Here is a 112326-nt window from a genome sequence, read left to right as displayed (position 1 = left end):
GTTCATGCATTCAAATGGAGAACTGCAGAGTCGTATCCAGCGTTTGTGACTTCTGCATTATATTTGTCAGCTGTAGCTTTTTAAAGGGAAACCACCCTAATTGATCTTACTTTCAACCAAAGGCCCATTTTTAATTTGGGACTATTTTTGTTCTTTCTTCCTGGCATAATGGGGGAAAAAAGTAAAATGTTGGCTCATCGATTGTCTTTATCCCACTTGGAGAAATGCGAACAATGACTATTGGACACTTTAAAAATAAGCCCTGATTTTTCTACAATTTAAGTGCTTCACTCTTGTACTGATTTTGTTTTGGTTGAAATGAATTTAGGTTTTTAACACTGCTATGAACTTAAAGAGCATGACACTAGTCGTTGGTACATGCAATGTATAATAAAGGGCACTGACGATTGGTAAAGGGTTTAGAAGTGGTACACAAATCCTCATGCTGTACTGCACCACACAGCTGGTAATCCTCTACGTCGTATATTGTACAACTGATTTGTCAGGCTGCCTCACCTCTAACGTACAACCTTTAAATTGCTAGTACAGTTTGTATAACAAATTGGACACGGTCAACTTTGATTGTTTGGTGACGTGTACCCAAATCTATTTTTCGTAGTACTAAAATGTACATGTCACTAAAATACGAAGACTTTTGGGGGGGAACATGGTACCAATCAGTTTACGCAGTGTCTAGCAACAGGAAAAACTGTTGCTGCAGGGTTTAAAAGCACAGATCTGTTTTTGATTCTGGAAGAGAAGTCTAAGTTGGTACAGTTACTTGTTGCTGCTAAACATACACTAATTAAAAATACGACCACTTTTACAGACCATGACACTGTCTTGCCATATAGCTTTTGTTTGGTCTCGTAAATTAATAATGCAATACGGAGACAGCTTTTTATAAAGCTTTACATCTTTTCTAAGAAATCAAAATTTGGATGAAGATAGTTCTAAACATCTAATGTGAAAGGAAAAGGTTGTTTTGAAGAAATTTGTTACATACTTATTTCGTATTAGATCCCTGAGGCTGCCATTGTACAATATACAGCACTGATTTAATAAATGCTGAATAAATAAGTAAATGGGTAACCTCAAGTGTAGTGGTACAAATACTAATAGGTACGGCATAATAAATATGCAATCTTTTTGAATCTCTTAGTTTACAGCAACTAATTTATTCAGTATTGTGCTGGAAGAACATTTTCAGATGATGTAAAACATATCACTATATATACTACCTTCCAGCTACCCGTTTATGCTGCTGTATAGTACAAAAATACCAATGATAGAACAATGTTTGTCCTGTAAATTTAATTTGATATTGGACAGTTATTGTCTGTACAAACTAAAACATATATGGTTGAAACTGTTCATTATATTTGCTATTTCTGCTTCACAGATCTGTTTTAAAGTTGAGCTGATTGATCTGGCTTTGTCTTCCATTGTAAATATTGTTATGTTGTTTTCTTTGTAAAACACATCGCGTTTGCGGTTTTGGGAGACTGGCTTGAAGCTCTGTATAGTGTTTATATTTATCTGACTTGGCTTTCCATAGAGCTACTTGCAGTAAATACGTGTTCATGTAGCTCCGTGTCTGGGTTTTATTTTTGAACAAACTTCTGGGTTTTTTTTTCTGTCAGAAGTGCATTGCATCCTGCTGCGGCTGCTTTCTTCTTAAAGTGGTTTTGTCACCCCGTGTCCCTGAAGATCTGGAGAAGCTTTTAGCGTATTTCAGAGGAGTGATTCCCAGCCTGTACAATTTTCTCTGCCACTTAGTATAAAAGGTAACATACAGCAAAACACCCAAAAGTTTTCACAGTGCTGGTAAACAACTGAGTTTCTGAATGAAAAAAATAAATCGGTGCCTGATACTTTCTTTTTCTGCTTTATATGCCGAAGACTGTGGTGAGTTTTTTTGTTCGTAACTTTGTCCGTGACTGGGTATGGAAGTTGCATGATCAAAAAGTACTAGTCCTGGAAGGAATTTTTAGCAGTGTAGTATCAAATAGGTTCCTGTCTTTAGAGTTTAGGGTAGAAGGGAACAAGTATGGCTTGCTGTTCCAAGTTTTGTAGTAATACTTTGGTTTGATATGTGTTAAATAAGGTCTCAGTATGTAAAACCAAAACCTGTATAGATATCTCCTAACTTCAGGTGATGCACCCACTTGTAAAAACAACTGAACTTGAGTTGGAAAATACTAACAAAGTGTCGTGCCTTTTAAAATTCCTTACTGACAGGAGGGATAGGTCACTAATTCTGTATAGAAAGAGTTTTATCCATAGCTGTCAGCGTATCTGATGTCCATAAACATGGGTGATTACTGTGAAATGTCTTGGATTAGACTTTTCTTTCTTTAAAAATAACCTGATCTAATTCTTACCCTGTTACTCAGAATAGTGCATTAAACCAACTCCCTGTCAAAGTCACGTTTGCTGTAAGAATAGGGTTTTCCTCAAATAAACCAGCCCCCTTACTCAGGGCCTCATTTCATAGCATGTCGCCTGTGTTGGGAAGAAAAAGAAAACAGTGCTGCTCATACATGGCAGAAACAGCCCTACCAGCAGTAAACAAACAGTGAAAATTATCCAAACACTGTCAAGACTGTTGCAACAGTCTCACAATAACTGCTTTAAGAGACCTTTGAATGTCTCATTGGATCTGAAATGGGCTAACTGCTTGAGGGTGGGTTTTTTTTGGAGGGGTGGGGTGGAGGACATGGTTTTGTGCTGATTTTTCAACCCCCTTTGGGTGAATCATTGACAGAACTCTTGCTTCTGAAGCATGGTGAAAGCCCTCAATTAAAACCAGAGGGCAAGTTAAGACTTCCTATCTGCATTTGAAGACAGTCACTAGAATACACATTAAAAGTCTTTGTTTTGAAATACGTTCACCAATTCTAACAGACCTTGCATCTCACTGAGCAGTATGGTACTGGGAGTAAATAACTGGGAAGGAGAGGCGCATGGCAGGGAAGAAGGACCTTTTCAGAGTTGCCAGGTAACAATACAGTTCGTATTGCATTTTTTCCTTCATCCCTGCATCCTCTTTTGGCTAGAGCAATAGTGTTCCCTCAAATATAAAGAAGTTTTTCCCCTCATTTTTTCGTGAAGGGTCGTGAAGCAACATGTTTCAGGGGAGAGCAGGAGCACTGAGCTTGCTGTATATACCTGGGAGGTAAGAACTTCTTCCCCTCTGCCCTGTTTTGTTAAAGAAACACACCAAGCTCGGTTTCTTTTGTTTTGAGTTACTGAATTAATTTAAAACTTTTTAAAGAAGCGTTGTGGTTACAGGAGCCTGGCTGTCAGGCCATCTAGCTTGGTGGGCACTGAAGCTGCTTGTTGGCGCAGTAGCCTCAGCCACAGGTTGAGCCACAGCTGAGGCTGTTCGTAGGCAGTGGTCACCTGTCTGCTACAAATGGGTTGGGTTAATCTTTCTTTCAAAAGCTAATAGTTCTAGATACTTACCCTATGTTTTAAATGCAGAACATTGTTACTACTCTGCTGAGCTAATCACTGCTCCTGCCTTCCGTTAGCAACAGTGTCCTGCGTGGGGTCTCTTGCGCAATTTTCAAGCTTGTGCTTCTAGTGGAAGTAGCCATAGCAGCAGAAGTATTGTGTGTCCAGGAACAGTGCTGGATTGTCTAAAGCATAACTTTTCTGGAAGGATCTGTTAAAAACATGTAATGCTGCTCACAGCAGCAGAGTCCTAAATCTGGCAAAATGAGCTTCCCTCAGTGGCGGCCCTAGGATGGCACTTCTGTACAGTTCAGGCAGCACACTGACTACAAAATACTTAAGCTAGATATCAAGGTATGTAGAAGATAATGGCAGAAGATCAAATTTTGGAACTCGAGCATTTGTTGCTTGCTAAATCAATGTATCACTTTTTTCAAATTCTAGAACTGCTTTGTAAAATAGGTACTTCCTCCACCCTTTGATGGGAGAAACCCTCCCTACAGAGGGGACTGACTTTTAGGACAGAGGACAAAATGCTGCATGCTTCAGAGCTTCTAAAGCACACAGTTTGCATGTCACAGTCCGGTTCATTGTATAGAAATGTAGCTGCACTGCTCTGTGCGCCCACTTTGGTTTAGAGATTGTACTTTGACTGCAGAATTGTTTCAGAAGTTTAAATCCGACCTTATAAATGAATTTGAGGTTGAAGGAAGCTTTTTCCTTTCAGTCAAGGATTCTAATAGGACTGGCTAGAGTGAAGGAAGATACCGAAAAGCCTGTCTTAAGCAGAACTTTGTTCTTTAATACTCGAACAGTGTAAATCCAACTTACGTGTAAAGTTGCTGTTTTGAGGATTTGCAAACTAGTATTCCTTTAGACAGTTGCATTTTTTCACTCATCAGCCCAGCTGCAATTGAGAGCACACCATCTGCAGCAAGCTTTCAAGAACAAGAACTGGGCAGCGAGCAAAGAAAGGTAATGCATTCCCCTTTCTAGTAAGCTTTTTTTAAAGTCACTGCTGCATGCAGGCCCTTCAGGAACTCAGTCGTGTTTCTGTCCTAGCTTTCTTTCAAAGCTGTATGGTGCCCTCGAGTGGCTGAAGTGTGCAGCTTGTCCCCATACAGCTTAAAATACAGTTACCTTCCAGGTTCCTGCTCAAGATAAAACTAAAATAGACTAACGTTACACGATTAGTTCAGAGAATAGAAGTGTTTGTTAGTTAAAAACAAATCAGACATCAGGAGAAAGAGCCCTAACTGTAGCTGAAGAAGTGGTGTTCGGAGTTGGATCATGTTTAGGCTATGTTGAAGACTATTTTAAGGCTCTAGTGTTCAAACCAGGTTTTTTTACTTTTTTTAATAATGAATCTGCAAACACAAGCTTTTACCTGTAGTTTAATATTTATATACTGATGGATAGCACCTAGAGGCCCCAACCAACATTTGAGCCCCCTCAATGTCTCTGCCCCAAAGAGCTTACAGTCTAAGCAGTCAAGAAGTAGGAGAAAATAATAACCATGCTTTCTTTTTATAGATCAGTAACTCCGATCCAACACAGGTCAAGTGATTTACCTGCTCTAAGGCACGGAATGTGTGGTGGGAATTAAACCAAGATCTCTGGACTCTCTGCTGCAGGTCTCAGTTAAAAGATGCTCCTTCCTCTCTAGAACACTTTTAATAAAAATTAGCCCATTTGGCAATCTCAGCCTGAAGCTGATTAAGGTTGAGGACCGTTCTCCAGGTCAGGGTGAGAGCTGCAGGAACAGAACAGAGAACGTATCTGTCATAAGTGTAGCTAGTTCACATATTTTCATTTTCTGTGGTCATCTCGCAGGTTTGGGACCTCAAGCTGCCACAAGACTAGCTGTTCTGGGTGCTATCTACCTTAGATTGGAATGGCATCTCCTGTCTTTTCAACTCAGCGGGCTTTGTTTTACATGCTGCAAGAGAAGCCCAGATCTTAGAAAGATGCGCTGTTTATGCACTACTAGAACAAACACGTTCTGCCCTTTCCCAGGTCCCCATATACGAACACTTCTTTATGGTGAGTGCAAGACAGGTGCTGGTGGTAGGGAAGGCTGGGAGAGCTCTTTCCTCTGGGACCTCCTTGACCTTAGCATCCATTCTTCTGCTTTTCTGAGGCTAGGGATAGGCTGCTATGTTCGTTTCAGGCTTCTGAAGAGCCAGCAGTAAGATAAGGGCTTGTGTCTACAAGAAGAGACTCATTGTTTTGTTTCAGCTTTGGTAACAAGTTCTTGACTTGGAGGTAGCAGCAGGTTCAGTTTATTTCTATATGCGTCAGCAAACCAAAATAAAATGAGTTGAAGGATGCACATTGCTGAATTGCCCACTCTCTACCAACATATGTAACTGCAGCTAATTGAAAAAAGACAAAGCTATTAATATTTTGCACTTTAAACTAAAGAACTTCAGTTTCATACTCAGTTGAAAGATTTGAAATCAGCACCAATCTCATTGTATAAATCACTGCCACCTGGTCAGTCACCAGTCCTATGTCTTTTGTCAAATGCACATAAAACAAGGAGATTTCTGATGCTCCATGTTTACAATGATAACTGAAAGGTAAGAATGACTAGCCATTAGCAGATAAATTACTTAACAGTAGTCAATAAACAAATACACTTCATCTGTATAAAGCAGTATGTTAATTCACAAGTTAAGTTGTATTGATAGTTGAGGTGGCAATATACAATGAAAATACTAAAATATCATCACTTGAAAAATAGTCTTGCTTTGTCAGGGAGCTCTGTTTATACATAAGGGTAAATGAAACAGCACTGACCATAGAAGCTGAACAGTCATGCATACAAAAAGCGATCACTTTTCAGCTATTGCACAAGTGGTGACGCTCCAAAGACATACACAGTAGGATTCTTACAAAATGACATCGAAAAGACTGCATGCACCATCTTTCAAGGCCTTATGTGAACTATACATACACAAGAGTTGCTGTATACTGTAAATACATTGTGGATGTGTACAAATTCACATAAGATTAAAAGATAATTTGTAAATAGGAAAAGATCACTTTCCACCAGCTTATGCTTTATTTTATTCAGAAGGTTTCTTAGCTCGTACACTAGTTTGGATAAAACGCATGACACCACTTCAGAGCAGAGGTTTCATGTAAGCATAATCTTAAATGCTTTGGTAACTGGATATTCTCAAGGAACAGGTGTTGTTAAACCAAACTGATGACTAAAATGTGAATGTGTCTTTTATTCAGAAAAGAAGGATATAGAATATGGCTAATAATTTCACATATTTTCACAAGATACAAAAAACCCCTTTTCAAGTGGATTGGGATTTCTAAGCACAAATAAAACCACTGATAGCATGGTGTACAACATTTAAAACCCTGATCAAAATGACTTCAGAATAATTGTGCATTCCCCAAATACGAGGTTGGCAACTGAGGAAGGAAATGAAATGTTAAATGAAAAAGCTGGCCTAAGAGGGGTAAATTCTCTCTCTACCACAAGTTTCATAATAAAATACTGCTGTATGTTTTAATTTTAGACGTAAGCATTTTTATATCAGAGTCTGGTTTGTTTCTAAATGACTGAGAGTTTCAACTAAAAAGGTGTTTACACAATATACACATTTCATTACTTACAAAGAGAAATAAGCTTAAAATTTCATATTAAAAACCTGGGATACAGTAGGGTTAGTAGCACCATGAAAAATGTTTTTCAAAACTGCAGTCTTGTTATTTTAAACATACTCAGTGCGTCGTGTTTTTCTTTATTCTCTTGGTTGATCAAAAAGGTGCCATTTTGGTACAGGGAGAGAAACGAAAAATTTCATCTTCTGATCCTTTGTGAACCTCAAGTGTTCTTTTCTGTTTCCAAGAGGTCAATTCTTTCATCTTAGTCCTGTTGTCAAATATGCACCAAACAACCCTTAGTTTGGCACGTGAGCGAGGTACACTTGAATTTGCGTGGTTAAAACAGTTTGGATTTGCTTTTTCTTTTCTTTCTGCACAGTAGCACCATTGTTGCAGCTGGAAGACAGTACATCTTAGGAATTTTCAACTGTTTTATAAAACATTCTCCAAGACGTTACGTCTTCTTCATGCAAACTTGACAACGACTAATACGCGTCCTCAAGTCTCCAGCTTTCAGTGTCTCTGACTGAGGTTTACTGGTTGACAGACACAAAAGTAAGGTTAGGTTAGCTTTTTCTTTGTTTACAGAACTGTGCCTTTAAACTTCTACTTAATTCACAGTTTAAGATAACACTTAAGTACGTAAGTGGGGAATTACTCCTGTATTTGAGAGTTTTCCTTAAGAGACATCTTTCTGTATGTCTTCAACGCCAGGCGAGAGATGCTCAGTTTTGTCCAGTGTCTCAGTATACACAAGGTATGCTGATCAGCTACTTCAGTCTAGCGTATGATGTAGCACAAATACCAAACCGAGTGGAAGGTGAATTTTGTACACTCGGGACAGTATTTCTAGGGTCTTTGTAGCCTTTAGGTTTCTCAGCTGAAGGATACTTTAACAACCCATGAAAAATACTGCTACAATGAGAGTTGTATTTAAATGATGGCTTTACCAAATTATTTCTTTATCGTCTGAATGGGTAGGGAGGTGGGAGATTAATAAATTAGTGTAATATACTGAGTATGTGTACACAGAGTAAGTCCAATTCTTAAAAGTTTCTTTAAAAAAAATAGAATAAAAAAGGAAGTTGTGTTTATGGGAGACAGTAAATAGCAGAGACAGAAAACTCAAAGGTGCATGGTAGTTGTTAGTAGGCAGTTTTCACTAGTGAATTACCACTGATCAACTACCCTGAAAACTTAGAGTGATGACTATTTAATGCACATTGAGTATCACGGTTGTAGGTGTCACACAAAATGAACTTAGGGGCCACTACTGCTATATAACACAGTGCACATTGCCAGCCCTGTACCACAAAGCTATGTTTTTCAGTTTGGTAATGTTGGGAATATACGTGAGGTTTTTATCAGTACACAAACAAGGCAGTAGCAATTTATGCTATGAAAGGAGATGATTTTTTCAAAGAAAAAATGATTTTGCTACTCAAGTTGAAAGGGAAAAAGTTTGAGGAGCTAAGAGACTCCGGCTGAAATGCTGCCTGTGGAGAAGCTGAGGACAGAATGTCCATTGGCTTCCTTGCCACCAAAATGTCATCCTAATTCTTCTGCAAAGTACTGGAAAAAACGCTTGCCATGGAGGGTATGAAACCTCCTTCATGCAAGACCTTTAAAACCAGGTTATACAAACATCTGCCTTAAAAGGTTTAAGTAGAGTTGATCTTGCTGTTCATACCTGTCCCTTGTATGTCTGTGAACTACCTTTTCAAATATTTGACTCTATTGAAAGGCCTGGCAAGAAAAAAAAACCCAACAAAATTGATCTTTTGGGCTCCAAATACAGTAACTACAGTAGGACTACTTTCAGAGAAGGTACTACTAAATGTGAGTAAGAATTGACATAAAAAGAATCTGACTCCTTGCAAAACAGAATGTGCCCTAGCAAGTTTTTACATAATATTAAAGGCTTACCATGGAAACACCTGAAAAACTGGTTGTGAGGGGGAAAACAAACTAAATTATTTCCCTATACCCCTGTAAACAAATCTCTTTTGATCTTCGGATTAAATTCCATTTCCAAAGGTTTCCTTCTGGAATAAAGCAATATACAAGAAACAGGTTTTCTTACCTGAACATTTCTGACACCTCTATAGTTGCCAGCCAGAAACTGTATGAATTGGCATAGTAATTACAAGTGCCACGACCGTGGCATTCAATAAACGGAGCTGAGCGGAATTCTTCTAAACAGGATCCAGGTGATGCCAAGGCCTGTCCAGAGCCCTCTGCTCCAGCACTAGTGTGCTGGTGGAGGAAAGAAACACACAAACAAGCATCTTACAGTTAGGTGCTAAACAATAAATAGCACAGCATTCAACTACTAAAAGAGCCAGTGTTCATTCTTTTTGAGATAATGCGGTTACACTGGGCTCTGTGTGCTGGAAAATCAGTGTTAATCTTGGCTACCGTGGTTAGTAATTTAAGGTAAAGGCTTTCAAATGACAACCATTAGAGTTTTTAACAAAGTCCTAAAGCTAGTTGAGGACACAAGTGGGTTCTAGCCGCTTCTGGAGTAGGAGGCAGTTCTTACCATCATGAAAGAGTAACCAATCCAAAGGGAGTCCCAGCCTTGAGGACACGAAGGAATCTGAATGGTCTGACTGTGTACAGCTATCACCATAGCAGGAGTTTCACACACAACACATCTGGACACAGGAGAAGTATCACAGAAACACGCAATATTAAAATATAATAGGAGTATGTTTTATTAAGAATTCTTACACAGAGGAAGGGAGGAAAATGAACCTGTGAGAGGCTGTCCTATTAATCTAGACTTCTGCTTCTCACGTATTTGGTAACTGCACTAAGACAGTATTTTGGAGAGCAAAATCTGCCTGTATTTCCATTAACAACCATTGGGTAAAATACTGAAGCAGTTCCTGAAACAACTGAACCAACTGGAAGCTCAAAGTCCCCACGTGAATGCCTTAGTCTTAGAGCTAATGGCTCTCATATCCTCTTTCCTGTCCACGGCGATCTTGCACTGCTGACTACATAGCTTCTTCAGTCGAGGGGATTTCCTATAGCCTTTCGGCCTCTAATTATCAGTGCTGCACATAGACTGTTTAAGACAATGAATACTTTAAAACAAGCTATTTTCCTAGTATTTCCCAGAGCAAAACATGACAGATTCATCTCCTAATATCCAACCTGCACTTTGGAAATACACAGATAAGATGTGCTATTTACCCAGGTATTAAAAGAGACCTGATAGCCTGCTTTCTCTCACCGGCTAATGAATGGCTGGATGCTTTTCCCAGTCAGTGGCTCCATGCTTATCGGCATTGGCTCTGGAGTTGATAGCCAGTAGGAATAGTCATTCCTTGATGCAAAACTACAAACATTGTTGATATTGCAGAACATGAAGGGCATGGTGCTGAAACGTCTAAGACAGCTCCCAGCAGTACCTACAGAGTAAGACACATAAAACATGACAGCAAGTTTTCACTTCATTGCTTTTTATAGCTATTCTTTGAGAACAGTAATTGTGTATTCTTCCTCTCCACCTGTGAGTGCACAGCATGTGCTATCAAATCATCACATGTGAGAACAACTTAACTTCTCAGTTTTGGTTTACATTCTTTCATCCTGAATTAAAATGTGCAACCTCTGGAGGTAGTAGATCTTAGTATGCAATCCCCATCCTCATCCAAGAAATCTCTAAGACTGTTGTATCTTCAGAGAACCAGAATATTTGAAGAAGCAGCTACAACCTCTTTCCCCTTAAGGACAGCATATAAAATATCTCACCCAAATCCTGGCCATGTGCTCTCTCATTTCCTTGCACATACAGAAGAGAAAATCCATCATATATTCTTATTGTTCCTTGTGGACATAGTGGTGTATCCCTGGTCTGGCTGTGCCGAGTTATAAGGAATCCGTGAGCAATAGAAGCTGTTCCAGGAGGACCGGGTGGGCCTTGTAAGCCATCAGGACCAGGAGGTCCCTGTATTCCTCGTGAACCTGTTCACACAAGAGAAAGACAACACACAGTATTTATTAACACCATTTCTTACTCTTTTAAGACTAATGTAGCTCTGAAAAGTAGCACGGTCTTGTGACTAAGGTGCTTGTGAGTTGGGGGACCTGGCATCTGCTACCACTATCTTCCTCAAATTATTTTTTCATGTAAGCTCGGTTAAATCTCTGCGGGTGTCATAGCTAGTTATAAAATAACAGTGCAACTTCCCTGTGTACTAGGGGTATTGTGAAGTTAAATATGTTCAGAGCTGTGTGGCACTAAGATAACAACTGCAGTGGACATGACAGCCACTGGAATGAGTTCAAAATCAGCTTCCCAATTCCAACACGTATTAGTCTGTGTATGCAGCTTAATAAGATGATGTTGAAACGTCTTGCTCAAGATCACAAAACAAATAGCAGAGCCAGAAACAGAAGCAAGTCTCACTGTAAGGCACGCTAGGGTAACACCTGAGTCAAAGCCCACCAAAATGAATAGAAAAGCTGCAGGCAGTTTTGGAGTAGGTTACAAAAAGTGGACATAGGCTAGAACAACCCTGAATGAGAGCAAGAATCAGAAGATGCATTTGTTCTTGAACAGCAAAAATATCAGGAAATATAACTACAAATATTTAGACTATGTTATTCCACATTCATTATTATTTACATTTTTTCCCTAAAATAATGTTAACAGATTTCATAGAGTGTAGAGCTTTTCAGAGAAAAAGGAAAAAAAGGCATTATGGATTTTTGTACTGTTTTAACTGTTTAAATTCTAATACTTTTCCTCACAAGTTACAATATATAGCTACTTAACGTGTATCATCATCTTTAGAAAACTGTCCCAGTGCCTAGTCTGATTTCTTTTCTCAAATAGTAATTCAGTAATTCTAATGGTAGCCTGATCTCTCTGCCTTTGGTGAAATTCTTTCCTTTACGAAGTCTGTTTTTCCCCCATTCATGATTTCCATGCAAAATTAAAATTATTTTACTAATCTCTCTGTTCTGTTTCTTACTATCTTCATTATCTCCTGTGCATCATCTGTGCTGCAAAGGGGATGCCATTAAGCTTGAGATAAAGGACTCCACAATATTATTCAGCAATAACTGGCAATGTATTCATTCCAAGAATATTCCAAACCAAAGTATGTTCAGCTGCTTGTAGTATTTTTGTATTAAGAAAATAATAAAATTATGATTTTATTATTGTTCCCATGAAGCAAAATCTCACTTCTCAATATTAGCCTGCACTCACAAAAGGGAGTATCTCCTCTTCCACTGAGTCCTCATAGGATAAACACCATACCTGGTTGGCCTGGAAGACCTCTCTCTCCTTTACGTCCTGCTGGACCATCAAAACCAGGTAGTCCATCTCGCCCTGGGTCACCAGGAAGACCAATCGGGCCTAGAACAGACAAATGCATAAGGGAAATAAAAGCTCTTGAAATCTCACTACAGAAATCTTTGAATTGTCTGGGACTCATCTATTGTTTCTTCATGATACATTAGAAAAGAACAGACCATTACACCAGACTTATATGGTAGAACCCTGCATTTATCTATTATTTCTTGCTGAATTCAGTAACTTGTCTCTGCAGCCTCTGCCAAGTGGCTCGCATTGCAACCTGCAGTCAGCTATACTTCTTAGTCATTTTCTCTGCAGCTACTAGGATCATACCTGGCAATCCCTGTGGCCCCGGCAATCCATGTGGCCCTTTCGACCCAGGCTGTCCTGGAGGACCCGGGGGACCAGGGTCACCTTTCACAACAATGCTTCGTCCAATGGTACCTGGTAAACCTGGTGGACCTGAGAGAAAGCAGCTTAGTATTAGATAAACAAAGGTGGAAGCGAGCATTAGAAACAGTTTCTGTTATTCTTTATTGCAAAGTCAGAAGCCAAGAGCTCTAGCAATGCAAAGAGTAAGTGTATATATAATGCAAAAAAGTGCTCTTGGTGACAGCCCCCCCCGCCCCGAAGGACAGCTCTTGCAGGGGTTAATCCATGCAGACTGGATACAGAGTATAAAATACGGTAAGATTACTTGTAGGGCTAAAAAGTATAGCCTGGAATTGTATTTAAGCTGTTGCTCACTTAACTACTTTCATTGCTGGCTGAGACCGACCCAGTCCTACATCTGTGTAACAAATTCTACTGGCAGGGAACAAAAGCGACAATAATGCTACCCAGGACTCCTTACCTGGTGGGCCTGGTGGTCCTTGACTGCCTGTGAGGCCAGCGGGTCCTGCAGGTCCAGTGGGACCCTTCATACCTGAAACATCAAATTCACACAGTTACACAGTGAAAGAACATGCTGTCTTACAAAATCCGCTGCAGGAATGGCCAAAATTAGGCTTCTTTTCTCCCTGAGGGGCTGTTACTGTGTCTGGAGGTTTTCACTTGAAATGCTAGTTAAATACCTGGGAATCCTGGAACGCCTGGAACCCCGGGGTCGCCCTTCATTCCATTCAGACCCGGACGACCAGGATCGCCCTGAAGAGAACAGCTTCACATTATTCACTCATCTCCCTCAGCAGTTTCAGAAAAACAGGGAGAAAAGATGGCTGGGGGACAAATAAGCACACTTTGGGTCTGTGAACTAGTGCTTTGAAGGGCTGAGGCCATGTATTCTGCTCACTGCACTGGGTGTCGTCAGAAAACGTCGGAAGTGTGCATTGACAGCTCCAGCCCCCACGGGAATATAATGGGGGACATCCCGCCCAGGTACTGGGGGATAGTTAAGGAAAGGACCCTCTTACTTGCTACAAGACAGGATGTTAGCTACTGCATTTTGGCTTTTATTTTACTATGATAAATTGCATATTCCACCCAAATATATTCAATTTTCATTGCATTTAAAAATAAACTAGGGGGAAAACTCCATTTCTTGTCCTACCTGGCGTCCAGGTGGTCCTTGATCTCCCTTTTGACCAGTCAGGCCAGGTGGCCCAGGTTGACCTGGGTTCCCTTTTTCCCCTTTAAGTCCTCCGCTGCCTGGTGGCCCTCGGGGACCTTCTGGGCCTGGTGGACCTTAACATCGCAGAACAAATATGCATATATGAGTATATATCAACCATTCTCCCAAAGTTTGTGCCTTCAGCGTAAAAAAAAAAAAAAAAAAAGAAAAAAAAAAAGATATTTTGGCTTGACTTCCCAGCTCTATTTCAATGCTGAATTCAGGATAAACTAAAAGGAAAACAAATAGAGGGATTATTTGCACTACCCAAATCAGGAACCAAGGCTCCTTATCTAGCTGATGAAGAGAAGCAGGTCTTTCCAGAAGGCAGTGCAACTCACCTGCGTTAGAAGCTTACCAGTGACCAGACCGGTGCCTTTAGTAGGAGCCAAGAAACCCAAAATTAGATGGTACAAACATCCCCTCTCCTGACCTGCATTACATTTACCATCTCTTAAGTGCTATCTTAACAGACTGAATTCCTTTTGAAAGCCAGTTTCAACAATGTAAAATATTGCTGCTTTTTTGCTGTTAGAATTTGACATACCTATTGAGGAGCCCGGTATATACTGTCTACTGACTGCAGCAAGAAGCCCATCATTTTCCCATTGCTACAGCTACATTAATCCAAAGCAAAGCAGTGGATTTAAAAGAAACTTGGGTATTTGGAGAACTAAAAGATAAGAGTCCCACCTTTATGACACCACCTAAATAGAAGGTAACTGATATTAATTTGTGGCAAAACAAACCGTAAGCAAGTGCAGCAACAGCTAGTAATATTTTACAAGTTAGATCTCATAATTGGATTAACAAAAGGATCTCTTTGCAGGACAGTGCTATGACATTCTCCCCTGTACTACAACAAATCTAGTAACATTTATCAGTATGCTGGATTTTCAATTCTTCTGCAAACTTGAATAATTTAACATCTCCTTTGACATACTCGTAGTCTATATTCAGTGGATAAATTTGATGAGCTGTATTTCTGCATGCAAATCTCAGTGTAGAATTCCTTCCAAAATTTTTCTTTTTAAATCAACAGCAATTTTGTACCAGATTTCACACATATCCTGCAGCGGTTTCAGCTACAGAAAACATCCCATCATGCAAGGATTTTTTGTGTTCATTTTGCTCTTTTATACTGGTCTAGTACTGTACACATGCAAAATAATAACAGGTTACCCTCTGAGGCATGCTAATCAAACAGATATGATCTGCAGGGTAACCATAGTCCTTAAAAAAGGTAATCACAGAATTACAGGAAAACATCCATTCCTCTTACATCAAGTGCAACGCAGTAAAATAAATTGACCGAGTTAAGAGTCTAACCTGGAGGACCTGGAAGGATCAGAGTTCACCAAAGCCCAATGATCGATGTTAGAAGGGTCAGACATCACACAGTACAAAACAAGATTACTAGTTAGAAATAGTACAGATGACAGCATATACACTACTCAACAACCCATTTCACCAGCATATTTTGTATTTACAGTATAATCCATGTGCATGCATAAAACCATACATGAATACACAATGATATGTATTTTTGGATACAAGTTATTCTGGTGACTAGGCTCTACTAAGACTAATTTGACACTTCATTTAACAGCAAACTTAAAGCTTTACTAAAGAATGTGTTACTGCTTTAACATTACAGCTGAGGCCTGTGACTGGTTAGTCCTATTCACAATGGGGCTTGGACTATGTAACCATTTCACTGACAATATTCTACATCACAGGGCCGGGAGCTTGGCAAATATACAGGTAAATTGTGAATGACAACTTACTCTTGAGCAAAATTCTGCTTTGGGCAAGGGCGGGAAGTGTGGTTAACAGAAGGACTTATCACCACTAATCAGGTGTAAGCCTCAACTATCTGTGAATACAATTCTAGGACTGAAAAACAGGCTTATACCCTCTTCAAAAAGGTAAGCAGGATTGACATGGATCGAAAGGGCTGCAAATGCTGTAAGCAAAAATACAGCAGAACTTACAAATTTAGAATTTGTTGTCTTTACTGTTAGCATTATTTTTCCTTGAAAAAATACCCCAAGATACTAATTTACCCATTTAAGGTTATTATGGAGAATGGCATGTGATAACATCCTTAGAAAAATAATTTAAATGTCCTCTTTCAAAAGGTAAGCTGGTTGTCTCCACCATGCTCCTGAATTAATACGTAGTTTAGCTCCCGTGCCACTTGCATCTTTCATGTCAGTGAAATGATTTAAATATATCAACATATTACCATGCAATTTACAGCTAAAAACTACAATAAATACATATCAGGTTTACCTCAATGTACTATTTCTTACATATTTGGTAAATTATTTTAAATACTAACGGTAATACAGTTATTAAAAATAATGACATAGACATTTCATTATTACTGTTAAGTACTTACAAACTATATTTCACTGTTAAGATAAGTTTTGCTATGAGTTATAAATCTGTCTTATACTTCATTACTAAATTCTGGCTGGGCACAGTCACAGGGTGGAACAAAACATGAAGCAATCGGTAAGTTCCTCTCAGCACACCCATGATGGTAGCCCTCTTTGAAAGTGTGGTTACTGCTTGTGTGACCACAGTTTAATTAAAAGGTAAAGCCACATTCATTGTTTTACGTGACTGCATAAAGCTAGGATTCAAACACAGGGCCTACTACATTTGCTACCTCACAGTGCTTGGGACAGCACACTAAAAACTAAACTGTATTGCTTTATTGAATTTTGATGACAGTTCTTTGCTTCCTGAAAGTCATCATAGCAAAACCTAAAGACATCATTATTATTAAATAGATATACCAAGTCATTTTCAATCTAGGCACAGATGTTAAAAATCTTCCCAAGAGCTGGCTTGTGCTACATGCTGATACGCTAAAATTATGATAAGCTTGTGAAAATGACCATGTTCTCACCAATCCTGTTCCACTGCCCTAGTGTTAGGGAGGGGAGGGCTGTATGCTTCATTTTCATTAAATACATGTTAAAGGAAGAGCTTTCCTTATTTCCTCTAAACATGCTGGTGAAGCAAAACAATGGAAATAAAGATTTCTCTGCACTGGAAAGTTACAATGCTCTAAGTTGGGAATGTAAAGCATCACTGTTACTCTGTATAAATTTTCCTACGGACACTGTTGGTATAAAAGCAGCATCTAATTTATTTAAGTCACTTGAGAGTGTCCAAAATCAACAATAGCAGGTGTTACAAAAATGAATACTGTCATTTGTCCAAGCTGGAAAACACAGTTATACAGCAAAGACATAGGAGGACAGCGCAATATGCTTTTTTTAAAAAAGATGAAAAACAGTCTATGTTTTTTTCAATGGCACTGAGAATAAACATGCTAAAACAAGTTTCACAGTTGGGGACACTTTATAAAAGCCTTGCAAATCTGGACCCACATGATCTTCCACCATGGGTAGAGCAATGCTACGTCCTTCCTCCATGTTGTTGTAGGACTGACATTGGAAGAGTCTGAAAGCCAACTCTGAGCTTTTATTTTCTACCACAAATTAAAAGGTATGCCTGAAAAATGACTCAGCATATCTACATTTAGACACTACAAAAGTATATACATTCGTTTTCATGCAAAGTTATTATTTTGGAGTTAAGGGGCTAACCTGAGGGACCTGGGAGTAGGGGGTCAGAGTTCACCAAGGTCATCATTAGAACAAGGGGAAAAACATCAAAATTGTTAGAAATATCAACAAGCTAACATATTCAACTAAACCTTTCATTTAGATTTAGCTCAATATTCCTTTACATATAGTATGCAAAACACCAAACTATTATTATGCATAGCAATGAAAAGACATGTGGAGTAACAGCAATGTTGTGTTGCCCTGGAAATTGGCTTAATGTTATAATTGATAAGAAATCCATGCCAACACTGTCTATTAACATTTGTTTTAGGGGCAACTCAACTAAAGTCAGAGGGCCATACCATGTTTGACTTACTAATTTTTACTAATCTTAGAATATACCCAGAAGTCAACAACAAACAGTATACGCATATGGCTTCTGGTTTTATTTATGTCCCTAGAAGGGGCGTAATTTGACAACCACACAGCTGCTTTTATGACTTGCTGCCTTATGTTGAAATGTTACAAAATCAGCATTCCAACAATAGACTGTGTTATCATTTGAAACAAAAGGCTGGAGTGCTGATTGTACCAGAACTGCAGTAATAGTTTGGTTTATCCACATTAGTTCACGCATAACTGAGCAAAACAAATGCTTCACTTTATACATTGCATGCAACAAAAATGGAAATAAGAGAAAGAGAGAGAAAGAGAAAGACAGAGAGAGAAAACATGGCTGAGCAGAACCTCACTGGTCGTTACCCCCCGCCAATGCTCATAGAACTGCACAAAATGAGCCCCACCATTCCTCTACCTCCCCAGCTGATGAGAGTCAGTAAGCACCTGATTTATACAGAGAAGTATAAACAGGATGAGAAGCTTCATAAAACCACTGAAGCTACAGCAGAGCATAGAATCTCAGTTGATAGCTTTTATTATACATCAGGAGCTGCTTAGCTGGTTTACTTTTTTTTTAAGTTTGGAGATATCCTTTAAGAATAATATCCTTTTAAGAAGATATCCTTTTAAGAATATTTTAAAAATGAAAGCCTATACTCTTATGGACCAATCAGCTTCCTGTGCCAAAATTTTAATTGCTGTACCACTCTACATACAGAAAAACTATATTTGGAAGATCTTGACATCTAGGATGTCTTAGACCTTTATTTGGGCACACTTACATTACAAAGCCCAAGTCCAGCATCCCACCATCTCTTACCCCTTCACTCCTTCTCCCACTTGCCCCAGGTGCAACTCTAACCACAGTGAGCAGAGCTGGGATTGCTTGTCCCATACTCCTACCTGCCAGTGAGCAACGAGGCAGATGAGGACAAGGCCACATGGAAGGTGGAAAGCAAATTAGGACTCCCAACTTGTTGCAGGGATGCTCCACTGACTGGTTAGAGCCCCTGGGGCACAGCAGGGAGTAAGTTCCTCCAGGAGAAAGGGGGAAGCGTGCAATCCTCCTTCCACTAACCAAATAGGAAACCAGGAAGAAATTGTGACTGGCTGTAAATTATTAACCCATTGCGTTGTTTCACACCAGACACATAAAAAGCAGGTTTAGGATACAACGCAATTCAAGGGTTTTTACTAGGACTAAAAGAAAATCTCATTATACTAGCAAACAGCACCCCAGTTTTAAGGTGTTATAAATTAAAACCAAATGTTGTTTATAATGACTCATTTTTTTAAATGCACAGTTAGGATAGATGAGTTCATAGCCTACTCTGCAGAAGAGAAAAGCTCATACTGCCATTGAGAATAATCAAATACTACTCAATTCCAGTTCTAGTGAAAATATGTTGATAAAATTCCATCCTAAAAACATTTTTCAGTGGGATTGCCTCCTCCTGTATCAGAAGCAAGCATGAGAAAAAAGTTAATCTTAAAATCTTTCCAAGTGTGTGCTGCAAAACTAAACTCTCCCTCGATACCCGAAAATGAACAATATATGTGTAGCAGCTATTTTACAAAGGTACTGACTCAAAACTATCTTTCCCCAAACAAATATTTGAATAACAGAAAAATCTGTGGCCAGAGTCTGAGGGCAATAAATAAAAATATTACTTCTCCATTAATATGCAAAGCAAAAAACTTGTAATCAACCAATAGCTTGGTTTGAAAGTAGTCTCCTTTAAGGAGAATATCAAGCATGTTAAGTGAGATGAGTCTTAGTGGTGGCAAAGTACTTCTGGACTCAAGATACAGCAATAAGCTTGAGAAAGAGCTGTGACAGGTTCATTAAAGTTAGATTTTTCAAGAGCAGTATCTAAATGAAATAAACTTTCTATGACACAAAATATAAATCAAATTCTAATACATGCCAGGGAGTTGCTCAGCAATGTTAACTCAGTATAGTGCTTTTTTCATTCCCAGAATTAGTTGGTGCAGGAGCAAAATGCAAACATGGAATGGAAAGATGAACACGGTATGATGGTGCACTGAGTCCACGGGAGCCACATGACACAATGGAGCAATGACTTGTGTTACATGACACGAAGATGAAGAGGCAGCTATCCAATTTGATCATGCTGTGATGCTAGCGTGAATTTGATTTTCATGACTCTTAAAATGATGGGGTTTGTTACTTTTGGTTTTTTGTGTGCGATGACATTTGCTGATCACGTGACAATACTGCAAAAGTATCAGATGTTCAAAAGTCGATATCGTGCTCGCTAGATGATTACTGTGACAGCATGCGGAGAATCTCCCGTTTATTAACGCATTAGATTTTTGCTGCCAGGTATCAGAAATTAATAGAAACTGAGGCTGTTTTATTTTTAGATACTGTTACTTTTGGCAAGAAAATCCTCTGGTTGCCCACAAACATTAAGACCTATGCCATGAGGCTTAAACTTATCCATCCAAATAAATTAAGAAAGTTTAAAGGCTGATAACCTACCAGCAAAATAGGAAAGTACTGGCAGATGTTGATAGATACGAATCACACTCTTACCTGGCCTTCCCGGAACACCTGGTGGGCCAGGGCTACCTTTAGGACCTTCCAGAGGTGGCCCTGGTAATCCCGGTGGACCTGGTGGACCCTGTAGACCAGGGAATCCCTGGAAACCTGGTTCTCCCTTCAGACCTGGAAGTCCGGGGGGCCCCGGTGGGCCAGGTAGCCCCAGTTCTCCTTTTTGCCCTGTAAAACCAAACAGCCATGTTTATGAATACTATTACAAACTGATACGCAAAAAAGTCCAAATATCAATTTGCAGAGCCATTTCTCTCTCTTGCAGAAAGCGCAGGTCTGGCCACTACTCACCTCATTTGCGCAGTGAGACAGTATAAAATTGGTCTAACATTCAGAAAAGAGTTAGGGCTAATAACTCTCGCAGGAGAAAGTGCTATAGCTTCTGACATGTTAAAAGGTCTTGCTAAGTCTCACTTTACTACTCAGTGATGCTGTAATTCATAAACATCCTCTGAGTTTGTAAGCCTACAAGCAATGCTTTCATGAGCTTTTATATACCTGTAAAGATATCTGTCAATAATAAGACTTCATCATTTTTTCTGAGACACTGCTGAAAGTTAGGACATACTTGCAAAATTTTCAAATAAGCTTGAGGAATTTAGGAGCTTTACTGCTACTGGAAAGTAATATAACTTAGGTTGTGAAGTTGCTTTTGAAAATATAGCAAGCAGCTATATTTCCAAAGCAGCTTCATTTGTCATCTGTTGCATGAATGCTTTATTTAGTGAGACAAATCAGTAAAGTTCCACACAATGCAGTAGACTATTATCCTGGATGGATTTATTCTGTCTGCATAATTGCTAATTTATAAAATTCAGTAGTCAGTAATGAGTCTCTTTATTACCTTGGTTAATTGAAAATGGTCTGCTGGGAAAAGTTATTTTAGTTGTTGCTATGGCATTCATTTGTTGCAGAACATACAACATGCCCTTCTTTTTTTGGTGTATAGATATATTTTACATTCAACCTTTTTAACAAAGAACAACAGAGAAACTTTACCTGACAATCCTGGGAGTCCCGGAGGTCCTGGGCGCCCAAAACCTGGTAGACCTGAAAAGGAACAGATTCAGTTAATAATGAACATCTAGCTTTCAAGTCTTCAGAAACAGGAATATGAGGCTGAGAATGATGAAAGTGCAGCTCATCTAAATCTCTGATTCCTTGAGACTACCAGGATTCTCATTCACTTAGCAGTCCACACCAAAGCTAGAGGTTTTGCTACTAAAACGCATCTGTAACTTTTGTAAGTATTTCCATCCATTCACAAGATGCTCTTGCAGATTTTGGGAGTTAATACATTTGCATTTTTGGTTGGGGTTCTATCTTTAAGGCAGAGATTACACTGTCTATCCATTCTATAACTGAACTGAAGCAATACAGCTACCATGGAACACAGGAAGAGGGGCTGGTGTTCAAGTCCGGTAATAAAAATCTAAGAGCTGATTGAATTCTTGTCCTGTGCTTCACTGACAGCTTGACAGCACCCTTTGTGAACCATGCAACAGCTGGGAACCACAGAAGCAGCTTTGAAGGTGTATGGACAGTTATAAGAAAAATAGAATAGAGAAAGCAGGACATCACAATGCAGAGTGAAGAGGAGAAAACAGGAAGGATACCTAACCTGGTTCACCCTTCTGACCAGCTGGTCCAGGGATACCATCTCGACCAGGCTGTCCCTTCTCCCCTGAAGGACCAGGAGGGCCAGGACGACCAATATCACCTAAAAGGGCGATAGAACATATTAGCACAGTAATGCCTAACCTGCAATAAAAAAAGCAACCTCACCCCACGCCCCACCATCTGAATCTGAAGGTGTGACAATGTAATAACAAATTCACAAGGGTGTAATCTTAAAATTAAAACCTTTCTCTTCCTCCTCTCTCTCCCCCTGATAATTTAGAAAAGGCTTTTAGGCCTGTGACCTTTTAAGCAGTTAGTGTTTGCTAAAAATAATATAATGGTTCCCTTTAGGATAAATCAGAATTTTGCTGCTATAAAAACAGGTTAGACCACTGAAGTACTTAATATAAATAGAGCTGGTAAATACTGAAACAGTTAACTTCTTGTTTCAGTAGCTAATGATATGATGCTGTGGATATAGTCTACCTAGACTTTAGTAAAGCCTTTGATACCACTTTCCAGAGCATTCTCTTGGAGAAACTGACTGCTCATGGCTTGGATGGGCGCACTCTTCGCTGGATAAAAAAACGGCTGGATGGCCGGGCCCAAAGGATTGTGGTGAATGGAGTTAAATCCAGTTTGTGGCCGGTCACAAGTGGTGTTCCCCAGGGCTCAATACTGGGGCTGGTCTTGTTTAATATCTTTATCAATGATCTGGATGAGGGGATCAAGTGCACCCTCAGTAAGTTTGCAGATGACACCAAGTTGGGTGGGAGTGTTGATCTGCTTGAGGGTAGGAAGGCTGTGTAGAGGGATCTGGACAGGCTGGATCCATGGGCCGAGGCCAATTGTATGTTGAACCACAACAACCTACCTGAAAGGAGGTTGCAGAGAGGTGGGTGTTGGTCTCTTCTCCCAAGTGACAAGTGATAGGACAAGAGGAAATGGCCCCAAGTTGCACCAGGGGAGGTTTAGATTGGATATTAGGAAAAATTTCTTCACTGAAAGGGTTGTCAGACATTGGAACAGGCTGCCCAGGGAGGTGGTTGAGTCAACGTCCCTGGAGGTTTTTAAAAGACATGTGGATGACGTGCTTAGGGACATGGTTTAGTGGTGGACTTAGCAGGGTTAGGTTTACGGTTGGACTTGATGATCTTAGAGGTCTTTTCCAACCTAAATGATTCTATGACTATGACAGCAGACACAAGTTGTCAAGAGAAAGTTAAAACTTCTTTCTTTTCTGTTTAATTTCAGTGAACTAAGTGTGTGCAATGATGTTTGAACATCCATATGTATATATAGATGCATTTTCATGATGTTAAAAAGATAAGAAGATAGGAAGTGGCTTCATATGTTATGTTTTTCACAGAAGCAGCTGACCTTTGCTGCACTGTTCATGCTCACCTGCTGGCCCAGGTGGTCCAGGCAGGCCAGGATTACCTGGAGGCCCCTCGATACCTTTTGGTCCTGGAATTCCTGGCGTTCCTGTAAAGTACGGGCATTTCAATCAAATTATGCACCAAACTGGCTTTTCAGCAGATCTTGAAGTGCTATAATCTGAGATGCCCTGAGTAACAAATGAGCTAATTGTATCAAGATACTGTATTTATGCTCATTTTGCAGATTTACAGCTGATTAAGGAGATGAATTATAAAGCCAAGAACGTACAGAAACAAAACACACTAGCACAACTGTCCTTACTGCTACTCTCAAGACTTCTGTCATCTTAATTGTTCAGTGCCAGTGGCCAAGGACACAGTGACTCTGGCAGGCTGCTAGGAAAATACCAGGTTTTTCTGCTTGACAACAAAGTGAAAGCATTATGAACTGTAGCTGGTTAGTCCTTCCCCAATCCTCTTGCCTGAAAAAGGATCTTAATAAAAATGGTCTTACAGTTAGCATTTACACCAGATTCTCACCCCTACAGCATGAACTGAGTGGGAGGTAGGAGAAACAATCGATCTGGTGCAGTATGTCTGTTCTGAACAGCATCTGAGCCTGATCAAGGTAGTGTTTCAATACACCATTTTGGCTGCTCACAGTCTTTCAGGCATGACATGAAGCAGAGGTTAAAAACTGTCAGGTTCATGGCCAGGTTTTGTTCTCTTCTAAGCTTCCTGCTGCCATGACTACACTGTTATAAATTCCCTAACTTCCTACGTTAAAGCAGCTCAAGCATGCTTGTAGAACAGCCTTTATTGCTGCAAATAAAGCATAGGTAAAAACCTTGTTTTTTTAAATTGAAAATGAAAGAACTGGCATATACCCATGAACAATCTCTATTAATATTTTTTAGAGAAAAATGCAAAACCTAATTTCATTATGTTTCAGAAAGAGATTTTTCTTTAGAACATATTTTTAGAAAATAAATGCTATTAAAAAAGCCCCTTATTCCTGATGACACTTTCTTATTGATTCATGAAGGAAAAATATGTAGCCAAACACAGGTATTTTGTGGGTCAGAGAAGGTGAGAGTCTGACTGCTGTGGGAAGTGGAGAGCATTAGCGAATACAACTGCTACATACCCTCAGAGCAGATGAATAATTTCAGAAGGCACTCTTAAGAGTTGCGTTCACACACTTACTCTTGCAGTGACAATTCCCACAGAACAAAGCTTAGAAGCAGCAGATTGCTAGAAACTTTGAAAGAAGCTGTAGTCCTACACCAATTACCCATAGAGTTTAGATGTATATACCAATATCAGAGAGCAAGAGTGAAAATAAAAAAATCCTGTTCATAATTACCTGGGAATCCAGGAAGGCCTGGTTCTCCTTTTGCACCTGGACTGCCTGGAAATCCAGGCAAACCAGGATTTCCAGCTATACCTTTACTGCCTGGACTACCTGGGTATCCAGGCAAACCAAGATCGCCCTAGAAAACATGAAGCAGAAATAAGAACCCAGTCTTTTTAAGATGGGTAAGCCCTTCGTGAATGTTCCCAGTCTTACCATCACAAAAAGGTCACCATTATATTGTGTACGATTCTCTTTATAGCCAGTTGATGTTAACCATCTCACACAGAAAATTAATTGGAAAGAGCAATTGTAAAGATTTTAACAGTTTTCCCCTACAATTTTGTACACAGAGTATCATAGCTTTTCCTCAGAACTGGCCTACATTAAAGAAAAAAAAGTGTTCTTTCTTCTTTCAGAAGAGACAGATTTTTACCCCATGATAATGCAGAAAAAACCCAGAAATCTGTGGAGCTTTCATCATGCAATATTTTTGCTAAATTAATTGCTGCTCAACATCAACTGTAAGGCATCAGTGAAGGCTGCTAGATATCTGTAGGTCTTTTTGTCACTTTTTTGTGGGTGACAGAAAGAATGATATAGGTAAATGATAGTGCAAACGTTTTATAAATACTTAAAAATTTGAAGCAGCAGTAATCATGATATATCAGCTCCTTAGTAAATTATTCTTAAATGCATATTGTCTTATTTTTTTTTAGAATTAACTACATAATTAGACATGGGAACAACAATATTAATCGTATAAATCCCTAACAACTACCAAAATGTCAGTGGGTGTCACAGTGCAGACTAGGCCACTAACTGAACCCAACTTGAAAGGTCTGGTAAACAATCTTCTCCTTTAACTAGATTAAATGATATATAAATATTTTCACTTTTAAAATTAGGTCAGAGAAGAACAAGCCACAGTCAAGCCTGCTTGTTACTAATATATTTATATACATATTTACAGTTATACATAATATATATAGAGTTATAGTTAAAAAAAAAAATCAATACATAATCTCATTTCCTCATGGTATTTTCTATTGAAGAATTTTGTAAATGTACCTTTGGTCCAGGGAGCCCAGGAATACCAATGCCTGAAAGACCAGGGTCACCTTTCTCCCCTTTCAATCCAGGAAATCCTGCAGGTCCCGGCTGCCCTGGACGTCCTGCTATTCCTTGGGTGCCTTTAATCCCTGGGGGACCTGTCCAAAAGAAAAAATACAAGTTTTATAAATAAAAATAAAACTTTTCAGTGATTTCTCTAAAGCACTGCAGATTACAGCAACTGAACTAGAAAGCACTAACAAATTGACTGGCTGGCTTTAAATACCTAAAGTATTTTTATTTTTAAAACCAAACTAAAACAATTATCTAAAATCTCTCATGGCTTTTTGCATGACATTTCTAAGCTTTCCTTTTTTTTTTATTCTTAATTTACACAAATCCAAATATCCTTTTGTAGTATCCAGGCACAATTTATTTATTAGAATCCTCAGAAATTGCAATTTTTCTTTCAGCAATCTTTCTAAATAATGGAATTCACTTTCTCCTTCCCCTTTTGCTTGTGTCTGATGTCTGCCTTCTGACAGGTGGGTTTACAGAATCATCTTTTTTCTGAACTTTCACAGAGCGGATCTGAGAAACCAGAAAAGAATGAAAGTAACAAAACGTAGATCATTCTGCTTCTACATCTGTAAGCACTTTAAAGTATTATGTATTTACAATATATTTGCTATTTACTTTTTCTGTTTTAATGGGTATTTCCAATTTCTTATATACTATTTCAACAAATAGGTATGTAGGGCTTTATGTATTCCTCATCTGCATTGCCATTTAAACATATTATTAGATACTGCACACAAGCAGATCCACACCTCTGTAAGATAGAAAAGGAAAACACTAGCCAAAATAAAGTAAAATACAAGCACAGAAACTAACCTGGAAGGCCCATCTCTCCCATGGCACCTTTTAACCCTGGAGGTCCTGTTGGTCCAGGCTGCCCAGGAAGCCCTGTGTCTCCCTTGATGCCTAGGAAAGTTGACTTTTTAGTTAATTAATGACAATAATTAAAAGTTTCTGACATTTATGCATTCTCATATGAATATGCCTGTCATCTAATTACAAAGACAATGGATTTAGAGTTGCTTTAGGCCTCATACTGCTCCTACGGGCTTTTTCACACCCATTTGTAGTGAAATATTAAACATCTTCAGTTTGTTCCAAGCCAAGATTTGATCAGGGCAACTTCTTCTTTGTTTTGAAGATTAGTCTAACGAAATGGGTTAAATCTAAGTCCATGATTTAGTAATAATCTGAAACAATTTAGTAGTGGTGTGACTTGGTCTCTCATGAGTTGTTCTGCAGAATGAACACATTATCTCTTTCTCATCTGCAATAGGTATTCAGTAGCTTCTATTACGGAATTAAATGCAACCTACAATGCTCAAACTAGTTTGAGTCCTGGATGGTTAAAAAAATTCCCCAAGCCCAACAAGATATTTAGAGCGAGACCTATACTAGACATAGTGAGCAAAGATTCAAGATTCCAGATAGTTTGTTATGGCAGTAGGAAGAAGCAGCACAAAACGGAATTAGTTTTCTTGATCCTTGCAATTCTTGAAAGCAAAACTGTGACATCCAGACAGCCTTTGCAATACATTCATTTGGCTGTTTGCGAAGTACAAGTATAATGACTAATAATATAAAAAATAAACATACGAAACAGACAACACCAGTTGGCAGATCCCGCAGTCATGTTGCTTGCTCAAGTAGCAAGCACTTTTCCAGTCATCCTAAAAGCTATCCTGATCTTCAGTGGGATCAGGTTAAAACTGCTTTTGGGTCTGTTAGAAGGAAAGAGCTCAAAGCATGTTGTTTGGATAATGATTTTAAATGTCCCAAAACTGTGCTGCAGCTTTAAGTGTAAATCCCTAGGCTTTGCTTAGATATACCTGAATTAACATCCCAATCTCATGTGATAAAAACACAGGCAAATTTTTTACACGTCAAAATCGTCCATCTGAGGCCTTGTTTACTTACCTGGCAATCCTGGCACACCTGGTGGGCCACTAAGTCCTGGTGGACCTGGGTCACCTGGGAGACCTTGATAACCTTTCTGCCCTGATAAACCAGGAATACCTCAAAGGAAAAAGATACGTTTTATTATTATTACTACTACTGAATGTTTTCTTTTACCTTAAGAGATCAGATGTAGCTATATGTGAATAAAAATCCAAATAGGGATTTTTCTTCAGTAAATATAATTCCCCCTAGTTTAGCAAAAGCAAGTATCACAGAACACAAAATATTGCTTCTGGGAAGTTTAAAATTACTACAGAACAATATAAGTAGAGAAAAAGTAACTTTATGACTAATGACAACATACTTCATTCAGAAGGGACTGTCTTTTCGGATAAGCAGACTCCATGCTAACCTCTATATTACTCCAGATTATTTATATACATGTTTAATTACATTGCTTCACCAGAAGCACTTTGGGACTGATATATTATAAAAAGTAATGCAAGTATTTTAGCAGATTTTTACAAATTCTATGTGGTTATTATCCCATACGATAACTTTGTGCTGCCCTGCAGGCATGGTTAAATTTGCCCTCTACAGCTCTTAACAGAGGGGAAAAAAAAGAAAAAAAAAAATTAGGTGTCTTAGGATCCCACCTAGGTTTCACAGAAATTAATAAAATAGATAAATTAGCACAATAATGGCCAGGCCAACATTAGAGAAAGGCATTCTGGTTCTCCCCAGGGTAGAGCATTTTTAGTCTTCTCAAGACTAAATTAGAGTTCAAAGGAGACATCTGAACCCTTGGGGGGCAGGGGGGAAGCCAGCAAGTGAGAGAGAAAACAGACTTGAGTGAACTGAGAAAACCTTCCAGGCTGCCAGCTTCCCAAGTAGAAACACACAGAGAGATGACAGTTAGCTCAGGGGAGGGTAAGCTTACAGAGATACCCAAAGGGAGAATCTGGAGGTGCTGCATGAGCAGATGACCTGTGCAATTACATCCTACAAGGCAAAGGCCCAAGGGCTTGTGAGACAGCAGGAACGCAGCCAGCACAGCAGCCATGACAACTATCTCTCATCATGCTTAGGAATAACACCTACAAGACTGAAATCCTGCTGAAGCACCTTAGTACTATTGCAATATTGCCATATACCAAATAATAGTAACAGTTAATGAGCAAGGACATTGCAAACTAAGCATACAGATAACTTGGTCATAGAACCACTTAAAAAAAAGCCTAAAATAAGAGAACCTTAAGCCACCTCTATATTCTGAGTTTATTTTTTTCTGCAAGAAAGAATGAACTAGAAATGGATTCAGTTACAGGTCACCGTTGTCTGTAGAGGACAAACCACCTCCCCAGACCCACAGGAAAAGTTCTGTACCTGGAACACCTGGCTCGCCTTTTTCTCCTTTTGCTCCTAGCTGTTTCGGATCAACTTTTCCAGGTGGACCTGGCAGGCCTGCTTCACCTTTGATGCCTTTCTGTCCTACCGGTCCAGGAGGCCCTGGCGGACCAGGTAATCCATTGTTACCTACAGTAGGTACAGACAACAAAAGGGAAAAAACCGTAATCCTTAAGGCAGGCTAATATATTTGTAGTGCTTTTTCTTACTTAGGGAGTCCATGATTTATTCACAAAGCTGGAATTCACTAAATGATCAGTCAGTTTGTGCAAAGTTCTCCACAGCATCTTAAGCCCTGGAACAAAGCTGAGTGAGCGGACTGCATGGGGATGTCGGTATGCTGCAGTCTGTCAGCTCTGGCCAGCCCAGCTCAGAGGAAGCAGCTGTCCATATGACCCACATCAAGAGAGCTCCCAGAGCCCCACCACACTGTGCCACTAGCACAGAGGAGTTGCAACAGCCACAGCAGCTTTGGATTCACAGCCTCCTTGTTCTAGGGAGATGAGTGGGTTTTTCTTCTACCAAACTCTTTCAAAATTCTTCTCCAACAAGGGGGCTGGGAAAATGCAGATAGAATAGTTTCTCTGTGATACCTATAGAGCTGATTCTGGATGACTTCATAATCCAAAGCTACTGTTTTTCTTCTTTCTGCTGCTTAAAGCAGACTTTACAACATACTTCAGAAATATTGTCCTACTTCAATGCCATCAATCCAAAGGTAATGTTTTAAAAATAGCTAACATTTCATGACATCAATTAAAAAAAGAGTCACTGAATGCCGTGACTTAAATCCGCAAAGCAATTCTGAACATCAACACTGTCAAAAGAAGATAACTTAAGCAGATCCCAGTAACGAAGATCTAGATGTTAGTATTACAAAGCTGCTTTCCACACAGGACATGGAAAACAGCATTCTGCATTCTCTTCAGGGGCAGATAAAACATATATTACCTTTCAAGCCAGGCAGACCATTTCTTCCAGGAGTTCCTGGAGGCCCTGGAGGACCAGGAGCTCCCATGACGCCCATCTCACCCTTGGCACCTAAATGCATTGAATCACCGTTGTAATTCTGAACAAAACCTCAAAACCTATCATTACCTAATTTTTACTTCCCTGCATCTCTATGGTATTTATTAACCAGCACATGCATATAAAGCCTGTTTTAAGGGAATTACAAGCACCCAGTCCCTGTATAGATCTAGATCTGATAAAATGACACTTGAAAATTGTGCCAAATTTTTCACAGTTAAGTCCTGGGAAGAAAAGTTGCAAGTGATACTTTTTGGTATAAAGCATATTTATACCTCCAATAAGTTTAGTTCCCTAGTTTGAAACATAAATACTTGCTTGAAAGCAAACTTGAATTTATTGAAAGCCAAACAGACAATTAGAAATGCACTACTTTTAGTATCTTTTGCATTGCCCCCTCCATCCAAAGACATAGATTCTCAAAATTCACTTTTAGGATTTTTATTCCAGAGGGTGAAACAGACTATCTTAACTGAATAGTCTAACACACAGAATAAGGAAATTAATATTCAAAACTATGAGTTGGATCCAATTGATAGCATTTGTAATTGTTTCCTTTAAACAAATTCTATTTCTAAATTGTAGCAGTGACCAGAAAAAATAATCACAAAATAAATTAGAAAAGTGACATAACTATGATGATCAAAGTCACGTTTGAAAGTTATGAAACAGAGTAATGCAGAAGATATTTGAATCAAGTTACAGGGAAGAGTGGAGAGGTGACAAGGATTTTAATGCAACAAATTTTATTGTAATTTTTTTTATAAAGTATGAGATGTAAGGGTTACATGTATCCAACTTTAAATGGATAGGAAAACATTGAAGTTCATTAAGCTGGCATGCCCAAGCATAAAGAGCATCCAGCTGTAACTACAGTTTGGTCTTTGTCCACAGGTAAAAAATGTGAACTTACCTGGAAATCCAGGTATTCCATCCCGGCCAGGTGGTCCAGGTGAACCCTGAGGCCCTGGGAGACCAGGGGGTCCTGGATATCCTGGGGTTCCCCGATCACCTGGAGGACCAGGAACGTCGAAGCCTGGAGGACCTGGATCCCCTTTCTCTCCTGGAATGCCCTGCAACCCTAGACAATGTTGTTAAGACACAATCTTTTAGCAAAAAGTAAGGCAAGGCTGACATCTGTGCATCTTTGGGTGTAGTACTGTAGGAATAGCTAAGTTTTATCTGCAGTCCATTCTTAGCACTGATGAAAACCCTGCAATTCTTCTAAAGCCATTTATTTTTTAATGGCTTCCAGGTGTTAAAAGGCTATATTCTCCTGAAGAGAAACATTACTAAAATTTTAACAAGTTGTAGCAAACACAATTCAAAAAAATCTCAAAAGGAAAACAACAACTCTATTCAACAACCCTTTAAGTCTGATTAATAAAACAAAAAGCCAAGATTGATTAGACTGGTTTGTATTTTATCGTTAAGTATTGAGATTCTTACAAGTATATTTCCATTAATGATTCTATTTTACGACATTCTATGATAACATCAGCTGAGTATTTTTGAAGGATAGCAAAATTCTGCATTGTATTACATTTCCCCAAATGAAAAATAGGAATTGTCAAAATATGCTTAAGATTGTTTAATGCTAATGATACTGAGCTCGAGGCACTGCTGAAGCAAGCAGACAGCTTGTTTCCCTGCAGTGCACTGTATCAGCGAAGATGCTCAATCTGGAAATGTAGCTGACAAAAAAGGATTCCTCTTAAATCTGAAGTTAAGAAAAGGCTTTGGTAAAGAAACCACAGTACCTGGGGAACCTTGAGGTTCAAAAGCCAACGAGTTAGAGCTCATCAGGAAGTTGAGACAGGTAGCAGTAAGGAGTTGTAATAGTCGTTAAGTTAGGAAACAAAATAAAGCACATATAGATTAGAATAAAGAAAAAATCTACCCTAAAGTTACCGAAAACAGATCTAAGTACAAAGAATACAACACTAAAGCAGTTCAGAGAAACCAAACTGCAAGGAAACTTAGAGGTCTTTTTCAAAGTGCAGCCACCACTGTATGCAGAAACAAGAAACTCAGTGAGATATTTTCAAATATTGATGGTATATTTTAAAAATAAAATTATTTTTCCCTCTCTCCTTGTCTAGTAATCTCTTTGCAACAGGGGAACAAGCTTTTTCTGAACTGTTTCTTACACCAAACTGTCATTACTAGATACTGGCTTGGACACTTTCTGAACAATAGAGTACATCCTACCAATAAGCTTCTTGTTGATCTGCATCACATTCTGGTAAATCCCTTCAAATAGAGATGTTCAAAAGATGATTCTTCTTTATAACACAAAAACCTGCTAAATATTTTTTTTCCCATTCTTCTAGTTCTATTATGCAAATTTACATTGTTACACCTACAGAGATAGTATATTGCATGTTACATGCCCTAGCATAGTCTACTAAGATTATAACAACACCGTGCCAAAACCTCATAAATAACCACAAGGCAGTATTACTCTAACTCTGTAATGGTGACCCCTGCTCTCGACTGCAGGAACAAGTTTAGGAGTGATGTCATGGTGTGTTCTCTGCACACTAAAAAGGCAGATCAAGTATTCTTGACAGCATAGGCTGTAGACTTCCATTTATTTAATGATAAGCATGCTTCCCTTCGGCAGCAGCTTATCACTGCATTAAGCTATGGTGTCATGTGCCTGCAACTGCTTACTTTGCAGAGAAAAAACAGTACTGGAGGATGGATATGGACTGCACATGCTCTGTGTTTAAGGGATTGCTGTCAGCAAGTGAAAAAAAAAAAAAAAGAGAAAATAATATAAAACCCAGTAATAGGACAAACTGTATCTAGAATGGTAAAGATACTTTTTCAAATGGAAATTAATTCTAATCGAATTTCTGGTTCTCAAAAATGTAACAGTTTCATAATTAGAACAATACAAACAACACAATAAATTCTGAAGCAATTTGTTACATATTCAAAAAAAAGAAGAATGTTGAGTTACTGCAAACTATTTGAAGAAATGGTGGTGCAAAGAAAGGAAATTCTGAACAGGGAAATCCTTTCAAGAGTTTTCCAAATTACTTGAAAAACAGAGCCCCAGAAACTACCCAATGTTGCATAAAGGAACAGAATCAAAACAGCCTAGTAAAACAAACAAGGGATGGGAGATCGGAACGTAAGGCATTCTGCACAAAACAGAGAAATAGCAGTGCCAAGGGAAATAATGAGGACTTCTCAAGTGGGACCTTCAACAATGCACTACATTTCAGAGCCACCATGCTGTTAGTAGCCACAACGATTAGTCAGTACAGACACGAAGAGCGAAAATATAAGCATTTCAAATCCACCAACTCTAGTAATAATTGTGCATTTGTCAAAGTTGGTATTTTGCAGAATAAATCAGTGACCACATGAAATAAAATTCTGGCTAACACCAGAAGAGATGTCACAAGAAGACAAGAAAACATGCATTGGATGAAACATTCAAACTCATACTAATACATCTCACCCCAAATACACACCTGTGTTGCCTTCTGTTTCAGTTCAGCCTCAAGTGCAACCATAGGTTCAGGACGGTATAGCAAGCACAGTAAGCCAGGCAGAGGACCCACCTGCTGGCTCAGGGAACTTCTGTGCACATGTCCAGACCCCTTCTGTCCCTAGCTCTTAATACTGGACACATTCAAGGCTTGCTGGTGCAGCAACTAGACATTCCTTTCCCCACTGGGAAACTTGTGAAAAACTTAAACATGACCCACGCTTTATATATGTGAGTAGAACTCAAACTGCATGGGCCTACTTACTCGAGTGCTTGCCTACCTTCAAGTTAAGCACTTTGCTGAATTTCAGCTCACAGGTCATAAAGATCTGAATATGATCAACCAATCTGTGACCCATGGCCTTAGAGTTGGCCATGAATTTTTCAGCATGCATTGCAAACAATGCCAACCCCAGTGCTGGCATACAAACAAATACAAAAAGCGTAGCTCACAAACATGCAACGTAAACAGTCACACAGGCACGGCAAGAACCAGATGGGTTTTGAAACGTTTCAGCAGCAGGCATGCTCAAGTTCACAGAGAGTGTTCTCACTGCGGTGACTGCCACACATTTGCAACATCAGGAGTTGGTGCAAACCAACTGAATGGCTTCACTGAATGAAGGGGAAAAGGAATTTCCCTGAACAAACTTTGTGAATAGAATGATGTGCTTGCGTGCACATGTACCCTTTGTGCAGAGATGGAACAAGTTCCTATCTTCATCAGTCACCAGTCATTTTAGACAAAAGACAATCAAACTCCCTTCAGAGACATATTCCTAATTACCACTATCCTAGATTCTACTTTGTCAATTTACTTTAAACCTATCAGGACTCATAAAACTTGGTTTTGCAGGAAAAAAAGTGTGTGAGGGAATCAGGAACGCCAGAACTCAGAGGTTTGTGTAAGAAGAATTCTAAAGCTCTTTTCCAGGTGTGCTTATGACAAGACAAATGTGTATGACCTCTTTTACTGACAGGCTTCTGTTAAAACAGTATCACGTCACTACTTGGAGAACATTTTCTCCTCTACAAAATAATGAACCAGCTAGTTTGGAATACTCATGCTTTCTTCCTTTCCACATTAATAGAGTTAAATTGTGCTTCAAGCTTCCGTTTGGAGGAAAAAAAAAAAGGCACCTAGCCACATCACGGAGAACCTGAATTACTCCCTTGATTTTGCACTCACCATGTAAGTAGACAGAGGACAAATAGGGGATTGAGTTTGCCTGCTTTTTTTCCAAACCAGAAATTAATTTTCTAGATAATAATGTAAAAAAGTTATTCAAAAATACCTCTCACCCAGTGAATTTGGAATACAGTTTGGTAAGGTAGAAAACTACTTTGGAATTTAAGAACCGTCTTGCTATTTGAAAGCAATGTAATGACAGCATGGTACAAGCAGCTAAAGGCAGCTTTCTTCCTCTTAATGTATCCCCAAAACCTCTGCACTGACATTGTGCTCCCTTCTGTCTTGTCCTGAAGAGTATTGCGATAAACCCCTTCACAGAGATTTTGTCACTATCTGTGCACAATACTTTCTAGAATTTCTGCTAAGGCTCCAAGTCTTCTCCAAAGTGGGCTTTTTACACCCCAGGGCTGAATGTAACTCCACTTCTGATTTCAGTAAAAAGCACGATGTACCAAGTTTTGCCCGCTTGACCAGCAAGACAGACAAGCTAATAGACATGAAGTCTCTCATCTTTCCTTGCCTATCTGTTCAGTGGGACCTTCAGCGTCCTGTATACCTGCTTGGTGCACACCAGAAATAACCTAAGGGTACAATTCATGCGAGTTTTACCTGGGGGGCCAACAGGACCCGGAGGTCCTGGAGATCCAGGTGGACCTTGACCACCAATGCCAGGGATGCCTGGTGGGCCTGGGAGTCCTGGTGGTCCACTTGGTCCAGGGTCACCTAAAAGAACACTCTTGTTTAGTTAAATAGTGAACTCAGTTCAAAGACACTTGCTTTCAGAAGCAGAGTGCCTGCATACTGTACTTGAAATCTCGTCCTTGCATGCAAATAAATATGGATCTGACACAGGAAAAAAAAAAAAAAAAAAATCACACTTCAGAGGCTATTTCTGAAAGCCAGAAATTTGTCCTCACTCTGTGTGGAATGCATGCAGTTTACATTTTTAGGCTACACAGAGACATGTTATTGCAACATAATCCACAGCAAACTCAACAGATGCTCTCCAGCAAACCAGGCACGCTCTGCAGTTCAATACAGACAATGATTAACAATAGGAATTTGTGAATTGCTAACCCTCTGCACGTTGAAGCACAGTGCATCTAAATGACAATTATTCTACTGAAAAAGTTTTACCCCCATTTTAATATGGTTTGTCTTTAGAATACAGACTTTCAAATATTGTCCCACAGATTGGTATTGACTCCCTTCCTTTCTTGTCTTTTGAGAACACAAGCTTCCATTTACACAGGTGTCTCTGATTTGGAAAAATGGACCCTGAAGTAATTGCTCTGAAGTCAGCACTGCTTGTATTTAACTGCCATACGACTCCCAGTGCATCTACATTTTTTAAAGTTCAATAGGGAACAGAAAAGGGGAGAGTTCTCCATACCTTTGGGCCCTGGAGTTCCATCAAAACCTGCCCGTCCTGGGAGACCAGGATTTCCTGGGAAGCCAGGATCCCCTTTAGGTCCTTGAACTCCTTTTGTGCCTGGTGGTCCTGGGGGTCCAGGTGGTCCTTGAACTCCAAATCCACGTTCACCCTGTAATAAATTAACAAATTTTTTAAAATTTGTTATCCTAAAAATGTTAAAGTAGCAAAGAAAAAATGCCCACCATCTTAGAGTTCAATTTCTTTTTTCCTACCCTCTCTAAACCTCAAGTAGAGAAGGTGACTTCCCCGCCATCGAAAGCTGACAACAAGAGGTGAAATCCTCCCCACCAACTTCCCACTGATGCAGAAGAACCTCTAAGAGAGTGAAATTTTATATTAAACAAGCAAACACAGACCTTCTGTCCTGGGAAACCAGGTGGTCCAGGAGGTCCATCTAGACCAGGGCGACCTGGAGTTCCCGGAGCTCCGGGGGGGCCTGGAGTCCCTGGGAAACCTGCACATGACATGGAGGTTAGGGCCGCAGAGGAGAGGACACCAGAGAGCATTAGAACAACTCTTCCAGAAATGCTTAGGGCCCATGAAAAGTAATCTCTGAAAAGAGGTTCTATGCTAGCTCAAGCATACTTGAGGGGTACCTGTTTGGCTGAGTTTACTTTTGAGTATACTGTCTTTGCCACAGAGAATCTCTGGGACTCCTCTCAGAGGAGGGCACTCCCCATGCTGTGTGTGCTAACAAAAATTACAAACAGTTCACATCAGAAACATTAACATCTTGAGGCAGCATTTGGAGATCATTTATTGATTCAAGCTCAAACATTCATCATTTCCCAAAGTTCTACCCAATTGCTTTTGTGTCCTTGGTTTACTGAAGAATGTAAGCTACCATGAAGGAGCAGTACAGTGAACAGAGAAATAAGAGCTCAGCAGGTTTTTTTCCTGATACTTCTGAAACTATTATAAAGATGCATAAATGCAAGACGAAACATTTTTAAAGGATTCTAGAGACAAAAAAAATCAACTCACCAGGATAAAGTGAGGAGACACAACCCTCTATGTCCCCTCTTCCAGCCAGTACAATACAGTAATAAGGCTGTAAACATACCTTTTGGGCCTGGTGGACCTGGAAGTCCAATGCCAGGAATGCCTGGCTCTCCCTTTGCACCTGGGATGCCTGATAAGCCACGCTGACCTGGCTGACCAGGATCTCCTGTAAGAAGAAAATCAACATAGTTATCAAGAATCAATCAGAATAAAAAGCTCTTGGAATTCCCTGGATATCTAGTTGCTGCTTTACCGGGAAGACCTGGGTCACCATTTCTTCCTGGAGGACCAGGGGGGCCAGGAACTCCTGGTTCTGTAATAGTCTGGCCAGGGTCACCTTTTGGACCTAAAACCAAAAAGAATAAATATGTATCACTCAGTAGGAGTTTCTTTGCGCAGAAAAAGATGCTAGCCACATCCCAAGCTTACAAAGATATTATCAACACCAGCAACAATTTACCCAATAGGCTATCTACCCCTGAGCCCCATACAGCACTTATAGGCTTAGAAGCAGTGTTTAATGTTAAGACAGTTTTCTTGAAATGTTATTTTTTTTTGGCTTTCTCCTAGATACCATCATGTGAATAGTATTTTCCATAGCTGATACCAGCACAGCTTGATCAGGATCTGTGTAGCTGACAAGTAACAAAAGCAAACTTGTTCAAAGTAAACCCTTGTTTTCAAAAACTGTTGTAGTTGCAGTATTATTAAGCATAAGCCAGATGGTAGTTACAATGCATTTCCACTATAGTCAGTTGAGAAGGCGAAGCTTCTCTAGAGGTCAGAGCAGAAAGGTGAGTCATGTGCCTATAGTAAGATAGCACAAATTCTGCTCACTTTGTGATTCTGTGATGACCTTCAGTATGGGAACCTATAAATACTAGGTCTTAAAACGCCTTTGGGAAAAGCTTAAAAGCAGCATTATGTTCTGAGAACTATCCTAAGCAAAAGGACAAAACTTGATTTTACAGCTTTTGTTCAATAGCACACAGATACCCACTCACCAGGAACTCCAGGAGGCCCTGGACGGCCTGATACACCTTGGATGCCTTTTTCACCAGGTGAACCTTGTGGACCAAAACCAGGAGGTCCAGGAAGTCCTTTGTCTCCAGGAAGACCTGGTATTCCTGGATCGCCTGGAATACCCATTTCTCCTTTGAATGCAACACTGCCCTGAAAAAAGGAAGAGCAGGAAAGGAAAGAGAAACATGTATTCACTAGCAAAGGAGAAAAGTGTTTCATTGCTTCTGTGTTGAAACTCTTTGGCAGTTTCCATCCTTCTAGCTCTCAAGGCCATTAGCTGCCTACATCTTACTAGCATGGTAGAGATGTCTAAACCTGGCTACTTACTTCTTCACACTACATAGGTGAAATGTAGACAATGGCAGAAGGGACCACCTGACACTACCCAAGACAAGTCTCAGCTTATTTTTAGAGGCATTGACAGATTCAGGGAGTACCTCTGTACATCATCACTAGACTGGCATCTACTGAAGAGAATTACTGCGTTAGTCACATTCAGAAAAAAGTGCATTTGCCAGTCCTCTTATCTGCACCATGTCAAATGCATCCAGGACTTCCCAAAACATCCGTCCAATCAACGACAGCATAAAATGGAACTCACAGGTTCCCCTTTAGGGCCAGGTAGACCTGGCAGTCCATCTCGTCCAGGAGTGCCATCTATGCCAGGAAGACCTGGAGGTCCTGGGAAGCCAGGGTCTCCTTTGTCACCTTTCATTCTTGGAGAAGTCAGGACATCCCCTGGGTCTCCTTTGGGACCAGGTCTCCCAGGAGCACCTGGGGACCCTGGGAATCCCTGAGGGGAAATAATTAAAAAAAAAATAATTAAAAAAAAAAGAGAGAAAAAAAGCATTTTAATTTTTCTTTTACTCCCCGAGTTTGGCACAATATAAGAATTATGCATTCAAGCTAGTTATGGACAAAAAAAGAAGTATTAGACAAGAATTCATATCTACTGTGCACAGATCTACCAAACATGCAGGACACATGAGACACTATTTTCCCACCAGAATATAACACCACCACTTACTGGTGGCCCTACAAGGCCAGTTAATCCAGGAAGCCCCTTTTCACCTTTTGGTCCAGGAAAACCAGGAGAACCTGAGTAGTGCAGAAAAACATAAAACTGTAGAAGTTGTAAATATCAAGCATGCTTTTTGCATAAGATGATAGCTAAATTGTTTTAAAACTAGGCAAGGTTTAGTCTGTTTTTTTGTGAGAGCTTGATTTTATTTAAGCAGAACAAAATTTGCAACTCCAAGTTAAATCAGTAGTGTAAAAAAAGATCACACTTTTTAAAAGCTTCAGCTCCTCTACCATTTCAGGAATAGCAAGTAGTAGAAGTTAATTTCTCTCTTTCAGTTAAATCTATAGCAGACCATAAACCTTCAACACACAGAATGCTTGCGAGTCTGCCTTTGATCAGAGAATTTTTTTTTAAAGACCAGATTAAAAAAAGAAAGAGTGACTGTTTTACACTTATCCAGCCTGTTTCTTCCTAACGCTTCCCAACTCTGCAAAATAGGACATGCACCAACTATATGCTGGAGCTAGCAACTGTGCATCTGAATTTCTACACAATATACAGATATATCATTAGCATTATGCACAGATACTCAGCTACAAAAGGGATTCTATAGAATATATTGAATAAAATAGTGAAGTCTACAGCCTTACCTGGACTACCTGGAGGTCCTGGTGGTCCTCTCTCCCCGGGAGGCCCAGTTATTCCAGTTCCTATGCAATTGAAGCATGTGTCTCCTCGATCACCTAAAAAGATTTGCATTCAAAAAGCATACTTGAGCATCAGATCTTAGAAAACTTCAAAAGAATTTAGCACAACAGCAACTGTTTTCTTGCTATTGATCTATAATACCAAGTCCAAAATGTCTATTTTACGTGATGATATGATTGCTTAAATATTAGAAAGCTTCCCCCATGAAGGCCACACTGAAGCTTTTTGGTTGCTAGGAGTCAGACAACCAATATCAGATATGATTAGAATTTGTTTAGGATAGTACAAAAGAAATTAAAACAACAAAAATGTGTTCATTAATAAAAAATAAAACTGTGGACTTTTTTCCTCAGCAAGAGTCCTCTTCTAAAGTAGGTACTTGACACTTCAAACTACAACTCTAAAACACATATACCAAAATCCCTAACTTTAATTAAACTCCAAGAGGGCACAATAAATACTAGGAATGTTTCATTGATTTGACAATAGGCTAAACTTATTTCATTAAAAACAAAAAACGAAAAAGAAAAAAAAAAATGGTTTCCAGAAGTTTAGGAACTTCCCTCACATACAGATTTTTCTGACATTGCTCAATGTAGTATTCAAGCACCTCATGTAGGTTAATGAATTAATCGTTACAATCTCCATGAGAAAAAAGACTTTTGTTTGAAAGGAGTACAAAATGAAGTGAGATGCCCAAAGTCATCTAGGATGTCCATGGTTGAGCTAGGAAAAGATTCTCACTTACCCATATCGGCATCCTCATTGCAAGGTTGTCTTTTTGGAAACAAGGATACACATTAAAGATGTGTTTTTTTTGCTTACCAAACAAACAAACTCATTGTAGATTGACCAACTCAAATTAGGAATCTTGCATTTATAATTTCAATGTTGCTTTCCATAAAAAAATGTCAAATTTATTCATGAAGTAAGTATAAAACTTTTTCACATAGAGCTGGCAACTGCTGTTACAAAGCACTTAAGTTTCTATCTACCTGGGAGGTACTCATAAACCTGAAGTTCCATTTTACTTTAATCATGACCCATGCTAGGCCCTAGCATTGGTTGTACCCTCAGTCACTTTGAGATTCCTGTGCTTTAACACTAGATGAGGGACTAACCTACACCTGAACAAAACAGCTTTCTTACTTGGAAACAGAAAATATCTGCACTCAACCCTACTGGGAGGAGATACTGTTTATCCTTATTTAATGCAGGCTTTACATTGTTTAACAAGCTTTAACAAAAAGAGAAAAAACAAGATAGCCATGCCACTTCACCTTTTTGGCCTCGCTCCCCCGTAAAGCCTTGTTGTCCTGGAATTCCTGGAGGACCTGGTGGCCCCTGCTCACATAACCCTTCATCTAAGGAGAATTGGGAGAAGTTTAATGATCAGTTTGTGTTAGACTGACATGATTAATTAATAAATACATGTATTCAGTACAAAAATGTAATTCCTAGTATTTGTGTGGATATTCTAATATACCCACACAATCACAGACCAAACATTTTGGCAATTCAGACAGAGGACTGCTAATGAAAACCCACCAATGTAATCCAAACTCAAAAGGAAGCAATCAGTGATACTACACAACAATCATCAGTTCTCCTCAACCTCAACTATCTCCCACTACTTCCCACAGCCTGCACACTTCCATCTCTACACTACATTCTGTTATTCAGCCTCATATCATAAAAGCATGTGTATGAAATATCAGAGTGAGGGGACTGAAGATGCCAATGCCATCTAGACACTAGATTCCTCCCTGTTAGCCCCTCTCCACTACAGCTTTCCAGTTCTCATGTTCCATCTCCCATTCCCAACTTCCCTTATACCAAAAAGGAGCTAAGAGCCTTCATCCAAAGTGTGCACTCCCAAGCTAATTTTGTGTGGTTTATCAAATGAAACTGGAAATCTGTGAAAAATTACTCCTTTAACTCTCCTGGTATCACAACTCTTAGTAGGGAATAGTCCCTCCAAGCATTTATTAGATCATATCATGAAAGCTAAATTTACTCAACATAGTGTCAAAGTGGTTACCTCCTGCTTTATGCACAAATTTTAATGTAACTTTCATTAGTTGGATTAAATAGGATGTAACATAAATTGGAAAAATACTTGATGATTTTGTACATCTGGGCCAAATCTGCTTGGCCCTGGAGGACTGTCATTATTGTGTGAGTTAGCACAAAGGTCCCTTAAGTCTGAGAAGATTTCTTCTCCTCCAGTCTAGCTGAATCACACAGATAAGTCACAGCAGGGCTCACTTGAGGTAGAAGGAGGCATGATAAAGCCAGACTGCAAGTCACACCATTGAATTCCCAAATTCTGTAATTGTCCTTAAGGCTAGAGTTCTCCTACAAATGTCCTGATTTGCAACGAGACCGACTTGGAGAATGTATACAAATAGCTTGGAATCTCATGGGCTTCAGCTGCTGATAAACTACAACTTTGGAGGTAGCATTAAAAAAAAAAAAGAAGAAAAAGGGAAAAAAAGAATGAATGTCAAAGCTGTTCAGTCTCTTCTACTTGCTGTCTGTGGTCATCACTTACCAGGAGGAACAGATGGTGCAGGTGGCCCCGGGGGACCTGGTGGTCCTGGAGGTCCTCGTGGTCCATCAAGTCCTGGTTGCCCAGGAATAGAAACACCAGGTAAACCTGGATCTCCCTTCTGTCCTCTCTCACCAGGTAAGCCAGGTGGGCCAGGAGGTCCAATAGTAGCGATCCCTAAGATGGGAAGAACTTAGTTCCTTGATAGCTCAAAGGTTTAAATCACTTTTTTGCAAGGATGACAATGATATACGATGAATAACATGCTACAGATAAGACTGTATCTTTCAATGTAAGTACTCCACAACATTTCCTTTATGGAATCAAACTACATGTTGATGTGCAGTGTTTGACATATGCACATTTTGCATTTTCAGAGATTTTTCTTTGAAAAATTGACCTGAAACTCAATGACTAAGTTTATGAAGGAAAAAAGATAAAACAGGACTAATGAAAGGAATTCCTGATGGAAAAAAGAGCATTTACAAGCTGTAACATTAGAATCATAATGTTCTTCTCTGTGCATGTATAAGGCAAATAAAGGAGTCACTGCTCACTCCCGTTGTAGACTCAGATCATCTCTTCCTTTAGTACTGGCCAATGTACAGCAGAGACTAGGTTTGATGGCCAGGTACCAGACTTCTGGTACACAATACTTTCTCTGTGGAAGGCAATGGGTAGTGTATGTTATAGGTAAATGATATGAGATCAGTTACCCCTAAGACCGTTAAGCTAGTATCTGTTTGACAGCCTTGATGATTAGCATCCTCTGTTCACCACAGCAGGGGCAATGAATGTTCAGAATTCCTCATATTATCCCCATAAGCTAAGGGCCACCCTTTCAAGCTCAAAGGTAACTCTAAATAGTTCTGCTTTCACTTTCTGCTCAGTCCATCTGTCAAAAGGAGTGTGAAAAGATTGTGAAGCCAAATATCCATTCAGACATTTGAGCATACAGCTTATTTTAATGCTTGCACTCCTACCTGGAGAACCTGGCAAGCCAGGTGGGCCCGGCCTACCAGAGAATCCACGCTCCCCTTTGGCTCCTGGAAGTCCTGGCAATCCTTTGTTACCTTTTGGTCCCACTGCTGCATCAATTCCCGGTCTTGAAATGACCTGTAAATGTTTCGTGTTCATGTGAAACAACTTGCCAAGAAAAGAGGCACTGGAATGGTAAAGAGATGTGAGGGAGGAAAAGTTCAACATACTTCGAACCTTTTACCAATGACAGGATGCTTTTCCCGCTCCACTGAATTACCAGGTAAAATTCCAGGAAAGAGCTCTCCCTAATAGGAAGCACTTTTACTACCAAGCCAACATGGTTAGAACAGGCTTCAGTGAAGCTGACTCAATTTCTGCTGGTCTGAGGTTATAGTTTAGCCTTGTGTTTGTAACCTAGCAAATCCTAGAGCACAGAATCTATCTTGAAAGAAGGAAACAATCATTTCTATTAGTGAATATATGAAATCTTTACTGGTTCTGTTATTGTTATACCTGGAGATGGGACTCACAGTCACCTAAGAACTATGATAAGACAACACTGTCAACCAAATGCAGAAAGAAAAGAAAGGATCAATAACTTACAATTCCAGGAGGACCAGGAGGACCAATGTCACCTTTTTCACCCTGCCAATGAAATTAAGACCATTTTTTATACTGCACATTAGCACACAAGAAAGTTATTGCAAATACTCCTCAACACTGCAACAGCATAGGCAATGCAATTACTACTCAGCCAGAACTGAACTCAGTGATGGCAGATTTTCATGCTACTATAGCAATAATGAGGAATAAACATGACATACCTTTTCACCCTCTCTTCCTGGAGCACCATTTATTCCAGGCCCACCAGGTAAACCCTTCAAGAAACGAGAATGATAATCACACTCAGATCTCCGTATCAGAAGAAAAGCTTATAAGGATTCTGATTAGATTAGAAATGTATGAGTTACTCACATCCCTACCAGGCTGACCAGGTTCTCCATCTTTGCCAGGCTTTCCCTTCAAAAACATAAACATGCATTGAAATAAAATGCTTCAGTGGTGAAGAATTCTTACGGAAATAGTGTTACTGATTTCCCATTTTTCAATAAACCAAACTTTCTCTAGAATGCAGTCCTTGTGACAAATACGTCAAAGACATCAACCAAGTATAAGCAATGGAGTTATCTAAACTGAGCTTTTCATTTTGAAAAACAGAGCACAAAACCATGTCAAGTCTCAAAGAGATGTGCGAATACAGCACAAAATGATCTCCAGTTAACTATTGCTGATTTTAACTATTGCTGTGGTTAATGACGCTCTTTATTTTAACATTAGAGAAATCCTTTATTTGGAAAACAGATCCTAACTCCCTAAACACTAGAACATTATATTTAGTTAGGAAATTAGTGTAATGTGACCGGTGAACTTAAATACAAACATTTTTGTGTTTGAATTTTAACTCTCCTTTAAACCAAACACAATTTTCTGAAGAACAGTATCAAGAGAAATATAAATTGCAACTCTGCTCAAAGAAGTGACTTCTAAAAACCATATATTCTTGCTGAACGGATTTGTCATTGTTGCACTAAAAGTAGCGCAAGCTCCACTTCATTTCAGACCATTCACTGGGCAAGACAAATAGAACTCTACTGTTAGCATTACAGAAGCAGTATGTATGGGGGACACCTGCTAGAACAGAACTAGAATAGGTGATTAAGTTTCACCACAGTGAAACACAGATCAGCTCTCAATCACAGAGAAGTTGATAATAAGACCTGACAGATATAGTGTATTAGACTATAATGTGATTTGTGAATTCTTTATTATCAGTGATGAGTTCTGATTCTCAAAAACGAGGTTTTAAGATTTCCTGTGAATTTGCAGAACTACCTGTTTGGTTACATATACTGACATTTTTATGAGTATATCTGAAATGGGTTTGAGCCACACAGAATCATATGGAGTCCTAAAAGGCAGCTTTAGAGTAACTTAATAGCAAAACTGCATTTTAAGTATGCAACATGCCCAAATTCAGAGCGATAAAACCAAACAAAAATGTTGGCAAACAAGCTTTTGGCAAAAGGCATCTGCCATATCCCCTCAGGACTTTTATCCTTTCAGATCTTTGCAAATTTATGTGGTTCCCATTTACTTTTGCAGAGAGAAGCAACTTGGAAAATACAATTCAAAACCCACTCAAAATATAACAAGAATTTTGGCTTTATAAATCTGCCTCATTTCTTATGTTCCTTAAAGAAGGCAAATCAAAGGCCTCCTATAAATCTCAGCAACTAAGAAGGATTTTATCTAGAATACCAAACATTTGTTTCCATTGTATTTATTTCCTATGGAAATTGGAAAACCTATTACGAATATGTTTCTAAACAGTGTTTATATATTGTCCAATTAACCTGAGCAAGACTTGTATCTTGGTTTTCAAAGGGGCCCGTTATGTTGATGAAACTATGGGTTCAGTAGCTGTGACAGTGAAAATACAGAGTACTTTGAGCTGGTAGCAGCTTATCTTTTCTTTGCTGGTCCAGCCATGTTATTTTCATCCTATTTCTTAGCACTTCTATGATCTTCCTCAGCTTTTCTGAGCTGTGATTATCCATGATGGATTTGAGTCTAGACAGGAACAAAGTGACTTGTACTATCCTCAGATGCAGCTATCCTGACTCATCCCCTCCCCAGATAGCACATAAACTGAAGTAGCCTCTTGGGAAGTGACAAATGGACTTTTGGTCTTAATGCAGTGTTCAGAGACTTGGTTTTGTGACTCACCTCACAAGTAAACCCACTGAGAATGAGTTTACATAGGCCAGCTTAAACATATACCAATCTCATGTTGCTTGCCAACCCAGTACATAGCAAACTGAATGAAGACCCTCTCTAAAAGGAAACAGAAAACTGCTGCTTCAGTCAAGCAGTCCAACAACTTTGAAGAAGGTTTCCACATGTAACCAGATAACATCATTCAAATTAGTTTCTCCTGCCCCCCAAACTAAGATCTACGTGTAGATAATTCTATCAGAATGCACTGAGAGATCCATAGCTAGAAGCACTTTCATGAACCAAATGCGTCACCTACTCTTTTGCCAGGTTATGGAAAACAAAAAGAAGTCTCTTACCCAGAGGCTGATGGCCCCACCTGAATTCAACATTTACTTAATTCTCAAAAACAACACTGATTGTAAAGATAAACGGTTGGTTAAACAGACTACTTACTCTTTTGCCTGGTTCTCCTTGCTCACCTTTTTCACCTTTTACGCCACCGGGAAGACCCTGGACACACAAACGTCATCTCAAACTGAGCCCACAAGCCAGAGTAGAATGAATTTACAGTTCTGATACAGATGCAACAAAAAGGAACTAAAAGAGGACTACTCACAGGAGGGCCTTGTGGCCCAGGAAGTCCTGGTGGGCCTGGATCACCTGGAATACCCTGTCAAGCACGGGCAAAGAAAAAGAGGATTAAAGCCTCCATCACTCCCTAGTAGCTCAGTTGATTTTTTTAAAAAAATAGAATCTTGTTTGCTGTCATTTAGATTTCCAAGTACTATGAACAGGAAAGGATCATATTTATTCTTTCTTTGTGTGGAACTTCAAGTGCATCTATAAATTTTATTAACTGCTCATCCTGTTTGTTTAGATGATTCACTCCACTAAGACACAACTGCCTCCTGTGTGCACTACAGCAGCTGGTTTGGTGGCCTGCAGCTGCTATACAATAATAAAAAGAAGGAAGAAAAAAAAGGAAAGAAAGAAAGAACAAATGCCAGATCCTGCTGAAATTACAGGAGCAACAGTCGTTAGATTACTGGTAATTACTGAAGTTGTGAGGCCATCAGGATCAATAGTGTGTTCCTCAGAAAAGTGTCACAGGATCACTGTGTTAAAAAGTTAGGGTTTCTATTTTGTCTTGTTACACCTTTGTACAAGTTCTTAAATCTCTTCTCCATTAACCTAAAGAAAAGTTACAGGCTACTGAATCCACAAAAGGCTTCTGTGCAGAGTTTCTGTTATTTTCTTGGAGACCTCCCAGACTTTTACAAGCCCATCTATACGCTTGATTTTTCAGTCAGAGATCGTGGGTTGAGGTACACACCAGAACTTCGTGTGTATTTCACAAAAAAATAAGTGTAATGTTGAATTTTTTTACTGATTGTGTACTACCAAGCATAACCTTTGTTGAAATAAAAACAAATTTTTAAACTTTGAAATCATTGTTAATGTTGGTCAAAGGCAATGCACTCAGACTGTGTTTGTAAGTCTTAGTGCATTAAAAGTAATGTAGTTAGAATGCTTTTATTTTATACATTTATGTAACTTAATGCCAGTATACTTAGTCCTTCAGAGATCCCTGATGATAGAGGCAAATTACTCTTACCCTAATAAAGTCAGATGAATTTTTGCTTCAACCACAGCGTGGTCAAAACGTCACCTTGTGTTTTCTTAGAACTATAAAGACACCCAATGCTGCTCTTTATCTTCTGTCCTACCATCCAGTAAAACAGAGACAAAACCAGAGTCTGAGACCTTTCTAGGAGGATGACTGCGCATTGCAAATGTAAATGAGTGGATAGCTCTAGGGAATGCCTTAGTGGTGCCTAATGTTCTTCTGAAAGGAAGGGTAACAAATGGTTTTGATCAAGAGGAAGGGCAGAATTGTCCTACACCCCTGCCAAAATAAAATACTGCTGCATACCAAAGCTTTTTTCTCTGACACATTGCCCAAGATGAAAAGGTGGAAAGCAAGAAACTGATCCAAATACAGATGGAGGAAACTAACAGTTTAAAGCTCAGTTACCACAGTGACATTTGCAAAATAACCAGAGCATAAAAATGATCACTCACCACTCTTGCCTCAAAATATCTACCTCAATTTTTCTATTACCCAGGGTGGTATTTGAGAATACCACAGAAAATTCAAAGAAAACATGAAATCCAGGCACCCATGATCCTGCTGGTGCTGCTCAGATTGTCTATGGACTGGCACCCAGAATCAAATGGTACTGTGAAATGTTCCCCAGTGAAGAAGAAAGGAAAAAAATGTAATAACTTAAAAAATGGCAACTCTCCCTATGACTTTTTGGCATTTATGGGTGGGGAACGATCCATACAAATCAAACCAACAGTTTGAGTTTACTGTCATAGTATGGCTTGATGTTTACTTTTGAGAGGCCAGAAACAGGGAAAGTACTTTATTCAGACCACAAGGAATAAAAGATCTTGGGGCATCACTAATGACAAAAAAGGAAGGGAAAAAAAAATAAATAAAGAAATTGAGTTAAAATTTTTGAAAGACTTCTTCACAATGGATGACATAGCTGGTTAATTAATGGGAATCTGAATCCCCAGACAACTTTGAAAATCCCAGTCTGGGTGTTCCAAGGGATGAGAGTATTTTAACTGCTTTTACTGTTATTATGAACTTCCTTTAAGTGATTTCTTAAGAACAGTTATTTTACTAAGGGCAGTAACTGAGCTAATGTGACTGGCATGCCTTCTATTAAAGGAAAAATACTCAGGGATTAAATAGTACTTTGAGAAAAATAATAGAACCTCTGCAGTAAGCAGGATGTGAGTATATATGAGCCAAACCAATGGAGGCTGCAGCTTGATCACATGCTCATTGCAGAGGGATATAGCTTCCCACTCACCTGATCTCCTTTCTGAAACTCAATGTCATTTGGTCTCTTCTGTTCTCCAATTTGTCCTGGTGGCCCTGGAGGTCCCTGAAGACCTTGTTCACCCTAATGTGCAAGAAGATGGCAGTTTGTTACAGGCAATACAAGCCAAAATGGCATGCATAAATGTTTTGAAAGTAATAAGCAAAAATATCATCATGGTCATCTACTCACTTTTTCACCTTTGGGTCCTTGGAAATTCAAACCCATATTACCCTGCAAAAAGTATAACTCATCAGCCCTTAGAAGTCACAAATGAACAGAAAAAAACCCGAAACAGTCCATCACCACCACCACCAATGAGGGAAAGAAAGTACCTTAGGTCCTGGCAGCCCTGGTGGACCAGGAGGTCCCTATCAAAAAAGGAAACAAACAAAAAAAGTAATTTCCAAGCACTTCACATGCCCCCTTTGGGGAAAAAACCCAAAACAACAATGCTGCTACTTTGACTCCTGTGCATTATACACATGTTGACAAGGCACCTTGCATTCCTCTGAGAGCTCTTCCTCATGCTATTCAACTTCACAAATAGGTAAGAAATTACTTATTCCTTTAAGTGAGAGAATCAAATAAAATCAAAGTCAGGTATTAAACATTAAGAAAAGAGTCATACTGGTCTAAATAAGCTAAATCTTGTCCCTCAGGTTTCACACAAATAAGGAGCCTGCACAAAGATTGAGCCTGATTTAAAGCAAAAAGAGGTCTGGGAACAGACTGAGCATTTCAGATGTATCGCATTTAAATGTACACAGTGGCAGCTCTAGGGTGAACTGAATGCATGGTTGCTGTTGTCTTCATACCAAGTCTTGACTACCAAGATCTCTGCACTTTACTGACCTGCCTCTGAGGACATGAAACAAAGAGTAACTGCCCCATTTAACACTTTATGGGTAACAGGTTAAAGAAACTTACTGTCAAACCTGGGGGCCCTGGAGGGCCAACTGGACCTGGTACTCCCATGGAGCCGGGGGGGCCCTGTTGAGAAAGTGGAGGAGGTTATGAGAGAGGCACCTTTTTACAAAAAAAAAACCCCAAAAAACCCAGTGAGACCTTCAAAGTCAAGAAAACCCAAGAGCTGGCACCCCATACACGTCAAATCGAAGTAGCTGACCACTAACCTACCAATCTGTCCTTGTAGAAAGGCCTAAAAGAGTGTACATCGTGTTAGGAGTGTTCTGCTCTCAGCATCAATACATCTCTTTGGCTTGGATAAGGGAATGCTTTTTTGTTTGTTTTGAACTACTTTTGCGCTTTCTTTCTCTTCATGCACTGGGAGAGAACAACAAAACACTTTGTATTTGTGATTCCTCCCAGCCAGAAACAGACAATAGGGAAGCAGAGATCAGAGGAACAGAAATGCTAACAGGCTCAGTCTGGTCAGAATAGCCTGGGGCTTGCCTCTCTGTACCAGGAAATGGGAGTTTCTGGCTTCTGTCCAGTCCGATAGACTCATTTTCTGCTCCCCTTGTTCTTCCACTAAAGCAATGAATGGCTCAGTGGGGAAGCACAGGGCCTGGAGTCACTAGCTGTTTTCACAGAAGACTGCTGGGAGAACAGAAACACTGTTCAGGTGGTGCAACATGAGGAGAACAGCTGAGACATTACCCTCTCTTCCCACCACCCAAAATAGTGGCTACAACCCAGAAAGGCAGATGTTACTTGCTTTGCCTCAGGGTGAAGATGGGAACTCCAGAACTGATACAGAAAATGTCTAGGAAGGAAGAACAGGCAGGGGAGACAGAGAAGCAAGTAACTGTGGGTACTGCTGTGTGCTGGATACCACTTTCCAGACGAGGGGACCTTTCAGGCCACTGTGGGTCACCCTATTACGAGCAATATGGAAGCACTTACTTTCCCTCAAGCCATAAACTACAAGTACGTTAAGTGTGAGCCCTGCTTCTCCATGTAAACATATGGATCCCCTAGCACCAGATGTTCCAATTGTGCTATAACACAAATACTTTTCATGTTATCTTTTTGGCAGAACACAGCCTAATAGTACTTTACACAACTTACAGGTATCCCCGGAAGACCTGGAAATCCTGGGTCGCCCTTCTGTCCTGGCAGCAAGGTTGTAATTATTTCACCTGCTTCACCCTAGAAAAAAAAGAGCTTACTTTAATTAATAGCACATTTTACAATTCTTTATCACCATTCTGACTCCAAAGGAAACATAGTGCCTCTTGAGACTCTAAGAGAGACTCAGAGTTATGCTATACCCTGGCAGTACTCTTTAATATAAGCACTAGATTTTTCAAGAATAGCACTTTTTAGGAGAGATCCTTGACTATTTGGAGGATGCTTTAAATGGCTAAACTACCAAATATTAAAAGCTCTCTTTTTATATGTACAAATATATCAGCATTGATTTAAATTCCAACAGATTAGGGGATTGAAATACAAATGCTTCACAAAAGAAAGAGACATTCTAGCTCCATGTGAAAGCAATGGATAGGACAACAGAAAAAAGGCTCATTCAGCTTTTTCCAATGTCCCACCTCATGAAATTAATGCTTAGTATGCTGTTATAATAGTCATGCTTCATGTTCTATATTGAGGCACAGTTTCTTATTGATTTCAGGGAATATCTTTGTTTTAAAAGTATATGTTCTGATCTGCTTGCCTTTTAATATCTTTAAAACAATTAGGAAGAAAAGGAGCTGAGAAAAAACAATTCAGATAATAGTCACAATTTCCCAGCACCAGTGTTATGCTGTCCTCTCAGGAGTTTATTGGAATAATTCTGTGGGTCAAGTTTCCTTTCAAATAGATTTGAACCAAAACTGATGTTTTGGCCCATGCTCAAATAGGTCAAGGATACAACCAAAAAACCCTTAAAAAATAAAAGGGGTCCTTAAGGTCCAAAACCAGATTGTGAGACTATTTACATTAGGAGAAAGAGCCATCTATGCAGTAATCTATACAGTAGAGAGCACATTTCAAAAAGGAACATAAGATGTTGCATGATTCTCTTTCACTGGATATTTTAAGTTACTATTGCTTAGTCTCTAGTGTTCCTGAGTATGCACAGGTAGACTACTGGTGCATTTGGATGTTTGCAGGCGTTTTGCTAACTTGATGCCTCACAACACAAATACACACTGTCCCTCACACTCCCAAGGAAACCAGCTTCAGAAAACAGCCTGCTACTTCTGGAACTGCTGATCCAAATTGAGTAAAGCTACTGCAGAATTTCCAGTTAGTTGCACTAGAGTGTCCTAGAAACACTAGAGTGTCCTTAGAAACACTAAGCTTTCTGCAGAATGTCACTCCAGATTCCAATGGATGCACATGGTCTTGCATAAAAGCAAGCAGGTTACTTATGCCAGATCACACTGCACAACCATGCCTGGTTAGTACTTTGATGTGCGAGTACAGAACACTTACCTTCATACCTGGCAGACCAGGGGGTCCCTTTGTTTAAAAGAAACAAAAAATAAAAGAAAGATCAATAGAAAGAAATAATTGGTATGTTATTTGCAAACCACTAGTTAGATCTACACCATGAGGCAAGCATTTAAGATAGAAATCTAAAAAAAGATACGAAACAGGAGAAAAAACTTTTATGATCTTCAGAATCAAATGGGAAAATTAGAGAAGTACTTTCACAGTGGATGTTGAGCATTAAAAGAACTACATTTCCATTTCCTAGCAATTTGTTTCTTTACTGCCTCCTATTATCCATCCTGTCTACAGGATGGATACTACATTTCTTTCTGTTTGTACTTTGGTCTGACAGTCACTTTGCTGTACATCCTTGTGTTTTATAACACCCTATACTGTCTCTTTTTTCTGCCCCATTAATCACCAGTAAGACTCTTTAGATGTACCAGATGACAGTATCAAGACCTTACTTCTCTGACACATATGCATGTACTTGTATTTTTCTGCAAGTGTGGCAAAGCATCTCAGCATGTGAGAATTCAAAGGGCTTTCTATTAGCTTTACCACAGCATGTAGCAGAAAAGCTCACTCTTTTATTGGACATTAAAATATTCTGATTAACCATAAAAAAATTTAATATATTCTTATTTAGCAAAAGACCAACTGCAAAAAGAGGCTGATATTTATCTGATCTTTCACAGATCTAAGTAGAATTCTTCCAGTGGGTTACAGGTAGCTGATCCAGAAGTCTTTTACTTACAGGAGGCCCTTGTAAACCAGGAAAACCTGGACTGCCTGGGAATCCACGCTCTCCCTTAGGGACGAAAAAAACAATTAGCCAAAACCAAACCAAAACATAACAAAAAAGATAAACAAATTTTGACTGAAAAGTCCAGTTTCATTGTTAGCTTATGACTCCAGAGTAGCAAATTGTATTGCAACAAGCTACAGGATAAACAGTTTGTTAAATCATACAACTGATTGAAACAGAACTTTCCACATTCAGATATTTCCACATACTTACAGGCAAGGTACTGTATTACAGAGACGGAAAACACACATAGTGCTATAGAAGAGCAACTTCTCTTAGCTTCAGGTTATGTTCTTTCGATAAGTAACATGCTAGAATGAAAGTGACTCCTTCCAACACGGAAACTGAATCAGTATTTTCAATGCAATATTATTAAAATTAATAATTAAGAAGTCCCACTGTTAGGTAATAAGTTTTCCTTGGTAGCAAGAGTCTACTACAAAGATGAGATGCAGTATATGATCTAATTATCAGACACGCCTCTCGGTTGTTAGCTATAAAATTAAGGATTAGAACAAAGAATTTAACTACATTGGCCGCAGAGTATAAACGTTGCGTTTTGGTGCTGACAATTTCTGGCAAAACTTGTGCTTTAAGTACCAGACCATGACCTCCTCTCCAAGATGCGTGTGTAAGTATGAATTATCTTGGAATTACCTCCACAACTCCGTAACAGCAAGTACTGCTGCACATAATAAACTAAACCTATTGCCTACAACCAGGAGAACAAGAGCTCTTTATCATATTATTGTTGCATTGTTAAGAATTTTAAAAGGATTCCACCTTTGTTCCATTGCATCCTGGGATACCCTGAGGTCCTGGTGGCCCATCTTGTCCTGGTAATCCCTTTAAAGTGGAAAAGGAGAAAGAAGAGTTAGCTTGTATGATGCTCTTCCAAGGCCTGAAAGACAAAAAGGAACAGATTCGTATCTATACAGCCCATTCCTACTCACAGGAAGTCCTGGTGTTCCTGGAAATCCTGGAAGCCCTGGTGGTCCCTAGAAGGAAATTAACCACATAAGTTTTAGGCAGTATGGTACACATGGATGTGCAAAAGGATTTACCAAGATTTTACTAAATGTAACCTATTTGTGCATATGTAATTAGAGAAAAACAGAAACATCTGAATCATCTGTAAAAAAAGAATGCCATGCCAGACAGCCATCAAGGTTCTCACCCTTCTTTCAGGGAAATATCCACAAAAACATAGAGAAGACAATGCAGAACAACTAAAGTAATAGTATGTAGATATATAGAGAAAATAAACCAACACTCATGGTATGGAAAATGCATGTGTCCCACTGAAGTCAGACATGCACCAATTGTCACCAGCTGAGGGGTCTGGCAAAAAGAAAAAAGCAACGGCACAAAACCTAAAGGATTTCCAAACAAATCATCATCTCCCATATCGACCCTGCATATACTGCGTCTACTTCAGAATAAATTGAAGCAAAGTCACTGGAGAGTGTTTAGGTCCTGTATAGCAAAACTGATCAAATAAGCATTGGGGCTACTCTCCTTAATGACTTTATGAAAGTAACACAAGCAATACCTAAGATTGTATTGCTTATGCAATCTTATATTACTTATAAAAAGTAATACAATCTCCTCTAGCTGGTAGATAAATTACTTTTCAGATTTAAGTTAATTTTTCCCCCCCATAAATCACGGCTGGTCTGAGGACCCACTCAATGCCTGGCAGTCTTTATCCATAATTCCAATATATCACCCTAAAACTGCACCATTACTTACTCTGATTCCTTTGGGTCCAATAGGCCCTGGAAGTCCATCATCACCCTAAAAAAAACCCAACAAACAAACAAAAAAAACACCACAGTCAAGTTTGCAGTCTGCCTTTCTATCAAATTAAACTGTAAGCATGATAAAATTTGTTCTACATGTAAGTTATATTAGTTGTCATTTCCTGAGTAAAGGGTTCAAAATTATTTTATTTTGGGCATTGGACTTTGAATTGAAAAGTATTTGTTACAGCTGATAAACCATGACTTAGAAAAAATGTTTTTAAAAAAATCAAAGCTGTTTAAGAGTGCTTGTAAACAGATACTGTCGTGCTTTCATCACATATCCTACAGTGACCTCTTGTGGGCAAAACTAGATATACAAGATTAAATGCACATGATACAGTACCATTATTATTTTGTATTATGATAATGCAGAACTTCTTACCAAAATCTTGAGAAGATTCCATTTATGGAATAAAAATATAATCAAAGTTTCTAGTCCAAGACCCCTCTGTTGTTTCACTCTTGTTATATACAATTCATCTTTTCTTTTAGTGTAGACTTTCATTTTTTTCTTATCACCTATTTTTTTCTTTGCTTCTGTTTCACGTGCTTCTGTTAGTTTATACTGTGAGCATTTGCAAAAGAAATGGCAGATCCTGGATAATCTTGTGTATATTACATATAAATGCATTCAGAGGAAGGCTTTTCAACATTTTAATACTATATTACACCATCTGAGCATAATGATGTAATTCAGTAGCAAATAAAAATAAACCGATACCCTCCAGGGAGACCAAGGAGCATTCCTCAGTTGTCTCTGCAAAGGTTCAGTGTGGCCTTCATTTGCATTGCCCCACCCAAAACCAGCCCAGGAATGCCACCAGGTGCAAACAACAGTTTACCTATGTGGTGGGACCCCTCTGGGCAGCTGACAGCCAAATACCACTCTTATCACTGGACTAAGTGATGGAGTGCATTATTGCAAGGGCTAATAAAACTACATTACGGCACCTGGCCAAACCTGTTCATTGACCTTAATTTGCAGTACGTAGTGAAAGGATACACGTGCGCATGAAGCATTTGCAAGCATGTGTGTAGGTGAAGAATAGGAAACTTAAAGCAATCTTTTGCTCTGGTTGACTATTCAGACCAATCAAACAAGAAAACCTACGCCATATCCCACCATCTGAAGATTTTAACTATTAAACCAATGATAATCAAGAGTTCTGGAATGATTTGGGATCAGCACTACAAGCAAGCTAACATTACCTAGCATTTCTTCACCATGAGGGTGGTGAGGCACTGGAACAGGTTGCCCAGAGAAGCTGTGGATGCCCCAACCCTGGAAGTGTTCAAGGCCAGGTTGGACAGGGATTTCAGCAACCTGGTCTAGTGGAAGGTGTCTCTGCCCATGGCAGGGGGTTTGGAACTAGATGATCTTTAAGGTCCCTTCCAACCCAAACGATGCTATGATTTTCATGCTATTCAAGTGAATTGGGACTTACCTTTGAGCCTCTTGGACCAGGTGGTCCTTCAGGTCCCGGAAATCCAGGCAAACCTGGCTGTCCTTCCAAGCCTGGGAATCCTCTTTCACCCTACCAAAAGAATAGATGGTGGTGGAGATGTAACATGACAAAAGTACAAGTTATGATAGAAAAACTCAGAAAACACATTATCTTTCTGGTTTTCTGTAGGAAGTCATCATACAGACAAACTAACACCGTGATTAAACATGTCACCTGCTTAGCTACAGAAATTCCTGAACATACACATACATTGCCTTTAATTGCACCACTTAAACAGGTTTCATAGGATGTTTATCCAGTATTTAAGCCACCTATTTACCAAAATAATTCAATCACCTGTTTCTCCTGTGCTGCTTAAATACATAGAACTCTGCCCCTTTCCTGTAAAAACATAGCTTTATTAGTTATTAAGTCTCTCCTGAAAACTCACCTCTGCTTCAATACCTATAAAACCTCTCAGAAGGGTGTAGATTGCTGCTATACCATGACTGTTGTTTATTATTTCACAGTTGCAAGATTGCCATTTGTAATATAAAAGCAACTAAGATCCTGGTCATGCACTGTAGGCTAAACAGTGTACAAATACAGAACATAGAGGGTTCCAGCCTAAAGTGCTTACAGTCTAAATGAAGTGAGACAGACACAAGACAGCAAAGAAATAAGGTTTCTTATTCCTTTTATCTGTCACATCTTGCAAAAATCGTAAGCTCTCAAGTAGCAACCATATTTTGCTAAATATTTATGCAATAATTAACCATGATAGCCCATCAGTAGTGTTACAAATACCATATACCATCATATGCCGCCCTCTAAGTTCTTAGTGTAAGTTAACAATGTCACTTACCTGCAGTTTCAGAATATGCCTAGCTGCAAATTCATAAAATATTTACTTTTATTCCTTGTATATCATAGATTCACAAAAATCAGTAAATATTAAGGTTTCAGTACAGAAAAGTTAGGAAATACCAGAATTAATACCCCTTTTTGTGCATATATATATATATATATATAAAATGGAACACTTTTCAACCTCTGGAGGTATTTCCTCCAGCTCTGTTAAATCAACCAGTGTATATAACTGCTTATGAAACAGGCAGTTTTTCAGCATTATTCGTTATTGCTCTACAGATAGGTTTGGTTTGGTTGGTAGGTTTGGTTCCTACCTGCAAAAAAACTTTTGTTTATTTACCCCAATTATTTTTTCATGACAATTACAGGAACCACCAAAGAAATGTTCCATCCTAACAAGCACCTTAATCACTGGGTTAGAGTTGTGCAGGCTTTTGCACATTCTCTTTAAACCAATTCATCCTAAATTTTTATTTTCTTGCACCGCTCCAGCAAGAATGGGAGTAGTAGCTCCCACATCTATTACCTGGCAGTCTACTAGCTATGGTGCTCTCTAGGAACTTGGAATGTCCTGTCTAGTTCTCCTCAGTCAGGTGAAAGAACCGAACCAGCAATGTCACATCTTCAAGAAGACAGCAGCAGAGAATTGAAGACTGGGGATTACAGGTAGACAGCAGCATCTAACTGCAGTCTTAAGTACAATATGCAAAAGGCAATATTAAGGCTTTGCTCATCTCCCCTTTATTTGCTATAAACAGCTGTCTGCTGAGCATGACAGCAGGTATTCAGCGCAACAGCAGTGTCAAGTCTCATTCTTAAATCCTAATTTTCTCACTGTACTGCTTAGGTAGCTGCTCTGTATTCCACTGTGGGGGGCAGGAACTTAAAAGTTGCAGTCAAAACATTTACAAGATCCTGAGGTCTCAGAAAAATTTTCAGAGAAAGTAACAGGGCTTCTCTTCCTGCTTTCTTTGAAAACACAAGACAAAAACCTTTTCGATGAGAGATTAAAGGCTGCATGCAAGCAAGAGCTGCAACCTTACAGAGGAAACAACTAAGCTGTAATTAGTCCTACCTATACATTGACACTCAGAAGGATTCCTTGGATAGGAATGGACAGCTCATTAACTGGTTTACTAAAACCGGTTTCCTATTAATTAAAATGTAAACATACTCCTCTTTTACTGTAGATCGCATATTACTCTCTTGTACAGGATAGACATCTTTTCTGCCCTGCAGAAATGCTGAAATTGCATGATAAACTGAGGCTAGCTTAAGTCTGACAGTCAGGGCCCAAACTGTCTTTTTGCACACAAAGTGCCAGGCTGTACTTTCGCCTGGCGTGCCACCTCGTCTGAAAAGCAAGACTGGAGGAGTGTTACTATCTCAGGCCAGGATATGAAAGGGTTAGTGTGTCACTGAAGGAGAGAGAATGAGGAATTTGGGAGTGCCAGATAAGGAAAACATCAGACAGAGCCAGACTTTGAAGCAAGCTCTGGCAAGAACTGTGTTTGCACACTAAGGAAACATACCTGTGTACAAGAGGCATGTCTGATGTGTCAGGTGCTCGCTAGGCTACACAATGCCTACTAATCTCAACTTGGTCACACTTCTTCACATTTTTGTTAGAGAAAGTAACATCTGCAAATGGTTACTAGAACAGACTTCTAGCAGAGGGTTGGCCTTGTGTGTCATCTAAGGCTGAAGAACTGTTCTCTAAAATGCAACTAATCTGAGGTCTCCACTCTAAGCAGTCACAGAACTGGGAAGCCAAGGCCTTTAAAGTGGAAGAGAAACATATGAAGCCAAACGTTTAAGCAAGAAAAATACAGGAGGCAACAGATGCTGCTATAGTAAACATCACTATTGAAACTATGAAATGAGTATTTTCCAAGGCCACTTTGAAAGTGAGCAGCAACAATGAGAACCTCGCATGAGGAAACTGTTGCCAGAGCAACTCCTGTGGGGTTTACCAGCAAATTACCCCCAAGAGTGAACAGATGATTTGAAGGACTATGCTTGGGAACAGCTGAGGGATTACACCAGACACTTCCTGAGGGAACTGTATCAAACTAATTACAGAGGAAATAGCTGCACTATAATAATTATTTTTGATCAAAAAATAGGTTGGAGAAATAAATGTGGGCAAGTTGGGTAGGGAGAAAACCAAGCTGATCCAGCTCTCTAGAATACAGATGATGTTGGGGGGATTTTTTTATTGCCTTCTACTTCAATAGTGTATCAAAAGATTTGACGAGTGAGAACAGTTTTCAGACATTGCTTCTGCCTCTAGACTTCTCCTACTGCACACCTCGCATATGCCATACTGTTTTCACAAAGATGCAGCTGCTACAAATTTGCCAGGAAAAACTGCCTGCTGCCTTGCAAGAGCATACTGAAACTGAAAAGACTTTTTAAATGTCTTCCCCAAAAAGTCAATACCAAAAAAAGGACCTTATATCATTACGGCTGTAACAAGATTGAAGTCCCTGGGTAGCGTGCAATGCATTTCTTAGAGATGCAAAAACTGACAGTCACTAGCCAGTTTTGCTTGCACAGAAAGAACTGAGGAAGTCTGGATACTTTTTTGTTTCAGACTAGAAGCTACTAAAGAATAGGGAAGGTTTAGGTCAACTCAGATCTCATCTTCCAGTCCTGAAAGTACATTTCCTTGGGGAATGGGCAAGGAGTCAGATTCTGATCTCATTTAGTGATAAACCCAGAGTAGCTGGCAATGCAATTGCCCTCAATCAGCTACACAGATGTGGCAAAACTCTGAGCTTAAGCTTGAACATGACTGTTGCTTGGGGGATAGGAAGAAAAAAAAAATAGTTGGGAAGCACCCTAAAATTATGCTTTAAGCTGCAACAAGATATAGGCAATTAAACAGGTATACCGAAAAATTTGGCATAGTTCCACATACTCTAATAATAGTTCACAAGTATTTAAGAAATCAGGGATAGCTGCAGTTTTAAAGCATGCGCAAGTAATTTACATGTCTAGATTTTTTCCTGAAACCTAAATATTTATAAATATAAACTATGGCAGAGAAACCACAATATTTATTTACATAGATGTGGTATACTTGTGGAAAAAAAGACTTCAAAAAATAAGGAGAAAAAATATTCAGGAAAGCAGTAGCTGGACAGCCCATTTTGATGCCTAAATACATGTAAGAGCCTGGCTGTAACATTTGGAAATAAAGGCCCGTACTTGCTTCCTGCCCTTGCTATGAAAACAGTGAACATCAAAAAGAGTCTCAAGACAATCAACTATGGGTGGCCACTTAAAACCAGATTCATGTACAAATGCCTGTAGTAGCATTAAAAGATGTACAGCGTGGAAGAAGTGATGCAACAGCCAGCCATATTATTCTCTCCCTTTCTAAACGATAGGGTGAAAATAACAGCTGCCTCAGATTCTAATACTACTCAACATAAATTCTTCCTCAGCTTGAAGAGCACTGACTTAACAGAATTAGAACTATGGTATCTAATCAAGACCTCATTCAAAACAAACACACCAACCAGCCACAAACAGTAGTGTTAAAAGATATAGTTTAATGCAATAAAGAAATCCCCTGACATGATCTGCATTCTTCAAAATACATCAAATTTCTTCATAATACCATTGTGACTTCTTTTGTAAGATGAAACAGTAGAGGTTTAATGGTCAGTGGTCATTTGCCGAGGTTGTAAACCTTTCAGAATACAGGGCCATACTAGTGCAGTTCAGGCTAACATTTACAAAGCACAGACACCCATCACATAATTATTCTTGATAAAGTGATTAAAATCTGAGAATTTTTAACTATTTCTTAGCATTTGTATCCAACAGTGGAAAAAAAAAGCTGAGCTTGGGTCACATTTGTACTAAATTTTACCATGATAAAGGCTGATAAAGAAGGAAATGGGGATCTTGAGGACATATACTGATAATTTTCTTCTAGGACTCAGAGCTCCAAGAATATATATCGAAAGAGTCCAAGAATAAGATATTCTTCCTTTGTAAGGGGTATGGATTTCTTCTATCTGCATACAAATGCAAAGTCATCTGAAATGTCTTCAAGAGCTCAGGTATTACAAGCTGTTCTTGCCAGAATCCCAGGCACCAAGCTTGTATGAGATTGCATGTTAGCAGCTTGCAACCCAGTTGAGTCTTTGGAGTTGCACTGCTTAAATTGTGATCAAACCCAGTAAACTTGGCACCTTCTGAAGTTCTCCTTCAAAAGGCCATGGACTAACCATATTTAATAACTAAAGAACATCTTCTTAATTTTTTTAACTTAATTTGAATGAGTAGAACCCAATAGTCCTGCTCATCAAAAATAGCATAATGTATCTGCAGTTATTTTGAGGTGGAACGGCATCTTAGACACTGTGAAAAACATGGTCCCTCCCACCTTAAGCCACATATTCTATCACAGCTACACAAATAGTTGTGCTGCAACATAACTTGCATGAAGGAACTGCTCAGGCTGAAAACTAACCTAGCTTACAAAGAAACTTGGTTTTGGTGAGATCAGTTCACTGACAGCTCTGAACACGGCCACACAAGCTCCAGAGGAGGAAGAGGAATACTTAGCTAAGGGAAGCTATGAAAGCCTATTTCAGCAGCAGCATGTACTACCACTTTAAAGGAAAACCACAGTAGTCTTGGGGCACATGCCCTCTTAGTGACTAAGATGCATGCAGCTTTGCTTGCTGCAGCCCTTGGCTCTCAGTCTTCATCAGCTGGAGCTGCTGAGATTCAGTACCACCCCCTCCTCCTCCCCAATCTCTGTAGAGCTGATCTTATCAGCATCTTTGGCTCTTCTTTTCAGCTGAGGTAAAACCACCCCAATAATCTACGAGTCTTACTGGTTTGTCTTAGAAATTGCTCCATGTGCAGTGTCTATTGTGCTTGTTTATTTCTTTAGCTAGCTTTTACTCATGAACAGCTTTTAAGCATTAAAGCAGGTTAATCTCAAAAGTGCTGAGCAATATTAAAAACCCAATCATCATCCAGTTCCTTAAGTGAAAAGCAATTATACACTTCTCTTTCAGTTGAAAAGTGAGAGCAATTCCTATAAGCACTTGTATGTAGCAGCTTAATAATTTACTTCAGTTTTATTACTCTTACCAGATCCATTTCACTAATGAGCAGCTTACTGTGAGTAACAGCACACTGGGTCCCAGCTGCAATCAATTTTTATTGTCTTCTCCAGTAAATTCCTCTCATTTCTTCATTATACATCTTAGACATGTTTGAATTTTACAATACCCATTTCATATTTTAGTAAGGTGGGCCTGAGCAGAGGAAGAAAACTTTAGTGCACTGGTTTGTCAGCTATTGTACTATGGGCTTACTGTGCTTTGATTCTTCCACAGGTAACATGCTACTGACACTACAAGTGCTCATGGCAGAGGCAGAGTTAAACAAGAATCACTGGCAGCATAGAAGCAGTTAACTAAGTGCTGTGGCTCCTCAAGGCAAGACAAGAAAATAGTTTTCCTATTTGTTACAGTTCAATTTTATTATTTTACCTGATCTGTTAAAATCTGAATATCCTGAAGGGAATGCTAGGATGCTTAGGAAGAAGGCTACTTTTGAGTCTCAAAAGGAATGCATTAGGCTCTGCTAAGCTGAACAAAGCAGCACTTTTTAGTTGACTTAATGCAAGTGGACAGCAACTTGGATGCAGAAGCTGGTTGCAGGCCAGAAGTGAAACACAGTGGAACAGAAGCACGGGGCCCAGCTGAGTGCATTTGACAAGGCTTTTCCTGTCTTCCCAATACAGAACCAGGTTCCATACGCCTGACTTCCAGCAATTCTACGAGTACATTGTCACAGTCTCAATGGGAGAATCAAAGAGGGGAGATTATTTGAACAGCTCCTTGTCTAACGCTCTTCATACAGCAATTAGGCAAGGAGCTATAGACTTTGACTCCTGGTTCAGAGGTCACTGGAGAAGGAAGCAGGAACACCAAATGTCAAGTGTCAAGTACAAAGCAAAAGCCTGAAACTTGTTGTTGTAGCAGCAGTTTACACTCAACTGGAATAAAGATAACACTTTCAAAAAAGCTGGGTTGAAGATAGTATTAGGTTCGGAAACTTACATCAAATGTATAAGTAAGCAGTACACTGTAGCAGTACAAGACTCTAGAAAAAAGTTTAAGGCTGTAAAAAAAAAACAAACCAAAGAATTTATAAGAGAAAGCATTATGGATGTCAGTGACAGAGAACTCTTGTGGTTCCCCAGAGCTGAACTGCTGAATCCATCAATGCATCAAATACTGAGGGCTTTGTAATTATAGGGCAACTAACATAATGGGGTGCGTGCGTGTATCATCAAACCAGTTCCACTGGCAACACATCATACTTAAGAAATTAGGGCTTTGCTTTTCATTGTTCCTTTGCACAATGTACATGATGGTCTGCAAGCTTCTGAAGGGCTGTTTAAAAAAAAACCAAAACACACAAAAAAACCCTTTTGGCATGCCTCAGGATTATGTTGTGTTTACCTTGATTTAGGTGGAAAATGAATCACAGTTCCCAGATTTCAAAGTCAATCTTCCATTCTAAGGATGGAAACTTGCCTTATATCTATCAGTTTAGCAAGTGAGAGTCCCAGACCACCCTCCGCCCCTTCCCTAAGCAGACTTGGACATAAAAATCAAACCAAAACAAAAACCCAGAGAAAGCACAGTCTTACCATAGGTGAAGCTCTGTTTTTCTTTGTGGTTATTTTTTTATTTTATTAAAAGATTACACTTTGATCAATTTGCAGCCCCCTAAGAATTTTCCAGGAAGATGCAGAACCATTATATAAATATTTGGTCTGAAGTTACACTTGTTTTACTAGAGGCTTTTTTTCCTTCTCTGCTTCTTTTTCACAAAAGGTTATCAAGCTTCTCACTCTTCTGCTCAGGACTTGCTACAATTCACTCCATAAAAGGCCAGAGGTTGGAAACTAAACGGGGAAGAGTTTCTCCTGTGCAGTTCTCTTTAACAATTGGCTAGGACAGCCTGGAGGAGTAGAAACAAAACCCACAACACATAACAACACTTGAGAGCTTGATCTTGAACAAGGCTCACATGCTCCAGTTGTTGACTGTATTTGGACAAAAAGCTGCCTCTGACTCCAAACAGTCCCAAGATATTCTTTACCAGAGAAAGGTGACTATCTCAATTTCATTAAATGACACTGAAGGACTGGAATGTATCAAGTGGGTCATGATCCCTGCATGTGTAACATTAGTATAAAAAGAAAGCTGAATCACTGGGAGAAAACAATCACTTGATTTTTACTTAGAAAGCCAGAAGATTTACTTCTAGGTTTTCCTTATCCACACTAGCCGAACAATACCCATTTGCTCACCAAATTCAAAAAATAGCTGTGACTAGTCCAGAAAAAGGCCAACTTAGAATTACAGAAAGGTTCTCCAAAGTTGTACCTGCTACAATTGTATTGGGAATGTAAGCCTAATGCTTAAGTGCCTTCAAACTAAACCTGAAATAGTCCTGTGACTAGTGTTAGGATACAGCTAGTTTGGCCACCTGCATTTGAAGATGCTGTAGGAATGCATGAACCAGGTTCATGTTTTGGGTAACCAAATCTAACTCAGAAAGCTTGCTATCAAGGGGATACTGTTGGTGTGTAAATTGGGAATATACTTGATGAACTAAAAGCAAGTAAATGCCAAGGAATGACCTCACCTGTCTGGAGCTATCTGGATGGCAGGTGTGGCACCAAGAATGACTGAATTTTGGACATCTGCCTTGTTTAACCTCAGCCAATAGTAAAATTCTGTGTCAGCACATTATAGTGCCAATGCAGTGACTGATTATTTTGCATTACTTTCGTTCATTTGAGGTTACGCTTGTTTATGCAATGTCAAAAATCACCTTTGAAATGTGTCAGAAATTAATCTAGAGCACCGAAGCCCTTCTAGAACCTTGTTAAGATAGGGTAAGTGGTTTGATAAGACAGGCTTATCAAACTCTTTGTTATCAGTTCACGTCTTTAAGACGACTCCATTGTATCTCAAGCAAACTGTTTACAAGAGTAAGAGTGGAAGTGTTTCGGGCAGTCTCTCCCCCTCGCAGTGATCACATCACATTCATTCCCTGTGACAACAGCAGTTACATAGGAACTATTTCACCACAGTTTACTTACAACTAGGCTCCCACACTTGAGGAAAGGCTGAATTCAGGCAAGTATGAGCTGTGTATCTACATTGCATTGTAACTAAAAGAAATGCTGGGCACCTGCTGGTTCCTCAAAGGAAAAAAAATTATCAAACAATAAGAAATAACGGTGATAGAAACATGAAGTACTGCACAGGCATATTGAGGTCGGGCAAGTGAGACTGGAAGTCAAAGCTGCATGGAAGCAGGAAAGCTCTGAGATGTCAACATGTATCTCTGGGCCTTAGGACACTGTCTGGGCAGCTCAAAACAGCCTATTGCACTGAATGAGCCACACAGGGTTGTTTTTTGGGTTGGGGATGGTTTTTACTTTGCTTGATCTGAGAATACATGTTTGGCCATTAACTAGCTGCTTACTTGGGTGACAGCTATGTATGTTGTGAAAGCTGTATCTGAATTGTGTCACCTCCACAGTCCAGCTGAGCATCTAGACAGCAACAGCAATCATCTTAGTATACAGCTATACAACTTATGATGTAAGAAACAATGCAAGTTCAGAGCACATTAGTGAGTGTCAACTACTTATGAGCAGGCAATGCAAGAAAAGCGGGAGAGCAACCCACGCTCACTCTGGTTTTAAATTCCCACTGAAGCATTACTAGCACAGCCATTATTGTACAATCCACACCTTAGCTTGTCCACACTATCTAGTTAGTGTAGGCAGGCCTTGCCAGTAAATAAGAATTCCTTCTATTTTATTAGAATTTGTGTCTTTTCTGTTTTTTACTCCCACATAGCTGGAGAAATTTGTGCCATCATTCCCCGTTCTTGAGAAAATAATGATATGAAATTCTGTACACCATCAGACGTACCAGTCGGTCTGACTCAATACCTGAAGTTGCTATAACAGTTATGCTTTTTGGTGCACGCCCACACTATAGTCAAAGAAAATAAGACATGAGCAAGAAACAAAAGCTACTGTCCATAAGCCTCAGGTTGGCATATGGCTCAGTGGTTTCTGTGTTGGTCCACCAGTAAAAAAAAAAAGATATATTTACCTTTTCACCTTTTACTCCGCTGCAATCACATTTGGATAAAGATGTACATCCGTGGCAAGCCTTTAAAGACATAAGAGAAAAATTAGATGTTTTTAATCAGCACAGGACTATATGAAGTCTTTAATACTATTACAAAATTTAGTCTAAAATGTAAGCCTACAAATTTTGTCATCTAGCCATTATACATGTGTTCAAAGCCGATAGGGTTAACTGAAAATTCATTCCCCTTTATTAATACCTATACTTGTATGTAAGTATATTACAGTTACAGTTTTCTCAGAAATTTTAGACTTTTAAATTTATGCTTAAACATCATTTACTCTAGAGCAAGGTACAATGCAACACCTATGGCCAAAGGGGCCAAAACTTCAATAAAACAGGCTCTTCAGCCCATGCCTCCACACTGAGAAGAGTCCAATTATGGTTCCCACCAGTAGATGTCAGGTTTTGCACAAGATTTTAACCAAGCCTGAAGCTTATGAGAATTATTTATGATCGTTATTGGAAAAATACTTACTACACAATTAATTCTTCCCTCTACAGCTCAGTTATGAAGAAAAGGTTTTTAAAAAAACCCCTAGATTTCATCTAGCTGCATCCACACTCCATTACAAAGCAAGACAAGTCAGCTGCAACAGTCCCTAGCATAAGGGGAGTGACAGCCAGATATTAAGGGGTCAGAGGAGGGAGATATGGAAGCTTGATTCACAAAGAAGATCCAAGTTAAGTAACCTTCCCATGCCACATTTGCTTAGTTTATATTCTTTCACCCCCACCCTGACATGCGATACTCGTTAGAGCTCTGTGTTGATTTCAGGGATGAACAGATGTGTTTACAGAAGTGAGATTTCTAGAATAAATGAAATCTTTTTGTAGAATGTTTCTACATAATACATATGATCATCAATTTTCAAATGTCTTTACAGTTAAAAAGCATGACCCATGTTAGAAGATAAACCCTAAAGTATTTCAGGTAGTGTAACTTGTTCTGAGAACAGGTGTGGCATTGTATTAAAAAAATACAGCACATACTTTAAAAGTTTGAAAAGCTGAGTGTTTGGGGTCCTTCCCCCCACCCCGTAATCCACAAAGAACATTATGTACAAAGTTTCAATCAAGCAGGAAACCAGATGGTGTGTCAGATCTAAAGTACACCCACATTTGAATTCTAGTCTTCATTATCACAGAAGCATTTAGAGACATGACCCATCACCTACCTGGCATTAGGAATGTCCTGGCTCTTAGCCTAAACACACTACCAAGCATCAGACTGAAAACACAGAAGTAGCTTAATTCACCTGGAGCTACACAAATCCAGGATCAACTAAAGCAACTTGTAGCAAAAGGCAGAGCTTTGAGTTTTAAGAACATTTCGCTTTTGTAATCAGTTTCTTGATTTTATGTATATGCAAACTCAAAATTCTTAGTTAACAGGGGTTTACTGAGTCATTTCCTAAAGTGAAATTGAACCTTACTAGTCAGTTCAGGTTTTCAAAGATCAGACTGGACAAAGCCCTGAGTATCCTGCCTGACCTCATAGCTGACCTTGTTTGGAGCAGGGCGTTTGGCTAGATGCCCTTCTGATGTCCCCCTTCAATCCAAGTTATCCTGTGAATTTGGTATCAGATCCTTTTCACTTTTAAAAGTGGATTTTAAAAAAGCAAGTTCCTTGTGAACCAGTTTTAGGATTAATCTCGTTAACAAAGCTTCATTTAAAAGGGATTAACCTTAGTTACATGCAATATTCCCGTGCCTCACAGTACAAGCCTAACACAAAGAAACAGCAAGTTACCTAGCTCACCGTGCAGCAGTGCTGGTTTCTTATTACAAGGATAGCATAGGGAGAGCTACATGGAAATCTTTGCTGCCTCCAAGAGGCAGGGGGAGGAAAGATAAAGTAAAGCAGTACTAGTTAAAAACCACCAAACACTGTGCAGTGGTAAAACACACATAGGCTAAAATAACACACACATGGAAAGCATGATCAAGACCCTACACAGCATAAGGAGGATTTATTTAGTTTACGGAACAGAAGAGACTCATTTAGTCTTCCTCACAGCTTCCAGGGAATGTTTCTAACAGAAATTTCCTAAGTTTTCAGGTACAAGAGAACTGTTGGGGTAAACAGGGAGAAAAGGAAGCTAGAGGGGAAAAAGATAGTTTGAGATTACATTGCCCCTTCACAAAACAAGTTAGATAAACACAATTTTGTGAAGGCGAGTTTTTAGACACTGAAACTCAGAGTCTCCGCCCTTTGCTACCGTATCTCTACAGTAAAACTGCAGAAAACTACATGGCTAGTACTAACACATCTTCAACGGTGATCCTGTCAGCATGAAGACTACACAAAATAGATCCAATTAATAAAGAAAATGGAATCATGAATAATTTGGTATGGAAGGAATCACTCAAAGCAGCGCAACTTAGGGCAGGTTGCACAGGCCCTTGTCCAGTTGCATGTTGAATGACTGCAGTGGTGGAGATCCCACAGCCCCTCTAGGCCCTTGGATCTGGTGTCTGACTGCCTTCATGGTGAAGCTGTTTTCCCCCCAAAAAAATCTCACCAGAATTCCCTATGTTGCAACTTGTATCCATTGCCTCTTACCCTATGCAAGAGGAGAGGAGCCTGGCTCCATCTTTGCTACACCCTCCTAAGTAGGAAGACAGCCACAAGATTTGCCCCCTCCCCTGAAGCCTTTTTCTGTCGTCTCAAGTCCCAGCACTTCCCCATACATCCAGCCTCTCAGCTCTGGGTGTCCCAAAATAAAGCAAAGAGATGTGATCTTTAAGTCAGCTTGTTTAGAATCAGGGACTTACTTCTGCTGATTTTGAAAGAGCTGACAAAGGAGCACCTTTCCTGCATATGCTGGCAATAAATAATGGCAGATATGATGCTGAACGATAAAAATGTATCCTTCCCAACTACGTGGCATTAAAAAAAAACTTTTGAGTCTAAATCTTCCTGTACAAAATTTTTGAAGCAAGTGTTTCTCTCCCTTATTCTATTTGTAGTTTAAATAAAAAGTGCTTTGATTTAATCAATATAGTTTTTTTTTTAAACCTGTGACTATCTTCCAAGTAATTTATATATTCAGACTGGATTCCTTACACTTTGAGCAGCCTCTTAACACATACAATTAGCCTGTCTTGAAGAGTCAGGTGTACTCACTGAACACTTTTTGACAGATGGTTTTGGATATCCAGTTCGGATGCATTACTTGCAGGAAGGGAACATGGTCTTTCCCAGACAGCAGTGAAGGGAAACTAAAAGAAGTCTGTAATCAGAAAACTCTTCAAATACCCACTCTAATCAAATGATAGCAATTTTTGGCTTAAATCCTGGGAAGATCTATTCACCCACACGCTTATCAAGAAGTATTCCGTTAGCAGAGTCACTTATCTTCCTGTACAAAAGCTGTATTTGGCAGATTGTGTTTCTTATTTGCATCAACTTGTATCCCCACCAAATTAAACTTTTTTTTAACTAAACAGTTTGAAGAAAAAAGCCCTGAGAATTCCTACTATATCAAGATCAATTCATGCCACTTATGGGTCATATTGCAGTATAGCATAAAGAACAACATAAAGTTAAACATGTTGGCACAGCAAAAAAAAAGCTTAATGACCTATTCTAAGTGAAAACTTTCTTCTTGTTTAGACTTTTCAATAATCTCAAGGCCTTCTTTACTTGGGAAAGCAGGCACAAAAATTGCGTTACAGGAGAATGCATACTGCATAACAAGCTAGTACAAGTTTGAAAGCCACTCAGCAGCCATAGGCTAGAGATTTCTGATGTCACAGATTTAATTCTGTATCTCATATTAATGCAAAGAAAATACAGGCTCCATAGCAATGCTTGGAATTTCTCCTGCACATGAGCAGTGAGTTATCTACACCTCAATCAAAGAAAGCAGATACAACGATTACAACATTTCAAGCATAAAAAAAAAATCTACATTAAAAACAAGATTGAGATGGCTATGATCAGTAGTTTGCCCTTAGTAACAGCTTAACCATCACTAGAGTTCTGAAAATTAGGTGACTTACTGGGTTTTCAGAGATGGAATATTAAATGACTCCAGACCTCAGTGTAACTCTTGAGTTACACTTAGTATGTTTGTCACAGGTTGGGGAACTGACCAAGTCACCTGCCTTATATTAGGCAGCCAGAAACCTTCAGCAGTAGTTCAATTCCTAGCTCTGGCCAGTGGGACACATCATCTTATGTGACAGGGAAGGTGGTAAAAAATACTGGATGTAATAGTGAGTTGTAGCTTGATCACAAGCAGCTGGTTACAATCTCTGTACCTATTAAAATCTTTCCATTTTCAAGTACACGAAGATGGATAAGGAATCGAGGCAGCTTTTAAGAACAAGACTGAAACTGCTCAGATTTGGTTCTTACCTACTGTATTCGTGTTGCCTCCCCCTGCTCCCCACTATGTACCTGTAAAGATGAACTCACTACCATTGCCATTGCCTTTGCTGTGACTTTTGCATAGCAAGACACAATCAAGGGCTCTAATTAATCTATTCGAGTTTAGCTAATCCTTTCACTGGATTTTCCTGACAGCTTCTACCCCATTGAATCTGTGTGTGGAGAGCAAGTTCTTTTCATTAGTATATAAAAGGAGGAATGGTATTGGTTTACTGGTCAAAGGATAATTCTTCCAGAACAAGCTCAGTCTTTTGTGTCCTACGTGGACTGAGGAAAACTGCTTTATGCCACCAACAGAATGGGGTTTTTTGTTTGTTTGTTTTTCAGTTTGAAGGAAAAAGTACACATTTGAAATAAAAGTCACTTGTTACTCTTGGCCACAGGTTTGCTACAGTCAGCTCAGTGAAATGAATAAGTCTAAGTTATCCTCAAAATCTGTATTGGGCACATTCCCCTCCTTTCTCATCAGGCCTAGAGATCTCAGTTGAAAGGCAACTTCAGCATATTCCACTCCCTCCCCACCTCCCAGCTGCCATTCACAACAGTATCGGAGAAAATATTTCTAAAAACCACCAGGTAGATGATGCTATTCCTGGAGAGACCAGCAACTTGGGACTTCCTGAAACTGTGAAGGGAAAGTAGAATCTCTTTTATTGATTAGTAAGAGCAAGTTAATAAAAGTTATAGAAGACTGGTTAATGGCTTCAGGTAGGTTAGCCTGACTTTATATCTTAGTCTGTCAGAATCAAACTAACATGGCACAATTTAGGCAATACATTAGCTGCCTAACTAAGAGATTTAGATGGGAAATTTAGTTGTGCTTCAAAAGTGATTTACCATTACACACACGCAGCTACAGGGAAACTAAACAGTTAATTGTGTGTATGTAGAGAGTATCTAAAACCCCAAACTAAAGTATGTATTAGTACTTAAATAATGTATACATACTTGAACATATAGGCGTTTAACAATATTTTAATACTCTTCCCATGGGAAAGATTACAGGGATGGGGAAGGAAGCCAGTCATTTAGAGCTTGAAATTTACAAATTAGAAATTAATAATCAAGAGAAAGAGGTGCAACTTCTTACAGAAGCACAGTAGGTAAATCAACAAGGTACCTCTGCAAATTCTCAGGAGAGTTCTGACATGACCCAAGTTGCTCACAAATGAATTCTCAATCTAGATACCAAACAGTTAGATAAGAGAAAGAAACAAGAAACAGCCTGAACATTTTCAGACTGAGCAATTTCTTTACTCCAACATCCTCCTTATGTATTATTTTATCATGAATCCAGAATTTCCTGTCTGATAACTCCTCTCATTTCCAGAAGAGCATAGCAACATTGCTGAACCTATCTAGCAGTGCAGTTTCTACTGACAGATAACATGCTTTTCTTGACAGCTCAGTTCTGGTGGCAGCAAGAGGTCAAGTAAGAATCAAAAACTGATTGTGTACAGCCACTGATTTAAATGCTGGTGTGACCTGTAATGTGTTAAGACTCCCTTAGAGAGATTTAAATGACCACCAAGCTTCAGCATGCAACATCTGTTGGGATTAACATGCACACATGAGCTTCATAAACAGATGTTGTCCTGAAGGGAACCAGACAGTTATTTGACACCACAACACTGTAAGCTACCTCATCAGGTGAGAAAAGTTCCCTCCAGCAGGGAAAAGATGCACGGAAATCACGGAAATAAATTCTGCCTAGGAGAAGTTGGTCAGGATTTTAAAGCAGATTTAAAACTCTGCAAAACACTCTGATCACAGGAGCATAACTGAACTGTGCAACAATACTCCACAGTTTGTGAGGGAGGAGCAGAGAACAAGCAGCAAAGGATAGAAAAAATGTTAATATGCACTTAAGTCACACTATGCAGCAACTGCTGTTTGTGTGCTGTGTTTGTATGTTCCCAGACTTTTTTCTAATGACTTCACTAGGATTTATTTGAATACATATAATCAAGCCTTTTGATAGTTTGCTTTTAGTAAGTCTCCCATTCACTAGAACAGGGAAAGGAAGAACCAGTCATAAAACCCATTCAAAAGCAATTTATCTTTGAGGGCTTCCATACAGCACATGATCCATGTCCCCTAACAATTCTTGAACCTGAAACTTGCAATTCAATCCAGTATACTTTTTCGCAGGTGTGAGTAACAGAAGTGCTTCTGCAAGGCTGATGTGCTTGAGTCATTCTGCTACCTGCAGCAGGCTTAACCATACAGCTACTCAGGCAATGAATTACTGTTATTCAAAGATATAATCTCAACTTCAGGATGGACACATTGTGGACTAAATACTTCAGGCTTTAATTTTTTCCTTTCCTTCCAAGCATTATAAAAAGCTAATACAAAGAGCACTTGCTCCTAAGACTAAGTTTTAGATTCATTATCAAGTGTCTCAGGTCTCTCCCTTCAGTATTTACCAGCATCACATGACGAGCTATTCTTGTTAGCAAATTAATCAGGTAATAAAATTAACATGGTACTACTTTCTTTGGAGAGCAAAGCAAAGAAAAAAAGCTGAATGAAACATTGAGTCTTGCATTCTGAGAGAGAGAGTCATATCAACCCATAAAGCTCAGTGTCAAAAGAACTACAGGTACATCAAATCTCACAAGTTCTTGCACAGCATGCATCACGCCCACCAGGTTTTTATTGCCAAAGAGGAAGGGGGAGAGGGGTTAGAAACAATGGAAGTGTTAATTAGGCTAAAATCCATGGTTTTGAAGTCTTCTAGTCCAGAAAACAATGAAACATAACTTCACAATTCACCAACTCTGTTTCTAGACCACATATTTGGTAAAATAAACTTATTTCCTGGAACTCCTACAATATCCAGATTAGCTGACATACATGCAACTTTACTGCTGAGAAGCAGTTTTAACAGTGTTTTATAGTTCACGAAACTGTGGAAACTGCAGATTCCCAAGCTGAATTGCAACATCTCACAATTTGCTCTTGTTCAAAATTTAAGGTTGGTAGAAGAGAATTTTCACAGTAGATACTGCAACTACTTGTTGGACAACTGTGGAAGACCTGTTCCTAGAATAAAGCTTATACACAGTGGACAAATCCTGCACCTCACATAGTTATTGTAGCTGCTACAGGAATTGCCTAAATCCTACTAACATCACCCTCTGCATTCAAATATGACAGCTTACCAGTCAGGAACATTAGAGAAACATTAACATTAGAGAAAAAGGGAGCATAAATATTGGTTAATTCTATCAATATAAAGACTGCCTCCGCTGTTAGAAATTCACTCCAATTAAAATCGGTGAATTCAACAGAAAAGCATCAGTTACAAATGCCTTTGCCCTAGGAGGAATACTACAGTACTCTTTCAGCTCTAACCATGCAAAAGTCTCAAATCCAATTATTCATACCTCTATTTATAACGGAAAAGCAATTCAGCCTTTAAGTTCCAAGCAGACAAAGATTAAGCTTTATTTTGGTGGTGGTCCTGAAGAACATACTCACATTTATTAGCTTGCCAAGATCCATGTAACAAAACACCTGCAGAGTTATCTAGCTAAGGATTTACTACTCATCCAGGTCAAAGATTTCACCATTTATCTTCAGCAACTTGAGTTTCCTTTCACTTGCCTGGACATGAATATAACCAAGAAACAAAAGGTTTTGTGGGGATTTGACAAGCAGAGTTAAAGCTGCTATTGTGAGTTTTAATTATGATTTCACATACATGCTCTAGGCTTAATGAGAGTACAAGTCTGCAGATAACAGTTTGTTACTCAAATATCTGTGTGAAGTCAACTATGGCAGCAAAGCCATCACAGCTCCATAATCCAAATGGCCGTTCTTTTCTCACTGAAGTATTGTATTTATGAGCAGTAACATTTCTAAAGCAGAATCTGAATTAAAATGTTATTACATACCCTTTTAAGTAATCATTTCCCTCAATTTACCTACTTAAAGATACTAAGAGAAAGATAGTAAGTTTTATGGTCTAAAATGTAAGAGTCAAAACATGTTTGCAGAAGTTCTTGACCAACTTTTTTTTCTTAAAGTAAGGGAACTTCTGACATGTAATTTAACCTGTTACACCTTGAGGCACTATCTTTCTTTGAAGTCTGCACAATACAAGATCTGTTCAGACTTGCAGAGGAAGCTCTTAGCTGTAAGTAGCCACAGTTCTGGCCACTGTGAATAAGAACACAGAGGCAGGTTAAAAACAGATTCTGAGACACCTGATGGATAAACAACCCTTCTTTTTCCTCTTAAGGGGCAGCACTAGGTTGTTTGCTATTTAGACACCCGAATAACTTATATTATAGTAGTAACATGAAACATAATTGTAAGAGACCCACTAAATCTAGTTACCACACCCCAAACGAATGTCCTGATTATACAGAAAGTAGAATACAGTTACTATGATTTGGTTGGAATTAAAATGCTACTTTTTAAAAAACCAAAAATATAAGCAAGAGAACCTTGGCATAACTACCTTTAGAATACGCAAAACTTCAAGCAAGTGTGTCTATGTTAAAAATACTTTGCCATAAGAAATAGAGGTGAGCTCTATTCTAAAGAGGACTGAACTTTTCTGCCTGTACTTTGTGCTAAAATGATACGGAATTTTACTGCTTTAAACTGAACTAATGATAGCTTTTTAACACACAGTTCTCTGTAAAGGTTACCTTTCACACCAGTTTCTAGTTAGAATAAAGGCAATATTTGCAGCAATAGATCTTTCCTTAGACTAGCTGACATAGCCTGACCACAGGCAACTTTCAGACTCAGAGTCTCTTTACTGAATTAATGCCCAAAAGCTTGTTTAACTTTCATTAATCCCCAAACTGCAGCTATTTGCCCATAAAGATTTCTCCCTATAAACCTGAGAGCAACACAGGGAACAATTTCTCTCTCCTTTCCTGAAAGATCCTAAGAAATGTTCAGAGACAAGATTTATAGAAGCACTCACCTACAGATTTTGGCAGGTCGAGTGACCTGCCATGCAGCAGCTGCTACCGCTGCACAAAAGACTCAATTAGCAAACAAGGGGAGTAGAAGGGCAAGCTATTCAAATGCCTGAACTGCTGATCAGAGTTTCTAGAAACAGGAAAAAAATGGGAAGGACTCATCCCTAGCAAGCCCCAGAGGGGCTGCAAGTCAGCAGGAAGAAGCTTAGACAGAAACAGTTTTTAACATCCCAGAAGTTAGGGGTTCCCATCTCCCTTTTTTAACAACTAAGATGAAAGCAACAAGCAAATACACACAGAAGTTATCCCTCTGGAACAGGACGTACTGCAGCCTGACAGAATCTTTCTGTACCCGATTCCTGAACCAGAGAAGAGGACAGAAACTGCAAGAGCCCCGCTGGGCATCCAGTCAACTTCCCTGCTATCCCAGATGTTGCTCCCTTTCTCCATACTTGGCTTTAAAAGGGGGGAGACTGAGAACTCTTCAGGACATGAAGAAACTTTAAGCAGGCAGTACAAGGAACAGAGTTAGCCCTTACAACTCACAGTAGCTCATTCTCATTTTCTACAAATCTTCAAATATGATTGTTGCCACTCTGCTTTAATGAGTGCTGCCAGCCTTGAGCTCAACTGTAGGCAAGGAAAAGGACATGAACACTTCTCACCAATTCTGAAAACTCTCACATTTCTGTGGTCTGTTAGCCTTACAAGACAAAGAATGGGCTTCAGTATAGTATATTTTACTGGGTGGGACACAAAGAAAGCAAAATAATCATATCAAGCTCCACTGCCCTTCTCACAAGCATTTCAAAGCTAAAATTGAAGAGACCTGAGAAGTAAAGTACTTTTACTCCTGTCCTAATGAACACAAATTTCCAAACAATTCCACATCATGCTGCATGAATTTCCAAAAGTTTCCTTTAATAGCAACTCAGGTTAAGTACTACCTTTATGCTGCCATCCAGAGGCAGCATCTTAAAAAGCACCTATGTTTAGATTTGGCAAGTACACCTCCTGGTAAATAGTGCAAGCAAAGAGCACTAAAGATAGAATGTAAACTACTCTGTGGTCTTCTAGCCCACTTCGTCTCCAAGTTCATGAACTGACAGATGCCAAACACCACACTTCCCTCTTCAGTAGGCAGTGGAACATCTGCAGGAACCTCTAAATGTACAGCATTAATAGAGAAACACCCTAAACAAAGTAACTCTGGTTGGCTTTTCAGTTTTGGAATGGGAGGCTTTGGGGATGGACAAGTTTTATACCACCTCTGCAAGCTGTCTACACTGCAGTACTGCTCATTTCAGTTCTAAAGGCTGAACGTGGAATGCAAGCCATCCTCTAGCTTTTATACAGACCATAACCGAACTCGTTAAACAAGTACATAGCAAATTAGAGGAATGGTTTGTTTTAAGCATGCTGCCATCTCTGCCTGTCCAGTTTCACTGCTAGTGTTAGTTGCAGAAATGTGTGACACAAGCATTAAGTACCTGACATTCAGTCAGTGGCAGTATACAGTAAAGCACTTTCCTTTTTCAGGAAGTCTCAGTTTTACTTGAATTTTACACATAAGTCTCTAATCACTAGCCTCTTGAGGCTTCCTGATTTTTTCCAGCTGCAAGTAAGAAGTGCCATATGGTACTCATTACAGGTTAAGATTTACTAGTCATTTAGGACCCTTCCCAAGCAACAGGTGTTAGATGTTGCCACTTTCTTTAACCATGTCCAAATGTAACACAAACCTAGACCTAACTGTCAGCTAGGCCTGTAAGCCTCAGATGTGCTTGCAAGCCAAGTATTATACAATCATAACACCACTCATTCCAGCAGTCTGTTTTTAATCCTTTCCTGGTTAAGGAAACGGAATAAAGATACAGGCTCCAGACTAACATCCCAGAAAACGTCCCGTTCCTCACCTTCATCCATATAATGTGCAACAGAGGAAGCCTCAATTCCTGAGTCTTTTTAATGGATATCAGTCATTTGTCACTAACAACTGCACCTTCATGTGTCAAGTGCATGAAGCAGACCACACAAGAACAGAAATCCACTTCTTCCTCTGAGAAAGGAGAGACAAAATAGAACAGTATTTCAGGCTAATCCAACCCTACTGTGGTCTATTTTAAAACTACTGAAAGCACTAAATAACTACCAAAGATTAAGCAAGTATACATGCTAAAAAGAATAGAGGCTGTGCGCAGTGGTATCGCATTGAGATGTTATCTGAAGAAGTACACACCCTCTTAACTGTCAGAACAAGACCTAACTCACTTAAGGCTTGGTGGGTGTCTGGGGGATTTTTTTGTGGTGGAGGCGATTATCAACTCCATTCTCCTTCAGTTCTTGGACCAAGTATCATAGCTCCAAGGTTCTTCTAGTTAAAGCTGTTTTATCATTTCTTTATGCCTGTAGCATCAGCATACTCTGTGTGCATGTTTTAATACCTGAAGACAGCACTATGGGCAGCGCTTTCTCTGTATTGCTCAATACTACCAAAAAAAGCTACTCGCCAGCCTCAGGTAATCAAAGTTGAAAAAGTAAGTGGCACTGAAGAGGGCCAAGTTAAACAAGGGAGCAATGAAGACAAAGCAATTGTCCTAACCCTGTAAGTCAGAGGCACTTCCAAAAGAATAGAGCATCAGGACCTAATAAGTTGGGAGGCCCTTTTCTTCTTTTATCCACATGGGTTCAGAAATCCCTAAAGCCAATAAAAGTTGGATATTGAGCAGGAGCTCTCAGAGGCCTGTTCAGGAACTCACATGCTCAACTTCAGCAGGTAACGAGTAGCCCTCAGCATTAGCCTCTTGAGTTCATTTACTAATGCACTGGCTATGTGCTAGCAATAGCTCAAGGACTCCTTACACCACCTGTCACTTCAAATGAGGTGCTTCATAGCAAGGTGCACCTTGCTATGAAAAAGTGACCTTAAAGCAATATAGAGGATTACAATAGTAATTTCCCACAGGCTATTTCACAGGGGCAAAGCAAAAGGGGGCCTGACTGTATTTTATTGGCTTTAAAATGCTGGAAGAGACAGCTGCAGGCTAGTGCTAATAGATCATTCTATCTAGCACACACAGATCTTGGAATTAGATACTCAAACTTGATTAGAAGAAATAGATTTCATTCCCTTACACTAGAGAAGTTAGATCTAGCGGTTATACATTACATTATCCTGAGAATCACTACATTTTGTTTGCACTGATCATCACTAAACAGAAAGCACACCCTGGGAATTAAGTCACACTTGTCAGAGACTTGCTACATTAAAAAAAAATTTGAGCCCATGCCAAATAACTAGCTAAAAGGACCGCAGATAAGATCTTTACAAAAATCGTTGAAAACCCAACAAGTTTTTTTAGGTATTAACATTGCATCAGTAGTAGGAAAGGCAAAATAAATCTGATCAGTGCTAGAGGAAGGGTGTGCAGAGGGAAAGGAAATACACTTTATATTTTTGTTTCAAACAGAAGCTGATGTCTAAGCCTTTATAATAATTTCTTCTGTATTTTGTCTCTATTGCCCCCCTAGACCATTGAAAGATTTTTATTTTTTTTTAAGAAACAGTCACAACAGAATATTCTTCCCAAGAGGTTTGGTAATAAAAACATTTCAGTAGAATATGAGTAAATAAAAAAAGGTACCAGATAGTGCTTTACTAAAGACACAAATTAAAATGTATAACCCAAATATTCCTTTTTCAAAATAGAGGGATATGATCCACTTAAAACTTGCGAGCAAAGCGTCACTTTCAATGGATGCTGTGTAAATAGTTGAGTACTATTTGTTTTGGCAAAGGGAGGAAGTCTTCAGCAGTAGCATTAAGCTTCTCCTGGCTTTGACACATGTAAACGTAGTTACTGCTTTCTCCAGCAATTGATTTTATTCATTCCCTGGAGGTTACTCAGTAGCCAGTTAACAATATCTAACCTGAAGTATCTTGTTAGGGTGATTCTCTGACCAGGCCTGAGGATGTCAGAAAGGTGTCTTCCTTGCAATGTTTCACTAAAATACTGTCAGTTTAAAAAAAGTGGGAGTAGGCAAGGAGAGAGCACACATGGTTCCAACACCCTAGAACAATAATTAAAGTGAGGAGATCCATTCATAGGAAATAGCCCTTAAGTATTATTAAAACCAAGATGCAGTTCAGTCTGAAGCTTGGCAGGAGTAAGAAACAGCCCCTGGCATTTGTACACATTCCAAAACAGAAAGTCACTTTCTCTAAGGGAAAGTGTTCCCTGAGGCACCCTGTTTTAGGGAGTATACCAACTCCCACAAATGCTATTTGGAGCTGAACATGTGCCAAGAAAATAACCTGCTGCAAGTCTGCGATATATGCTCTGCATCCTGCAGTAACCAATAGGTTAATTACAAGCACGCCATGTGGAACATTTCCACAAAGTTTTAACTGTATTCCTACAACAAGCAAGGTTTGGAATAGAAGATACTGTGGCAATGTCCTTTCAGTCTGCAACTATCAGAAAAACAAATAGAGAACTTTGAAGACAGCTTTGCTTTGAGCGAGGTCACCTAATCTAGCCTCCAGAGGAAGAGGATTATACTTCCAGTGTAAGTCTTTCTGTGATTCTACGATAAATGACAAGCTTGGAATCTTAGCACTTTGAAATTTTGTTCCCTACATTTAAGTAGAAGTATTGAGAGTTAAATCCAACACTGGTTCTGTGGTAGGTTAACTGGCTGGATGCCAGGTGCCCACTAAAACCACTCTATCACTCCCCCTCCTCAGCTGGGCAGGGGGAGAAAAGGTAACTAAAGGCCCATGGGACAAGATAAGGACAGAGAGAGATCACTCACCAATTACCATCACAGGCAAAACAGACCTGACTTGTGGAAATTAATTTAATTTATTACCAATCAAATCAGAGTAGGATAATGAGAAATAAATACAAATCTTAAAACCCCTCCCTTCTTCCTGGGCTCAAATTCACACCCAATTTCTCTACCTCCTCCCCCTGAGCAGCGCAGGGGGATGGGGAATGGGGGTTGCAGTCAGTAATCACACATTGTCTCTTCTGCTCCTTCCTCCTCACTCTTTCCCCCTGCTCCAGCGTGGGGTCCCTCCCACAGGAGACAGTCCTCCATGAACTTCTCTAACATGGGTCTTTTCCACATGGTGCAGTTCTTCATGAATGGACTGCTCCAGTGTAGGTCCCCAATGCGGTCACAGGTCCTGCCAGGAGCCTGCTCCAGCACAGGCCTCCCATGGAGTCACAGCCTCCTTTGGGCATCCACATGCTCCAGCATGGGGTCCTCCACAGGCTGCAGGTGGATATCTGCTCCACTGTGGACCCCCATGGCTGCAGGGGCACAGCCTGCCTCACCATGGTCTTCACCACGGGCTGCAGGGGAATCTCTGCTCCAGCACCCGGAGCACCTCCTCCCCTCCTTCTTCACTGACCTTGGGATCTGCAGGGCTGTTCCTCTCACATATTCTCACTCCTCTCTCCCAGCTGCTGTTGTGCAGCAGTTTGGGTCGTCCGTGTCCGTCCCCCCCACCCCCGCCTTCTTAAATATATTATCCCAGAGGGGCTACTACTGTCACTGATGGGCTCAGCCTTGGCCAGTGGTGGGTCCATCTTGGAGCCAGCTGGCATTGGCTCTATCAGACATGGGGAAGCTGCCGGCATCTTCTCACAGAAGCCACCCCTGCAGCCCCCCCCACTACCAGAACCTTGCTACATAAACCCAACACATTTTTCTATGCCTACTCTCTCCAGTCAAGCATAGGAGAAGACAGGAAAGTTACTAGAATTCTGCAGCTCTGCAAAGCTGAATGGAATACAGAATCAGTACCAAGGGAAGTACCAAGGTACAACTGTAGCTCACATTTTGAACATCAAATTCATCAAATATTCGATCAGTATCTGTAATTACAGTATGAATCGTGAAATAAAATGCTTGGTCTGAAGCGGAGAGCCAAAAAGCTAGAGAAATTTGTCCAAAGATTACAGCATTTTGAATATACGCACTGGTTTGGACAGGAGTTTTCTTCTCCCAGGAGACAGCATGACAGTGTTCTCAGGCAAGTAACTGAAGCTTCTTAGGCAGCATATTTATGATGACCACTGAAAACTGCTGTTCAAGTGCAGCAAAATCTTGCACGACTGAAGAATATTTTTCCAGACTTCATTATCAGTTTTTAACTATTAGCATTCAGAAATTCATCTTTACACTTTAAACATCCACCTTCTGTATTTGTCCTCTGAACCCTTTTAGCAACTGGCAATAATACAGTATTTATTTCATTTCAGGATCAGTGTTTGATGACAGAGTTTGTCTCTGGAACACTCCTGAGCACCACCAAAAAGCTTAAGGGCTTCCTTGCTAGTTTAAATAATCTTCTACCAAAATTATCAACATACTCTTTTCTGCCATCAAGACAAGAAAGTCACTGAAAAGCTTACAATGACATTTAGGACAATACATTCACAGTGATCCATCATCTTATTGATGTTAAACACATTTGCTTAGTCTGGCTGTTTAAAAAGAAGAAAAAAAAAAGTAATACTATGTCCGTCACTGCCATGACTGACTGTGCTGTTCCTCCACAATTACTTCTGTAGTATATTAGCAATTCAAGTTTCTTTAAAGAGAGCTTTTTAATAATTCTCACTCTTGGGTACAGCACATTGATGTTCTAAAAATACACATTTTCTGAGCGTGACTAGACATGTCAACAAGCATTTTCTCATTCAAGCCTAAAGTTAAGGAATTTTCTAGGTTCACATAGGATACAAAAATTCATACTTTAGACATAAATGTTTTAACACTTTGTTACTACTATTGCTTTAAGAGTTTGAAAGCTTTTAGAACAGAAAAAATACTTTCAAGATTTTTGTGTGTGTGCATGCATGTGTGGAAGAGTGTGACCAATTCTATTGCCAAGAAGTTTCCATAAGCATTCTGGATCAAACACTAAATGACACTACATATACACTTTCCCTTCAGTCAAAAATACAAAAAACCCCCCACCCACACAAATGCCAACTTTTGTATCGATGTTTTCACTGTTTGCCTGGGCAGATTCTGGGTACAGGCTTCTAGAGATCTTCATGGCACTACTTTCCCCTATAAGAAAGGGCCGAATGAATATTGGAAGTTAAGCTGACTATCAAAGCAAAACACACTTGAGCCTTGCAACTTTTCTCATCATCTCTAGATTTTCTCCTTGTTCTTTTAAATATTTAATGACTTAAGAATTAAAAAAACTAATGGTTTTGCAGAACCCTCAAGATTTTGTCCTCATGTCTAACTACACAGTGACTGGATGAAAAGAGATACAAGGAGTCCGATATAAATTCTCATTTTTCAGTCCAGTGAAGAAACCTCCTTTTCCTTCTGAACACCTTTGCCCTTTAAGGTTCAATATACAAGAGAAGTGTTCTTAAATTAATTCAGGATAAGTATTTTTTCCGATTAAGTCAATTCATATTTTCTAAATGACAGCTAGAAGTTACTTTGCCTTTCAGAAACAATGGATTCCGCTGTCATTCTGTATAACAGATTGGTTCAAAGTAAGCTGACTCAATAAAAATCACTGCCCCATAAAAAGGATTATTTTAAAAAGATTTTTAAACTGAGTTCATAAGCTCCTTCACCCAAACATTGTTTTGCAGTGGCATTTTTTGTCAGGAAATCAAATTTTCTGGGAGTTGAAGGCTTGTCTAGCCTTGCCTGCAGGTCACGCTAGTTTTCATTGCTTTAAGTAAAGCCATTTAATTGCGGTTTTTAGTAATTGCTACTTTAATTCAAGGTGTAGAAAGAGTGCAGTTCATTGCCCAGGGGGGTCATTTTCTTGCTCTCTATCGGACACCTGCAGGATTTAAGTGCATAAAGAGAAAGGTTTGCTTCTGAAGAATCAATACTGTATTTAGTAGACACAGACTGATGTTAGATAGTCTCTTCTTCATGAGTTGTGAATGTATTTCTTCCTTAATGAAGGAACATTAGCCTTCATTGCTAACAAGGTGAAGCCAAAAAAATAATCAAATGCAACTGTTGAATTAATGGTTGCTTAAGCTTGACATCTTTATGTAATTAATAACTAATGCTTGTTATATTTTCACCCAGAATGCAGGCGTTAGAGAGGCTAGGAACTGGAATGAACAGTAATAAAATTACCTATTCTGAAAATACTGTAATTTTTTTACATTTTTCAGAGCACTGGAGAAATACCAAGAAGTCCAGTCTACAACATCAAAATCATCACTCTTAATTTCCCTAGCTTGATAAAAAAGAATAGGGAAAGGACAAGAGTATGACTACCAGGAAAATAGCAAAGAAAACCGTGTTTAGGAGAGAGGTGAAATATATGGACTCAGAACCTGTTTCAACACACGGAGATGAGAAATACTGCCAGAAAGTGTTTAATATTAAGTTAATTTGTTTAGCAACAGGTAGTTATTAAAATAGTAAGACACACCTGAACAAAAAAAATAAAAATGTATCTGGCACTGGTCTTTGTGCTGGTTTTGGCTGGGATAGAGTTAATTTTCTTCATGGTAGCTGGTATGGGACTGTGTTGGATTTGTGCTGAAAACAGTGTTGATAATACAGGGATGTTTTCTTGCTGCTAAGCAGCGCTTACACAGCCTCAAGGCCTTTTCTGCTTCTCACCCCACCCCATCAGCGAGCAGGCCGGGGGTGCACAAGGTGTTGGGAGGGGACACAGCCGGGACAGCTGACCCCGACTGACCAAAGGGATATCGCATACTATATGATGTCATGCTCAGCATAAAAACCAGGGAGAAAGCTGGCTGGGAGACCGCTGCTTGGGGACAGGCTGGGCATCGGTCAGAGGGTGGTGAACAATTGTTTTCATTTGCATCACTTGTCTTTCCCGGGGTTTATTTTGTTCTTGTTATTTTCCTTTTCATTACTATTTTTATTATCATTATTATTTTATTTCATTTATTAAGCTATTCTTATTCTCAACCCATGAGCTTTCTCACTTTTACTTTTCCGATTCTCTCCCCCATCCTGCTGGGGCAGGGGGGGAGTGAGCAAGCAACTGTGAGGTGCTTAGTTGCCAGCTGGGGTTAAACCACAACAGTCTTTTAAGTAGTTCTGGATTCCAAGTCAGCATTCTCACATCACACTGTTTATGCTAGTATACAAATTAAGAAGCATAAGTGACATCTTTCTAGATTAAGACAGAAAAGTAGAAAACTCCTACTATAAGAACAGCATGAAGGAATTGATAACAGGGAAAAAACATTGCCAGCCTATAGGATCATAGACAAGGAAGAAAACCAGCACCCTTCAAGAGTTCCCGAGGCTCTTAAGCAGGCAAAGGGTAGAAGGAGATGGCCTTCCCAGATCAGAAGTTGCAAATGAAACCCTGGCAACCAATTATTCCAAACACCTTACTAATGACTTGAAGCATCACTCAAAACCCATGATTGTTATCAAGTGCTCAGGGATTTTTCTTAAGTTTTGAGTTACAAGAGAAACTCAGTTATCTTATTTCCTCCTGTTCACAGAAGGATCCAGATCGCACTTGATTATATTAAATACAAGACACCAGTGCATATTATCAGTGCACATGACTGTGTATACGAAACCTAATTTGTATTTGAGAGGGTGCTACAAGATGAACAGAAGGCTTTGACTTCCCAGCCATATAACCACTAGTGAAAGATGGCATACAGGTAACTCTGGTTATAAAATGTAAAATGCAAAATGCAACATCTCTGACACCATTACAAGCTTCTGCCCTTCCACTCAATGCTGCCAATCCTCTAAGGTACTTGAAGTTCCTGAAAGACTTTAAGCAGAAACAGGAGTCTATCAAAAACAAAAAAAGCCCACACAGTGTTGATATTCAAAGCTCACAGCCTTTTTCTCAGTACAAATGTTGGCAGTTGCTTCACTTTATCACTATGATTGCCAAATAAAGCCAAATTTTATGTTTAGCACATTAAGGTTTTGTATTTTTTTGTCTAGCCCAATAACCACACAAAGAGACAGTCAAACTGAAAGTTAAGCTAGAAAGGAAAGTCTGTGTAGTTCTGCTTAATTTTCTATATGAAAATACTAAAAAGATATTATAAACTTATGTCACTTAGAGCAGCAGTTCCTGAAACACTTGGAGCTGAAGGACCTCTAGCAAGCTTTACCGTTCTCATTAACTGCTCTACACTCTCAGGCTCTTAAATGAAGCCATTCCAATATAGTTCTGCTGATTATTTGCCATGGCTTTCAAGTGAGTCTGAAGCAATCAGCAGAGTCTTACCTTAACCTCGTGGAAGAGGCCCATATGGACCAGTCAGCCTTCAAGTTCTCCTACCAGAGCCAATAAGGTGATCTCATCTACCATAACTACATCTCCAAATACAAAACAAGGAGGCGAGAGACACAACTATTACAGTAGAGCAAGAGAGGGAAAGAGATGGAAGTCTCAGTTTCATACTAGTGAAGCATTTTAACACAAACCAAGGACTTCATCCATGCTCACTGTTCCTTCTAGAGAAGGAGTGTCTACCACATACATACACCTCAGCTGCAACTAAGGGTTGTACAAGTCTGGCTTCTAAAAGCATCCAAATTCCCTAGGAAGCAGTACAGCATAGATATCTTTCTCCAAATTAATGGTGTGCTTTAAAACTAGGATTCACATTGGTAACAGCTAAAGTCAGTCCTAGAATAAACACACTTTCCAACATGTTTAATATATTTCAGCAGAAAGTCCTGACAGATACAGACACTGGCCAAAAGACTTACTAGCCTGTTTTCAGCCAGGGAAGTGAATAGAGCTTTGCTTATCTCAGGGAAAGTTAAGAGGAGGGAAAGCAGGGGTTTCAGCAGAGCTGCAATAGCAAAGCTTATCTAGCATACAGTGGGGTCATATTAGACTACAGCAGGACAGTTTCGCAGGTCTAGCTATATGTCTCAATAAAAAGAACCGATTTGTAGATAAAAGCTGTTTTACTTTTGGTTCTAGTTTAAATGTGTTGCACACAGATGCCTTTTACAGTGCCAGGAGAGAGACAAGATTTAAATTCAACTCTGACATTTTAATTCTCTGTAGAGATTAGGTAAAAGAAACAAAATACAGATGAGACTAAACTATTTTCTTTCCCCTCCAAATTGGTGAAGGAGACAAAGAAAGAAATCCAACAGAGCTGCAATAACCAAGAGCCTTGAAGGCTATCGCCTTCAAGTCAGCTGAAATCCATAGCTTTAGAGTTCTTCTGTCTTTCTGACTCCTAAAACACACAATTCTTTGTTGTTCCACAAACAGCTGGAAAAAACCTCTCTGTCAATATTGCCACTACAATTTACTTTTCTTATATTACATTATAACAGAATAGTACGTATACAGACACAGACTACACAGGACACCCTCCACAAAAGGAGAATACAAAACTAAAATTCTGAATACTGCTGTGCTGACAGCTTAAGAGATAGCTTCTTGACTAATTGCAACTAAAAAAAGCATTTAAGTAACTATGAGCCTTCCAACTCACAATTTAACTACACAATTATGATTGATTTTTGACTACAGGATATGTAAGTTGTCTAACAGAAAGTAAACCTAGGAGCGTAACTGTACTCTTACGTTATTTTAGGCTTATAGGATAATTCAGGCTGGAACTGGCCTGCGGAGGTTATTTAGTCCAGCCTCCCACTGAAATCAAGGCAACAGAGATGCAGGGTTTCGTAAGTGAGAGTCACAGAAAATCAGTGTCTTTTTCAAGCATACTAAAGATATGTCAATTAATACATTACAGTTTAAGTATCCTGCCTTTTAGAGGGAGACTAAAGCATTAACAAGTTTAAGCTAAAACATTTCATTTACAACATAGCTTTGCAATTATCTAATTGCCCAATATCTATCTCTCCTAAAATTAAGATCACATCCCCCAGTTTTTGCTTCTTTAATCTCCTCACAAGCTCTCCATGCAAGACTTAAACTCTGCTAGAAAGACTTAAGACAATTGCAAAGCAGTTGTTTTAAATAAGCATCAGAATTCTTTTTTTATAATAGGACCCTTCCCTCTTCAACTCAGCTATGTTTATTGTGTTGATAATTTCCCATTACATTGATGCTTTTCCTCTACATACCACACACTTAGCTATTACATAATCAGGATGCTCAGCACATTTCCTTTTTCAGAAGCTGCACTGTACCAGTGATATTTAATAAGGTTTAATTGCGTTGCTAATCTTTCACAGGAGGGTAAAGGATGCTGCTTAAGGATCCTTAAAACTGTACCAGCACTATATTTTTTGAACAAGTTTTATTTTAGGTACTCTTGAGAAGAGATGGTTTACAGCATGGACAAGTCCGCAGTCAACATCATATAGCCAAACACTGCAAATAGCAAGAACTTAAAAGCACCCCAGTGGTTTTAAACATTACTGAGTCCATACAGCCTTAAGAAACAGATAAGCAAAAAGTGTCTTCATTCAAAGCAATTTGTCTGGTATTATCATTACTGGCAGAGGCTGCTTTCCATTCAGGACACTTGCGTAATACTATTCCTAGAACGTATAAGTTAGTGTTATCTAGATATCTTGTTATGTGGTGATATCAGTGGAGAGTTTACACAATCAATGCAATTAGACAAGGAAGCATTTTAATCTAAGTGAATGAAAGGTAAAAATGCACAATACATCTTTGCTATATACGCAGAACAGACGCCTTACTGCACTTTGTCCCAGATAGAAAAAATGCATATTAGGTTTGTTGGGAGGTTCTTACTGATAGCAGTTGTTCTGTAATATAGAAAAGTTTCCGCAAGTTCTAGTAAAACCAACAGCAACTAGTTGCATTACAGCAAGCATTATTGCTTATTCACAGTAGAAAAAGATCACCATGTAAATTTACATTTGCTGTTAAATAAATTAACTAACATTTTGACCTAGGAAAATTTCCCTTTCTACTTTAAAAAAGGGTAAGTGACTTAGATAATTGCTTTCAGTGAGTAGATCAGATCTATTCATTCATGACCAGGAAAATTAAAGCCTAGGAGTTTCCACTGAACTATCAGTCTATTTTCCTCACATGGAAAAACTGAATAAGATACATAACGATTTTTTATGCATAGCTGCAAGAGATCCTATTATGATCCAAATGCTTCTTACATTAGGTTTCATTCAGGATTCCTTTGATTTGTTTGTATTTCAGTATGCGTCAGAACACAGACTGAGATACAGCCTTTACTATATATTTTTAACTAAGAGCCATGAAAGGCCAAAAGCAAAACACATGACAAATGACAAGCTGCAAGCAGGAGGGCTTGAGCCTTGATGTTACAAAACTGAGAGAGACTTGTGCATGACTAATCAAGACACATCTACAGAATTTCAGGATGAAATACTTTTTGAATCCTAAAAGCCAGCATCCGCCTCTTTCTGCTTTTACAGACCTAGCTTTCGTAACTAGAAAGAGCCACAGCCAGTTATGAAATGGGAAATAATGGTAACAACCACTACCATGATAAAATAGTTGGGCAAACAAGAGAAACACAGATGACAATATGGTTAATTTGTAAATTATGAAGTACATTGAGATTTTTTTTCCTTTCAGAGGTTACCATGTATATAAATACATGCTACCATGTCATTAATTACAATTAAACTTAGAGAACTTTCACAAATAAGTTACTTTCTTAAACATGAGTAACATCCATCTTGACAGCCTGCCTTACCATACTTGAACCTACATCCTTACAGTTTCAGTCAAACTGGAGTTGTAACAGAAGGCAAAGAAAAGAAGACATTGCAGAAGTTACTTCATTTTTAATAATTTTTGGGCTGACAAAGTCTATTTACATTCTAAAAACCTAGGCCTTAACTACGAGGGAAATTTTTTTCAATCTAAACCAACAGTCATTCACCAACTTCAAGCAAGTCCCATAGATTAGCACAATTCAAGACTCTAGTCTGTCTCTGTTTTTTAATTAAATAGCTTTCCCAGTCACAACTTGCAATCACTTTCCTATAACACAGCACAAGTGTAAACCTGCTAGGAGAGGAAAAAAATTCTGCTTATAGGAAGAGCTAATTGGCTTATATACATGTATGTAGATTTATATTAAAACCACCAGGGCACTTAAGCAGTAATATTGTCCCTTAATAGACATTATTAGAACTCATACCCTCTGATGAAAGCATACAACACATAAGCACCTTTTTCTATAGTGTAACTTAAAATCACTTCATGCGCTGGAGACACTATCTGCCACATCATTCATTCTCCCACTCTAAAGAAAGACCATTCTCAGGCTCCCAGCTAGTTTTACACTGTTCATCAGTAGTTACACACTTCACTCTACATCAAAAATGAGTCTGCACAAGAGTGCGTAGCATGATCCATATACTACTCACGAAGTTTAGACAACGGGCTATGGAAACCCAGCCACAAAATCTGAACAATGAAATTCATCCTTACTTGACAATGAGGTTTTGGCAATTTTTTTTTTTTTGGTAAGTCATTGGGATTTCCCTGTGATGCCCACATTGACAGATGACTCAACTACTTTCTGTCACCTTGTAACTGATCACATAGCCATATATGCTATTTGAACAATCTGGAGCAAAGAAGGTATGACTTTTGCATTTGAAATGTGTATTATGAGGTTGAATAACAATTTCAGATATTATTTTAATAGTACACCAGAATGACTTGAACTCATCCCACCACATTTATACTGGGAGGATTCTGGCACAAGGCCCCAAAACAAAACTCACAGAAAAGACAGCGTGTATCAAGCATGCTGCTTCAGTGTTAATTCAACCCTTTCTGACACTGAGAAAAGTAAAATGCTGATCCTCATTAATTAGGATCAGCATTGTTTAGAGCTATCGTCACAGGATATTCAAGGACATCAGAACACCAAAGTATGAGAAACCATTAGAGCTGTCTGACAAAATGTCAGCGGGAGTTCCGTAGGTTGGAACAGAGGTGTCTCCCTCTCTTCCCCCCACCAGCCCTTGGGTCTTCAGTTAATCTTATCTCACTGTGGGATAGTAAATCCCCAGGGCGACTCATCCTAAAGAGAGGCTGTAGCACAAGGTGGTGTTAAGAATGAGGAACTCCACCATTGTCTTTTCTCCTTTCTTCATTTCTCTCACGGACTACCTACCTATTCTCCCAAGGACTACCTCAGCTCAGCACAGCCCCCATCCCGGACCCCACAGATTCCCACCAATCGCACACACAAAGCTCTGCTTGGGTGCTTTCCTGAAGAAAGAAAGGGGACATATTTATGCACACAAACCTCCCCACCTGCTAAAACAGTGAAGTCCTGTAGGTGGGACTGACCGGATCCTTCTTTGGGGGTGAAAGTTATGGGAGGTAGTCTGGGATGAAGTGGTACTTAACAGCAGCAGAACTAGTATTACAGATAATATGGGGACAAGCAGTTCTCCAAATCAGTAAGCACTGGTGGCACACTAGTATCACTTACACTTAGGTACACACCTGGGCATGGTATAAAGGAGGAATAGAAGAGCAAGGGAATATGTTATGGTTGGTCTTTGCTTTTTGGAAGGGCAGATGAAAGGTCTACAAAGTTTCACTGTAAAGGAATGCACTTCAAAGGAGAGTTCAAGACAAATAAGATTTTGTCAGCTCTAACTATGAAATTGGAGGGGGGAAATAGCAGAAAGGTATTCTACACCTACTACCATTAACATACTATGATTTTTCAATTAGAGAGTAATCCTAAGCAACAGAAATCTGGAGTCATTTTCCCTTCCAAGTGAACTTAAAAAGTTAACAGCCAGAGGAAGGGATTGTAAAAATCTGAAATCAACCCATGTTAAAGTATGAGCCTTTTAGTTAATTTCAACACTTGTTAACAGCTGAAGTTCTTAGTCAAGTACCTCGAAACAGGAAGCTAGTGATCACCTCTCCCTCCTCTGTTTCAAGGCCCAGCCACTCCAGAGAAACTGGGATAGCATCCCTCTCCCAAAGAGGGAAAACAAAACTCCTCTCCAGGCCACCTACTGTGCACCCTCTGCAACACTGCACGCATCTACCATCTCCGCTGGCATCTCAACTTGGGTTTTTGGAAAGCAGAAATAGAACCCTCAGGAAAACCAAGTCACAGTCTGAGGCACAGTCCTCCGGCAAACCCTGCCCGCAAGCCTCCAACTCCCTGCCACCTCCCGGTGTGACTTACAGATGCAGGTGAAGGCTCACCGGGAAGAGCTCAGACACCTCTTCACGAAGGTCCTTTGGGGAGGCAGAGGGGGGAGAAGCAGGGGGGATTTTTCCTCCTTTGTCCTGGAGGAACAGCGGGTTCAGAGCACACACAAAGCTCGCCCGGGCTTCCCCCGCCTCGCCCTCTCGCTCCCTCCTGCCTCCCCGCAGCCGCCAGCGAACCCTGACGTGCCAACGGCACGCGGGTACCGCGGGGAGCCGGTCCGACGCCGGCAGCGCCGAGGAGCCTTTGTCCGGGGAGGGCACTGCCCGGGAAGGGCCCGACCAGGAGCCCCGACACCTGAGGGCAGCGAGGCGACAGACCCCTCCGCGCGCGGCCCGGCCGCGCGCCGCCGACCCCCGCCCGCCGGCCCCGCGGCGGAGCGCGCCGCCGGGCTCCTGTCAGGGGCCGCGGCCCGCTGCGGCCCCCTCAGCCCCGGCGCGGCCGGCGGCCACCGGGGAACCCGCCCTCAGCCACCCCACTTCTGAAGGGGCTCGAAAGCTCCCCGCGAGGCTCTGCACTGCCGCCGCGCCCGGCAGGGACAGCGGCGCCAGGCAGCGCCTGAGGAGAACAAGGAGGGCGCCCCGCACTCACCGCCGCCGCCGCCTCCTCCGGCCCCCAGCACCCCAGCAGCAGCACCAGGCAGCCGGCAGCCAGGCTGCGGCTCCGCCACCGCGGCTCCATCCTGCCCGCTCAGGAGCTCTGGAGCTGGCCCTGCGGCGCGGGCATAGCCCGGCGGAGCAGCGCGGCTCCCTCCAGGCGGCTCCCGCCGGCCGCCCCGACGCCAGCACCAGCGCCCGCCCCTCTGCCGCACTCGCCCGCTTCTCCCGGCTCAAGTCCTCCCGGGACTACTTGCCCCACGGTATTCATCCGCACCGTGGGCGGGCGGGTGGCCGGCGGCGGAGGGTGTGCGCGTGTGGTGTGCGGGGACGGGCGCGCTGCCGCCCCACTCCGAGGGGGCTGCGATTCCCTGCCGCCACCCTTCCCTCTGGGCGCCGGGGTTTTGTCGGCTCGAAGGGCGGGCGCCTGCCTCTCCCCGCCCCGCACCTCCACCGGGCGGGCAGCCGCTGGACCCCGGACTATTTTCTCCGGCGGAGGCACCTCGGTGTGTGAGGGCTGGAGGAGCTGTTGGCAGTGCCGGGTCGCACCTCAGGAGGGGCGGGCGGGCGTGGGGCTGTGAGGGGCGCCCGGCGCGGCTCGCCCCGTTCAGTCCCGTCCCGCCCGGCTCCGCTCAGGTGCGACGCCTCGTCGGAGACCGCGCAAACCTTCTGCCCGGGCGTGCTGTGGCACGGCGTGGCGCGCACCGGCGTGGGGAGTGGAAGGCGGCGGGCGCCCTGAGGGGGCCAGGGCGCCGCGGGGAAACGGCGGGAAGCGAGCGGTGACCAACCCCGAACGGGCAGCGCCGGCGAGGCCAGCCCGGCCGCTCCCCCAGCGCGAGGCACCCTTGGGCCGCCGTCGCAGCGGGGGAAGGAGCCGGCGAAGCGGCCGCACCGCGGAGGTGAGCGGCGGCGGCCCCCGCCGTGCCCGGCCCGCGACCGCGCAGGGGGCCTGCCCGCCCTGAGTGACGGCGGCGGGCCCTCCTCTTCCTCCGGCGGCGCGGAGCCGGTGCCCGCGTGGGAGCAGCGGCGCGTAACCGGGCTGTGTCCTCTCGCCTTCCCTGCAGGCTGCCTGAAGCATGGGCCGCGGCTGCGCCCCTGCCCCGCCGGCCGCGGGGCGCGCAGGGTGAGTGCCGAGGCGCGGCGGCCCCCTCCCCGCGGTGCCCCCCGCCCGGCGGGTGACTCTGTCCCTTTGCCTCCCTGCAGGGTGCTGGTGCTGGTGCTCCTCTGCCTGGGCGCGGAGCTGGCGAGTGGGGTAAGTGTGCAGGTCCCGGCCGCGCCTGTGCCTCGCTGGAGGTGGACGTGCCTAGTTGAACCTGTTGGGCTTTGGGCATCCTTCGGCCAGAAAACAGACACCCTCCCGCGCCTCTCAGAGAGACGTGGGGGTTTTTTTAAATTGCCGTACACCTCTGCTCCGAAGCTGCTTTGTGCCATTTGTCTGCCCGACTGTGATTAGCTTTTGCAAAGTACGCTGGGGTGCAAGTGCATCTGTATTCAGTGTAACGGCTTTCCGTGTCTGAACGGATGATCGGTATCTCTCTTGGCTGCCTTTCTGTTTTAGCCTCTTGGCAAACCTTTCTGTTAAAAGCTGACCCTTTAGATCCTTGCTCGCAAGGGATCCAACCCACAACACCTCATAACTAAGTAAAAGTGACGTGAGAAATTAAAGGATTAAGCTGTTAAGTGTTGTATCAAGGTTCATGACTATGAATTAGTAAATGTGTTTTAAATTCCAAGTTGGTATACAGAAGCAATGACTTTATGATCTGTCAGTCTGATGATTTTATGATATAAACACAGATTTTCTCTTGCTGCTCCTAATTAATGTTTAAACAGATTAGTAAGGGATCGCAGGCTTTTAAAATGTTCATAATTCTTCATTTTTTGGTGTTGTAATAGATTTTCTGCAATTGGGATGCTGAAATTGTTAGCCCACTCAACTGTAGTAAGAGAGTCCTCTGTAAAATCTGTAGCCTAAATTAAGTGTCCAACCGATGTACAGTCAGTAGTTAAAAAAAAAAAAATCTTTGTTATGTTGTGATGTAAATTAAGACTGTACAATATTCTAATCTCTGTGGTCCGGATTTTGTAGCACATATGCCATAATGAATTCACGGAAGTAGTTAGTGTAATATGTTTTAAGCATGTTTATTTTAATTCAACATCTAACAGACTTCTAACAAAAACAGTTAAAACATGGGTTCTTGATTTGTCAGCCAGTGTCTTTCTACTGCTTTTGCTATTCTCTTGATTAAAATTTTAAGGATTTAGAACCTTCCTGTGCAACTGAGAAGAAATCTTTTGAAAAGGCTTTAATAGCAGAGGGGTTTAGACTTTTCATAAATATGAAAGGCTTGGTTCTGCTTTGCACTTTTTATAATCAATTGCACTAGTAGAATTTCATCATCCTGATCAGGTGGTACTTACAAGCTCTAATCTTCTCAAAGATTAAAAGATTAGGCAATGTGGGAAGCTGTGAGAGTTTCTTTTCTTTTTATAAAGTTTTTTCTTCAACAATACCAAGAACTGTTCTTCTGAGTGTTCTTACTGCAGTGGAATCTGTGTGGAAATGACTTCTATAAAGCAAGTATTTTCAAGGCTTTTTGAAATAGTTGTGCTACGTTTTGAAGTAATTTTTATAAATTCATGCAATATGTTAGTGAAATTATTCCTGATTGATGCAGATGTAACTGACAGCAGGTTTTTAATTGTTTACCCCAATTTTCCTTCATACCTGTTGGAAATCACATCTGTTAAGCAGTCAGAGTTTTGTTAGTTCCTTGCCATGTTTCATTGCCAATAAAGGGACTTTGTCAATTTAAGTCTATTGCAATGAGTAAGATTAATATCTACATGCCCTTTCTAAGTATTCCTGCCAGTTTTCAGGCAGAAAACAAGCAAAATCTTTGTTGTACAATCAGTCTAAAAGTATGAAAAAGAATCAGAAATAGGTCCTTAAAATACTTTTTTTTAGTGCTTTATATGTCTAAGCAGTTAATGCATTTAATTATTCTTATTTAAAATGCTGTCAAACATGCTCAACAGCAAAGATACACAACTATGTTTTTGTCAGCTTTTCAGATACAGTAGTAGGTAAATGACTTTCTGGTATCACTGAATTAAAAACATGCCCTAACACCTTCCAGCATGAAGTAAGCTCTTAAGAGAAAATACTAGTGATTGAAATTGATTTTGCAGTAAGCAGAGCTTTTTTAGGAAAAGCAGGATCTCCGAAACACTTCTTAATAGTCCTCTGCAATATAATTTGAAGTGACTAAGCATAGTGAAGTACAATGCTAATAAAATTAGGTTAAAACTTTAGGTTAATAAGGAATAATAAAACTTCTAGAAGACTGTTCAGAGACAGTCAACTATTAAAGCACTTGTTGCTGAAGACAATGTGATTTATAACTTTGTTCATGTTCTCTTTCTTTCAATTAATCTCATTTCAATACCTTATCTGTTGTAAAAGAAAGATCTTAAAATATTGTACCAAGCTGTCGAGCTTTCTTTGGGAATGTTACTGTGGACATGACTAGTAGGCAGTGGCGGCACGTCAGGCCAGCATCTTGAATAAAGTTGTATCAAAGATGGCTTTGACTCAGAGGTCTCAATTACAAGGTCTAGTCATCCCTCCCTCTGTAAGAATAAGATTTTTAAGTGTATCAGAATTAATTTCTCAGCTTGTACTTATTTTTCTTGGATATAGATGATGATATATTTTGAATGGCAGTACAAAATTAGGCTAATGCAGTCTATGTTTTCTTGAGCCAAATGTTGAAAACATGGATGACTTGCTCTTACACATGGGGTTACTTTGCAGAGAGATCATTACCTCATTTGTAGACCAATTGCTGATGGTGACCTAAGAGTTTACCCTAACAGCTTTCAGCTGAAGTGACTCCAGAAGCTGTGCTTCATTCATTTTTTCAGTCTTTTATTATCAACATTTTGCCTTAATCATGAACCAGGAGTGTCAGTACAAGATGCTGTGCAAGCATAAAACAGAAGTGTAGTACTATCTTCAAGACATTCATTACACTGTAAGACAAATGACAAAAGTTGGTCTAGGGCTGGGGGAGTAAGGCAAAATGTTGTAACAGTGCTAAAGAGGCAGATGTTTGCCTCGGCTAATAACTGTCTGCCCCAAGGCTTTTCCAGGCTACCGGGCAAAAAAAGTTTTTAGAAGAGGGACTTTTAAAAGTATAATCAGAGTTTTGCTGATGTTTCTGGGATGTCCTCTCATAAATGTGAGGTAGAGTGTGAGATGAAAATGGTAACAAAGACTAGAGACAGCCTCTTGCAATGAAATTTGAGATTCTCATCTCTTCACAAAGCTCTCAGCTGAGCTGTGTTATAGTCCTTGCAGTCATTCTATGCCCACTTGAGAGCATACCTGACATACAGGTGAGACAATAACTTCTAATTTATTTCCTTTCTGCTGTTGTTCAGCTAGTTGAGCACACCTGGAATATTTGCTAGTCTTGATGTGATATCCTAAGGAACTACCTTTAGGATTTACTGTAAGGGCTTCTTGTCAGACATGTTCTCTTGGAATAGCTGAGCTTTCAGATAGAGTTCAGTTAGCTTTTATTTTATGAGTCTGGACTTCATGTACTATTGCAACTCTTCCAAATGTTCTGGGATTTTTTTTTTTTTTGCTAATAAATGTGCAGATTAACTAGAGATACCCTCTTTTTCTAGTGCTTAGTATCTTGTTCAGGAGAACATCTACAGTGTCCAAGTAAGGCAAATAAAAACTAAGTGCCAAAACCAGTTCTGGGCAGTCCGCTCTATTTTGAGTAACTGAAGCTCTGCTAGTTTACAAGCTAGCCCAAGTGATCTTATTTCTCTCTTCTCTCAATATATCCCAAGTTTTCTGTGTGATTTTTTTTTTTAATCTATGATACAAATGTTTCATAATGTCTTTTCATTTAATATGTACTGGACCAGCTTAATTGAACCAAGCTCATTGTTTTCAGTGGCCTTATGCCAAAAATAAATTTTGTCTCAGGGCTCTGACAGAGGGGAAAAAATAGCTGTTTAATTATGGATATTTAAAATCAGAGTTGCAGCTCTCATCATTCTGTTTTCCACAAATCAGTATGTGCAAATATGGTCTTATCCATTAAGACCTATTTAAAAAGCTTTTGTTTCTTTGCCATTTTAATCAGTATTTGTAAGTATGCAATCTTTCTGTAGTTTGACTTTTACAGCTATAATATATTTACACAGCAGTGAGCTTTATCAGGAAAGAAGTAATATCTGTAGTAAAGTTACTTGTGTAAGGAAGGAGCCTACAGAATTCAAGACATAAAATGCAAACCTCATCTTGTAAATCTCAAGATTTGTTTACTGGATAAGGCAGCTTCTAATCTGTAAGAATGCATGGGTGTAGAGGTACTTGTTTGGTGAAGATTCATTCTGCACAGGTCAAGTTTGAATAGTAATAGGTCTGTAGCAAAAGAATGAGAATTACTTTTTAAAAATACAAGCAGCAGACCATTCGTAGCAGTGCTAATTATCTAGCCCTTGCCAAGACGTGTTGAATTCTATGGAAAATTTTCATTTAAAGCTGACTATCCCTTTCGCTCCCATCTGAACAAAGAATTGTTTATTTGCTAAATATTTTTTGGGTGCTAAAGATAATTGAGCATAAAATGTGGCATTTTATGTGGCACTCATATTGTGTTAGGTCACAGCAGCTATGAAATGAAGCAATGCGTGTGCTTGTGTTCTGAAGAGCTTTTTTCATGTCATTGTCCATTTAAGTTTGTGGCTGCCTTTTGCATAGGTGAAAAAAGGAAGGGACTTCGGTAACGCCTGCGTCTCAGCTTAAATATTATAATGATGACAAAGAAGAAAAAATAAGATTTTTTTTTTTTTTTTTTTTTGAAGCTTTGATTGATAGATAATTTTCAAGCTCTCTGAGAATCCAGTCTCAAAATAAAGGACTGCTTTCTTTGTTACTCTGGACAAAAGTAAAATGAAAGCACTTCTGCTGTTACCTGTGGACGGGATCATTCTAGCAAGGTCAGTCTTCCAGGGACTGGAAGGAGGCTGAGTTGCTTGTTAGAGGGTACCTGCGAAAAGGAGTCTTGATAGTGACTGCAATGTTAAGTATTATTGGAGGAAAAAGATCAGTGGGAAGGGAGATTAGTCACTGACATTATGAACTTTTATTTCTGTAGGTTTTTTTTTCTTTCACAATATCCCTATAACCCAAGGAGGCTCTTAGTCTCCTGAGAAGGCTATAAAACCTAACTGAGCTTGATATACTTCTTTCAGTTACATGTCTGAGAAGAAAAAGCAGTTAGGGTGGAATCATGCAGTTCTCATTACCTGTTCCTTGCAAAAAGGGAATTTGGAGGTGTAGGCAATAGATCTGAAAATACCTGGAGAAAGCAAATAACTTGTCCCTGTGCTTTTTGCACAGATTTCCTGCAGTTTAGTCTGCCTTGAGTTTTTCCATACAACTTCCCCTTCTCTGACAGTGTGGTTTATATGGAAGTTGTGTAGCTGCAGTCTCCGGTAGCTGTATTTAACTTTCTACTTTTGAAAAGGTGTTGACATTAATCTTACTGCTTGTGTTCAAAGTCATCTTTTCTTTTCAGAATGGCTTCCTCTTCTCTCAGGTCTGAGAAAATGCGAAGAGGCGGAATTAATACAAGGTCAAAGGAACTGTTCCACGGGTCTGTTTCTTCTCTGGCTTTTTTGCCACTTTTTTCACAGTTCTTGCTGGTTGGAAGTGAGTTTGCTGGCCCTCTGATTCTGCTCTTACTCAAGTGGGTACAAAGCTGTAGAGATCCCTATGGTCTGTGCTAGCTTCCCTTCTTCTTGTTGTTTCTACAGGATTTTGATTAGCTTTGGTTGTGTCAACCTCATTGGGCCACTAAGCCAGCACCAGCCAGTTTGCATGGTTTCTGCTCACTTGGTTACCTTAATATTGGGAGAATCAACACTGTGAACCCAATTGGGCTGATTTGCTTCAGTCCACTGAGATGTCAATAGCTACTGTATTCTGAGTTTGCCTTATTCACTCCCTGGTCTGTTTTCTCCTATTTGGCTGGAACCTACTGTACTTCGTACAGCCTCCAGCCGTTGCCTCAACGTGCTCTTAAGCTCATCTGCCTTTTGGCTCTCCTTTGTGCCTTAGTAGTCTAGGGAGGCTGCCAGTGTAAGTCCTGGCAGTTAATCCTATAGCGCTTTCTCTGATGCCTCACTCGTAGCAGCAGCAAGGACGTGTCAATGCCTGTTACCTAGGAATCTCTGTTGCACAAATCTGTTTAAGAGGGTTGCATCTAATGTTTGTTGCTTTTCCTGTTACTAATAGGCATGAACCATTCCATCCTTGACACAAGCATTTGGCAAGACCTTGGTGTGATGTATAACACAGGTAAAATATAAACATCATCTAGGTGTTGTATCTGGACTAATCGGGAACTAGCTAGAACATAGGCAATACGTCAAGGTTTCTGTAAGAAATGAGAGTAATATTTCCTTTTCCTGCCATTTTGTATATTTGTCATTTTTCCATTTCCATTGAAGGGGAAAGAGGTTGGAAACAAGGTAGCACCAGCAACATTAACTGTTTCTTCAGCATTTTTTTTGGCTGGCAGAGAGATCAAGACCTGCCACTTTCTAGAGATAGGGATAAAATGTTTGTACAGAGTAAGCTGAAAGCCAACTGCATAAATGAATTTATAGTACTGTTAGGAGGGCTTGGTTTCGATCTAGAAAGGAGAGGAGAGGAAAATGAAAGTGGAGTTAAACAAAGAATGGACTTACATAAACGCTCCTCTAGCTCTAAAAAAGGAGTCTTAAACTAAAAAGTGTTTCCTTAGGAAAGGATACAATTATAAAAGGTGTGATGAATCTATTACTCTTAATACTTTACTTTTAACTTAAAGTCTGCTTAGAATTCATAAGCTGGCAAGTCAGTATTCCAGAAATGCATATACAAACGCATCTCATTACTGTAACAAAGTTAGATAGATTCACTGACACAATGAATAATTGCTTGACTTTCCGAAAGAGGAGCAGGACCATTTTAAAGTTGTAATAGCTCTCCTTATATCGGTCAAACTTTTGCTGTGAAGGAGTGTGCAGAAATTGCTTGTTCTGTAGAGTGTATATATATATATTTTGAAAGCAGTTTGGAATTGTTACTACTGCTATAGGGGAAACCCATCAAAACAATAGGAAGGTGAATCATTGTATTGTACTTTGATGATTAAACCTATCCACAAAGCAGGGTGTAACTGAACTGGAAGAACATAGCCTGCAGGAGCAAAAACATTTGGCAAAAAGCAAGCTTCAAAAATTAAGAATTTACAGTAGTCTTCAGACTTTTCCATAAAAGAAGCCTGTAGGCTTTCAGCCTCAGCCCTCCTTGTGAGATTTTAGACTATCATCAAAGTGTGCGTGAAGGGGTTGAAAAGTTGGAGCATTATCTGTAAAATTAATGTATCTTTGTAAATGCCTTCTACATGAACTGCAGCACATGTGAAGTGTGGATTCGGATGGAAGGTGAGGTTGGCAGGTCCTGTATTGCGTTGCACAGTGTATAGCATTTTGCATAGGACATGCTGACTCCTTATTACCGGAAAGGATTGAAGTGTGTTGAGGCTCAGTCTTGTGGGCATGACTGAGGTGGTCTGCAATAAGTCCAGGGTGCCAAAAGTAAAGTGCTTTTATTTCCAGCATACTTTTGAAATGCGTATGCTTTTTACTTTATGATTCACTAGGGGAAGAAGTGTAACACAAATGCAGTGCTTCCTATTTAGCAAAAGCTTTTTATCTGTTTTCATCTGAAACAGTTTTTAACAGCTCTCTCTTCTTGTAAGCTTTATATGATCATTTTTACAAAGGAGGAGTAGTGCATTTTTAATCTAATAAAGTAGTTTTGGCTTAAACTGGAAACCGCCTGTGAAATCTCTTCCTACAGATGGTACTTGGCTTTTTGCTGTGACTTGAAAAGGTGTAAGGCATAAGCTTAAGAAAAATACAGAGAAAAGACATTAATAGGGTGGTGAAGGGAAGAAGCTTTCAAATCACTCCTGTAACAAAGGTGAGGTATTCTAGTCGCCAAAGTAAATGTCAGATCCTTAGCCTACTTTTACCACAAATAGAACCAGGAAATACTCTTTAAACTCTACAGAGGTTTTAAAGTTAAATGAGTTGGTGACCATAAACAGAATACTTTAGATGGTCTCTTCAAGATAGTGATTATATGGTTTGCTCTGTGGTACTTTTAACAACCTTAATCTCTGTGAATCTATAATCTTGTTAGGATTAAACCGAAATCTGACTAGATAATTAGGGTGAGCTCCAGACTGTGGCTTGACCTAACATCTCTTAGTGGTACACTTTCCATGTGAATAGATTGGCCCTGGAGCATGTGGAGTTCGAGAGCCCACAGCAGAGTTTCTGGGAGCTGAGGGCCTCCTGTACCTCAAGTAATCCGCAGAAAATCACCTCAGAGGTTTTGCAAAGACTGCTTTTCTGAGACTGTACAAACTGGGCTCTGGGTCAGAACATCTTTTAATGTCACAGAGCACATTGAAGATAAAATGTGTTTGCAGACCCTCCAGAGTGCTGAGAGTTGCAGGATAGGTTGAATCCTGAAATGAACGTGCCTGTTAAAGTTACAGCAACAATATTTGGTCTGTTTCGTCTCTTTTCTAGGGTTCATTTATCATGGACATGCATTTCATACTGTTTCTCTTATATAAATACAAAGTAATGTGTTGGAATTTTAACTTTAAAATACATAATCACTGGTTGCATTACTGTATTGTCTTTCACCCCTGGGTCCGAGTGATTTGCAGATGTCCTTCAACCATGCCTGGCCACGTTATTTTGTGGCAGGCTAAATAATAGTATTACTGTCTTGCATGTGTGAAGAAAGCTTTGCCCCAAGTCAAATGGCAAGCCAACGGTAGGATTGGATTGCAACTCCTGGTTCTCTGCTCTAGCCACTGGATGAAAACAGACGTTACAGCCAGAAAATGCAAAATATAATTTTGCATAACGATCATAGGTCTATTATGTAGTTTTGCTTCTTTGAAGTCTTGCACCCTAATTGGTAGTGCTTTGTATACCCTAAGGCTCCTCTTTAAATGAGACGACTTGTACAATCTGCTTTTGGAGATCTGGAAGGGTTGAACCTCTAACCAGTAAGGCACAAAACTGTAAAAAGTTGATTATGGCTATTTAAAGAATCTCCATTCAGCTGAATTTTCTTCTATGTGCTAGCATGATACTGTGAAGTTTCCAAAGAGTCTGGTTGTTTTTTATCTTTCAGCTTCACACTGTCCAGCCAAGTGCTGCGCATGTTTCAGAGAGGAGTGGCAAAGATTAAAAACTAGATAGTTAGTCTCAACTACAGTCTGACAGAGGTAGAGTAGAATTAATTAACGTTTATGTCAGATCTCCAGTGCTACTATGACTTTTCAACTCTATTCAAGGATGCTTTATGAACCGCAAACGAAAATATTTACCAAGTATTTTGGATAGAAGTAAAGTAATGCGACATTTAAAAAAAATTGCTGTGATTTTGAACAATTTGTGGTATGTTGTGGTTTTTTTCCCCAACAATAAATCTGATTCATAAAACGGTAGATATTGAGCAAATTTCAGCAAACAGTAATAGGAATTTAATAATTTTCATTCTGAGCTGCTATTAACAGAAGTGTTCTGCAGCTACCTGTAGCTCTTCAGATCCGTTTCCCCTTTCTTACCTCTCAGCTTGTGAAACAAAGGAAAAGGAAACTTTGGGGTTTTATGTTTGTTTGTTTTTTTAATTTTTTGTTAATCTACTGTCCATATCTGGAATGATTGTTTTACAGTTTTCCCTGCACGGAAGACTGTCAGCCCAGTCATCTTTGTACAGTGATACTGGTTACAGGTTTTGTTTGGATTATAGGATACCACTGAATTTACCATAAATTAATTTTGCTGAGGTAGTTATATGTTTTCTATATATAACAACAAGTGTTCTGTGTGTGTAAGAATAACCAGGTAAAATACTTCCAGCATCCCTTTCATCAAGATGTGTGCTTATAATTTCCATTAAAGAAATTCCAGTGAGAAAGTTATTTCCCTCCTCTTCATTCCGGTATTATGAGCTCACTCGCAGGAGGGCAGAGGGGTACCAGATTTTGGGCCTAAATTCCTTTGCCAGAGGAATGTGCAGTGAGACACAGGTACAGGCTAGCTCCACAACATACTTGTTTAGAGGGGCCCTTCTGCAACCTGGCAGCTTACAGATCTCAGATTTACAACGCTTCTTTATCTGCATGGTTTTGTTTTAAAAAAAATAAAAGAAGAGACAGCAGGATTAATCTTTATGAAGAATGTTGTGAGTTTTCTTTAATTTTCAAATAATGGGTATTGTTTCTTTTTTCGTTCCCCTTTTATACATAGGCAGTAAAAGTGTGTTGTAAGACCGTTAAAAGTTGTGGATATGATAGTAAGAAGGTAGAAACAATTAAAAAACCACTCACTCTGCTGTCAGATGTAGTCTATGCTATTGTGTTTAACTGAGGTGAGTGAGAATTTAGCCTGCACCTTATATAGTATGTCATTTGAGGCTTCATTGAACTGATTATACTTAGTTTCTTTTTGAATTTTATTTAGTGTCTGGCATGAGTAATCCTTATTTTCCTTATGTATTGAATGTCAGTGGCATCTTATGCCTGATTATTTAGAGGTTACCTCGCACTGTATCAAAGTAACACTAGTATCAACCTGTATCTTGAAAAAGTTGCGGAAGAGAACTCAAATGCTACCATTAAATAAGTTCATCATAAAACTACTATGGGAAAGTAATTCAAATTCTGTTTGAAACCAGATTCTCTCTGTAAGATGAAAACACTACAACTCATTCAATTACTTGGCAGAGTTGTGAAATTTACTGTACTTGCTTAGTTCGTATCCACCACAGCCTCTGCTCTTGATAAGCCTGAAATCACTAACTCCTGTCTGATGATATCAAGAAACTGTAGCAGGATATTGACTTCAATCAGATATTTTATAGTTAGGGCAGGAAGCTAGTATTTTGCAGATAAAACATGAGGAGTTGGTTGTGGCATAAAGAATAAGGAAATCTAGGTTCTGTTCTCAACATAACTTGATGAATGACTTAATGTAAATTTCTTAAATGCTCCATATCATGTTCATAGCTGTCTGTAAAATAATCATGCATATGCTGATCCTGGTGGTCTGTATGTCTATTTATCAAGGAAAGCAAAAATATATTTAATTTTTCTTACAAGTCATTGTAGTAGAGAGCGCTGCTCTCAGAAGGGCAGGTATACATTAAGACAGGTAACTGTTGGTAACATTGAAAGAAATTTAGAGGGGATTTGTATGTGTGCTGATTTGTGTTTTCCTCAAGTTTTCTAAGGTGATACAAGTATTTTGCTTTCTTGAACTTTCATGAGTAATCTACCAGCTCTTCTAATATGTATGAATAGAGAATCATAGTAATAACATACATGTATTTTGTAAAAATTGATCTGAATGCAACTTTGAATTTGAGTTTTAATATCACGAAACTAAAGCTTTTACTTAAATCTTGTACTTTTCTTTACGTATATTCTACTGAGGTCCCATGGGGCTGGTTAGAAAGTAGGATTACATAAAAGCCTGGACTGTACCAAGCAAACAGCATCTTCGTAAAGCAACAGAACAAAGTTGGTGTTACTTTGTTTTACTCAGGTTATAAAGGCATAATGTAAATAAAACCATAAGTAATATACTATATTGCCTAGGGATACAGATGATGACAGATTTTTTTTTTTTTACAGGATTATAAGAGGCTTGGTCTTAAGAGCACTAAGGATTTCACGAGTCTTAATTGTACTAGCCTTAGAATGCTATTGTTTTAACAGTAGTACATGCTAATTTTTTATTTTAAAAAATCATGCCAATCTTTAGCAGTCCTGCAGAATTTCCAGCTTTGATTTTTGTTGCAAAGAATTTATTTTTTTTAATCTTACAGATGTTGGAATCGTATGAAAATGAGAACATCCACTGTTATTTAAAATAAAATCTCAGTTTCTATCCCTAAATCTTAGACAAAAATTGAGGAAACCAGGAGAAAACAAAATGATCCTAAAAGTACCAGTTTTTCTTCTGTAGCTGTTAAGTCAGGTGCTTGACTGTAGGGGCCTGTAATGTAACATCTTGATGTTTGACTTCAGCAGCCTTGAGGAAATTAGGAGGCAGTTAGTTCCTGAGACTGGGTTATCTCAGACCTGTCAGCTGTGGGGTTTCTTGCATCTTTGTATGAAACAATTGGCACCCGGTGCTGTTGGAGTCAGGATCTCTGACAAGCTGGATGGAGGTCTGTTTAGATAGGGTTGGATTGAAGAGCAGAAAAAAAAAATAAATCATACCTTTCTGGCCTGCAGGATCTGCTGTGTTGGTTATGTCATGTTTGATGCACACTGGACACGGTTAAGTGTTCAGAACAAAGTTCAGCTTTTAAAAGACACTAATGGATTGTGCTCTCTCTAAATATTTTTTGAAATTTCTGTGTCTTTGGATGAACTGGAGTTTGTGGGAGGAGAAGGGCTGTTAAATGGAGTGAGAAACTCCAGCGGAGAAGCCTGCAGTGCAGGTGCCAGAAATCCTGTTTGCTGTTGCCATTATCTGGCAGGAGGCTGTGCCTATGCCCTGCACATGGGTGCCTGTGTATGTAGCGGAGGAAGGAGGGCAGCTTTTATTGACGCTTCCTCAGCAAGCCTCTGTTATGTCCCTTTTTGCAATTTAATGTATAATTTGGTGCAAACTTTTACACCTCCAACATAGCAAATGCAAGGTGTTTTGATCAATGTGAGGCAGGGAATATTTCTGTAGCTGGTTTAAATCCAAATAAGTTAAGACAACTTATACCTTAAGATAGCTTACCTAACTAAATAAATTAGCTAACTTCCTAGTCCATCGTTTATTTCCCATTTGCACCACTCTGCAAGCCTATGTGCTTTAAAAGTAGTCAACTTAAATGAAATGTGTTCTTCCTTTTGGTTACTCTTCCTGTAATATTTGTTAGCAAAGGTCTTAAAACCTAAATTCATTTGGTGACAAAAATAATTTGAAACCTTTCTCAGGTCAGTACATTTGACTGAAATTTGATATTAATTAATTTAGCCTTGTTTGCTGAGTACCTGTGGTGTATAAGCTGCCATTGTTAGGGAACCTTTTCAAAATCTGAAACGAAATATTTTCTTTTGAGTTTACTGCTCATAGATAGGTGAACACTCATGTAACCTTTTGTTAGGTTTTCTATAGAATTTAATTTACAAACTTTGCTGGAAAATAACCTTTTGCCCTTACTAATGTATTCTGTACCACAAAGGAATCTGCAGGGTGTCAGGGTGTACAATGTACAACCCCTGCTCTTCATTCTGAAGTTACTGTCTGCTTTGGCGGGGGGGGGGGGGGGGGGGGGGGGGGGGGGGCGGCTAGGAAGTTAATGTTTGGATCAGTTCATAGGTTGAACTTTAAGCTCTGCTTCTATTTCTCCCACTGCAACTGTAGGTCTTGTACCCATCACAACAGAAGTTAGTCTGTGTGATGAATGTGGGAGTATAGATAGCTGTGAATTTTTTCTTGTGGTTAAAGGAGGGAAATGTAGCACTTACCAGAAGTCCAGAGCACGCAATTGTATTCCGATTTTACATTTCAAAAATACTCTTCAGATAGTACTTATATCAACTTTGTTAAAAATCTGTGAGGTTTAATTATCTCCATGCACACATAAAGGAATATTTTTTTTCTGGAACGTCACTTTGTGAAGTTGTGAGCTTTCTCACATTTTTAGTACTACTTCTGTAACGCTCACACCTGTGAACTCAGGTCACCAGATCTGACCCTACTGTACTCTCATGCATGAAAAGTCAGAATTGAAGTACAATCCCTGCTTCAAAAGATTTGCAACCTGCCAGATACATGCAAAACCTAAAGAAATCATGGGAAAATATTGCTCAGCAAGGGGCAGTCTCATCACACCAACTGTAGAATTGCACTCCTGCTGTTGAAGACATTGTGTACATGCAGCTTTCTCTGATATTCACTCTGTTTAATGATGGCAGCTCCTCTGCCTCTTAAAACATGAGAATGCCTGTGCTAAATGTTTTTCCTGGGTATAGATGTGGAGGTTCAAGCCTGATTTTAATTTAAAATCACTTAATGCAGTAGGAAGGTGCTGGTAATTAGCTAGCTGAGGAAAGTCTTGGAAACAATTGTCATTTCTCCAAAAACTGTTCCTTCTCCTTGGTCTTACAACAAAGTAGCGGCAGAATGCTGAGCTCAGAGCACAGCTGTGCTTTATGCTGCTGGCATGTAAGTAGAGACCATAAAAAAGGAACCTTTCTGCAACAGTATTTTATTGTTAAGCTGATTGTTGATGTGATAGGTCAGACCATAAATCTTTTGAGTCAATGTTCATTCTCTCCCTTGCAACAACAGAAGCATTACTCTTCCAGAAAACATCAAATTATTTCATCTACTCAGGAAAAATCTGCCCCTGTACAGCCAAAAAAATACAGGAAACCTGCTCAAGCCAGAAAATACATCTCAGTGTTCACTATGGGAATAATACACATGCCTCTTACAAATAAATAAATTAATCAGGGTTGTAATCCTTGGGTAAGATTAACATTAAAGTATCCAAAGCTATCATACTTGATTCAAGTAAAAATGCATGTGGGTGTATGTTTATATACAGCTATTGCTTAGTTTTGACCTCTTGGAAATCTCAAAGGGCAGTAACAGCAGGGGGAAGAGTTTTCAGGGTAAATTTTAGTTATTCAGTATCTCTCACTGACTTTTTTGATATCTGGAAGAAGGTTAAAGGAGGAGGGGATATTTAGCTAATCTAGTTTTGAGCTAATTTATTCACTTAACGGAGGTGTGACTCAGAGAATGACCATTAACAACCCCAGTCCTTTTATGGCCAAAGAAGGATGGTAAGAGGGGTAATTTGGAGCACCAAGGTCAGATGACTGACTGACTGACATAGGGAATGTAAATGCTTACCCTGACACAAAGATCCTACATGCCATGAAAAACACTCATGTAAACTGGCATGTGGATGGGCAGTGCATGAGAGATCAACGGAAAAGGGAGCAAGGATGGTACGCCGTACAGCTGCTCGTTTATTCTTTCCTTGCAATGATACTCAGGCAACTCTAAAGGATTTCATCCATGTAAACTATTTCAGTAGGTCCCATTGCAGGGTGTGCAGCCTGTCCACATTCCATCACTCTGGGGAATGAGGTTTCAGGATAGTTATGCAGGTAGAAAAACCTAATGTAGCCATTTTCAGAGAATAAATAAAGGAGATGAAGCAAGTGTCCTGTCATTGTGGAGTATGGTGTATTAGATTAATACAGTGTTAGTGTTTTGTTTTGCAGCGCATCAATAAACGTCACACAGCACCTTTGAATGCATAGAAGATGATACGATTTTCTCTGAAACAGTAAGGAATTTTAGAGAAGGACAAATATAATTGTTTGTCTTGGAATATGACCAGGATGCAATGTCTAATAACTCCAATATCTCTGGTTTCCTAATGGCCACCAGATGCCAGGACCTCTGGTTTTTATCTTATCTGAAAGAAAGGCTAAGTCATCAGAACCCCTGATAGCTCAGGATAGACTGAGATATAAATGCTTCCTGCTAATTCCCTGCCCTGCCTGTTCTATCACTCACATTTCTGGTGAAGCTTCTTATGACAACACGGTTGTGCTGAGATTGGGATTTTTTGATGGGGTTAGGTGCAAAAGGTTGCAGCTTTCCTGTAAGATATACACATTCCTTCATGTCAAGGCAAGGGTTATGGTGATTATTGTCATAACAAAGACAAAATACATCTAAACACATTTCTCTAAAATATTTTTAAAATATTTGATCTCTCCCTCAGGAATAACTTAATGGTCAGTCTTTAAAATGGGGATTTGTGCTGAGTGATGAATTCAGAAGTAGTTTTTGAGCGAGAATTAATTAGAAATCAGCTTGCCGCTTGTAATTTCAAGGGGGGGATTTAGTGGGTGACCTTTTACTAATAGTTCTCCTCTTTCCATGAGCCTTCTCTTTTGCCCCTTTTTTTTCTTTTTTTTTTTTTTTTACCATTGAGAAAACAATCAAATACTTGACCATGTACAAGAAAATAAGTGTTTCATGAAGTTTTCTTCAGAAGGCTTCTTTCTGGGATATTTTGCAAATCTATGTGTATTTGTTGGCCTTGTAATGAAATTCTCTAAACAGTAATGTTCCTTTTTCAGTCTGAGTGATTCTGTTGCACTGTTATGTGACACCTTCACTCAGGAACTTGAGGAACAATAGGCTGCAAAATACTTTTCCAGACTTTTAGTCAGTAAGGATATTTTAATGCTTTAATATTACTAAATATGTTAATTTCCCTTGCCTCTTAGGTTCGATAGTGATTATCTTGCATTATATGCTAGCAAGAGGATAGAAACAATCTCATTTGTGAATTGGAAAACATGTAACATTTCTTTAATACAGTCATTTGTCAGAAAGAGAACCATAGTGTATTGGTTTTGTTTTCTGTATTTCTTTAGCTATCTAGATACATGTAAAATACATAACTAGACATGTTTCAGACACATTAAATAACTTTATCGTGTTACATTTGTTAAGAAATGTTGTGCTGGCTATGACCAACTACCCTTGATTATAAATAAAACAAATCTTTTCTTCTGAACTTTCCTTTTTGTATGTTGTGTGGCCAGAAAGGTAAGTCTTGCAGCCCCTGAAATTTTGGACACTAGCTAGTGTTCAAAAGGAGGATAAACAGTGACCATAGTTCCCTTACTGAGCCCTCATGCAGCTGGTTCATGTTTTCAGCCATCACTATTACCTATAAATACGGGAACCGACCACGTATCTTCCAGGTGAATAAGTAGGAACTTTCTCTTTGACCACTATTTTGAAGTACCACCTTAAATGCTGTATGCTGTGCCATGCATCTTTGTTAATCAGGCATGGAGAGTCACGCCGAAAGCATAGTCTGTTATATCTCTCCTTTTTAGTGGAGAGTAGGACTAGATATGCAGAAAAAGCTATCGGTACTGTGGGACAGTAATGAGTCTGTGAAGAGTCATCCTACCACCTGCTGCACTACAGGATATGGCACTCCAGCTCCTGCACAATGAAGGTGCAGTGAATGGTTCACGTAAACTCACTCAGACCAGTAGTAGAAAGAGGAACCTTTCAGTCATGGTCCTCCTCTTTCAGACAAATCCTAGGAAAAGTTTTCTGATCCTGCATTTATGATTACTGTACATCTCTTGTTCCTCTTTTTAAAAAAAATCAGAGTTCAGGAGTAGCTGCAAACTAAAGCAGCATGGTTTCTAGTGGTCCCATTTATAGGTGGAAATGGGGCGTGGGGGAGAGTCACATTGCTTGGGGAAATGCATCTACTTATCCTGCAGGAAGAATGACAAAAGATGAACTTGACTATGCAGGTCTGAAGTACACAAGAAAAATCTGTGTCCTGGGGAACGCAGTGAAAACCGTACAGCACTTGTGTGTGGGCTGAGAGTAAGGTTGAATTTACAGTGGATGAATATGAGAGTGAGACTGACTTTACAGTGGCTGTATGGAGAGGTGCAATATCTGTTGGTAGGAATGGAAAAGCTGCTTTATTTATTTTTACTACAAGTGCCAGTACTGTGCTCTAGCAAGAACTTCTTTAATCCTTAAAGCCTTGCAAATGAGTTTGATATACCTCAGCATTTGTGGAAGAGCTGTGAGCAGATTGAATTTTTCTTCTGTTATTTTTTCATTCCCCTCTCCTTTCCCTCCTTCCAGCTAAATTCCAGGCCAGATCTGTCCTTCCACTGAAAGCTTAAAACCTGTTTTCCTTCTGTGCAACCTTTGCCCTTCCTCTAAGCAAGTGCTAGAGAGGGCCAGGGCAGGGGCCAGAAGTCTTGTCCATCTCCTCAGAGCGGCAAGAGTTCTTCCTGAATAAGGGCAAAATCCAACGAGAAAAGCAGGATGCACATTCAAGCCAGTCCAGCATATGTTAAAGCCTTGACACTTGGCTATTATCAATACATTAGCATCAAAATATTACTGCCAATATTGAGCTCTTTTTAGTCCTGTACAATTTTTTTGTCTTAAA

The 112326-nt window shown here is 39.7% G+C and overlaps 1 protein-coding gene across 1 annotated transcript; it reads right to left on the bottom strand.

Annotated features, from left to right (window-relative positions):
* Positions 1-5006: 5006 nt before the first annotated feature.
* COL4A5 (collagen type IV alpha 5 chain) lies at positions 5007-86675 on the bottom strand. The gene is made up of 54 exons (XM_059824582.1): positions 86652-86675; positions 67013-67072; positions 56955-57044; positions 55457-55501; positions 54658-54702; positions 54488-54550; positions 53654-53707; positions 52897-52923; positions 51526-51606; positions 50422-50484; positions 49827-49862; positions 49684-49725; positions 49483-49575; positions 47211-47264; positions 47048-47104; positions 44792-44836; positions 44641-44694; positions 44420-44461; positions 43819-43951; positions 42839-43012; positions 41565-41648; positions 40227-40319; positions 39580-39650; positions 39154-39345; positions 38534-38702; positions 37783-37875; positions 37591-37695; positions 36884-36981; positions 36486-36636; positions 35702-35815; positions 32156-32164; positions 31309-31476; positions 30318-30407; positions 29346-29495; positions 27978-28076; positions 26877-26966; positions 26001-26140; positions 24942-25068; positions 23601-23681; positions 22198-22296; positions 21576-21626; positions 20559-20744; positions 17639-17647; positions 15342-15350; positions 13953-14086; positions 13477-13549; positions 13257-13328; positions 12737-12865; positions 12365-12463; positions 10849-11061; positions 10328-10505; positions 9629-9743; positions 9170-9342; positions 5007-7622 (listed from the first exon to the last, which is right to left on the bottom strand). Exons 1-54 carry the CDS (start codon positions 86673-86675, stop codon positions 7541-7543), a joined length of 5028 nt encoding a protein of 1675 aa, XP_059680565.1. The 3' UTR covers positions 5007-7540.
* Between the last annotated feature and the right edge of the window lie 25651 nt (positions 86676-112326).

The sequence above is a fragment of the Gavia stellata genome, chromosome 14 (genome assembly GCF_030936135.1).
Source record: "Gavia stellata isolate bGavSte3 chromosome 14, bGavSte3.hap2, whole genome shotgun sequence".
Taxonomy (NCBI): Eukaryota; Metazoa; Chordata; class Aves; order Gaviiformes; family Gaviidae; genus Gavia; species Gavia stellata.
The sequence above is the reverse complement of the archived record's forward strand: the minus strand, read 5'-3'. Positions and strand labels throughout refer to the sequence as shown.

What these genes read in the sequence shown, in the direction of transcription:
- COL4A5 (XM_059824582.1), bottom strand. Translation starts at nt 86,675, where the DNA reads ATGGGCCTCTTCCACGAGGTTAAG. An exon ending in AGGCGAGCCAGGTGTTCCAG is followed by an intron (nt 28,077 to 29,345) that starts GTACAGAACTTT and finishes TTTTCCTTTGAG; the next exon opens with GTATTCCTGGTTTATCAGGG. An exon ending in TGGACCACCTGGGCCAGCAG is followed by an intron (nt 22,297 to 23,600) that starts GTGAGCATGAAC and finishes TCGCCCTTTTAG; the next exon opens with GTGATATTGGTCGTCCTGGC.